Below are 111536 nucleotides of genomic sequence, written 5' to 3' on the forward strand. Positions count from 1 at the left end.
TGGGTAAGGGGCATAGCGGTGTTGCTGGTGTGGGTTGGGCACGGGTCAACTCGGATTGTTCTGCCCCCAATAAGGGGTAATTATATCTTAGTTGGGATCAAGTACAGGTACTGTTTTATTATTACAGAGAAAAGGGAATCATTTAACCATTAAATAAACCCAATAGGGCTGTTCTGCCCCAATAAGGGGTAATTATATCTTAGTTGGGATCAAGTACAGGTACTGTTTTATTATTACAGAGAAAAGGGAATCATTTAACCATTAAATAAACCCAATAGGGCTGTTCTGCCCCCAATAAGGGGTAATTATATCTTAGTTGGGATCAAGTACAGGTACTGTTTTATTATTACAGAGAAAAGGGAATCATTTAACCATTAAATAAACCCAATAGGGCTGTTCTGCCCCCAATAAGGGGTAATTATATCTTAGTTGGGATCAAGTACAGGTACTGTTTTATTATTACAGAGAAAAGGGAATCATTTAACCATTAAATAAACCCAATAGGGCTGTTCTAAAAATTAGAATTATTCGCTTATAATGGAGTCTATGGGAGATGGCCTTTCCGTAATTCGGGATCCCATATCTGTACTGGAAAGCTGCTGAACGAAAAGCTAAATAATTTAAAAGTAAACAATGAAGATCAGTTGCAAATTATATCTTAACCATGAGGCCCAATCAAGTTCTGACTTCTAAACTACCAGCGTTCACTAAACACAGATTTAATATGGGAGAGGTAGGCGGGCGCAGCTCTCTGTATGAACAGTACAGCCCTAGGTATTTCTTTTTTTGTGTTAGACTGTTTTCTCTGAGATTTTCTCTGCTGATAAATACGCTGAAGTGATGTGGGCGCCCAGATAAGCCCCGGCGCTGTGCGGAACATTAGCTGCGCCTTTGGTACCCCGGCACTTTGCGTATGTTTTATCAGATCGAGAGGAGGTGCTCACTCACTCGCTGAGACTCTCAGCAGGCCTCGAGCTTGGGAAACTGTGCAGAGTTTCAGTGATATTTGTGGTTGTGGCATTTAAAAGCCACCAGGACAGAACTTATGAGTTTTCTTTTTCATATTTGTTCTTCATGTTTTACAGAAGCACAGAGCAGAAAAGCTTACCCAGTGTGGCATGAAACCTGTGTGTCAAGGAGAACTAAACCCTAAAAATGGGTGAAAATTGCATATTTTATATACTGTACTTACTGCACTCAGCATCTCAATAGCAGCAATAATCCAGGGCTTCTAACTTGTCACGGGAGCTCCCCATCATGGAAAGAGTCTGTGACACGCACATGCTCCGTGGCTCTGAGCGGCTGTCGAGAAGCTGAGCTTAGAGGTCCCTGCACTAGCAGAGTCGAACTTACAATATCCTTATATCTTACAATAGGGGGTGCATTATTCAATACATATAAGATATATAAGTATATATTAATATTATATATTCGCTGCGCGCACCCTGCTGCACTACAATGAACGATTGGCTCATACGACCAATGAATGCAGTTCGGTCAGATTTTTGGGGTTAAGCATCTCTGAACCCATTTCTTTTAGATAATGCCTATATATTAGAAAAATGCTTTCTATGTAGTCAGAAATTATTGTACACTCTTTAGTTCAGATTTTAGTACAGGGCAACTCAGAAAGCAGTGTAGTCTGCATCACAATTTAATAATCAGCCCTGTAGCATCAGCTTCCATGACAGGCCAGCCTTATTTTCTGCTTGATTAGTGATGGCCCCTAAGTTTAGCTTTTTAACAGCTGCCCAGAGCCCACTGAGCATGTGCAGTTCCACTAACACTCCTAACAGAATCCAAAATGGGGAGCTGCACAATTTTGAAGGTCTGGTTTAGAAAGTACAGATTTTCTACCCATAAAGCAAAGTAAAAAGAAAGTGAGATCTTTATTACTCCTGTTCTTGTTTTTTTTTTGGGGTGGGGGGGGGCTTTTTTCACTTTTAAATTTTTTTTTAGCAATTGGGTTTTCTTTTTAATTTCAGAAATAAATGTAACATATCGCCCTTCACTGGTAAAAGTTGTGTGTTTGCTTCATAGTATATATATATAAATATATTGTCTGATATGCAGGTAAAAACAAAGGAATTCTTTACCCCTATCTGGCCATTCAGCATTAACGTTACGATGTTCGGGCACCTTTAAAGGCTCCTGATCAAAATTTTCAGTCCTGTCTGATGGATGAGGCCTCATCTCCCACAATATATGCTTTGTTTCAAACACCGCATGGTGGTGACGTCTCAGGGGGCAAGTTGGGGCGGGTAATGGTGTCATAGGGTGGGAAGGGGGCGAGTGTTGACATCACAAGGGCCTGGCTATGATGTGGTGATTGGCGATTGGCCCAATCACTATGTCAATCTCAGAGAGTCCTGCCCCGTTTTCCTAATTTGGAAAACCGGGCAGGCAGTTTTGCTCTTCTGAAACCCAGGTTGTTTGGGTGAAACCAGCAACCCGTACAACCCTAAGGGAAGCCATGCAGTCTGAAAGGTGATCAGGTTACATATCAGCTAGCAGAGTACAGCTCTGTAAAATATAATGGTGTTCTACAGAGCTTACCTGTTATCTTCTATTAAACCTAATTCAACTTGAATGGCTGCCCCCATGGTCACACAGCAGCTTATTTATACAAACTATAGGAGGGTTTCTGAAACACACACTACAGTTTTTACTAGTGCAGGGCAACATTACATTTTAATTACTTTAAAACACTTTTTATTTTTTGGTGTTACTGTCCCTTTAAAGGTATGCTATACGTGCACCTAGTGTAAATGATCTTGCTCGCCCTGTTTTTTAATGACCGGCATGGCCATTGTCATCCCCACCCCCTGACTCCCACACTGCCATAGTTAGCATGCATTCATTCCTCCTTTAACCCATACCTGCCCGCTACACGTGTATGTATGTATGTATAACTTTATTTATAAAGCACCACAAGGGTACGCAGCGCTGTACAGTCTTACAGAATACAAAATTACACACAGGGAGGACAAGTGATATAATAAATAAATACATATATGTGTATATAAGTGCCATGTGGTATGAGACACAGTAGGAAGGAGGTCCCTGCCCCATAGAGCTTACAATCTATGTGCCCCCTGCTCTATGCGGCCACACTTTTTAAAGGGGAACCTCACGTATAAAAGCACTTAGGGCTATTTAAACTTGTCACTGGCCCGGGAACATATATAGATGTACGTAGATATATATATTAATTATTATTAACATTTATTTATAAAGCGCCAACATATTCTGCAGCGCTGTGCATATATATATATATATATATATATATATATATATATATATATATATATATATATAATATACAGGGTCGGACTGGGCAGCTGGGATACCAGGAAAAATCCCGGTGGGCCCTGGCTCTAGTGGGCCCAGACCTGACCCTTCCGGCACTCCCCCTGCCCGACCGCTCCTGGCCGCTCCTGGCCTGACGCGCTCGGGGAAGGACGTTGGGTGGGGGGGCCCTGCGAGGGGGTTAGGGGGCCCCTTGGGGGGGAGGCTAGGGGCCCTTCACCCCCCCAGTGGGCCCTTCACCCCCCGGTCCGACCCTGTACACATATATATATATATAATAGAAAGAGTGCCGCACACACAGGGACTTGATACAAAAGAAAAAGTGTTTTTATTGAAAAAATTCCAGCATTTCGAGCACAGCCAGTGCTCTTCCTCAGGAAGAGCGCTGGTTGTGCTCGAAACATTGGAATTTTTTCAATAAAAACACTTTTTCTTTTGTATCACGTCTCTGTGTGTGCGGCACTCTTTCTACTATATTTTTGTTTTTGAGGTGTGCTCCTCCCTGCGCACTATATATATATATATATATATATACTATGCTGAGTAAGAACTGAGGGATTTTCCATAAATACCAACAGAACAGCAGCATAAGCCGGCCATAAATATATATATATATATAAAATGCAATTGCCCTCTTTATGGTGCTGTGCTACTGGTATTTATTATGATCATAAGGTTTTCTGAAATACGCCATCATTTCAAGCAGATATGAAAAAAGTAGCAGCAAAATTCACGGGAAATGCTTCAAACTCTTTTAATCTAAGCTATCTACATTTCAAGGACAGTTATGCCAACTGCATAAGCGTGAAATGCAAACAAGGAACGCTTGACCTTTACAACAAGTAACGCTTGACCTTTATATGGAAAAAGAAAGGAGAATATCACCTAAACCCAGATGAAGCCAAACAGGTAGAGGATTCAGTAAGCAGTCATGCAGCGCGGCTATATCACATATACAGTATATACAGTATATAGATCTCTATGAGGAAGTGCTGCGCTCACTAATTAGCCGTTCGTTAGAGCTGCAGAGATAGTTGGCAAGTCCATACTGGTCACATAAATCTAGACATACATGCTAAGCTCTGCTCTTTTGGAGAGACTACCAAACAAAAAGTTCTTTGCCCAATTTAGCCACCTACATTGCTGTGCCCAATTGGGCTGATTTGATTGGATCGTGATTGCATAATGCAGGCCCATTAGGAAAGGACTGTACCAATGGGCCTATGTCATGCTGCTGGTAGTCGGAAGGGACCAAGGCTGCCCTACAGGGGTGCTTCACCTTTCAGTTAACCTTTACTATGTCATAGAATGGTCAATTCTAAGCAACTTTTCAATTGGTCTTTGTTATTTTTTTTATCATGTATATGTATATCTTTATTTATAAAGCGCTACTTATGTACGCAGCGCTGTACCGTAGAATACATTAATACAAACAGGGTTATTAGTATAATAATAGATAAATACAAAGTATAACAATAAATACAAGATACAGTTGCAATAAGATAAAGACACAAGAGGATGGAGGTCCCTGCCCCGTAGAGCTTACAATCTATATGGTAGGGTAACTTACAGACACAAGTAGGCAAACGATCATAAAATGCAGGAAAACCTTTCTGACTTTGATCCTTCAGTGCATGAAGCCTCCCATAGGGCTCAATGGCACTCTGCAGCTCCAACCCGGCCCAAGGAAAGTCTCCCATAGGGCTCAATGGCACTCTGCAGCTCCAACCCGGCCCAAGGAAAGTCTCCCATAGGGCTCAATGGCACTCTGCAGCTCCAACCCGGCCCAAGGAAAGTCTCCCATAGGGCTCAATGGCACTCTGCAGCTCCAACCCGGCCCAAGGAAAGCCTCCCATAGGGCTCAATGGCACTCTGCAGCTCCAACCCGGCCCAAGGAAAGTCTCCCATAGGGCTCAATGGCACTCTGCAGCTCCAACCCGGCCCAAGGAAAGTCTCCCATAGGGCTCAATGGCACTCTGCAGCTCCAACCCGGCCCAAGGAAAGTCTCCCATAGGGCTCAATGGCACTCTGCAGCTCCAACCCGGCCCAAGGAAAGTCTCCCATAGGGCTCAATGGCACTCTGCAGCTCCAACCCGGCCCAAGGAAAGTCTCCCATAGGGCTCAATGGCACTCTGCAGCTCCAACCCGGCCCAAGGAAAGTCTCCCATAGGGCTCAATGGCACTCTGCAGCTCCAAGCCGGCCCAAGGAAAGTCTCCCATAGGGCTCAATGGCACTCTGCAGCTCCAACCCGGCCCAAAGAAAGTCTCCCATAGGGCTCAATGGCACTCTGCAGCTCCAACCTGGCCCAAGGAAAGTCTCCCATAGGGCTCAATGGCACTGTGCAGCTCCAACCCGGCCCAAAGAAAGTCACCATACCGAAGCTTGAATGAATCCGAAACTTTCGTACTCGGCACAACAATGCGATTTTGTCGCACAAATTTTGTCGCAAAGTACAAAAAAGTCACGAAAAACACGAAAAAGTCACGCAGGTACAAAAAAGTTGCAGAAAATACGCAGAGCGAACGCTCGGAGCATTCGTGGATTAGTAACTCTCCCCCATAGTGTGAGTAGGTACCTATACCCAAGAACCAGCCAACACCCCAGTGCTGGTCCCACGCAATGCTGACCCCCAAATTGGCTGAAATACACATGGTACCCCATAATAAGTGCGCTTAAAGATTTCAACAGTGAGTTGCCCTTTAAGGGCTGGGACTTTGGAACTGAGCATTTAATTACACACACATATATATATATATATATTATACTAGGCGAGGAGACTCCCTGGCAATTCTCAGAGTATATTTAGGGCTCCATTATAAAGGCCTGTAACGTGAGTGATTGCTGCTCCAGCTACAAGGAAGTTTGGTGAAATGTTCCAGAGAGATTGGGCGAGCGCACCCAGGGCCCGTGTTTGTACAGATGCACTAAAAATAGTGCATAAAGTCTGTAAAACATTCATCGGTCTCCCATGTCCTTATACACCCACATCGGAAATAGTTTATTTTTCTGTCTCTCCGTTACAGCACAGGCTTATATACGTATTTATGTATCTCTGGCTACTTCTGTATGCAGCATTGTAAGCAGAACTATAGATTAATAGAACAAACACATAATAAATAATAATAAATAATAGCCTATTTGTGTCTGTAAGTTACCCTCCCATATAGACTGTAAGCTCTACGGGGCAGGGACCTCCAACCTCTTGTGTCTTTGGCTCTTATCTTATTACAATTGTATCTTTTCTTTATTTGACCTTATTGTAATACAATTGTATTTATCTATTATCTTAATAACCCCCTGTTTGTATTAATCTATTCTACTGTACAGCGCTGCGTACATAAGTAGCACTTTATAAATAAAGATATACATACATACATATACATACATAAATACAAATGAATATAAAGTACAGTTACATTAAAGATTAAGGGAAGGATGGGGGTCCCTGCCCCGTAGAGCTTACAGTCTAAGTGGGAGGGGAACAGACACAAATGGGAGGATATTAAGTGCTGCAGTTTATAGTGATTATTGTCTTTAATAAAAAATACCTGGTAAGTGAAAATACATAATTAGCTATTGCTTGCTGCTCAAGCCATAGGCAGTAATGGGGGGCTGGTTTTGACAGTTATTATTAGAAGCCACCACGGACTTCCATTACAGGTATGGGACCTGTTATCCAGAATGCTCAGGAAATATTGAATAAACCCAATAGGATTGTTTTGGCTTCAATAAGGGGTAATTATATCTTAGTTGGGATCAAGTACAGGTACTGTTTTATTATTACAGAGAAAAGGGAATCATTTAACCATGAAATAAACCCAATAGGGCTGTTCTGCCCCCAATAAGGGGTAATTATATCTTAGTTGGGATCAAGTACAGGTACTGTTTTATTATTACAGAGAAAAGGGAATCATTTAACCATTAAATAAACCCAATAGGGCTGTTCTGCCCCCAATAAGGGGTAATTATATCTTAGTTGGAATCAAGTACAGGTACTGTTTTATTATTACAGAGAAAAGGGAATCATTTAACCATTAAATAAACCCAATAGGGCTGTTCTGCCCCCAATAAGGGGTAATTATATCTTAGTTGGGATCAAGTACAGGTACTGTTTTATTATTACAGAGAAAAGGGAATCATTTAACCATTAAATAAACCGGGTAATTATATCTTAGTTGGGATCAAGTACAGGTACTGTTTTATTATTACAGAGAAAAGGGAATCATTTAACCATGAAATTAACCCAATAGGGCTGTTCTGCCCCCAATAAGGGGTAATTATATCTTAGTTGGGATCAAGTACAGGTACTGTTTTATTATTACATAGAAAAGGGAATCATTTAACCATGAAATAAACCCAATAGGGCTGTTCTGTCCCCAATAAGGGTTAATTATATCTTAGTTGGGATCAAGTACAGGTACTGTTTTATTATTACATAGAAAAGGGAATCATTTAACCATGAAATAAACCCAATAGGGCTGTTCTGTCCCCAATAAGGGGTAATTATATCTTAGTTGGGATCAAGTACAGGTACTGTTTTATTATTACAGAGAAAAGGGAATCATTTAACCATTAAATAAACCCAATAGGGCTGTTCTGCCCCCAATAAGGGGTAATTATATCTTAGTTGGGATCAAGTACAGGTACTGTTTTATTATTACAGAGAAAAGGGAATCATTTAACCATTAAATAAACCCAATAGGGCTGTTCTGTCCCCAATAAGGGTTAATTATATCTTAGTTGGGATCAAGTACAGGTACTGTTTTATTATTACAGAGAAAAAGGAAATCAGTTTTAAAAGTTAGAATTATTTGCTTATAACAGAGTCGATAGGAGATGGCCTTGATAAGGGATCCCATACCTGTACCTGTATAAAAGCACTCAGTCTGCAGCCTTGTGCCTTCATAGGGTCATGTAACTCCTTGGTGACGTATAACATCCTTATATTTTACAACAGGGGGTACAATATTCACTGTATAAAGCTGGCCATACACAGTGGGATATTTAGTGAGGTTGATAAACAATCAGATTTTGTCCCAACTTCCCCACCTTCTACACGTTGGGCCAAAGTGGACTGATCCAATTTCTTGCCTGGGGGCCAACACATGAATCATATAGCGGGGTCTATGGAGACTCACTACAGATAATCAAAATCTGCTCTTAGCCACAAAACTGGTCCAGGTTGCCTTGACTGGAACCTTCACTCAGATCATGCAGGCCAGTCGGGGGCCAGTCTGGAGGGACCAAGTTGGCAGCTGTTGGCTGTTATTGGGCCAGAGTTTAGGGAACGAGTTGGCAGGAAAAGTTGGCACTCGAGCTCTCCAGTGATGGCGTTTGTTATCATTAATATACATGAGAAGAACGTTAGGGTGGAAATCTTTGATGCCCTTTGCGTGCCACAGAGTTGCGTGTTACTCTGGCTCCTGAGGAAGAGTCCGTGCCAAAAACAGCTCAGTAAATACATTTAGGAGGAGTTCACATCTTCATCGGCCCGTTTAACCCTCACACTGCTGGAAAATGCGGCGGCAGCTCATTGGTGCACATAGACTTCTGCACAGAGAAAGTGGGGCAGGGTGGAAATAGATGTTTTCCCCTTAATAAGAGACGACCTACTTAGGAACATTCTTTCTCTCACACTTTCAAAGCTGAAAGGCAGATCTTAAAGGGGAACTAATGAGCCCACTATTTCTTGTGCTATTTTTAGCCATTTCTGTCATTATTTAATTATTAGTTGTACTTGGTTTTGTCAGTGTTTCACTGTTTTTATTAAGTGGGTTACGGCTGAAAGGTTAAAACCTTCTTTCATCTGTGACGCAGACAAGCAAACAGCTGGCAGCTCTTCTAAAGCCAAGCGTTAATCTTCCCAATAAATATACTTTATTTGTTTAGACAGGCATGTTTGAGACAATCTGTGTGACCAGTATACTTTTCTATTGGTTGGGCCACTTTTTCTGATTTTCTCAGACTCCTGTTTATTTAATGTGGTACCTATGGACTGAAGGAAAGGGTATGAAATTCTGATATAAGAAGGGACTACATTCTCAGCCAGACAACTATAGGCCGGCAAGTCTGACATCTATGATGAGCAAGTTATTTGAAGTTAAAGATTATGTTGTGGACAATGGCCTTATAAACAGTAATCAGGTTGGCTCTATGAAGGGCAGATTCTTCCTGAAGTGGTTGTACTGGCAGATACATTAGATAGCATTAGGTAGTATTTTTACTACCCTTTGGAGGCAAATTGGAGAGACTGTAGATGTTTTTTTTACACCTTTCTCCGGATAAACTCTGGGTAAACAGCCAGGCTGGTGTCATTTTACCAAAAGGTTGAACATGGACAAATCATCAACATGGGGCCCTTTATTACTTTGTTATTAGTCCACCGCCCCCATGGAGCTCCTGGGCAAAAAGGGCCATGCCAACTTATTACAATGTGGCCCCAATAAAAAAAAGTTGAACTTAATTCTAGTTATGGACCCAAATTGCCCACCCAAGCTAAGCTCTGCCATCTCCACATCCCATGAATCTGACCTTTGTGTATGTTGGGCCCCTGTGATTCTGGCCTCCCCCCCCCCACTGTAGCCCCTAAAGGCAGCCAAAAGCTGTTACCAGTTAACCAATCAGCTACCGGTATATCTAAAAATAGAAACGGCTTAGAATCTGCAAAGCAACCCCCAAGGGGCTTTATCTTATATGGCACAGGGTTGGCCATGGGAAGTGACAAACAGCCCTCTGCTATACAAGGAGTTAATATTTCCCTTCATTTCATGGTTTGGTGGCAACCAAGACTAACTGGTGGTAAAGAAACAAATAAGTGATTATACAAGGATCCACATACCTCCATATCTGAACACTGAACATCTCATATTTTCTTTTTTTTCCAGTTGCGGCGCAACACAACTTAATAACAAAACCACACACACACAGACATATGTATTTTATAACTGATATTTTTTCTTTATAAACAACCTTTGTCAGCATTTATTACTCAGTCAAATGTAGACAGGAAACCATTCAAAGCTAAACCATGGCCTAATTCTCTGCTCTTCTGCTAAACCTCATGGCTTCTCTGGGTTGAAGTCACCAAAGCTTTGGATAGGGCGCCTCCCAGACACGCAAACTATCACTCCGCCTTTTGATCAACTCGCGTTCGTGTGGACTAATAAATGAGAGATCACTTAGGGAAACAGGAACATCACGGGAGAAAAGATTGAAAAGAAACATTCTGCTTTAAGAAGGAGCCTTGTGCCTTTATATGGGCACAGAACCCCTCAGTGACTGCTAATATCCTTATCATTTACAGTAGGGGGTACATTATCCCTTATAATACATGAGTGATACTCAGAGTTCCCTGTATAACTCAGCCTGCAGCCTTGTGCCTTTATATGGGCACAGAACCCCTCAGTGACTGCTAATATCCTTATCATTTACAGTAGGGGGTACATTATCCCTTATAATACATGAGTGATACTCAGAGTTCCCTGTATAACTCAGCCTGCAGCCTTGTGCCTTTATATGGGCACAGAACCCCTCAGTGACTGCTAATATCCTTATCATTTACAGTAGGGGGTACATTATCCCTTATAATACATGAGTGATACTCAGAGTTCCCTGTATAACTCAGCCTGCAGCCTTGTGCCTTTATATGGGCACAGAACCCCTCAGTGACTGCTAATATCCTTATCATTTACAGTAGGGGGTACATTATCCCTTATAATACATGAGTGATACTCAGAGTTCCCTGTATAACTCAGCCTGCAGCCTTGTGCCTTTATATGGGGGGCACAGAACCTCTCAGTGACTGCTAATATCCTTATCATTTACAGTAGGGGGTACATTATCCCTTATAATACATGAGTGATACTCAGAGTTCCCTGTATAACTCAGCCTGCAGCCTTGTGCCTTTATATGGCCACAGAACCCCTCAGTGACTTCTAACATCCTTATAAATTACAGTAGGGGGTGTAGCTTTTTGCTGCGACACGTAAAATGACCCTGGAGCAGAGTCACAGAGTAGAAGTGCTTGTGCGTAATTGGGAATTCTAGCAGCCCCGGGGCCCACAGAGTGATGCGCATCTTTGACACAGGTTGAGTATTTTCTCAGAAGTAGGCAGTCATAGCAATACCTTTTCCTTAACTGTCAGTGGTTAAACCACCATAGAATGTATGGTCTGTGGTCTCCTAAATAGCATTTTTCATTTCTTGGAAAGAATGCAGTATGAGTAGTGGGGCACAGAATAGGAGGAGCTTATATAAAACAAAGATATACACACACATATTGAATTCATTTTCATTGTATTAAAGCATAATTAACACCTGTAATCTTTACAAGAATGATTGCACTTCAATGTCATGTATCATGTATAGAATGGCTCACTTTATTACCCTGGAATACACAAGCGCATTGACCAACCTGTTTATATATGTATAGTGTTGATGTCATTACTTATAAATGATGCATAGTGATATTACGTGTGTCCCTGTCCCACTGAGTGTTGTGTGTACACCCTACTCTATATTATAATAATATCCTCCCTTTATAAAAACCCCTCAGGGACTGCTAATATCCTTATCATTTACTGTAGGGGGTACATTATCCCTTATAATACATGAGTGATACTCAGAGTTCCCTGTATAACTCAGCCTGCAGCCTTGTGCCTTTATATGGGCACAGAACCCCTCAGTGACTGCTAATATCCTTATCATTTACAGTAGGGGGTACATTATCCCTTATAATACATGAGTGATACTCAGAGTTCCCTGTATAACTCAGCCTGCAGCCTTGTGCCTTTATATGGGCGCAGAACCCCTCAGTGACTGCTAATATCCTTATCATTTACAGTTGGGGGTACATTATCCCTTATAATACAGGAGTGATACTCAGAGTTCCCTGTATAACTCAGCCTGCAGCCTTGTGCCTTTATATGGTCACAGAACCCCTCAGTGACTGCTAATATCCTTATAATTTACAGTAGGGGGTACATTATCCCTTATAATACATGAGTGATACTCAGAGTTCCCTGTATAACTCAGCCTGCAGCCTTGTGCCTTTATATGGGCACAGAACCCCTCAGTGACTGCTAATATCCTTATCATTTACAGTAGGGGGTACATTATCCCTTATAATACATGAGTGATACTCAGAGTTCCCTGTATAACTCAGCCTGCAGCCTTGTGCCTTTATATGGGCACAGAACCCCTCAGTGACTGCTAATATCCTTATCATTTACAGTAGGGGGTACATTATCCCTTATAATACATGAGTGATACTCAGAGTTCCCTGTATAACTCAGCCTGCAGCCTTGTGCCTTTATATGGGCACAGAACCCCTCAGTGACTGCTAATATCCTTATCATTTACAGTAGGGGGTACATTATCCCTTATAATACATGAGTGATACTCAGAGTTCCCTGTATAACTCAGCCTGCAGCCTTGTGCCTTTATATGGGCACAGAACCCCTCAGTGACTGCTAATATCCTTATCATTTACAGTAGGGGGTACATTATCCCTTATAATACATGAGTGATATTTAGAGTTCCCTGTATAACTCAGCCTGCAGCCTTGTGCCTTTATATGGGCACAGAACCCCTCAGTGACTGCTAATATCCTTATCATTTACAGTAGGGGGTACATTATCCCTTATAATACATGAGTGATACTCAGAGTTCCCTGTATAACTCAGCCTGCAGCCTTGTGCCTTTATATGGTCACAGAACCCCTCAGTGACTGCTAATATCCTTATCATTTACAGTAGGGGGTACATTATCCCTTATAATACATGAGTGATATTTAGAGTTCCCTGTATAACTCAGCCTGCAGCCTTGTGCCTTTATATGGGCACAGAACCCCTCAGTGACTGCTAATATCCTTATCATTTACAGTAGGGGGTACATTATCCCTGATAATACATGAGTGATACTCAAATTGCATTACATTTTTGCATTTGTGTTATTGGAACATTAGATTATTCCCTTTCATCTACTTATTACTTAGAACAGTCTCATTACTGAGAACATTCTCATGTTCTCACCTATCATGTGATAGGTAAGGAAGGTGCAAGTGCTAGAATGTAAATGGAGAGAATTGAAAGGAGGAGAGGAAAGGAAAAGGAGGGAAGATGAAAGTGCAGAATGAGAGAAGAGAAAAAGAACCGGGGGGGGGGGGGGGAGTAGTGGCTCCACATTTCCTTATGTTGGGGGAAAACACTGGCTTTGACAAATGGAGCCATGCTGTATATTTCCTGTATGGAACCATACTCACGCGTCAGATTGGTGGATGATGTTATACTGAATGCACACAGGGGCGGCACAGTGGGCACTAGGGGAAATGGTTAATAATGCCACTGCCCCCCCCCCCCCCCCCCCCCCGTCAGCTCTACAGTGGAACAGACGTACATGGGATTTGATGTAGAAATATTCACTGACTTGAGCAGAAAGAATGTAGAAAAACTCGGCTTGGAGGAGGCTCGGAGTTATTTGAATATCCACTGCAATGGCAATAATTTGCATGCCGAAAATATCTCTTACTACCGGGAGGGGCAATGGCCATGCGGGGGGGTATCCTAAATATCTGAAAAGCCTTTATTCCATCATGGCTACATCCTGAGTAGTGCAAGTGATGTTTCAGGCCGGAACCAGCCATTTTATAAGCCAGATGGGGCCTGAAACATCGCCTTTACTAACCAGGATGTAGCCATGATGGAATAAAGCCTTTATCCGCTATATATATATGGTAGGTATTGTGGCACGTTTGCTCCAGTTGTATAAAATGTCAGTGAAGTCTTGTGCTGTTGAGTTTTTTTCTGCTAGAATATCAGCTATATATTTAGGGCCCCATCACGCTGGGCAGATACCTGTTCTGTTGTGTGTACTGAAGGAAGACATTAGTGAGGGCCCCACTGGGTCCCCTACATTCATGGACCCAAAAGCACTCAAGCAACTGCTTCTGCTGTGGTTACTCTCTTGTGCGACTCCCGGCAGCTCAGGGAATGGGCAATCTCCAGTTAACCCTTATGTGTCCCAGCAGCAGCGCCTGCCGTGGGCTGAGCAATTCACATTCATCCCAATGGGTAGGCACTGCCAGGGGGCACAGGATTTTTGATTGCCCCACTTCTCCCAGCAGCAGTCTGAAGCTACAATGGGCCTATGTTTAGGTTGTCTCTCTAGTGCAGTCTGCCTCCTCCGCTGACACAATGCAGTGAGCAGGGGAGTTAATCCAAAAGCACACCCTGTGTTCTTTACAAGTACAGTGGGTTCTTGGCAAGTACAGTGGGTCCTAGGTTAGTACAGTGGGTCCTAGGTTAGTACAGTGGGTCCTAGGTTAGTACAGTGGGTTCTAGGTTAGTACAGTGGGTCCTTGGTTAGTACAGTGGGTTCTTGGCAAGTACAGTGGGTCCTAGGTTAGTACAGTGGGTCCTTGGTTAGTACAGTAGGTTCTTGGTTAGTACAGTAGGTTCTTGGTTAGTACAGTGGGTTCTTGGCTATACAGTGGGTTCTTGGTTAGTACAGTGGGGTCTTGGCTAGTACAGTGGGGTCTTGGCTAGTACAGTGGGGTCTTGGCTAGTACAGTGGGGTCTTGGCTAGTATACTGAAAGGTTTGCATATATATATATATATATAGAGAGAGACATAAGGTGCACACTATAAACAGTTGTTTTACCTGGGTGCCTGAGCTGACAAACAATACAGAAAAATGACACTGACAGGATTTGCCGAATCAACGCCAAAGGTTTATTTCAGTCCCAGTGCAACATTGTACTGTTTGACTCCTGACGAAGGTCCCTGGGGGGGGTCGAAACGTTGAGCAAAATAAACCTTTGGAAGATTGATTCAGCAAATCCTGCGAGTATTGTTCTTCTCTATTGTTTATGTTGTTTCTCAGCTCAGGCACCCAGGTAAAACAATTGTTTATGGTGAGCACCTTATGTCTCTCTCTATGTACTGTATATATATATATATGACGAAAATAGAATCAACTCTGTTCCTATAACAGTTCTTTTAAATCACTATACTTCCTTAACAGTGAGTGTACATTCCCAGGGACCGTGGGTTCCAGTTACAAACATATTACGTGCGAATACAGATGGAAGTCACTCACATTTATGCTGGTGCACAAACTGCCTCGGCAGTGGTTTATTAGGAGCAATCAGTAAGGATAATGCAGACGATTTGGGGACCTCACGGCCACTTTTTCAATGTAGCATTCCCCTTCACTAACAGCGAGTGAGCTAAATTTAAAACCCGAAGTGCGCATCCCACACCGCACAAAATCTTGCGTTATCAGTGGCGTCAAAGTCAATGGGCATCAACATCACAATGGTAGGGATCGAGCTGGAACTTAGACACCAAGGCAACACATAAACATTCTATCTTATGGTTACATTCTATACAATTGTTACTGTGCTCACACAAAACAGAAAGCACATATGAAACTAGCGATCAGATTATCACACCAGTCTGCAGATCAATATAACTCTATTCTTTTATTCAGACCTGAGGGAGTAACTGTATCTAAAAGATATGTCCAACGTGCCTCCAGTTGTAACAAAATACAGTCTTCTAGGTCTATTTACCTGTTCCAATAACTGAAATCTTAATTGTGCGGCATTGTGTCCCATCTCAGTGTCTAGCTACAGGGGTATTTCGTTTGTTGCCCTATTCGATGTTTCACTGCTTGAACTGTTTTGTCCATGTATCCAAGACCACATGGGCATTTTAAAAAATAAAAAAACAAATTTAAGCAAACAAGTATGATATCCTCTGATCCTAAGTGGGACGCCAGGCCGGGGGGGGGGGGGGGGCATACATTGCTTACCCTGATAATGCTATGACATTGGGCACACTTTAAACATGGAAACATGCCAGCCACTGCAGGGAGAAATATTTGTTTTGCTGCCAGTTCCTTGGCATGTACCAATTTATCACATAAGTTATTCTGTCTCTTATATAAAAACAGCCTTTCTTGGAAAATAATGTCCCAATTTGAGGGTCAGCCTGCAGGATATGCCCATTTTTCAGAATGATATTCCTAATATCACTAGATTCAGAACTAGGGCCGGATTTGTGGCGAGGAGAAGGGGGCCGGCCTAGGGGTGCCCTATAGCAAAATCCGTCACTGTTCAGAACAGCACATAATGCCTTTCTTTTTAGTATCATCAGTTTGTTTACCCGCAAGTAGCGTCTCCCTGTCCAATGTTAGCACTGTTTCTTCCGCTTTATCCAATGATCTGGGATCATACCCTTGCGCTGAAAATGTATTTTCCATTTCAGCACCCCTGGCTATGCACACACTATCATCATTCCCAATACATCTGGCCCTTACCATTTGACTAGACGGTATTGATCTTTTCTGTGAGGGGGGATGAAAACTCTTTGCATTTATATATGCAAACCTTTCAGTGTGCTAGCCAAGAACCCACTGTGCTAGCCAAGAACCCACTGTGCTAGCCAAGAACCCACTGTGCTAGCCAAGAACCCACTGTGCTAGCCAAGAACCCACTGAACTAGGCAAGAACCCACTGTACTAGTCAAGAACCCCCTGAACTAACCAAGAACCCGCTGTACTAGCCAAGAACCCCGCTGTACTAGCCAAGAACCCCGCTGTACTAGCCAAGAACCCCCTGAACTAACCAAGAACCCCGCTGTATTAGCCAAGAACCCACTGAACTAGGCAAGAACCCGCTGTACTAGCCAAGAACCCACTGTACTAGCCAAGAACCCACTGTACTAGCCAAGAACCCCCTGAACTAACCAAGAACCCGCTGTACTAGCCAAGAACTCGCTGTACTAGCCAAGAACCCCGCTGTACTAGCCAAGAACTCGCTGTACTAGCCAAGAACCCCGCTGTACTAGCCAAGAACCCCGCTGTACTAGCCAAGAACCCCGCTGTACTAGCCAAGAACCCACTGAACTAGCCAAGAACCCACTGTACTAGTCCAGAACACAGGGTGTGCTTTTGCATTAACTACCCTGTTCCCTGGCTGGGGCACTTTGCATTGTTTATTTTATATATATATATGGTGAACAGAGAGGAGCACGCCCTGTACAAGTCCAAATGCCCTGGGTGCAGGTTAAATTTGTTAATATATAGAAAGGGTACGGCACACACAGGAGCTTGATTCAATAGAAAAAAAAGTGGAAAAAATACCAACGTTTTGAGCACAACCCGTCCCCGAGGAAGAGCACCGGAAAGTTGGAATTTTTCAATAAATTTTTTTCTTTTGCATCAAGCCCCTGTGTGTGCGGTACCATTTCTATATATATATATATATATTTTATTTTTATTTTATTTTTTTTTTAAATAATCCTTTTTGGATAAATATGTTAAATACTTATTTAACTGTAGTTGTTATGAATTCATAACGGTAGAAGCCATTCATTATATACAGACACACCTGCGCTACTAACACTGGTTTCAGGAGGAGTATAAAGAACTAGATTCTGCTGTTCTGGGTTATTATTCATGCTGAGACATCCCATTACTTTATATATAATGAAAAAAGCAAGTAAGCTGTGAGTAAGAGAATGGGGTGCTGGCACCCAGCCAGGGAGGCGTTAGCCCCGCCCCTATTCAGAGAATGTGTATCATGTGCACTTATCAGACTCACTTACCTTTTAAATATTTGCTTTCTGAATGCTTGTTTCTTTGACAGGTAACCTTTTCAGAAATCAAAGTAGAACTTTATGCTGAATATTGAAACATTAATGGGCTGTTATACAACCATTGTTTAAGCTTTGTGTTTTTTAATGGAGGAGACTAAATATTAGTCTAAATATTTGCTGTATTTTATACTTTACTTTGTTTATACTATATTTTGTACTTACTGTACCAGCCCAGAGGTTCAGCATCCCTATAACAGTAATGATCCTTTTCTTTAAATGTGTCCCTAGCAGTTCCCCATCTTGGATCTTCTTAGGGCATCTATTGAGTGTCAGTGGCACTACACATGCTCAGTGCGCTCTGGGCTGCTGAGAAGCTGCTGAGCATGCTGTTTGAGTGTTGGGGTGTATAGCTAAGCTAAGACAAAGCAGGATTAGGGGCTGTCGATCATATTACGATTGTGGCTCCGTGGTGCATTAACACTAAACAATCAGATCCTGGCCCATTACCTAGTTCACCACCACTGGCCATCCTAATACTCCTGGAATGAAACTGTTATAGGACATCATATTGCATGCTGAGCCAGACCATTTATTAGTTATTGTTTCTTATATGGGCACCTCAGCCTGAACCCAGGAAGGCCACATTACAGCTTTGGGCATGGAGAACATTACAGTCACAGAACAGTACAGAATACAGGGAGAACACTGGGAGTGAGGGGGGGGGGAGAATCTTTGAAAGGGGGCTTCTTCCAGCAGCCATGTGATGGCCCCTATGCAGAGTAGCCTCATATAAATAATAATAATAGGCTCATCCACCACAAACCAAGGGTGCGGCAAAAATACCAGCTAAACAGGCTACGTGCCCCCCCTGTGCCAAACCCAATCAACTTTTCCTATGTGTGACGTGTGACAGGTGACAGCTATGTAGGATGGAATGCCACTCAGGCTTGCTCACTAGAGCCCCCGGCCAAGCAAGCGGATTGGTGCTATTGGGCTTTCTATGTGCTTAGCCCAAGCTCACAATGTTTGTTTGGCCCATGGATGATTGTGCTGGATAACATTACAGTTCCCAGTCTATGGCTTTCCCAGATTAAAGGTTAATTAAAGGAACATTATCCTATGTAGAACTTGTATTTGTCTAAGTTGCTGGCTGAGTCCAATCTAAACCCATAATGTGATATGACTGGAAACAAATGCACTCGAAAACAAAAAGTGACACATTTTTGGGGTGGATTTTTTCAGGCAAATCGATTGTAGACGATTTGGCATTCAGACCCAATACAATAATATTGAGTTAATAAAATTGAATTAATAGAAATTGCACAGGGGAGCCCTTTATGCCAATGTCTGGAGGTTGTTCATCCTCTTAAATGATGTTTCAGTAATGTATAAATGTCACTGTATGATGTACCATCTTGCTTACCCTGGGGCCATAGCCCAAACATTATTCCTCCTCCTCCTCCAAACTTTAGTGCCAGCCTAAGGGGAGCCATACACTGAAAGATCTGCCAAGGAAGTTGATCTTTCCCCAATATGCCCACCTTGAGGTGAACGACAGGGCCGTTACTAGGGGTAGGCACGTGCTAGGGCATAATGGTGGGGTGGGGGTGCTAGGTGCTTACCTCTTTCACCTACCCCTAGTCCGAGCCCTTGTTCCCCCACTGCCTGCATGCTCATATTACCTCCCTGTTTATGTTGCCTAGGGCACCCAGCCGGCTTGGACCAGTGCTGGTGAAGGAAATTGGGTCATTCTGCTTGTTTGGCCCTTGGGCAAGGAGCTCATGCAGTCTGATTGACATTTGGGATATGGCCAATTTTCTGCTAGAAATCAGTTGTGTCGGCCTATTATAGGGCCCCGTACACAAGCCAATAGGCTGCCAACTCAACAGCTTTTATCATCCCATGTGTGGCCGCCATCACACACTCAGGCAGCGTTCCCATGGGATCAGCCAAATACTGACACAGGATTCAGAGAATTGCAGAGAATGCCTTGGTGCGGTCTAACTACCCTAGCATTGCAACTGAATTTCTCTAATTAATACATAATGTAATGTTGGACTAGATAGATCCTCTGCGCCCAGCCTTCCAGACCTCATGCATCAAACCCCCAGCAATAGAGCCGCACTCTCAGCTAATGTCTAATCGAAACATATATATAGGGGGAACCACGAGACAAAATGCAAAATTTCTGCAAAAAAAGTGCTTTTATTTAATGCCATACATGACATGTTTCGGGCCCCTTCGTGCCCTTTATCAAGTGTACATAACAAAGCAGTTAAATAATGTTGCTTAGAATTAGATGTTTCTTCTACAAATAAACAGATTTTGGGTGAAGATTCCCTTATGAAAATTTGAACATTCCCCTTGTACGGGCGTATAATGCGTCCCAAGCAGTTTATTATAGGTGAATCACTTCTCTCTTCTATAGCAATCCATTCTCTCCCCAGTAACACAATGTAGCAGCTCTACAGCCTCCCCATGCCAGCCCCTAAGGCTGTATTGGATACAATGTAGCTGCTCTATTTTCTCTCCTCACCTGACCCTGAGGTTGCATTTCACACAATGTAGCAAACTCTATACAATCTCCTTGCCAGCTCCTGAGGTTGCAGTTGATACAGTGCAGCAGCTCTATACCATATCCATGCCAGTCCATGAGGTTGTAGCTGATTTAATGAAGCAGCTCTATACCTTTTCCATGCCAGTCCATGAGGTTGTAGCTGATTTAATGAAGCAGCTCTATACCTTTTCCATGCCAGCCCATGAGGTTGCAGTTGACACAGTGCAGCAGCTCTATACCATATCCATGCCAGCCCATGAGGTTGCAGTTGACACAGTGCAGCAGCTCTATACCATATCCATGCCAGCCCATGAGGTTGCAGCTGATACAATGCAGCAGCTCTATCCCCTCTCCATGCCAGCCCATGAGGTTGTAGTTGACACAGTGCAGCAGCTCTATCCCCTCTCCATGCCAGCCCATGAGGTTGTAGTTGACACAGTGCAGCAGCTCTATCCCCTCTCCATGCCAGCCCATGAGGTGGGGCGTTGGCAAGCAGGTAATTGTGACAGGCAGGTAGGAGTCACAGCTGGGAGAGGCTGCCAGGAAGCTGACAGTAGAGCAAGTGGGAGGGGAGGAGGAGCTGGAACACAGCAAACAAGCCGAGAGGCACAGCAGCCGCACATGAGGGAGCGCAGGTTACCAGGGAGAAGGCTAAAGTTTTTGTTTAGGGAACCTGCCAACAGAAGGCTTTTCACTGGAGAACTTATAATTGTATAGGAATATATAGGACTTAGTCACTTAGTGGGGAGGCCACATCTCCCTAAAGCGCCATTATCCTATGCAGGTTACAAACAGACCTGTGCAGCGCATGGAACTGACAGCCAGCGAGTGTGGAACAGCCATGGATAAGTGGGGATAAGCAAGCGGAGCTACCATGAAGCAGCCTTAACTCTGAACCCATGGGGAGTACAGGACTTGCCACCCTTTGCCTGCCGTTCCTCCTTGCCCTGTCTCTACTACCTCTGCTCAGCCTCAGCTACAGCAGGAATGGAGAGAAAATCACCAGGCGCCAGATGAAGGCTAACTTTGTAAGAACTCTCTTTGTTTTCTGCATGGGTTGGCTGCGTAGTAATAATATGTTGGGGAAACTGGGGGTTGTAGTTCGGGGATTTGGTTGGGACAGAGGGAAGAAATTATTCTTGTATATAATGCCCTGGCACCGAGTGTATTGGCACAAAGGTCTGTAAGGGAAGTAGTACAGGTATGGGATCCCTTATCCAGAAGCCCATTATCCAGAAAGCTCCGAATTACGGAAAGTCTGTCTCCCATAGACTCCATTTTAATCAAATAATTCAGAATTTTAAAACTGATTTCCTTTTTATAAGTAATAATAATACAGTACCTTGTAATTGATCGCAACTTGGATATAAATAATCCTTTTTGGATGCTAAACAATCCTATTGGGTTTAATAAATGTTTTATTGATTTTTTAGTAGACTTAAGGTATAGAGATCCAAATTACGGAAAGACCCCTTATCCGGAATACCCTTGGTCCTGAGCATTCTGGATAATAGGTCCTATACCTGTACTAAAATTCAGAGCTCAATCATTTTTGTAATTTATCTATCAATCTATCTATCAATCTATCATCTATCTATCTATCTATATCTATCTATCTATCATCTATCTATCATCTACTTCTCTATCTATCTATCTATCTATCTATCATCTATCTATCTATCTATCTATCTATCTATCTATCTATCTATCATCTATCTACCTACCTCTGTATCTATCTATCATCTATCTACCTACCTCTCTATCTATCATCTATCTACCTACCTCTCTATCTATCATCTATCTACCTACCTCTCTATCTATCTATCTATCTATCTATCTATCTATCTATCTACCTCTCTATCTATCTACCTATCTATCTATCTATCTATCTATCTATCTACCTATCTATCAATTATCAATCTATCTATCTATCTATCTATCTATCTATCTACCTATCTACCTATCTATCATCTATCTATCTGTGTCTGTCTGTCTATCTATCTAGTGACATAACTATGGAGGTGCAGGCCCCCCCAGGCAAATTATCCCCCGTGAAATTGTGTGTGACGTGGGGGTCTCCCACAAATACCTGGCCAATAGCAGGCACGCGTGTAACATGTATGCACGGTGTTATCCTGTCGGCTGCTGCATAAAACATAGACTCGAATGCTGATTTCTCATTTTCCCCTAATTATTTGGGTCATGAAACCTCTGTGACTGCTGCTGGGGTGACTCATAGACCATTCTGAGCTTCCTGGCAACTAAAATATTAATAACTTGCTACTGATACAGCTTAAAGGGCAACTAGATTCCCAAAACAACGATGTCCTATTTTTATAGTGTGAGAAAATGGAATTCTAAGCTGCTTTCCAATACACATTCATTTGATATAAATATATAGATTTATAGTTATGTGTAAATGTCGTTGCTATTCAAAGCCGTTTCTGTCTCTCACTTTTTAATTCTCTGGTTCCGACTTTTGAAACAATGTAGCAGAAGCCACATAAGACACATGCAAGGCTTCTGCTACATTGTTAAATATAAGAAAGTGTTATATTGTTAGCTGGTATTAATTGGCCTAGGGTGCTTCTTGTTATAGTTCAGGTTGTAGAAGGGCTTTAGCTATGAGTCAGGCCGGCCCCTTGCGCCCCGGGAGTTGTTTGTTTGCCCCGGGTCAGCTTGTGCAATGTTTTGGAACCTGATGAACTTGCACCTTTCACTGCCTCTGAAAAGGTTTTGGCAACAGATTTACCCGTGTGACATAAGCCCTGGCACTGGCTATTGTGATGTGACCCCGCCAGTCAGCTTGCTGCTCCGTGCCATTTACTATGTACTAAATAGCAATTATTTGTTCTCCTTTTTGGGAAATGTTTATCTTGTACTCTTGTGTTCTACTTTTATCATTATAACAGAGCATTCTGTCACAGTGGCACAGATCTGATACCCATTGTAAGCAGCAGTCCTGCCCTGCTTTATGGCTGAGATTCTAGCTATCTGTATAACAGAGCATTCTGTCACAGTGGCACAGATCTGATACCCATTGTAAGCAGCAGTCCTGCCCTGCTTTATGGCTGAGATTCTAGCTATCTGTATAACAGAGCATTCTGTCACAGTGGCACAGATCTGATACCCATTGTAAGCAGCAGTCCTGCCCTGCTTTATGGCTGAGATTCTAGCTATCTGTATAACAGAGCATTCTGTCACAGTGGCACAGATCTGATACCCATTGTAAGCAGCAGTCCTGCCCTGCTTTATGGCTGAGATTCTAGCTATCTGTATAACAGAGCATTCTGTCACAGTGGCACAGATCTGATACCCATTGTAAGCAGCAGTCCTGCCCTGCTTTATGGCTGAGATTCTAGCTATCTGTATAACAGAGCATTCTGTCACAGTGGCACAGATCCTATCTGATCCCCTCCATTGTAAGCAGCAGTCCTGCCCTGCTTTATGGCTGAGATTCTAGCTATCTGTATAACAGAGCATTCTGTCACAGTGGCACAGATCCTATCTGATCCCCCCATTGTAAGCAGCAGTCCTGCCCTGCTTTATGGCTGAGATTCTAGCTATCTGTATAACAGAGCATTCTGTCACAGTGGCACAGATCCTATCTGATCCCCCATTGTAAGCAGCAGTCCTGCCCTGCTTTATGGCTGAGATTCTAGCTATCTGTATAACAGAGCATTCTGTCACAGTGGCACAGATCCTATCTGATCCCCCCATTGTAAGCAGCAGTCCTGCCCTGCTTTATGGCTGAGATTCTAGCTATCTGTATAACAGAGCATTCTGTCACAGTGGCACAGATCTGATACCCATTGTAAGCAGCAGTCCTGCCCTGCTTTATGGCTGAGATTCTAGCTATCTGTATAACAGAGCATTCTGTCACAGTGGCACAGATCTGATACCCATTGTAAGCAGCAGTCCTGCCCTGCTTTATGGCTGAGATTCTAGCTATCTGTATAACAGAGCATTCTGTCACAGTGGCACAGATCTGATACCCATTGTAAGCAGCAGTCCTGCCCTGCTTTATGGCTGAGATTCTAGCTATCTGTATAACAGAGCATTCTGTCACAGTGGCACAGATCTGATACCCATTGTAAGCAGCAGTCCTGCCCTGCTTTATGGCTGAGATTCTAGCTATCTGTATAACAGAGCATTCTGTCACAGTGGCACAGATCTGATACCCATTGTAAGCAGCAGTCCTGCCCTGCTTTATGGCTGAGATTCTAGCTATCTGTATAACAGAGCATTCTGTCACAGTGGCACAGATCCTATCTGATCCCCTCCATTGTAAGCAGCAGTCCTGCCCTGCTTTATGGCTGAGATTCTAGCTATCTGTATAACAGAGCATTCTGTCACAGTGGCACAGATCCTATCTGATCCCCCCATTGTAAGCAGCAGTCCTGCCCTGCTTTATGGCTGAGATTCTAGCTATCTGTATAACAGAGCATTCTGTCACAGTGGCACAGATCCTATCTGATCCCCCATTGTAAGCAGCAGTCCTGCCCTGCTTTATGGCTGAGATTCTAGCTATCTGTATAACAGAGCATTCTGTCACAGTGGCACAGATCCTATCTGATCCCCCCATTGTAAGCAGCAGTCCTGCCCTGCTTTATGGCTGAGATTCTAGCTATCTGTATAACAGAGCATTCTGTCACAGTGGCACAGATCCTATCTGATCCCCCCATTGTAAGCAGCAGTCCTGCCCTGCTTTATGGCTGAGATTCTAGCTATCTGTATAACAGAGCATTCTGTCACAGTGGCACAGACCCTATCTGACCCCCCCCCCCCCCCCCCATTGTAAGCAGCAGTCCTGCCCTGCTTTATGGCTGAGATTCTAGCTTTCTGTATAACAGAGCATTCTGTCACAGTGGCACAGATCTGATATCCACTCTAAGCAGCAGTCCTGCCCTGCTTTATGGCTGAGATTCTAGCTATCTGTATAACAGAGCATTCTGTCACAGTGGCACGGATCTGATATCCACTCTAAGCAGCAGTCCTGCCCTGCTTTATGGTTGAGATTCTAGCTATCTTTATAACGGAGCATCTATCACATCTTCAGCTTAAAGAAGAAAAATTTGCTCAAAGTCAAGTAACCCTTAGCAACCAACCTGAAGGGTGCTTTTAAACAGGAGACTAGTAAATGCTACCCGCTGATTGGTTGCTATAGGGTTCTAGATCTGGGGCAAACTTGTTGACTTTTACTTTGCCTTTAGCCCATAAACCACAGTTGTAAGGCCTACGAGTGCAGCACTTTGTGTAGGACAAGAGTAATATATGTAATACGCTCTGTTATCATACAGTATCTGCTTTCCCCCAGGGGGTGAAACTGCTGACCTTTCATGGTGACCTGAAATTCTTGTTATTCCACTGAGAGACGGAAAACTGATATTTTGATATAATAGTAAAGAATGTGAATATGTATATATCTGTGTGTGTGTATCTGTGTGTGTGTGTGTATCTGTGTGTGCATGTTGTGCGTGTGTCAAGAGTTTGTAAATAGACAGTGTTTGCCCAGCTCTATAGGGTTATGAGCCTGACAAGTGCTGGTTCTGGTTCCCTGGGCTCACCCTGCGTGTAAGTGAAGCTTCCCGTAACTATTCCCTGCACAGAGCGGAGCTAAGAAAGTATATCACTTACACTCCATGGGGCAGTTTCAGCTGTAGCCCCTCTGTTTCTGGGTTTTCTGCTATTTAAATGCCTTTTAGCCCCGAAATGGTCACTGGGGTATAAAGATAATGTGTAATGGAGGCAAACCTTGGCACGGTTACAGCGCTGGTATCACACCAAGCGAAGCAGCCAGGAGTAGTAACGTGAAGGGTTACAGATTAAACATGAAATCCTATCCCAGGTAAACAGTGTTCTCCAGCAAGTACAAACCATTCTATCCAATGGGCCAAACATTTGTGAGCCTGTTTGGCAGCCATGTTTTCTATACAGGTATACAAGAGACTGTGCCAAGGGTGGCAGCTTTGGGGACTGTACTCTGGTACCGATATAGAAAATATGGACCTGCTGAGCACACTTGCAAGTGTCCCCACTACCTGCCATAGGGGCTGACTTGCTCCCCCTGGTCCAGTGAGCCCACAGCCAGACCAGAGGAAGAAGAGCCATGCATTTGTAACCCTAACTGCACTTGCACCTCTAAACCTGGTTGATGTAGATAAGCCCTATTGTGTTCACTTTCTCTACCCCAAGGTACCAGAACTTGGCAGAGACGGTGCAGGAATGGCTGCCAGAATATTAGCACTTTGTCATTAATACATGGAAAGCGTGGGCCTTTCGGTAAACATGGTAGGGATTCCAGGAATAAGAAGGTACATCAATCTTCCTAATGCCAAGTTCCTTTCCCTAGCTAAGCAATGGGGATTGCAAACATTCCAGTTTCTTTGGATAAAATGGATGAGATTCCCAGCGCTTTGGTTGATTATTGTGACTAGTCCTACTTCCATTTGACTGCTCCGATGGGGAAAGAAGGGTATTGGGAGATGAAGGGGTTGTGTGGGGGGGGTATTATAGCAGGGATCCCCAACCTTTTACACCTGTGAGCCACAATCAAATGGAAAAAGTGTTGGGGAGCAACACAAGCATGTAAAAAGTTCCTGGGGGTGCAAATAAGAGCTATAATTGGCTATTTGGTAGCCCATATGTAGACTGGCAGCCTATAGAAGCCTCTGTTCGGCTTTATACTGGCTTTTTATGCAACCAAAACTTGCCTCCTAACCAGAAATTAAAAAATGGGCACCTACTTTGAGGCTTTGGGGAGCAACATGGTGAGCAACATGTTGCCCCCGAGCCACTGGTTGGGGAACACTGTATTATAGTATTGCCTAGGTGCATCCACCATGCCTCTCTTGAATTCCGCCCCTGGGAGCCATAACAGCCCATAGTCAATACTGTTGCCCCTAAATGAGCCCTCACAGCTTCCATTGGCTGAATCCGTTGCACATAGGGATAACAGCCTGCTGGGTTGGCAAAGGGCACTTTTCAAGTTGGCAGCTCTAAGAGACTTTATTACCATGAGAATGTAAATTATTCTTATTTGTAACTTCTGACTGGTTCTGAGTTCTACCAACCCTTGTATGTGGTTTCTGTTTGGCTCCTGATATAAATATTAACCTGGAACCATAGTGAAAAACCCTTTCCACATGTATCTGTGTTCATAAGGTGTTTGCTCAAAACAAGTCTTCCAGTTATGTCTCGTGAATTCCCGTGTTCATTTGCATGCAGTCTGTGTTTTATGGCTAAGTTAGCCATTTTATAAAGAACAAAGAAGTCAGCTGTTCTCAAGAAAAAGTTTATTCCTTTGTTCAACATGAATTAAATGAACAAGGGGTGTGCTCAACACCTTTCTGCCTATTGTTTTAAGTAGGAAATTTGTATATTTTTTGTTATTTATTGCACTAGTTACATCGTACTTCCTGATGTCTATGAATGTATAAACAAACCCCTCCCTGACTCTAAAACGATAGGCACAATCCCACTGTACTATACCTGCTATCCCACAGCCACAATCCCTTCCCAGAGGCTATTATCCCCCCACTGCTACTATAGGCACCATCTCTCCCTACTATACCTGCTATCCCACAGCCCCAGTCCCTTCCCAGAGGCTATTATCCCCCCACTGCTACTATAGGCACCATCTCTCCCTACTATACCTGCTATCCCACAGCTCCAGTCCCTTCCCAGAGGCTATTATCCCCCACTGCTACTATAGGCACCATCTCTCCCTACTATACCTGCTATCCCACAGCCCCAATCCCTTCCCAGAGGCTATTATCCCTCCACTGCTACTATAGGCACCATCTCTCCCTACTATACCTGCTATCCCACAGCCCCAGTCCCTTCCCAGAGGCTATTATCCCCCCACTGCTACTATAGGCACCATCTCTCCCTACTATACCTGCTATCCCACAGCCACAGTCCCTTCCCAGAGGCTATTATCCCCCCCACTGCTACTATAGGCACCATCTCTCCCTACTATACCTGCTATCCCACAGCCCCAGTCCCTTCCCAGAGGCTATTATCCCCCCCACTGCTACTAAAGGCACCATCTCTCCCTACTATACCTGCTATCCCATAGCCCCAGTCCCTTCCCAGAGGCTATTATCCCCCCCACTGCTACTATAGGCACCATCTCTCCCTACTATACCTGCTATCCCACAGCCACAGTCCCTTCCCAGAGGCTATTATCCCCCCACTGCTACTATAGGCACCATCTCTCCCTACTATACCTGCTATCCCACAGCCCCAGTCCCTTCCCAGAGGCTATTATCCCCCCACTGCTACTATAGGTACCATCTCTCCCTACTGTATCTGCTATCCCCCAGTCCCTTCCCAGAGGCTATTATCCCCCACTGCTACTATAGGCACCATCTCTCCCTACTATACCTGCTATCCCACAGCCCCAGTCCCTTCCCAGAGGCTATTATCCCCCCACTGCTACTATAGGCACCATCTCTCCCTACTATACCTGCTATCCCACAGCCCCAGTCCCTTCCCAGAGGCTATTATCCCCACTGCTACTATAGGCACCATCTCTCCCTACTATACTTGCTATCCCACAGCCCCAGTCCCTTCCCAGAGGCTATTATCCCCCACTGCTACTATAGGCACCATCTCTCCCTACTATACCTGCTATTCCACAGCCACAGTCCCTTCCCAGAGGCTATTATCCCCCCACTGCTACTATAGGCACCATCTCTCCCTACTATACCTGCTATCCCACAGCCCCAGTCCCTTCCCAGAGGCTATTATCCCCCCACTGCTACTATAGGCACCATCTCTCCCTACTATACCTGCTATCCCACAGCCCCAGTCCCTTCCCAGAGGCTATTATCCCCCCACTGCTACTATAGGCACCATCTCTCCCTACTATACCTGCTATCCCACAGCCCCAGTCCCTTCCCAGAGGCTATTATCCCCCCACTGCTACTATAGGCACCATCTCTCCCTACTATACCTGCTATCCCACAGCCCCAGTCCCTTCCCAGAGGCTATTATCCCCCCACTGCTACTATAGGCACCATCTCTCCCTACTATACCTGCTATCCCACAGCCCCAGTCCCTTCCCAGAGGCTATTATCCCCCCACTGCTACTATAGGCACCATCTCTCCCTACTAATGTGGTGCATTAAAAACCTTACCTTAATCAGATGTTTGGGGGCAACTTGCCCCAGCAATGGATCTAGGTATTATTACCACAGTGAACTGACTTGGATAAGATAAGAGAGAGAGATGCCTTTTCTAGGTTATTGAGTTAAATCACTGGGTAATTGGCACCACATGCAGGTTCTCAGTCATGTAATTATACTATTCATCATGACACATTTCATCCCACACCCTATGCTGCATGTTGGCAGTTTTGTATTGGGCTTGCCACTAAGGCCTTGCCCTGGAATCCTCTAAAGCAGAAAGGAGTGATATAATCACCAGCACCCGGATTCCTTTCCTTTCCAAGCTCATTTCTTCCTAGTCCTGCAGCTTGTTGTTCCCCTAGGTGTCCTTAAATTCCATTTTCTTTTTCACTTTGCAAGACCTGTGACTGTGAGTGCAGTTTTATATGATGCTATATAGTTTTTTTTATTATGGCAACCAGGCAAACAGCTTATACAAATTGAGTACAAACTATGTGTTGGTATACAGGTATGGGACCTGTTATCCAGAATGCTCGAGACCTGGGGTTTTCCGGATAAAGGATCTTTCCATAATTTGGAATTCCATAACTTAAGTCTGCTAAAAATAATTTAAATATTGAATAAACCGAATAGGCTTGTTTTATCCCCAATAAGGATTAATTATATCATAGTTGGGATCAAGTACAGGTACTGTTTTATTATTACAGAGAAAAGGGAATCATTTAACCATGAAATAAACCCAATAGGGCTGTTCTGCCCCAATAAGGGGTAATTATATCTTAGTTGGGATCAAGTATAGGTACTGTTTTATTATTACAGAGAAAATGGAATCATTTAACCATGAAATAAACCCAATAGGGCTGTTCTGCCCCCAATAAGGGGTAATTATATCTTAGTTGGGATCAAGTACAGGTACTGTTTTATTATTACAGAGAAAAGGGAATCATTTAACCATGAAATAAACCCAATAGGGCTGTTCTGCCCCAATAAGGGGTAATTATATCTTAGTTGGGATCAAGTACAGGTACTGTTTTATTATTACAGAGAAAAGGGAATCATTTAACCATTAAATAAACCTAATAGGGCTGTTCTGCCCCCAATAAGGGGTAATTATATCTTAGTTGGGATCAAGTACAGGTACTGTTTTATTATTACAGAGAAAAGGGAATCATTTAACCATTAAATAAACCCAATAGGGCTGTTCTGCCCCCAATAAGGGGTAATTATATCTTAGTTGGGATCAAGTACAGGTACTGTTTTATTATTACAGAGAAAAGGGAATCATTTAACCATTAAATAAACCCAATAGGACTGTTCTGCCCCCAATAAGGCGTAATTATATCTTAGTTGGGATCAAGTACAGGTACTGTTTTATTATTACAGAGAAAAGGGAATCATTTAACCATTAAATAAACCCAATAGGACTGTTCTGCCCCCAATAAGGGGTAATTATATCTTAGTTGGGATCAAGTACAGGTACTGTTTTATTATTACAGAGAAAAGGGAATCATTTAACCATTAAATAAACCCAATAGGGCTGTTCTGCCCCCAATAAGGGGTAATTATATCTTAGTTGGGATCAAGTACAGGTACTGTTTTATTATTACAGAGAAAAGGGAATCATTTAACCATTAAATAAACCCAATAGGACTGTTCTGCCCCCAATAAGGGGTAATTATATCTTAGTTGGGATCAAGTACAGGTACTGTTTTATTATTACAGAGAAAAGGGAATCATTTAACCATTAAATAAACCCAATAGGACTGTTCTGCCCCCAATAAGGGGTAATTATATCTTAGTTGGGATCAAGTACAGGTACTGTTTTATTATTACAGAGAAAAGGGAATCATTTAACCATTAAATAAACCCAATAGGGCTGTTCTGCCCCCAATAAGGGGTAATTATATCTTAGTTGGGATCAAGTACAGGTACTGTTTTATTATTACAGAGAAAAGGGAATCATTTAACCATTAAATAAACCCAATAGGACTGTTCTGCCCCCAATAAGGGGTAATTATACCTTAGTTGGGATCAAGTACAGGTACTGTTTTATTATTCAAAATAGAAAGAAAAGGAAAGCTTGCACCTTCCACACCAGTTATACAAATCAGGTAGGAGTCATCAATGTTTGCCTCCTAATGTTAGATTAATTAGAGTTAGGACGAAGGGAAAATGTGCAAATGAAGTATAGACAAATATAAATAAAAGACGGAAGAGGAAACACCACACAGGTGGTCCTGATCAAGACTTCAAATTACTGCACCATTAACCCAATTATTATCAGGTAGATCAAGTAGTCCATTAAACTGAAATGATAAAACTTAACCTTTATTGCTAATCATTAAAAAAGGAAAAAAAAAAAAAAAACAAAACAAAATAGAAAGATGTGTGTCATTACTCAAATCCCCATTAAAATTCGCAAAGGTGATTATCAGATATAAAATCTGCTATGAGATATGGTAGGGCCGCTGTTATCTAGCCTTTAAAAGGTGATATAATGAATATCAAGGCTCTCAGCACTTAAGTGTTCCTGTGGAGACAGTCAGAGAAAAAAGCTCCTTTGAGTTTGCAACATATGTTGCCAATTCAAACTCGTAGAGTGAAAGGTGTAAAAATGATACAATAAGTACCAAAGGCTCTCAGCACTTAAGCGTTCCTGTAAAGACAGCCAGAAATAAACCCCTTTAAGTTTGCAACAAATGTTGCCAGTTCAAGCTCGTAGAAAGAAAGGTATAGCGTTTCTGCCCCTTATCTCATTTCAACACAGAGAAAAACGGAGCCTGTTAGCACATGTATTTGGAGGTGCAAAAATGCTCAAATTTTAAGCTATAAATTAGCAAATTCATCAGCCCACCACCTCCCCAACATCAGTAGCCACCCGGCCTCTTGTTAGTCTAAATAACACCTCTGCAGTTAAAATCGCACATCAATCGTGCGCCCTCACCCTCCCTCCCTCTCAGAAAAACCGTCCCACATCAACACCCGTTCCTCCCCCCAAAGCCCAACGCGCGTTTCGCTCCCAGATTGTGGAGCTTTCTCAAGGACATAGCAGATTTTATATCTGATAATCACCTTTGTGAATTTTAATGGGGATTTGAGTAATGACACACATCTTTCTATTTTGGTTTTTTTTTTTTTTTTTCCTTTTTTAATGATTAGCAATAAAGGTTAAGTTTTATCATTTCAGTTTAATGGACTACTTGATCTACCTGATAATAATTGGGTTAATGGTGCAGTAATTTGAAGTCTTGATCAGGACCACCTGTGTGGTGTTTCCTCTTCCGTCTTTTATTTATAACTGTTTTATTATTACAGAGAAAAAAAATCCCTTTTAAAAATGAGAATTATTTGCTTATAATGGAGTCTATGGGAGAAGGCCTTTCCATAATTCGGAACATTCGGATAATGGGTTTCCAGATAAGGGATCCCATACCTGTATATATATATTATATATATCCCTTCAGTATTACTAGCTGTTAATGAAGGTTCCCAAAGGGGAACAGTATCCAAGTAAACAACTCTATGTGGAATTCAGACACCTGTTATAATAAATACATATACAAAACAAAATACAAAAAACAATAATTGCTTAGACATTGCTACGTGTGCCTGATGAAGCTCTATCAGCGACTGCTTAGAGCAGTGATCCCCAACCAGTGGCTCAGGGGCAACATGTTGCTCCCCAACCCCTTGGGTGTTGCTCTCAGTGCCCCCAAACCAGGGAGTTATTTTTGAATTCCTGACTTGGGGGCAAGTTTTGGTTGAATAAAAACAAGATTTCCTACCAAATAAAGCCCCTGTAAGCTGATAGGGTACATAGAGGCTGCCTAATAGCCAATCACAGCCCTTATTTGGCTCCTCCATGAACTTTTATGGTGCTTGTGTTGCTCCCCAAGTCTTTTTACATTTAACTGTGGCTCACGAGTAAGAAAGGTTGGGGATCCCCTGACTTAGACTATTATAATTATCTTATATATAAGTTGCAAGTGCAGAGTTCTCACTGGAACGCAGGTGTTAGTTTGGAAAGCAGCGCCATTTTGGAAAGTGCCAGAGGAGTGTCAGTGGCAGCAGGAAGGAGCGAGAGGAGGAAAACACTGAATCAAGCGCTATGGGTGAGATCTTTCTAGTACTGCATATATGATACAAAAGGCTGGGGGATGCCCCAAAATAGTCTAACTGATAAACTGGCAATATTTAACAATAATTAGTTTATCTGTGATTGGAAAGGTAAGCAATGGGGGGCGAGGAGGGCGGCACCTCAAAGGCTGCCTCAGGGCGGCATAGACCCCAGAAATGCCCCTAACTCCCCCCCTGCCCCTTATGAACCCAACACAATTGAACATATTCAGCGCTGAATTCATGGGGGGAGCACAGGTCTCTGGTATCTGTTTTGGAGCACCTTTTGCCTTGCAAGTGACAGGCAAGCAAAGCAATATCTGGGTCTTACTAGCACTTGCAATGGGTCAGTGTCGGACTGGCTCACAAGGATACCAGGAAAACTCCCGGTGGGACCTGGTGTCAGTGGGCACTTTTGCTGCTAGCCATTTGGCATAATTCATGGTCATTCCCTATCCTCTATGGGAACAAATTGACTAAATATAAAGAAGAATAGATTATAGTATGCAAAGAAAAAAAACAAGGAAAATACAGAGGTTGAGTGAGAAGTGGATAAAAAATAGTTTAGAGAGTGGGCCCATGGTCTAAGGTTTTCTGTTGGGCCCCTGGGGACCCAGTCCGACACTGGAATGGGTCCATTTGCACTGGTGACAGGGAGTCCAGCCATAAAGTTGGATAGCAGCTCAAAACTTTACTGGTGCAATTTAGTAGCTATCTTTGTAAAGCCACATAGTCTTAGTTATTTGCTGCGCAGATGGATAAATTAAAAGCACCTTTGGTTTGCACCCTACTCTTTGGTTCTTCTGAGCAATCACTCTTTTTTATCTGTAATTAGAAAACCCAGGCAGCATTGAAGGGAAGGGAGGGGTTGTTTATCCAGAGCTCATCTGTTTTCAGGAGGAGGTGGGTTAAGTTAGGGTACAAATAAAACAGTAATCCATTACTGCTTCTTTTTATAACAGAACGACAACACAGATATTAGGCAGAACACATATTCATGACAAACCCTATTGATGTGGCTCAGTTGAACATCCTGTATGTGTGTAACCAACCTGCGATGTGTGCGACAGTTTGTAATTTGGCTTGTTATCTGTACAATATAATGCTGTTTTGTATTAATAGAACCTTATTTGTTGGTGGTTTGACATCTGACAGCTGGAGCCTTCCCACTCCTTCCCTATGTACTTCCTGCACTTGTGTTCCTCTATTATTTGATTAGTTATTGCCGTGTGTTTATAGAGTCCCTGATGAACTGCCAGTTACAGGGAACAAGTGATTGCTTTGGCTTTCAGGATTATTTGAGCAGATAATTACACCTGATCCCGGCAATCCCAACCCATATTCATGATGTGCTTTCTCTGTTGACAGATTAAATTAATGCAGGTGTTTCAGTTTGTACTTTAATAAAACAGAATAATACAGAAGATTTAGGCTTGGGGGTTCAGTTCTTGCCAAGGCAGGTTTGGGTCTCCTCCCACAGCCCAAAAACATACAGGAAGATGAATTAGTGATTTTATAAAGGAAAAATAGGGGAATATAATATTCAACTTCTCCCTGATTAACAATATAAAAAATTACCTTTTGCGGCTTTGATTGCAGCTATAATTAGGTTTATATAATTCATTAACCAGTCTAGGAAAGTGCCCTGTGCCTGATAATTATGAAAGTGCACGTGATTAAATAAATGCACAATTTCTACAACCCGCAGTTTTAAGCTGGCCATACACGGGCAGATCCGCTCGCTTGGCGATGTCGCCAAGCGAGCGGATCTTCACCTGATATCCCCACCTACGGGTGGCGATATCGGGGAGGCATGTAGGTGAATTCGATCATTTGGCCCTGGGGCCAAACGATTGAATTCTGCACGCGGCAATGGGGCAGTTGGTTCGGGGACCGCATCAACGAGCCAATGCGGTCCCCGATCCGACTGGATTTTCTAACCTGGTCGATCGATATCTGGCCAATTTCAGGCCAGATATCGGTCGGCCAGGCCCCTCGGTTCTGCCCCTAGACGGCCCGATAAGCTGCCGAAACGGTCCAAGAGACCAATATCGGCAGCTATAATCGGCCCCTGTATGGGGACCGTAACTGGATAAAAAATTGCAAACGTGCTGATATAAAGTGCTGGTGCTTCAGTGCAATTAAAAAATACTGTTTACAAATAAATCACACTCTATACACTAATTCATTTATCTCCAAAGTGCAGCGCTTGATTAACCAATTAGATAATTCAGTGAATAAATAAATTAAGTAAATTATTTCCTAGATTATTTTAATGAAAAAACCTTGATTACGTTTGCAGAAAGAAAAGGATTTAAGATGGGGAGGGATCCCAAATGTTAACTATCTGAATTTTTGGGTAACTAGGCCCCGGGATACCACAAAGCAAAGAAAGGCAGGAACCAAGTGGCTGCGGTCTCTAATTTCCCTTGCCTATCACTTGTAAGAGCTAGGTTATCCTATAAAAACGCAAACCTCAAGGACCATGGAGTGAAAACAGCAATAAAATACTGTAAAGGATCAAGTATCAATTGTGCATTTATTTAAGCACATGCACTTTTATACTCATCAGGCACAGGGCACTTTCCTAGACTGGTTAATGAATTATATAAACCTGATTATAGCTGCAATCAAAGCCATAAAGGGTAACTTTAAATATTGTACGTCTGAAAGAAAGGGGGTTGTATTTCTTTTTTATTTTATTAATTGGTGCCTGATGAATTGTGATATGATAGGTAGAGTGTAAGTTGTGCTGGATAAAGGATGATGCGGAATATGTTCATGCTATATAGAATAAATATAACAGTATTATGGAATGTATGATGTAGAGAGAGTTATTCAGGGACAATCTGCAATTGATCTTGTTATTTGCAGGTTTGAATTAGTTTGCTTTTTGTTCAGCAGTTTCAGCAGCTTTCTGGTTTCTAGGGTCCAATATAAACTAGCAACCAGGCAGTGGTTCAAAAGAGAGACTAAAATATGAATAGAGGAGGGCCTCAATAGAAAGAAAAGGAATGGAAAGTAACAATAACAATAAAATTGTAGCCTCACAAGGAGACAGTTTTGTGGCTGCTGAAAAAGAGTCACAATGGGAGGGAAAATAACTCAAAAACTATAAACAAAATAAAAAATGAAGGTGAATCACCCCTTTAGGTTTAATCAAATAGCTTGTAGCAGGATTTAAATTCAGCCAAAACTGAACCCTTTATGTCAGTGCCGGGGTCCTAGGTTCAAGCCCAACCAGGGCACTGCCTGCAAGGACAATACTGATAAAAATTGTCAGTGCCAAAGGAAAAAGAAAAAAACAAAAACAAAGACAAAAAAAACCCTTAATGCAATAAGTCAGACTTTTGTTGATGGTGCACACAAACCGATAGCTCAGGAGTCACCAAACTAATAGTTAACAGTGTTGTGCCATTCAAGTCCGCCAAAGTCAATCACCAAAGTCCCCAAATAGCCAACATGCAAAGAAATCCAAAGTGAGCTCCTATTATCCAGGTGTAGAAATGCCCACTTACAGACCCCCGACCTAGGGGAAGCACATCAAATCCAATCCAATGTGGCAGAATTCCTTTTCCATAAAGGCAATTTGACTATTATATCATCCATATATAGTGCATAGACTGTCATTATCATTAAATGTATAATAAAATGTATGACTTATGTACAAAAATGTCTGAGCGCATTTAAAAAGTCGCTTCCAGTGACGCAGTTGAGTCCAAGACTCAGGGGAAACCCTTGGCTGCAGAGTAACGGAGTTGCCGGTGTTCCCTGTTTCTGTGTGTTCCATTGACTGCAAGGAGTTTGTATGTTTCTCCCATGTCTGCGTGGGTTTCCTCCTGAGACCCAGGTTCCTTTCCACACCCCAAAAACATGCAGATTGGATCCTGATAAAAGTCACCCTAATGTGTGTAAATGGAATAGGGACCTTAGATTGTAAGCTTAGTAGCTTAGTATGGGCCCCTATGAGTGTTATGTTGCTGGGCTGATATTATGACATAATACATGCTGACAGGCTGCTTTATATTAAAATAATAGTTTCATACAAACATCCATGGAGCCCCTGAGCAGCCTGGGAGCCATCAAATCCCTTTAAAGAGCCCCAGCCCTGCCAGTTGGACAGCTCTAAGTTATCCAATCAACACAGAGAGTATATAAAGCGACAGTGTCAGAGCAGTAACCCTTATTACGCTGAACTACAAAACTCATTAAACCAGTTTGTATTAAACCATTATGTTTTAACCAATGAAAACAAGTCTGTCATCATAAGGAAAAGCTATAACACAGGTCTGGAAGTCAGTGAAGCATAGGGAAAGTGGTGTGACGTCTAGTTTGAAAGGTTATAATGGCTCTTGTGTGACGGGGGGGTATTTCCTGGTTCTTACACTCACCTCTGTCAGAGTTACCTGCCATTCATGGATCCCAAGGAATCTGCTGTGAAAGTCTATATAGGCACAAAATGAATGAATGATGCTGAACTACAACTCTTTCTCATGGCCCAATCAATACCTTAGGGGTAGAGGGGTTGTTCACCATTTAGTTTGTAGTATGGTGCAGACAATTTGCAGTTGGTCTTTGTTTTTATTTTTGGCAGATTTTGATTTTTTCAGCTTCTCTCTCCAGTTTGTAATTTCAGCAGCTTGAGCAGTTTCAGTCCAACGTACCCTAGCAACTAGGCAGTAGTTTGAATGACAGACTGGAAGATGAAAAGGAGAAGGGACTGAATAGAAAGATAAATAATAAAAAGTAACAATGATAATAAAACTGGAGCCTCACAGAGCAATGGTTTTTGAGCTGCCGGGGGGCAGTAACTCCAATTTGAAATCTGGGGAAAGAGGCAGAAGTGGAAGGCAAATGGTTTTAAAATGATAAAAAGAACTTAAACTGAAACATTGCTAAGAAGTGGCTATTCTACAATATACTAAATCTACCGTGAAGGTGAACTTGCCCTTCAAGCAAAGAGCTCGCTAGTGTTTACATCACTAGTTTTAGCTGGAGATTGTGCTCGGGGCACAAGGAAATGCCTGTAAGTTACTGTCAATGGCATTTGCATAAATGTGTCACTATTATATATATATAACAATTCCTCACTACACACCAATGCCTCACTACACACCAATGCCTCTCTCACTGGTATCTCTTTATCTAAACACGGGGTAGTTACTAGGGATGAGTCTCGGCTGGGGGCATTCCTTAGCACAGGTGTGTGAGCCAATACGTTGCACCTACAGAGGGAGGGGATGAGCAGGAAAGGCACCCATATTAAAGAGATAGTCTACCTTAACAACTTTTCAATTTGTCTTCATTTATTATAGTTTCTGAATTATTTGCCTTCTGCCTCTTTCCGGATTCCAAATGGGGGTCACTGACCCCGGCAGCCAAAAAATGATTGCTTTATGAGGCTACTGTTTTATTGCCACTTTTATTACTTGTTACTTTTTATTACTTTTATTTCTATTCAGTCGCACAATATGAATTCCAGTCTGTCTGGTTGGTTGCTAGGCAGTTAAAGGAGAACTACTTGTAGTAGTAGATTTGGTTAAACTAAGGATGCACCGAATCCCGGATTCGGGCCGAATCCAGCCTTTTTTTTGATGGATTCTATTTCAGCCGAATCCACAGTCCTGGCCAAACCAAATCCGAATCCCAATTAGCATTCAGAAAGGGTTAAATTTTAGGAGGGAAATCTTTTAACCCTTCCCGATCCTAATCAGCATGTGCTTATTAGGATTTAGATTCGGTGTGGGATTCGGCAGAATCCATCAGGGCGGGTTCAGGGGTTTGGCCGAACCTAAAAAAGTGGGTTTGGTGCATCTATAGGTTAAACTATAACTCTCAGCATCCCTCTGACTGTATGTGGGGGCTAAGTGACGCATCTGTGACGCATCAGAAATCTGCACTTTCTAATTGGGACCACAAGGGGGTGCTGTTGTTATCTATAGATCTTTCAGAGGGGTGTCCTCTAGATTAAGGTGTAAACTTAGAAGATACGGAAGGCTTGAAGTCTTACCAGAATTATTTTTTTTTTATTTGTACACTTAATTTGAAATCTTTCTTTATTGAACTTTTTCTATATAAGGGAGGAGGAATGAAGTGGAAATACAGAGATGGAAACAGTGTGTTGGCAATGCAAAGCATAGGAACTATACGCATTTTTGTTTAATCATTGCAGAACACCAATTTGGGGGGGATTGTTAGTAAGGCCTGAAGTAAATGGTAGAATTAGAGACCTGGCACCCCATTCATTGGGTTTTTTACATATGAGTTCTCATAGTATTTGCACAATTAAACATTTACATTCCTAATTCCAATTCTCTCTCTCTCTCTTTTCCTTTCTACAGACAACTCTTCTCATTTCCTCGTCCCCTTTCCCTCTCTCAAACCTACAACAACTTTATTAATACATAACATTAGCAGTAATCCATCACAGCCCCCCTTACACCGGCAATATGGCAGCTCTCGTTAATATCTATATAGCTAATTAATGTTGTGTCCCCATAACAAAACACTGTGGAGTCCTGGCAATTTTGGGCATTCGTTTCTAGAATGTTCCATAAGATTCCCTTGGTTGTTTCATGCACGTAGATGTAGTACCCCATCTGCCATCGAACTACAACTCCCAAACTCAATCAACCACTTGGCTACGAAACTTCGGCGGCCCTATTGCTTGCCTGTAAATATAAGAGATAACAGGTAAAGATAATGCTTATATAGAACAAGTGTGAAATCTCCCCATGTAAGCCATTGCTTTTATCTGATACAAGACAAAACTGTTTCCCCAATACTGAGCTAACTAATGTTTTTTTGTTTTCACAGGATTACACAATTCGCCGTAAGTATCACTTTTTATTTATTTATTCTTTTGTTGCAATCAAAGTCCGTCCATTTTTTATAGTAAGACATAGAGCTGCCGTACTTCCTTCTACACACAGCAGTCTTAATATTTATCTCTGTTTTATCTGCAGGGTGCAAAGCGCAATTTTCTAACACAACCACCATTTTTTTTAACCCACAATGCAGCATTTCCCCAAAATCCCAGCGTTGTTGTGGGAGCCAGTGTAGTTACACCTGACTTAAAGGGATAGTAACAACAAAGAGTGTTTTAAAGTAATTAAAATATAATGTACTGTTGCCCTTCAGAAACCCTAATATAGTTTATATAAATACCCCACTGTGTAGCCCCGGGGGCAGCCATTCCTGCACTGGTACAGCTGGGGTGTTTGCTACAGAAACCCTACTATAGTTTATATAAATACCCCGCTGTGTAGCCCCGGGGGCAGCCATTCCTGCACTGGTACAGCTGGGGTGTTTGCTACAGAAACCCTACTATAGTTTATATAAATACCCCGCTGTGTAGCCCCGGGGGCAGCCATTCCTGCACCGGTACAGCTGGGGTGTTTGCTACAGAAACCCTACTATAGTTTATATAAATACCCCGCCGTGTAGCCCCGGGGGCAGCCATTCCTGCACTGGTACAGCTGGGGTGTTTGCTACAGAAACCCTACTATAGTTTATATAAATACCCCGCTGTGTAGCCCCGGGGGCAGCCATTCCTGCACCGGTACAGCTGGGGTGTTTGCTACAGAAACCCAACTATAGTTTATATAAATACCCCGCTGTGTAGCCCCGGGGGCAGCCATTCCTGCACTGGTACAGCTGGGGTGTTTGCTACAGAAACCCTACTATAGTTTATATAAATACCCCGCTGTGTAGCCCCGGGGGCAGCCGTTCCTGCACCGGTACAGCTGGGGTGTTTGCTACAGAAACCCTACTATAGTTTATATAAATACCCCGCTGTGTAGCCCCGGGGGCAGCCATTCCTGCACTGGTACAGCTGGGGTGTTTGCTACAGAAACCCTACTATAGTTTATATAAATACCCCGCTGTGTAGCCCCGGGGGCAGCCATTCCTGCACTGGTACAGCTGGGGTGTTTGCTACAGAAACCCTACTATAGTTTATATAAATACCCCGCTGTGTAGCCCCGGGGGCAGCCATTCCTGCACCGGTACAGCTGGGGTGTTTGCTACAGAAACCCTACTATAGTTTATATAAATACCCCGCTGTGTAGCCCCGGGGGCAGCCATTCCTGCACCGGTACAGCTGGGGTGTTTGCTACAGAAACCCTACTATAGTTTATATAAATACCCCGCTGTGTAGCCCCGGGGGCAGCCATTCCTGCACTGTTACAGCTGGGGTGTTTGCTACAGAAACCCTACTATAGTTTATATAAATACCCCGCTGTGTAGCCCCGGGGGCAGCCATTCCTGCACTGGTACAGCTGGGGTGTTTGCTACAGAAACCCTACTATAGTTTATATAAATACCCCGCTGTGTAGCCCCGGGGGCAGCCATTCCTGCACTGGTACAGCTGGGGTGTTTGCTACAGAAACCCTACTATAGTTTATATAAATACCCCGCTGTGTAGCCCCGGGGGCAGCCATTCCTGCACTGGTACAGACCTCCTCCTGGGTGTCAAGTAATCTTTATTGCTTGTCTGACTCCCTCTAGAGTTCTAGTGGCTCTGATAGGGGCCACCATAAGAGCAGGCCACGATTAGGCATAAAAAGCCAAAGGAAAAGGCAATGGGGAAAGGGAAAGATCATGATAATTTTTTTTACAAAAAGGAAAATGTATGTATAAAACTCGTCTCAATATATAATGCCCTTTGTACTTCTTGTACTCTTGCAGGCAAAATTGCCTTCCGACAGACCTCAAACCCAAATCAGACCTGCCCAATAAATCTACCCCCAGATGCCCTCTCCCTTTCCACTGTGGAACTGTGCAACCCCTTCCTGATAAATCGAGAATGCAAGATGTGCATCCGTGTCATCATCTCACTGAACTCTACAGGTAACCAGTTCTTCCTCCCTATTGGCACAGACACCTGGCACACACCTTCCCATTGGTACATATATAGTAATCCTGGCAATGTTCTGTTTTTGGGAATGTCTTAAATGATCAAATGGTGAGGAAAACCTCAATATTAAACCAAATATTGTTTATATGGAGGATATATTAGCAGTCACTGAGGGGTTCTGTGCCCATATAAAGGCACAAGGCTGCAGGCTGAGTTATACAGGGAACTCTGAGTATCACTCATGTATTATAAGGGATAATGTACCCCCTACTGTAAATGATAAGGATATTAGCAGTCACTGAGGGGTTCTGTGCCCATATAAAGGCACAAGGCTGCAGGCTGAGTTATACAGGGAACTCTGAGTATCACTCATGTATTATAAGGGATAATGTACCCCCTACTGTAAATGATAAGGATATTAGCAGTCACTGAGGGGTTCTGTGCCCATATAAAGGCACAAGGCTGCAGGCTGAGTTATACAGGGAACTCTGAGTATAACTAGTGTATAGTAAGGGATAATGTACCCCCAATTGAGCAGTGGGCTTTAGCACAACTAAAATATATATTTTCCCTGACTGTTTTCAATGTATGTCAGTGTTATGCACCCTCCCTCCACAAGTGCTTACAAACACATATCTTCTAATAGTTACAAGTTTATAGTGAGTGACAGTGAAATGAGTTGTTCTAGATTTCTCAGATATTCCTGGCAGCAGTAGGAGGGGGGGTACATTGTGCACATTAATGTCTGGGTGACAGGAGCAGTGCAAGGAGCCTCCTCCCTGCATTCCTCATATACTCACGCTAACTGCCCCACATAAACAAACCCTGCATTCCTCATATACTCACGCTAACTGCCCCACATAAACAAACCCTGCCGGCGGGGAGATGATTCCCCTCCACACCCTAACGTTCCATTGCCCCATTGGTTTGTTAGGTGATCTGAGCTTTACTTCTATGATCAAGACCCTCTTGGGCAAACCTGATTGGGAGATACCACATCCCTACCAGGGGGCAACACTAAGGGATTTAAAGAGCTGGCGTAGGACAGAAGAGCAGTACTTTCACTAAAGATTCATAAAGCTCATTAAGACTCAACCTGTTTGTAGCCCCAACTCCATTTTCTGGAAACTTGCCTATAATATTTCTACATTATAGGTGGAGCCACAAAGGTGACTAAGTAAACAAGCTCATTCTTTCCAGTCGTCAGCCGGAACTGGTAGTGTCCCGTGACCCAGATCATGGGCTAAATGTGCTCCATTGCTATTCTGGAACGTTAGGGGGACTGGACCTGAAATGAAATATACGGTATATTTAGCTTTTTGTGGACTGCAGGACGGGACTCGGAACTGAATGTAGGGGCAGGCAATATCTGCTGGAGTATGGCCAGCGTTACCCCTTGGTGCTTAAAGTAGGCTGAGATATGGAACACACTTATTGGCACTGGGGCCTGCAGCCAACTGCAGATATTTTTGGAATGTTGTTAGACAAGATCTGCTGCTCTTAGCAGCTCCCATACTAACATACTAACTTCATTTTTCCAGAAAAACAGGCCGACACTTTCTGCCGACTGCTGTCAAGTCTGACTTTAAAGGAGACATATCCTATAAAAATTAAGACTGTACCAGTGAATTATACTCCTAGATATAGAAGGATTGTGCTCAAAAAAGTTGTGTTTCTGACTGATTTGTTGAGAAATTCCACAAAAACCCCACTAGCCCCGCCCATCTGTGCCACTTCCTGCTGGCTGAATTCTCTGGATGAGCTGGGGAGCCGGCGGCCCTCCGTACCCTGCACTGTAGGATAGGAACCAATCAGCAGCTAGGCTGACCTGATAGGGAACTGAAGCCTGTCTGTGCTTGTGTGAGTGCAGGGCTGTGAATGTCTCTCCCCCTCCTACTGTGCTTCTGGCAGGGACCATTAGGACACGCCCACTCTTCATTTCACACTGGATGGAGAAGTGATAGGATCTATAGGGAGCTCCAATAAAGGGGCCATTGTTACAGATAGGGTTAATTTTTAGCACAAAGGGAAACCAGCACCGGATATTATTCATAACTGCCTACAAAATTAGGGTTTTTTTTTTATCCAATATATGCCAAGATGGCCAAGCAAGTAGTTCTTTGCCGCATTTGGCTACTAACATTCTGGCTAACAATCTGGCTAACAATCTGCCAGTTCTGATGGCTTGCCTCCAGGGCCATTGATAGGATCATATTAAAAGCTATGCAGACCCATTGGGAGAGGACGGCACAACCACCAACGGTTTTCCAAGGATTTTCTGAAAACAATAGATTTTGGCTAATTTGTGGCCAGATGTGTGTCAGGCAGGTCGGCCAGGGAGCCCCACGGGGGCAGCCATTATTGTTCCCTCTATAGGCAGCTATGAAATCATAGGTCCATCATCTGTAAGGGCTCTGCAATAATTCTGTTTGGGGGAGGGAAGGAAAACTATACCCCGAACAATTAGAGACTCTATAAAAATATATTGCATAACCAATCTGTTGGTTATGTATTCATTCTGGGGGTATAGTTTTCCTTTAAAGGGACACTGCCATTTCCCTATTAGTAATGGGAGTTGTGTCTGTACCAATAACAATGAAGCTGTGAGGGGTTGCAAATACTGTGAGTAAATTAATTCCCATCTCCCGTGCAGGGTTCCGCCAAATGCATGGCTTTCATATAGAAACTCTGGAGATCAGCACCAACAAGTACAAGGCTTTCCAGATACTCAAAAGAAGTAGAAAGGCCCCTAAAGGAAACCTGGTAAGTGCCAAAGGCTAAATGTAAGGCTAATGTCCTACGCCCAGGGGGGCATTTGCTTGTGCTTACATATTGCCACTTTGTGTGCCTCTATTGGGGGAGTGTATTTTCTGGTACACCTGATTTTATCTACTTCCTCTCCATAGAGCCAAGGCATGCTGGGAGTCAGCCCTGCAAGAATAATATTGTGTTTACACCCCCTTTAGGCCATTTACTGATAGAAGCAACGTGACATATTTATGTTCATGGTGACTTCTGACTTATCTGCTGTTTCTTCTCCTCAGTGGTGGATCGAGTACGACTGTCTAATGGTAACTCCCGGGCAGACCGTGTCTGTGTGGCTGTCGACAGTTCCAGGTTGTGGCGAGGAGATCAGCAAGACACACTACCTGCATGACAGGAATGCTAGTAAGCGTCTTCGATTTTTGCGTTTTAAACTCAAAAACAAAATGTTGCCTAATCAAAGGAAATGTGATTTTAAACAACCTTCCAATACACAATCATTGCACGTTTTTACTGGTTTTAAGGTTATTTAAGAAATGTAATTGCTGTTGAAAGCAGTATCTGTCTGAACCTCCCTGCACTGCTGGTTATGACTCTTGAAACAATGTAGCAGAAGCCAGCTTTCCTCCAGTTCTCACAATGGCCAGCATATATGAAGGCTACACAGATGATCTGATTCTTCTCTCTTTCCACACAGAACCCGAGTTCAACTATACACACTTGCCAGAACAACGGCAAATTGCAGTCTCCTTATCCAAGGGCCCCACGGCAGTGGCGCGTTTGTGCTACGATAGAATTATCTGCAAGTCTCTGCCAGAAAATGCCACCCCCAAGGTAAGCATCTCGGCTCCACTCTCTCCCTATTGTATAGGGCCATTGTATAATACTACTCCTCCTGCAGAGTTTTGTTCAGTACAGGGGGAAAAGGGATGAGCTCCACGCTAATCCTCCCACTAAATATTCTGTTACCCACTACATGCAACAAGCACATCCCCAACAACGTTCAGATCACACAGATCACATCAGAGCCATATTCAGGCCTAAAACTAGTAGCTAAGCCAGCAACATTTTATCTATAAGTAAGGGAAAGCAAAGCCTTGCATTCAGCTGTTATTATTTCCAGTGCTGGGATAGAAATGGAAAATATATAATTAAGTTGTGGTGAACCTGTAAGGGTAATGGTCGGCTCACTGTGCTCATCTCTGTCTTCCAGTTTACTGTTACCGAGAAAGCCATCCTGAAGTATGATTACTTGCTGCCCTGCCTGTGCATTGAGGTATGATACATAGTGCAACTGGAATGTGGGACATTAATATAAAGGATGTATGATGCCATCTTGTGGACACTGTCATGTACTGCAAGTGGTGACTGATGTGCCATTTCCTTGAGAGTTTTCAAGCCTACAGTATACAGGCCCAGACTGGCAATCTGTGGGTTCAGGCAAATGCCAGAGGGGCTGTTGTAAGATGCCATAGGCAGTCACTATTTATTGGCCCTGTGTGGGCTGTTTGGACCTCTGTGTACTTGAAATGCCAGGGCCTATTTTGAACCGCAGTCTGGGCCTGAACCTATATCTGCTGTGTGTAGCACATTACTTGCCTTCTGGCACACAGGCTGGTCCTTTGACAAATGATGGCACACTGTTAATTTTAAGATGCACCGAATCCAGGTTTCGGTTCGGGATTCAGCCAAGGTTCTGCCTTTTTCAGTAGGATTTAGACAAATCCACTTGAACCAAATCCGAACCCTTAAAATCTCATGACTTTTTGTCACACAAACAAGGAAGTTGGAAATTTTTCACCAGGGGGGCAGTCCACTTTAACCCTTGCGTGTCCTAATTGACATATGGTATTGGGCTGAATCTTTCAAGAAGGATTCGGGGTTCGGCTGAATCCCAAAATAGTGGATTTGGTGCAACCCTAATATAAACACAAGTTTCCCACTTTTGTACCAGTACTGTGCCTGCTGTATATAAGGCCTGCTGTTTGTCCTATGTCTTTCCCACAAATCCCATCTCCTAATAACCAAACTCCACAGGCATTTGTGTTGCAATTACTCATTACATTTTTCCCCTCTTTCAGGCTTATTATGATTTCCAGGACAGCCCAAGGAATAAGACTTGCCCTTTTGAAAGCCATGGCGATGCCTGTAAGTGATGCACTTTCTCTCATCCAACATGGCCACCAGTGTAAATGGACTAGGTCTTTACTGCACTGCTGTATTGAAGGACTTTCTCGTGAAGCTTTCTCTCCTGTTTGTATTGAATGCTTAATGTAAACATCTAATTAATAAATATTAACGGTTATGAATAAAGGGTTTAGTTAAGTATATAAAAGAATAAAGGAACTCTGACTAGAATAACAAAAAGCATTGCAAGCAGTAGTGAATAGCAATAAACCTCAGCCATAAAGCAAGACAGAACTGCTGTTATGTAAGAGACATGAAGGAAACTTTTGCAAGAACAAATACAGACTTTTTTTGGATGATAGTTTCCCTTTGTACAAAAGATCTTTCCTGCCTTCCTTTCAGATGGGCCGGATTTCTGGAAGACAACGTGGTCACACTCCAACGATCGTATGCTTATGAAGTTCAGATCCCTGTGCATGCTGGAACCCAGCGTCTCCCTGTGTCAGAAACAAAATGGCTCCTGCGACGTTATCCCCGGCGCTAACATCACTACAAATGAACTACTTGAGGAAAATCAATTTTACGCTTGGGTGAGAAAAACATATGTGTTTGTGTAAAACAGTACGTGCCCAAGTTTGATTGTAAGCTCTGCAAGACAGAAGCTTTCTACCCCATAACTGGTTCAACAGTCAATACGACTTTCTATTTCACTTTATATGCTTCTACTTAGTACCAGCCAGCTTTATACTACTAATGGCATCCAGGTTGTATTAAATGACACAGTGTAAAACAGCTGGGGAGTTGGTTCCTTTGCCTTTGCTAATCTTTCTTATTGCAGTCACTCTGCTTATCCATCCCCATAATGGCTCTACGTCCTGCACTGGTGCCAACAGTGGATCTTAGCTAGGATCCCACAACAACATGGTCAGAAACCTCTGGTATTAAGAGAGTTAGAATTGCAACTATAAAGTCAGTAGTGCACTAGGTGCCCCCTCTTCTATCTGATTGGCACACTATAGCAGAGACCCCTCTATAATCTATAATTACCCCTTATTGGGGCAGAACAGTCCTATTGGGTTTATTTAATGGTTAAATGATTCCCTTTTCTCTGTAATAATAAAACAGTACCTGTACTTGATCCCAACTAAGGTATAATTACCCCTTATTGGGGGCAGAACAGCCCTATTGGGTTTATTTCATGGTTAAATGATTCCCTTTTCTCTGTAATAATAAAACAGTACCTGTACTTGATCCCAACTAAGATATAATTACCCCTTATTGGGGGCAGAACAGCCCTATTGGGTTTATTTAATGGTTAAATGATTCCCTTTTCTCTGTAATAATAAAACAGTAGCTGTACTTGATCCCAACTAAGATATAATTACCCCTTATTGGGCCCGAACAGCCCTATTGGGTTTATTTAATGGTTAAATGATTCCCTTTTCTCTGTAATAATAAAACAGTAGCTGTACTTGATCCCAACTAAGATATAATTACCCCTTATTGGGGCCGAACAGCCCTATTGGGTTTATTTAATGGTTAAATGATTCCCTTTTCTCTGTAATAATAAAACAGTACCTGTACTTGATCCCAACTAAGATATAATTACCCCTTATTGGGGCAGAATAGCCCTATTGGGTTTATTTAATGGTTAAATGATTCCCTTTTCTCTGTAATAATAAAACAGTACCTGTACTTGATCCCAACTAAGATATAATTACCCCTTATTGGGGGCAGAACAGCCCTATTGGGTTTATTTAATGTTTAAATTATTTTTTTGAAGACTTAAGGTACAGAGTAGTACGTAGGTACAATGCAGAATAACATTAGAAAATGTTGCTCTATTCAAGCCCAAGCTGCTGGTGTGGCCCTATGTTAGTTCGTTTCCAAGGCCCATTCCCTAGGGGGGGGAGGGGTTACGGTATATAACATTATGATATTATGGCACCATCACACAATAATTAGCTTTTCCTTGTCCCTTAAAATGAGGGTAATATTGGATGAAATTCTGAATTACTATTGCTGCAATGCCGTATCAATGGGCAGTTTACCCCAAATTTCTGTTTACTTTCTGTGAGCTGAAAAATTAATTAAAACTGTTGCATATGTCTTTCCAGGAATATGAAGTTGAGAGCGTGGACAAAGACCCCAACCTGTGCCTTAAGGTATGGCTTCCTTTTGCAATATATGCCCCAATAGCCGTGGGACAGAGCTCACCTTAGTTCATTTCTTAGATTTATAGGGCATCTGAGGTTTCTGATCTCTCCCCTGAGCAAATGTGTACTGCTATTTTGTACTAATTTTGTTACAACAGCGCCACCTGCTGGTCAGTTTCCGATCGTGACTATAAATTGCATTCTTTTACATTCACTAATTTTAAAGGTTTACTTTTCCTTTACTAGCTTTGAAACAGAGAAATAATGAAAATGACAAAATTGCTTAGAAAGCAAAGAGAAACTTTACATTCAGATTTTACCATTGATGATTTCCATTGTTTTATTGTTGTTTTCCATAGTTTACCGTGAAGAGCTGGAGCCATGTAAGATGCCCTGAAGCTGGAGGTAAGATATTCGGATATTCCCAGTATATCTACTAATGAACTGAACCCTAACGGCTGCTCAGTGGATGTGTAATGTTAGCAATTACATGGCAGCTTTTGTTCCCCAAAATCAATAATTAGCCCATTAAACATTAATTTGTAGCCCGTCCCTTAATGGAAACGTAAAATCTACAACTGAATGTTTAATGCTAACTATTGATTTTAGAGAACAAAAGCTGCCATGTAATTCTCTGCTATCTTTCACTGGCATCACCTAAAGTAAGACCTTAATCAGGTGGGGGACCAGAATAATGGTCAGTTTGGGTGATATTTGGAGAAAATATCAGTTTGATACCCCTGGTAGTCCAGTCTGAAGGTTAGTTAGTACACTAGAGGGGGCCTTGACCAGCTGATGAACCTCAACATTTAAAAATTGAAGCCTATAATTGAGGCCTGTTAGTCTGACATCAGTAGTAGGAAAGCTTCTGGAAGGGGTAATAAGGGATAGGATAGTTGAATACATTGCAGTTCACAATACTATTAGTTTGTGCCAGCATGGTTTTATGCGTAACAGATCTTGCCAGACTAATTTAGTCGCCTTTTATGAGGAGGTGAGTAGGAACCTTGATGCTGGAATGGCAGTTGATGTCATCTACTTAGATTTTGCTAAAGCGTTTGATACAGTACCGCACAGAAGGTTAATGATCAAATTAAGGAATATTGGCCTAGAACATAATATTTGTAATTGGATAGAGAACTGGCTGAAGGATAGAGTACAAAGAGTGGTGGTAAATGGAACATTTTCTAATTGGACCAGTGTGGTTAGTGGAGTACCGCAGGGGTCAGTCCTTGGGCCTTTGCTTTTTAACTTGTTTATTAATGACCTGGAGGGGGGCATAGACAGTACTGTTTCTATTTTTGCTGATGACACTAAATTGTGCAAAACTATAAGTTCCATGCAGGATGCTGCCGCTTTGCAGAGCGATTTGACAAAATTGGAAAACTGGGCAGCAAACTGGAAAATGAGGTTCAATGTTGATAAGTGCAAAGTTATGCACTTTGGTAGGAATAATATAAACGCGAACTATCTACTGAATGGTAGTGTGTTGGGGGTTTCCTTAATGGAGAAGGATCTAGGGGTTTTTGTAGATCACAAGTTGTCTAATTCCAGGCAGTGTCATTCTGTGGCTACTAAAGCAAATAAAGTGCTGTCTTGTATAAAAAAGGGCATTGACTCAAGGGATGAGAACATATTTTTGCCCCTTTATAGGTCCCTGGTAAGGCCTCACCTTGAGTATGGGGGCAGTTTTGGGCTCCAGTCCTTAAGAGGGATATTAATGAGCTGGAGAGAGTGCAGAGACTGCAACTAAACTGGTAAAGGGGATGGAAGATTTAAACTATGAGGTGAGACTGTCAGGGTTGGGGTTGTTTTCTCTGGAAAAGAGGCGCTTGCGAGGGGACATGATTACTCTGTACAAGTACATTAGAGGGGATTATAGGCAGTTGGGGGATGTTCTTTTTTCCCATAAAAACAATCAGCGCACCAGAGGTCACCCCTTTAGATTAGAGGAACGGAGCTTCCATTTGAAGCAGCGTAGGGGGTTCCTCACGGTGAGGGCAGTGAGGTTATGGAATGCCCTTCCTAGTGATGGGGTAATGGCAGACTCTGTTAATGCCTTTAAGAGGGGCCTGGATGAGTTCTTGAACAAGCAGAATATCCAAGGCTATTGTGATACTAATATCTACAGTTAGTACTAGTGGTTGTATATATATAGTTTATGTATGTGAGTGTATAGATTGGTTAGTATAGGTTGTGTGCTGGGTTTACTCGGATGGGTTGAACTTGATGGACAATGGTCTTTTTTCAACCCTATGTAACTATGTAACTATGTAACTATAAAAATGGACTGGAAAATATGTTCTAGATCTAAGATCTAGACAGAGTTGCCCTAAGGGTTTGTGGCAGTCTCCATCCTTCAGCACCGGCTGCTAAATTTGAGAACTGCCTGCCCAGTTTATTTACTTGTTGCTTACTGTACAGGAGCCACAGTGCTCAGGAGTTCAAGGGCTCAATTTGCCTCCAAAAAGGCAAAAATTCCTTCCTATCTCCAAAGGGACAACTGGACCAGTGTTTTTAACCTTGCAAATAATCATTCCTGTGGCGCATTTCAAACTGATCCATGACTGTCAACCAGAAATCACAGAGACCAAGAGGCAGCTAGAAGTTGGGCAGGCATTCAGAGTGTTGAATGTGATGGACTTTATCTTCCAAAAGTAACTAAGTAACTATTTTGGCCAGCATATACTGTCATCTTTCCAAAATACAGAGTAGAGTTTCCTAATGTTATCTACTAGCTAACCCACTAACAGCATTCCATACATTTGGTGAACTTTGAGGTCTGGGCTAAAAATTAATTATTAATATAATAACCAAAACATGAAAATATCCCAAATGCCTGAAGGCTAATATTACACTCCTGGGAATTAAACAACCTTGTCTTCTGCAGGTAGTGGGCCCGGGGCTTAGATCCCATTGCAGTGCCCCCCACAGCCCTACCACTCCCACAAATGTGCTTGTACAAACCTCAGGGTCAATACTGGCACTTTTATTTATATTAAAACTCTCTCCTAGCAGACAGGTGGGTAGGTTATTTTTCTACACACATTCTTTCATACTATCCCATTACTAATTCCATGTACAATACCCCAGAACACATGGCAGGATAATTATTGTGGCAATTATTTTTGTATTGTTTTCCAAGTGTCAGCATCCTCATGAATCCTCATTTCCAACTCAAAAAGCCCTGACCTGTAGGTGGTAATGTCCCTTTTTATTTAAAAAAAAAAACAAAAAAAACTCTACAAATAATTAAGGGTTCTGATATATAAGAACAAATGGATTTCAGACCGGTGACTTTTTTTTGGGTAAGGCCAAGCTAGAATCACATGACTGGAAGAAAGCAGACAGGCCCACGTATGCCTGGAAATATGTAGGTAAAAAGTGGCTATAATGCTATAACTAGGTACATGTATTCCTACCCTCAGAGACAAACAGCTATAACTATACGCTTATTTCTTCCATATGTGTTTCTCTGAATTCCATAGAATTAATGTTCTGAATCATTAATTGTCCGTCTACTTACAGAGCGTGACTGGAATGTGAAGGTGGATATGGGCCTTTTTCAGGTCCATCTGACTATTTTCTCACACGTTCCGGCAACGATCAGCGTCTCAGTGTGCATGGGTAACATTAGAACAGTCAATTGTGAGCCTCACACCACCATCCAGGTGAGTGGGAGCTTAATTGTCCATACTTTGTTGCCTATACTTATAACTGATGTGTCAGTTATGAGTCGCTTTCCCTCCACACAAACCTTCTTGCTAGAACACTTTAGAATTACTGTATAATTGTTCACATGGGGATTCAAAGTGGCAAACTTATTGCCAGGACCCATATTTATGGATGATTTTCTGGTCATTTATTGCACATCCCCACCATGGGGAACCTACATCCAGTAATGTAAAGAGGTCGCTCCATTTAGCTGGCTCTGGGTCACTGCTTAGTAGAAACTCTGTGGGACCTGCTGTTTGTAGGTAGTAAAAGAGAACCTACTTGCTAAATATCAGCATGGGGCTACAGGGGATGAGCCAGGGTTGAAGTCAACTGAGTGTCAGCTCCTCATGAATTACAACCCCAAAACCCCTGACCTGGTGGGTACTGTTGTTTAACATTTGTTTTATGGGTCCTGTGTTCCTGGGCTCATACCCAGTGCATACTGTCCAGCCTGGAGATATAACCATAGTGCATTCTTTTTTTACAGTTAAATGAAACCAATGAAGTGCAAGTTTTCTCTTTCCTACTAGCCAGGGGAATCTGCTATAAGGTAATAACATAGAATTAGCCGGTCATTGTCTTACCTTCTTTGCTTGTTTTTATTTTACACTAGTGATAGACAACCTTTGTCTCTTACAATATGGCAGAACCTTAGGGGCTGGAGGAGGCACATTATTCTGGGAATTGTAGTTCTGCAATTGTCTGAGTAAGGATGTTGCCTGTTCTTGTTTGTACACTTACAGGAGGGACATCAGAAAGGCAATCACTTCAACCCCTATCAGGATGTGCCAGTATCATAGCGTATGGCATATATGTGCATCCCAACACCCCCAGTTTCATATAGACCAGATCCCATTATATCAGCCATTCTATGATCTAGTCATGTATCTTGCCCCCACTGAATGCAAGTACAGGGCTTACTCTTTAATTAGGTAGCAGTAACATGTGGGAGCACAACCACATTTACCCAGGGGAACCAAGAGCACAGGGACTTAGCAAAAAATATATAAATAAAGATAATTTGCAAACAATTGCAGAATGCTAATTCTCTCTTTTTTCCGACCAGGTGTGGCGCTCTGACGTTCTTCATGCACATAAATACCTCATCTGCCCAGATTGTGAGTAGTCTGCCTTTTCTCTGTTGACCATTTTTCCTTATCAGTTTTTAAATAATATTTTTTCCTGCTGCAAACAACCCACCCATGCTGTGAGACAGCTTTGTGCTGATGGCTGAGTGCTGGTGGTTTATTTGAGTATCTCAAGCACCAAAAAGAGAGCTTGTCCCTCTTTTGAATTGATTGTGACGAAACCAATGGCAGATCACAGTATATATTCTATATGAGTATTATATTATATATAAGTATTTCCTTCCATTTTCTGCAGATTCCCATAAGCACCTGGGACTGATTTTCTTGACATCATTCCTGATGGTTTTGGCACTGGTTATTCTCCTGTACCTGATCTACCGACAGATTAAGAACATATTCACAGGTATGGATATTTGGGTGGAGCACAACCTTGTCAAAGACCCCAGCCACTTACCTACCAGTCACATTTAATGTGTCACATGGTATAACTGAACTTACTCAGTCTGTAAAGCCACTATATAGCCACTCTTTTACTATGCAGTTTACTATATATAGAGCTGCCATTGAGGGGGGCAAGCAAGAGTTCTGTTAGGGGGCTTCCCAATAAAGAGGCAGAGTTTGGCAAGATTGGTGGTGGGATCAGGAGTATGACCAGGAGGGCTATGGGACCCCAGATTTTCTGACAGGAACCCTGACTGTATATGATTGCTATGTGCCGTAGATATTTTATTAATCCTGAATGTTTTTCCATTACAGCTCCCCTTTGGAGTCAGACAGTGCTTCTTGTATACTCCCCTGATTCTGCAGAGTACAAGACCCTCATTTGTGCCTTCGCTGACTTCTTGCAAAGCATTCTGGGCTGCGAGGTCATTCTAGACATGTGGGATATGAACACAGTCAGCCAGCTTGGAATATTACCTTGGTTCTATCAAAAGAGAGAACTGGTGGCGCAGAGAAAAGGCAGCGTCATCATCATGTGGACGAAGAAGAGCAGGAGCATGTACGACCAGTGGACAAGCAGCAAGTTGAGCAGTTATGATTGGAAAGACCCAGTCAACCTGTTTGGAACAGCCATGTCCTGCTTGATGAAGGACTTTAACGTTGAGGAGGATGAGAAGGACAACCTGAGGGATTATAATTTTGTCTACTTTGAAGGTCTTTGTGATAAACATGATATCCCCCCCAGCATGAGAAAGATCAGTAGGTTCTGCCTTTTTAAGGACCTCTACAGGCTGGTCAATATACTGCAGGGTAGAACTTGCCTATCCCCTCCCTGCCTTATAAAGGCAGCTGCCAAGTATCTCATGAGAAGACTGGTCAGATCAGAAAAGAGCAGAGGCCTCCAGCGGCACGTGGAACTCTATAAGCAGAGACTTCCTAAACAGGGCTAGCAGGAAGAGTAGCCAATTTACAAGCCCCTGGAGCACTACTGCTTTTCGGAGATTGCCAAACACTGGTTTCCACTGTTATTTGGCCAGTTGTTAACCTCACTCTGGTGTTCCACCCACACCCGCGGTTGGCTTCACAGTGTTTATTATTATTGGCTCGTTGGGTCGTTTACAGCCCAGATGGCATGACATGGGTCCATCAAGCAATAATATTCCAAATGTAAAGAGTTCAAGAGGAAAAGATTGTGATTGGATATGGTGGGAAATATATCTGAAAGATGACCACTTCCGCAGGTAGATTTGGTTATTGTCTGAACAGCCAAATATATTTAGGGATTATACGAAATGCAAAAAGATTTAACTGGTACAGTTAACGTAATATCAACAGCACTAGGGAAAATTGCCTGTTTTGCACCCTATGTGTGCACCTTGGCAAATGGCGAGCAGCGTCCGCACCAATGTGCAAATTACTTTTGATTAGGAGACCAGATCCTCCTCCAAATGGGGTTCTCCAGATTTCAACTATTTCTATAGGAATACAAAGTATATTTGGCTGCTGGTGCGATTAGGGGGGTTGTAAGTGTGTAGGCAACTTGAAGTTTGAATGATTGATCCTAATGTAGGAAAATGTGTTATTGTGTACATAAATATGAAGGAAACTGGATAAATGCAATATATATATATATATATAATATATATTGTGGTAGAATGGCCCAACAAATGAGAGAAAATGAGTTTTCCCTTCAAGTTCTCCATAGTGGGAGATGTAATCTTTAAGAGAGAGGTTGATAAAACGAGAAGGTTTGCTCTGTTTAAAAGGTTGTGCTGTCTGGCCCTGAAAGCTATAGGGTTCTGGAAAGAACAAACGGATCAGGCGATCCATTCCAGTGGTCCAGCTCACCTATTGGAGCTTACTTTCCACAGGAAGGCTGTCCTGTGGAAAAGGTATTTAATGGTATAGAAAGGTGTGAGACGGGCTCTCAGAGCAGGGCACAGAACAGGAAGGATACCTCTCTGTGTTAGGACTCCCAGAGGGGCTGGGGGTGCTGCCTGCCACTGCCAGAAGCAGAGGGAGCCCAGAATTGAGAAAGTTGCCAAGAGACTCAGGGCCGGATTTAACTTCTCGGCGCCCCAAGGCCGCCCCCCCCCCCACGAGTGTGCATGCGCGAACGCACGGCGCCCTCTCCCCCCGAGTGCGCAATCACGATCAATGTGCATGCGCAATCGCACATTTAAACTCCCATACGGAGCAGTGGGGAGAGGTCCCGACTGCTCCGTATGGGAGCCAAATTTAAAAATTCTGTTGCGGCGGGGCGGCATGCTGCCCCTAAACTTGTGCCGCCTTAGGCCCCGGGACTTTGTGGCCTTTCCACAAATCCGGGCCTGAAGAGACTGAGGATCTAAGGAGCTGAAAGGAAAGCCAGGAGGCTGAGCTAATTCCCCAGAAGTGTTGTGAGTACAGGGGTGACCCCAACATTTATGTTTTCTTACTGGTAGTCCACAAGGGACCCAGGTTAGTGAGGGAACTAATCTAATGTGTGAAGGTAGCGCCCAGAGGGCAGGATTTATTTTTATGATTTGTTTTGTATGCTGAAATGGGCCCCCCTGTATAAATAAACTGCCTTAAAGCCAGAAAGTGTCTGTCCTGGATCCCACTAGTTTACTATATAGATATATATATATATATATATATATATATATATATATATATATATATATATATATATATATATATATAAAACCTCTTGGTAAGAAAAGGGAGATGGCTAAAAGAAGTCTATGTGTATGTATTAACATAACAAGGTTTGCTGCATTGTAAAAGGAAAAGACGTGTTAGTTTGGCTGCATAATAATAATAAGTGGGATCTGCCATACTGTTTGTGCCCTGTTCAGTTGGTCAGCAGAGCATGGCTTTCCCAAGGCAGCTCCTATTTATCGATGGAAAGAGCAGGGATGTAACACACGCACAACAACTTACCAACCCAAACCTGTATTTCTTATTAAGGTAACATAATGGAATTATAACATGCGGGTATTTTCACCTTTTAACACATTCTAAGGATGTGTGGCTGTATATAGGTATATATATAGATATATATATATAAATCCATGTACTATGTGACTGTTTATCTTTTCTGTGCTGGTACTACGGATTGTTTTGGGGCTAAGCAAGTGCCAAAAAGACTCTAGTGTAAGAGAATCTAATGTTAATATGTAACTGTATGACTGTTCCTAAGAGAATAAAAGAAGGTTCTTGTAATGTTTTGTATTTTTCTCCAATATGTCTTCTTTACAGCTATAATCTGTGTTTCAAATAACTAAACAAACAATGAAATGGATGAAATTATACGCTGTAATGATTGGAGCGCAGAATGCTAGGAACCAGGGGGTTGTGTGATGACAGCAGCTAATTGAGCTACAATGGAAGGGCCACCCTGACCAAATACACTGGCCCTACAAACTGATCCTGACCCTCTCAGCCTAGAGCAATGGTTACCAAACTGTGGTGCTAAGCCCCCACCCCCATAGAATTTGTAGCACTGGCAGTGGGACTGAATACCCCTTAGGATAAGAGGTAGAAAAGAGAATTGGGGAGAATTTGCTCTTCTAGATAAGGGTGACCAGATCACTTCAGGGGCATGTCTAGAAAATCCAGCTAGCAGGGCTGAACTGATTGCAGTTTAATTTAAATGCAATACGTGCAGCCCTGCGACATGTATTTACTAGACATATCCCTGAATTTTTGAAGGGAGTGTAGCCATCCTCAAAGTATATTTTTGGCTTATATATATATATATATATATATATATATATACTGGAACAAGGACAGCACTCCTAGGATTTAAAGAATTGTGAGCAAAATATAAATGCAAAAATAGAAAAGTTTATTACTTATAAAAAATAGAAAGGTTTATTATATATATATATACAGTATATATAATGAACAGAGAGAAGCACATCCTTCACAAAACCAATTGCCCAGGGTGCAGGTAAAACATAAAATATAAAAGGGTACTGCACAAACAGGGACTTAATGCAAAGAAAAAGTGTTTAATGAAAAAAATCCAACGTTTCGAGCACCAGTTTGTCTGGTTTTCCCTAAGGAAGAGCACAGACCATGCTCAAAACATTGGATTTTTTTCAATAAACACCTTTTCCTTTGCATTAAGTCCCTGTGTGTGCAGTACCCATTCTTTATATATAAATAAACCAAAAATATACTGAGAATGGCTACACTCCCTTCTGCCAATGGAAAGCAGGAACATCTGGGGTGTGCAAGGTGAACATCAATTTGGGACATGCCAAGGGGCTGATACTCCGCCGCCATGCTACCTGCTAGCTTAGCATTACATTCAAACACAGAAGTCATTTGATTTATTTAGCTTTTATTTTTAAAAAACAATGAACTGTAATTAAAAATACATCCACTTTTCTATTACACACGGCCTTTATAAGAAAGAGGAATTAAAATGGATATCATGGCCCTAAATTTCCTCCGGACTGTTAGGGCTGTGGCACTTCTTCCCAATCACAGCAGCAACTGATAGCTGGGATACATGAAACAGACACAACATCTCCCACTCTCTGCTCCCAGTGGGTTTGACTTTCCTGTTATTAATATGGAGAACTGTTTTAGTAGTGATCAGCTTTATTCAAATGTTCATATTCCAGTAATGTCACAGACATGATTTCAAATCCCTGGAAATGGAAATGAGTCCAGTGCTATCAGTAGTAACATGATTATTAAACACACATAGTTGGGTTCATCTCTCATTAATTTCATTAACCACATGAGTGGGACCAGCCAAATAGTTTCCTAAATACATACTGTAGGTATGGTTGTAAAGATCATATTATACCTATAACATTATTTCTCTGTATTTACAGCAAAGGTACACACTGGGGAATGCACTGGCTATGCAGCCTTTATAAGCTACTTTAGCTGACAATTTGGGCCACTCCAGATCGAATCAGTCATTTACCGAATTGTCTATGGGGCCACACCATTGGCCTTTCCTACCAATATCTATATATCAGTCAGGAAAGGCTGCGGTGGCCCTGTGATGCAGTTATTTCCTGTACAGGTCCATATTGTGATCCGATTGGCCCTGATGGGTGGCCCAGTCAGGTCAGATACATGAGCAGATAAATCTGTACAGGACATCACCTAATGGCCATAAACAATAGTACTATTCTGTTGCCTGCCTGAACCAAGGAACCCAGTACAACAATTGCTCTGTGCATATAATAAATACTATATACAGTTTAACAGGGAAGTTAAATCCTACTTTTAAACTGGGTCAGTTTCCTCTTTAAAGATACAAGCCTTCATAGTACTTGTATACATGTATTCCAAGGCACCCCAAGGTGTCATTTTGAGCCCCAAAATCCTCAGGCTCACACCATGCCTTGTTTCCTGTACAACAGTCCAGGGATTAGTACAAACACTGTCACAGTCCGCACCCTGGAAGCAGCTCAAATGAGTGGATGCATTTCCACTGACAAACTTCTATTGGGAGTAGAAGGCATTAACATGTGACTGTCAGAATGTTCTGATATGGAAGGTGACTGGCTATTACGTTGCCACTCATTTATGGATCTCTGCAAGTTCCTACTGACATTAGTAGAGAGTCTGTGAAGCTGATTTTTGCCAAGTTTATTTTTGTTCTTCCCTGCCAGCTCCTTCAGTAAATGTGTGAGCTGTGAAGGCAAACTTAAAACAGGGACGGAATGGAAAATCTGCGGGATGTCTGTAGGTAGGAGATCGAAGCTTGCCACCACATAGTGTCCAGGGGCCTCCCCTTCTTGGAAATCCGGACACACACAGTTTAGTATGGAGCCAAATGTGCTGTAGGGGTCCTGTCTGAATCTATGCTGGGAGTTCTGGTGCGCCCCGTCATTAAATATCTGTTTGCCTCCTTCAGAGAAAAGCAGAATAATGATACCATTTTCCTTATAGATACGGGATCTTTCCTGGTGGAACCATGAAATGGCACCCAGTTCACACATCTGGATACGGTGCCATTGATCCAGCATAACTGTCAGACTCAGTTCTTGTAAGGAAGTTGCCAGGGCATTTACCAGACTTCCATAGGAAGGGTAATCCGGTGAGTAAAGTATGAGTACCCTCCTCTTCTGGAACACGTCATCTGAATGAGAGAGATAAAATGGATCCTAATCAGTACAGTAAAACTATAAATTCCATTGTCTCCTCAGTGATAACATTTTGGGGATAGGATCCACAATATTTCATGCCCTTCTGGCAGCTAAAAACCACTGATGGTGTTTGTTACTAGTCCTTGCAAATAGCAGTGGGTACTATTAAGGATACAAATGACAGCACCAGAGAAAGCTGGTACCAAAGGAAGCTTTGAGAGCTTTCTATTCTCTAATGTTTATGTAAATATTTGCAAATAGCTGATATTGGTGCAACACTGCTGCTGATTTGGTCAGTACTTGATATAATAGTTTGTTTCTATGCATTATGTTTTACATTTTGGCATAGTCTGCACAATAATAATGAATTCATGAATGTTATCTGTAGAGGCAAACTTCAATCATTTTGGTGTAATCTGGCTGATAACAAGTTGTACCTTGGATATTTTCCTACTCTGCCTGATAATATGTTTCTGGGCGCTCTATAGTCAGTGACACGGCAGCCATTTTCCTACTCTGCCTGATAATATGTTCCTGGGCGCTCTATAGTCAGTGACACGGCAGCCATTTTCCTACTCTGCCTGATAATATGTTCCTGGGCGCTCTATAGTCAGTGACACGGCAGCCATTTTCCTACTCTGCCTGATAATATGTTTCTGGGCGCTCTATAGTCAGTGACACGGCAGCCATTTTCCTACTATGCCTGATAATATGTTCCTAGGCGCTCTATAGTCAGTGACACGGCAGCCATTTTCCTACTCTGTCTGATAATATGTTCCTGGGCGCTCTATAGTCAGTGACACGGCAGCCATTTTCCTACTATGCCTGATAATATGTTCCTGGGTGCTCTATAGTCAGTGGCACGGCAGCCATTTTCCTACTCTGCCTGATAATATGTTCCTGGGTGTTCTATAGTCAGTGACACGGCAGCCATTTTCCTACTCTGCCTGATAATATGTTCCTGGGCGCTCTATAGTCAGTGACACGGCAGCCATTTTCCTACTCTGCCTGATAATATGTTCCTGGGCGCTCTATAGTCAGTGACACGGCAGCCATTTTCCTACTATGCCTGATAATATGTTCCTGGGCGCTCTATAGTCAGTGACACGGCAGCCATTTTCCTACTATGCCTGATAATATGTTCCTGGGTGCTCTATAGTCAGTGGCACGGCAGCCATTTTCCTACTCTGCCTGATAATATGTTCCTGGGTGCTCTATAGTCAGTGGAACGGCAGCCATTTTCCTACTCTGCCTGCTAATATGTTCCTGGGTGCTCTATAGTCAGTGACACGGCAGCCATTTTCCTACTATGCCTGATAATATGTTCCTGGGTGCTCTATAGTCAGTGACACGGCAGCCATTTTCCTACTCTGCCTGATAATATGTTCCTGGGCGCTCTATAGTCAGTGACACTGCAGCCATTTTCCTACTCTGCCTGATAATATGTTCCTGGGTGCTCTATAGTCAGTGGCACGGCAGCCATTTTCCTACTCTGCCTGATAATATGTTTCTGGGCGCTCTATAGTCAGTGGCACGGCAGCCATTTTCCTACTCTGCCTGATAATATGTTTCTGGGCGCTCTATAGTCAGTGACACGGCAGCCATTTTCCTACTATGCCTGATAATATGTTCCTGGGTGCTCTATAGTCAGTGACACGGCAGCCATTTTCCTACTCTGCCTGATAATATGTTCCTGGGCGCTCTATAGTCAGTGACACGGCAGCCATTTTCCTACTCTGCCTGATAATATGTTTCTGGGCGCTCTATAGTCAGTGACACGGCAGCCATTTTCCTACTCTGCCTGATAATATGTTCCTGGGCGCTCTATAGTCAGTGACACGGCAGCCATTTTCCTACTCTGCCTGATAATATGTTCCTGGGTGCTATATGGTCAGTTGCCATATTGGCATAATCTGGATGCTTTTGCTTAAGGTGACTATGTTGGATCCCTCCTTCATGATAATTTTAGAGCTCCCCTCCGCACCATATTACCCACAATGCCACCACACTCATGAGTTGGACAGCATATGTTCGGGCAGGAAGGAGGTTGTGGATCCTTATCTGCCCCTCACTTCCACAGTCAGGAGACACACTGTAGTGTAATTACGCCACTGTCTTCATGATAACAAATTCTACCTAGTTACCATCTGCACATTTACACTGCCACCATATTTACCCTGACAAGCTAAACAGTTGAACCATATGAGCATTTTCCCTTTAGCATTTGAAATCTCTCACTAACTCACCATGAGGCTTGTCAGTTGCCATTTTCTTCAACCACTCTGTTTAGGAAAAATACAAAAAAATAGGTTTCAGTAAACAAAGTGGGCTTGGTTAAAAGGGCTGCACCACCATTATTTTTTATTTATCCAATAGAAATATTGAAAAATGACTGTGTATTTATTTTAATTTTGCTTTCTTCCCCCAAGGAACATGATATCTAGGGTCCATTCTTGCAACAGTAAGATAAAGACGAATAATATTGGTATGATATACCTATACATGGAAATAAGAAGGGGCTGATGGGAACTGGCCTAGGCTGAACCACCCAGGAACCCAGGAATGCTCTGGTACTCTAGCCAGTCCAGCCCTGAGCAGAATTCAATCTTCCATATATTTACTACATGGGATCCTTTGAGTTTTAATCCTATAACAAGAAGAAGAAAGTAGTTGTGGCCTATCAGTTCGGGGGGGGGGGGGTTGTATAATCCCAGTGGGAACATGTCCCATTAACATGTTTTTTTAAGCAGTATTAAAACACACTATAAAGCTATGCCATAGGTATTTTTTGTAGTTTGCACAGTTCAGGAAAAACTGAGGGTAATGTGGCCTTTAAACAGCATAAATATGAACACTGGAATGAAGTTTAGCTTTTTAGCTAGTATAAGGATCCACATCTCACCATAACCAAATCTGCAACCCAACATGGGGTTGGACAGTTATGTCTGGAAAGGACCCCTTAAGGGACAGGGAGACTGTACATATATTTGCTTCCCAGGGCATATAGTGAGGACATCTCCCTTACAGAGAAGCTGAACATATGTGGAAGCTAAAGTCATGGTTATAGACACAGAAATTGGAACCCCACAGTCTGAATGCACCTCAGATTAGTCAGTCGCTTGTGTCCTGGCTGCAATTCCTCACAGCCCCCAAATTGTTCTGATATTTGTTGTAGGTTAATTTCACCCACAAATGCAGGTGGTTGCTATTGGGTACTGAGTGCTATTGGCATTGGGTTGATCACAATTTTATTTGAGGCTTGATCCTCTTACTGCATTTTGCTGCGTGTCAGCCTTTTCTTAGATGATGCTATATCATCAGTAATATGAAGACTTGGGTGATTACTTGTGTATATAATTGCAGCTGGCAAGTGCAAATCGCAACAATTTCACTGTGCAAGTCAACCAGTTATCTTTTTTTTGTGAAATGCACAACGTTTAAAATCCAATAATCCTTCATCAGGTGGACTAAGCACCTGATGAAGGATCATTGGATACTATAGGGTTGATTCACTAAGGTGCGATAACGCTTATCGCATGCTTTTTTGCGTTAAAATTGATGCAAAAAAACACGTGATTCGCTAAAGTATTATCGCATGGATTAAGTCGCATATCGCGTGTGTTAAATAGCGCGCAACTGAATGCGTTAATTTTGCTGCGTTGCGTTAATTATCGCGCAGAAATAATACTAACGCATGATTCACAAACACTTAGACGCGCTAAATATCGCATTAGTCTGTGCAAAAATTAACAGCTACTTGGGGCAGGTGGTAATTATAGAAAAGTACAGTTCATGAGCTTTTGGCAACACAACATGAACTTTGCAGTGGGATTTATTCAAGTCTGTGTTGGCCCCAGAGTGATGCAGCCGCCAGTTTGCAGGGAAATGGGCATTTTCAAAAACAGTAGTTTTACAAACATAATGGTGTGTATGGCTAATATGGCGTTCGCCCAATAAGTAGCGTACATGTGTTAATAAGCGAGCTGCGTTAAGTAGCGCGCATTGCGTCAAATACCGCACGAAAATAGTCTTCGCGACTTAAATAACGTAAACAGCATTGCGTCTAAATTAACGCAAATATCCTTTTAGTGAATTGTGGGTTAACACGTGAAAAATAAGACGCATTACATTTTTAACGCATGCTATAAATAGCACACGTTTTATTGCACTTTAGTGAATCAACCCTTATATATGTTGTTCATTTCACAATACAGGACTAACTAGGAAATAATCGCTAATTATTAACATCTATCTGCAAACTGGCTGCAGTGCGTTAATAGGTGCCACTGATCCTTATGGATGCCAGCAAATATCAAATGCATAAAAACTGCTGGTGTCCTTCCCCTGTGGGCACGCAGCCATAAGGATAAGTGGTGCCTAGTTTATCATACAGTGACGTCTATTTGATCGCACAGACGTAAAAGGGGAACTTGCAAGTGTACAAAGTCATAGATTACTTTGAAGCTGAACTGTATGCTGCACAAACACTTCTGCTGGCAGGTCAGTATTGGTGTGGGTGGAAGCACATGCTTTGTGTGTAACTGCCATAGGCAAAGGGACACAATCTAAATAGTATTGACACCAGGCACAGCCATCCCTTGTTCATACCAAGGCAGGGGCACACTACTGTGCAGCTATGGCATTATTGTGTGACATCTTATACATTCACCAGTCTATGGAGCAGCTCCTACATGAGCTCACTTTTATTTACTATACCCACTGGGCCAGTGATCCCCAACCAGTGGTTCATGAGCAACATGTTGCTCCCCAAACCCTTGGATGTTGCTCCCAGTGTCATCAACGTAGGTGCTCATTTTTGAATTTCTGGAGGCAAGTGTTGGTTTAATAAAACCTAGTGTAAAGCCAAACAGAGCCTTCTATAGGCTGCCAGTCCACATAGGGGCTACCAAATAGCCAATTTTAGCTCTTATTTGCTTCCCCAGGAACTTTTTCCATGCTTGTGTTGCTTCCCAACACTTTTTCCATTTGAATGTGGCTCACGGGTATAAAAGGTTGGGGATCCCTGCACTAGGCTTTCACAAGAAGATCTGCTGCAAGTTGATATATTCCTGGCACTTCTATAAAGGCAACGGTGCAGGAGGGTTGGTGACTTACGTTTCACTCTCTTTCTTTTCAGTAACAGGACAAAGAGGGCACAGCACAGGAGTGTGAGGCACAGAATCCAGGCCAAGTTCCATCTCTTTCGCATATCTGTGGAGAAAGAGAACCGTCAAATTCTTTTATACCAAGATATTAAAACAGAATTTCATTATTCTGTAGGGAACAGAGTGTTCTATATTATCTGGTATTTGGATAGCACAAAATGCCACATTCCCTGGGATCTGCAGCAACATGAAAAAGCTACCCTTTCTTGGCACAATACTTGAATTTGTTTTCAAAAAGAAACACATTTCTCTGCACAGAAGGGGCAGGCAGTTCCCATACTAAATGGTTTTGGGAAGGAGGGAGAGAAAATAAAAGTGAAAGTAATAAGGGAAGCAGAGGCCAATGTCACTGTGACATGTAATGAAAGGCAGGAGGCATCTGCAGTTATTCAACTAGCTGGAATATTAGTTTCGATAATATAGTATACTGTGCCCCACATTCCTAAAATAAACCTATTGACTCGGGTTGTTATAAGTTATTGCCTTTCCTCAATACGACTAATCCCCATGGAAACAGAGGTTTGCTAGAGCATGCTGGAAACTGTAGGTTATTAGTAGAACCCACAGTTCCGCCATTACTAGAATCACCACCTCGCCAATGGCAGCTCATTTTGAATATTAAGGACAGGCCAATTTCACAAAATGATCTGCTCTCATATGGAATCCAGAAGTTTAATGGGTAATGCCTGAAATTCACTTCACTTGGTGAAAAACTAAGGGCCGCCCCCTGGGCTCATGCGATTCCGGTGCACACAAACAAGCCAAGGCACACATACATGCTAGGCCCCATCAGCCAATGAATGGACAGAGTGCTGTCTTATACTCTCACACTACTTCCTGTTAGAGCTGTATTATTTCCTGTCAGCTGATCTCTGAGGGAGCACACAGCCCATCACAAAATGGCGGCTCAAGGGATGTTAAGGGCAATATTTACTGATATATATATTCCAGTTTGGTAAGATTCTTTAATAGGCCTTTTGATGAGATCTGTTGTCAGGCATTCATTCTAAAGGTGTAGTTCTCCTTTAAAAAGATATATTTTGACTTCAGAATGTGCCTTCTCGGCTGTGGGAGGAATATTTTATTAGCTGGTGTGTAATGCCCTCCCACCACTGGCACTGCTGCACATGATAAGATAAAGTGAGCAATAACTGCATCCCAGATCCCTGCTCCTATTATTGATTCTGCTTCTAAACAAAGTACAAAGTAATAACACAGTGTGCTTACCCTCGCTGGCTTCTTATCTGCTCTAATAATGATTCTGGCATTAATTCCATTTAACATTATGTGCTTTGGCTATCACTGTCTCAGAGTTTAATATCTGATTATAAAAGGGGGCACACCTGTTATATATATATAACTGAGAACAATTAATAAAAACACAAATCTTCCATCCCTTAAAGGGGCAGTTCACCTTTAAGTTAGCTTTTAGTATGTTAACATTTCAATTGGCCCTCATTCTTTATAGTTTTCAAATGATTTGTCTTTTTGTTCTGCCTCTTTTCAGCTTTCCTATTCGCTTGCATTCAGTACATGTAGTAACAATCATCTTACATTTATCCAATGAGCAGACATAGGCCACCTCTTTGTTGTTTCCTCTCCAGACCTAGAAACAAGAAGAGCATCTCTGTGAGTAATCTGGATAATATTAGGCACCATTCAAAATCCATTGAGTCCATCAGGGTACAGCAACCTGTAGCTCAATAGGTTCATTCCTCACAGTTAGCCTAGATGTGTTTCAAAGTAAGGTTATAATGTGTATTCAAGTATAAAACTTTAAAGGGAACCTGTCACCCAGACATAAAAAGCTGTATAAAAAAAGTCCTTTGCAAATGAAACATGAAATCCAAATTCCTTTTTTTCTTCCATACCCATTATAAAGGCATTTTAAAATCCCACCTGTCAATGACATATTGCTTTCCCCGCGCCTATGCCTTAGGCACAGAAGCGGAGCACTTTCACTTTTCATTGAGCACCCACTTTCCCTCTTCCTCCTCACCATCTAATTGTGTAGCCACATACAAAGTTTGCCTTAATAGCATTGCCCACAAAATGGCGCCTGCCAGCTTGCTGTAATTGTTTAATTCCAAGACTGAAATGAGAAATGAGATTTATATTATATTATAAACACAATAGAAAAGAATTTGGAATTATTTCTTAGGGCGACAGGTCCCCTTTAAACTCTAAGTCCTTCAATATAACTATTAAAATTGTGGGTTTATCCTACTTCCTATTCCGACCAGAGGACCTCGCAGGTGGCCGTAGTGGAAACATTTTTATTGTCCATTTCTTATTTCCACCATATGCCTATATTATGGCCACTTCTGCAGTTCTCACAGTTCTACATCTATTTGATGCAGGGGAACCCTGGAGTTGCTGTCATCTCCGAACCAACTGGTAGTTCCTGGGTTGTATAGGGTGCACACATCACTCTTGCGCCGGTTGAGTGCTTCTCAACAAAATTGCAACTAAATATTGTTTGTTTATGAGAACTATGAGTTTTGAGACCAAATATTATTAATATTCCCCATAAGGGTCTGCTGCTTACCAGCTCGCACTGCCCAGAGTTGAACTCCTGCAGTATTTTCATCTCCAGAGACGTAACCCCATGCAGCTCCTGGAAAGAGTTAAACACAGTCTTGGCTACGGCAGGGACAGTAATAAATAACTAATAAGAGATACTTGTTACTGCGGTCAGTTTTAATACAGTAGACTCATCTTCAACAGTGCCTTCTACAAAACCCATGTCACGAGGAAGAAAATGATCAAGTCCTGCTCTAAACTTTCACCCACTGATAAAGACGCTTCTAAAAACCCCATAGGTTCTGCTTCTACTTTGGCAAATATGATAAGGGGGCCGTACACGGGCTGATTCTAGCTTCTGATATCGGCCCCTTAAGGTCCCCATACACTGGCAGATCCACAGATGTCGCCAATCGAGTGGATCTTCTCCTGATATCCCCACCTACAGGTCGGCAATATCGGGAGAATCCAAGGTAATTTGATCGTTTGGCCCTGGGGCCAAACGTGCAAAGGTAAAGTCGGTCCGGGGACCGCATCAACGAGCCAATGCGGTCCCCGATCCGACTAGATTTTCTAACCTGCCCGATCGAGATCTGTCCGATTTGAGGCCAGATATCGGTCGGGCAGGCCCGTCGGATGTGCCCATACACAGGCCGATTAGCTGCCGAATCGGTCCAAGCTTATATGCCTGTGTATGGGCACAAATGATGGGCCAGATCTCGATCGGGCAGGTTCGATTTTTCCTTATGATCAGGGACTGCATTGGCTCATTGATGCGGTCCCCGAACCGATGCCACCTATACCCATTGTAATCCGAATTAGCCTGGATATCAGGAGAAGATCCGCTCGCTCGCTTGCTGTTTTTATGTGGCCAGCTTTACTTGCTTTTACTGTGTTTGTTCAGCCTTACTTGTACTTTTATGATTTTTATCTGGTTAGTAACACATTTCCACATATGCTCTTCTCCTTTAATTAATTTCACCTTATATTAGGGCAAAATTGCTTTTGTACTTTTTCTCTGATATGAGAAGGCATGACCTCTGCTTATCTCCTTTGCTCTGTAAATATACTTTATTTAACTGTTTCTTAATATAGTTTTCCTGCAAAGTACATTAAAGCATGAAGTCTATGTTATTTCCATTAACTCACACTTTCTTGATTCTGAGTCACTATAGTAAATCAGGAAAATGGTTTGGCCTCTTTTCCCCTCCCAGTTCAGAGAGCAATAATGACACAATGTGTATTGCTCAGTTTCTTAAGGTGGCCATACTCAGCCAGATCCACTCGCATTTGGGCCTGATTTGGCCACCCATACAGGGCTGATTTTAAACCAGATATCAGTAAGCAGGACTGTCGTGGGCCCCATACATGACAATACCCATGGAGAACTTTGCCTTTAATTTAAATTTTAGTATGCCTTCCCATTTTGCCAGTTAACCAGCTGCAACTGGAAATGCTATCCGGTTGTCAAGGGCCATAGTGTTATAAGCCATAGTGTGTGGGTGTTTATTTTCTTTACATATTACTGTAATTTATGAACTACATATTGCATTTAGCATTACAGGTTGCTAGGGAAATGACACCCTAGTGATTAGATACCTGGTGAATTATAAAGCCCGATTGATGGTTTTATGTAACTCATAGCCTGCCGCAGTTAGGCAATATAATGACAAACCTGGAGTGTTGTGCTGTTCAAAGCCAGACATGTGTTCCTCCAAACAATGCAGAAAGATGCATCTGCATGTGAGCTGTTTGAGACAGCTATAAGGAAAGTGTTCTTGCCCACGGAGCTCTGAAAATCTGAAGTATAAGAAAAAAAATAACATTTAATTTCTGTAGCAATTTTTAGCATTTTTTTTAGATTCTTGATTTTCATTTTTCCAATTATAAACATAGATATAGGGTTAACATACAAGAAATAAGTGTAAAGGTGACCATACACATAGCAATTCCAATCCAATTCCGAAAGATCGGTCCCACCCTCCACTGACATTCAGGGCTGAATCGTCAGATGTGAAGGTAAAAACAATAGAAATTCTACCTCCACCTGCCGGTTCAGCCCTGAATGTAGATTTTGCTTGAGCGCCTTCAAGGGCGCCCGATCAAAATCTTTTAACCTGGCCGATCGACCGATATCCGCAGCCTTCTGCAAGATTGGCCCCCTCTCTGAGCCGCCATACATGCACCGAATATCATATGAACAAGGTTTCGTACAATAATGTTGGTGCGTGTATGGCCGGCTTAAACGAAAACAAAAGCAGCTTTTTCATTATTTTAGCTCTTCAGGTCAGGTTTATCAGATACAGAAAACTGAGGAAGAAATGCTTTAGCTGAAGTAGGTGTAGGAATAGGTGCACAGCAATTTTAACCTATTGGTTACTTCTTTTTTTGCCCTGTAACATGGCAAGAACAAAGCAAACAGCGGCAGAGTGTCAGGTGTTCTGCATGTTTTAAAGAAAGCCTAGGATAGTCTTTAACAAACCAAATCTGGGGTGTCGTATGCAGTTGTCCACTGACCTACATGGGCCAGTGCATCCCTTGCCTAATTTGACCTAGCCAAGCAGAGCAGCCCATTCAGATACTAACTCAGAAAAGTGATCATTTTGGTCCAACACATGGTCAACAGGCTGCTAAACTGAGCAACAAAGGCCGAATGGCAGACAAAATCTACTCTAGTATGCAGCCCTTAGCTCATCTGGCAGAAGGGGCATACTTATAGATGTCCACTTAGTCACTGTGAGCCCACATTTCAGCTATCTATTGAGAAACCCCCTTTATTATGGGGCAGCAGCATAAGTAGATGTTACTGGGCCTTGTGGCAAATTCAATTTAGAGACCCAAAACATTAGTAAACTGGCCTATTCTACCAAGATATATTGAAATAAATTATTAATTAGGGCCTTACTGCCCCCCTGCATCTGCAGGGTCTGCTTCCTCTGTAGTTATGCCCCTGTTATGGGAATAAAATGGCCTAGAATAGGCCCTGATCTAGAGGGTTATATCCTCTCAGAGCCACAGGATTTGCTACACTTTCTTTACAGAGAGCTGTGAAGCAGAAATGAATCCATACTCACTCTTATCTTTTACAGAATAATCAGGATTCGCATACACGGTGATATAATCTCCCTCTAAAGGCACTTCTGTATATTTGTGTATTAGTGTATATTTGACAGGTAAGAGTCCAATAAACATTCTAGTCTTCCTAACAGAGATGACTGTGGACCTTTGGAACATTCCTGGGGCATTTTGTCATAAAGACTTTAAATAGCATTCACTTATTAATCAATATGTGACCAAAGTTGAATTTAGCACGGTGACTGAATTCAACATCGTTGCACTTTCATGTTTTAACCAAAATGTGTAATATATATACTGTGGCGCAGTGCCTGGGGAAACTCTGGAGGGAAGGTACATCTGGCAGTGGGTAGGTGTAGCTCAACAACACCATTCATACATATACTCTTCCACATAGCAAAGGCAAATCCTTTGAAAGTGAGTCCAATTCACCCCATGCCCTATTACTACCTGGACTTTGCCTAAATTCAGCCAAATAGGGGTTACACATATACAGTAAATATATATATATATGATAACATCCATTGTGAATAAAACAGGCAGATTTCTGATTAAAGTTACCCTGGGTGTTTATTACTTAGAGAAGTTATTTCCAAAGCTGCTATGTGAGTGAAACCCCACAATACATTTATATAGAACATGTAGATACACACAGTACGTATCAGCCAAGGGCAACATGTAGACTATCTGCATGTCTATCTGCAAATTGCAAGGTAAAATGGAATCAAGTTGCTAGCATTACTGATACAGGGGCTCTGTTTTTATAGTTGATACTCTTCAAAACAATAAAAATGCCACTATTCTTCCTCCATTATGACTTAGAATTGAATGCCTGGTTGCTAGGGTCAGTGACTATGGGTTCCATGCAGGAACCCCACACAAACACAGGGTGAGCAGACAGATACCCCACAGCTTCAACAAAGTTGAACATAGCCCAAATGCTATGGTCTGAGACTTTTTTATCCTTCTCATGAACTCATAATAAGTTCAGATTAGTGTTTTAGCACAGCCGTTTCATTACATTTTTCCAACATTCTGCATTTTTTTATGCACTTGACACGTGTAACAAGTAACATGGTGAAATGAAAGTGGAATCCGCAGTTACAAAGTTGCATATAAATGAAATACTGATTCAATTCTGATGTATTCAAGCAACAATGTATAAATGTCACAAGTCATTTGGTTAATAACTGATTTCAGCCAAATGGCTATTACTATGGAGGATGTTAACCTTTTCCCTCTGGATTAAATTAACTCACCTCTGATATTATCGGTGCAATTTGTGTGCCAGGTTTTATTCTTATATTTGACCTGTGGTGGAAAAAAGTTTCAGATTAGCACTTCCTTGCAGCATCTCAATTTAAACAGTATGGCATGTAATGTTCTGTACTTGTTGCCAGGGGTAACTGATCAAAGGAACTGGGGAGCAGTTTACATTTTATGATAAAGTAACAGAGCAGACAAATTGATAAATTGACAAAAATTCAAGCAAAGCAATTAAAACTATGTATCATTTAATAAAAGCTGGTAGCACCAAAATTACTAGCCCTTTAATTTAAATAAGGAAAAACTATCACTGGGGGTGCCAAAAGTGCCAAGTGATTATAATCACTTACCTGAGACTCCTGGTGCTGTTCTCTGAAAATTGCACTGACCCAGGGTACTATTGTAGGAGGGATGCCTAAAACTTGGAACCCCCAGTTACGCCTGCCTTCTACTTTAAACAAGGGTAGTTATAATAGTGCAGAAGCACAAAAGGTAAATAAATGTGCTGAATTGTAAGCAGCTCTAAATATTGCATTTATATCAATTTCACTTTCCCAGAATGGCTTATTGGCAAATGAAAGCAGTGTGCAAATTTGACAATATGAATAGTCATACCTGGACACAAATAGAATGCTGAAAAGAATGAAGGCCTTTGGCTTCTTCAGTGATGCGCTGAAATTATATAAGGAAAGTGTATCAGTTGCTTAAGGACACAATAGTCTGATAAGCTGATGTGCCATGGAGCGGTGTAGTCACCTGCGATAGATCTCTGCTACCGCTGGCAATTAACTGATCCGAAATGCCTTTCGACTGGGAACAACAGGATTCTCCAGTGGAAAGGCTTACGCATCTCTTCCACTGATGACTCCTATTGTTGCCGGTTGAAAGGCTTTTTGGAGCGGTTAGTTGCCCACGGTAGCAGAGATCTGCTGCCCCAGTGGAGCTTACAATCTGACATTTCTGTATTATTTAATATACCTGTATATTTAAAATCCAAGCTCATCTTCCTTGGGTTGTCTCTCAGACACCTATGACTTACAGCAGAGGGGCTTCTTTAAGATGCCATAAACAATTACTATTTATTAGACTGGTATAGGCCGTTTTTGACACTGCATATTTATAATACCAAGGCCTATTCTGAATGCCAGTCTGGACGTGGACTCTTTGGGGCACATTTACTAACCCACGAATCCGAATTGGAAAAATTCCGATTTGAAAACGAACATTTTGCGATTTTTTGGATTTTTCGTAGCCATTCCGAAAGTTGCACTTTTTTCGTAGCGTTAAAATTTAAAAGGCGCAACGTTTTGCGCAAGTTTTAACACTACGAAAAAATTGCGACTTTTTGCGCAAGTTTTAACGCTACGAAAAAATCGCAACTTTCGGAATGGCTACGAAAAAGTCGCGTTTTTTCGCAAAAATCGTATTGGTAACAAAAAAATCGCAAAATACCGATCATTACGAAAAAAACGCAATCGGGCGCATTCGGCCCGTTCGTGGGTTAGTAAATGCGCCCCTTTGTGTCCCTTTCAGATCATACCTGTCATCAGTGAGTGTTCCCAACAGCATATAGTTCAAAGCAGGATTGCTAACCACTGCGCCACCCTTATGTCCATACAATATACCAATGTAACCTTGGGTCTTTCTTAACTCTACGCATAAACTGGCCATTTACCTTTCTGATGAGCCTTCCTCCCTCAGCAATTCATAGCCTTCCCCCTGCACTGCTTGATACTTGAGAAAGGGCACATAAGGCCCAAAACAGGTTGTGTAAGGAAGTCTACAATAAAGTTTAATCACATCAGTTATACAGCCTAAAGAGTGCTCTCTTCAATTCATCTGGTACCTGTGCCTTAATGTTACTCTTGGAGCCTGGAATTTCATGGCAGTCAGCTTGGTGCCCATTTCTCCAGCACAGTGAAATCTCAACCACCACAGGGCACCACACCTCCAGTGTATACAACAATTTGGAATTCTTCAGGCTTAGGGTGAGGTTACTGTTCTTCCATATATTTTCTTCATATTGCAATGCTAGGGGAGAAAGAGGGGACAAAATGTAATTATTCAGAGGGTGGTGCAGAAAAGCATGGAATGAGGAATGAAAGGAATGGCTCACAATATATATAAATACACAGATAGATACATACAGTATAACATTTCTGATAAAAGGCCTGGATCATTACTTTTATAGAAATGCTGAACCTTTAGGCTGGTGTAGTTAGTCCAGGATATACAATGTGGTATTTCTAGTCATATTCATTTTTTTAGGGTGGTGCAATAAATGATGCATGGCACAGTGGCACAGGTGTTCACCTTTAAGTTAACTCTTAATATGTTATAGAATGGCCAATCCTAAAAAACTTTTCAATTGCCCCTCGTTATTTTTTTTTTGTTTGTTTGTTTATTTTTTATGAATTATTTACCTTTCTCTTCTGACTCTTTCCAACTTTCAGATGGGGGTCACTGACCCTAAAAGCCAGAAAACTATTGCTCTGTGAGACTACAGTTTTATTGTTACTTTTTATTACTTATTTTTCTATTTAGTCCCTCTTCTATTTATACACTAGTCTCTCATTTAAACAACTCCCTGGTTGCAAAGGTAATTTGGACCCTAGCAACCAGGTAGCTGCTGAAACTTCAAACCTGAGAGCTGCTGAACAAACATTAAAATAATTAAAAATCTACATATAATAAAAAATGAAGATCAAGTTAACTCAAAGCTGAACAATCCCTTTAAGTTGAAAAATCTATCATGTTCAATCTTTCCAAAACTCTGTAAAAGTTCAGTGGAAGGCCACAAACCCAGCTGAGATTATAGGGGGACTTCCACAATACTAATACAGTAAATCCCCTTTGCAAGGAAGATGGCTATATGAACTTCACTGATCTGCTAAAAACAAATACACATATAAACATATATATACCTTCTTCAAATGGACATGCTGGGTTCTTTAATGCATCCAAGACATTGCTCCATGACACCTAGGAGAAAGGAACTCAAATTGAATTTTAATTTCCTTGTGTTCATTTCAGCTCATCATCCTATGTACAAACAAGCAGTAATACTTATAATAAGCAGAATGCAACAGGAATGTTGCCCTTCAAGTCATGATCCAACCCTGGTTAAATCACTACCTGGGCCTTTCCCAGACAAGAGTAATTCTAGCCACATATACACAGACATCCGAAAACCAGACTGCACAATTATGGGATCTGTGGCAAATCTGGCCAATCTGTAATTTACAATTGCTGCATTAACGTTGTGCAAGAAAACTATTAATGTTTAAAGGCACACACAGAGACTAGGGTTGCCACCTTGTCTGGAAAAAAACATTTGCTTGCCTATGTTTTGATGTTTCTCACCTAATAATAACAGTGGCATCAAATATCATTCTTACCAGCCAGGCCAGTAAAATATCGTCCAGGTGGCAACCCTAACAGTGACCAGTAAGTTCATGGCAAGACAAAATATGGCCTGCATGAATGTACTGTATACATGCATAAATTTAGCTCACGTGGGGTATTATTAAGGTTACATACTTAAAAACATACTTTAAAACACATGCACGGCACAATATCTTCATGTAGAACAATGACACGCTCTTCTCCATTCTGAAATACAAAAAGGAAAATGTCAGTTGATTTCTCATTATTTCTGTTGTAATTAATGCTCATGGTTAGCACTATCGATATATAAGCTATACTTCTGATTTATAAAGACCAGCAATATCTGTATTGTACCCTAAAAAATAGCTATATTGCAGTATCTACTTCAATTAACTTGATAATCATTATAGGTCCTGTGCCTAAAGATGCCCATACATTGGATGATCTGTTCAGTTGGTGAGGTTGCAAAACCATCAGTTATTTGCCTCATTTTGCCATGTATTTGGTGAGTCAAATTGGGTTGACCAGTTCTTTCAACCCCAAGTTCTATTAGAAGAGCACCACAACCACGTCATTGTGTGATTCTCATCAAATGGGAATTTCCAGCTTTTCCAAGTTATATGGCAAAATAAGATGTCAGCGAGGAATGCTATTGTTTTGGACTAATACACAGGCAAATAAGATACTCTGACAAGAACAGTCATTTTCAGGGTGTGTATGGCCAGCTTTATTTACAGTATCTCAGTATACTTTTCTGGAAGCTTTAGAAATCTTCACTCTAGTCAGGTAATAAACAAAATGCATGGACCTTATAAAATGTTTTAGGTTCATTGGATGACAGGTGTCCCTATAGGTAGTATGTATTACCATGGAATTAAAACTGACCAAAATTTGCCGAACCGTCCAATGAACTTGTTCTCCATAAGTTGTTTCCAATGTAAAGGTATTGTTCCTAGAGCCATTTACTATCCCTATAGAGGTATTTGTCTTTCCATGGATGATATCCATAAGTGGCACTAATAACAAGAAGAAAATACCTGTGTTCAGTGCAGGCAAACATTAACTGGAAAAGAAAAGCTGCAGCTCTAATCAATGTTGATCAAAGAGTAAAAAGCAATATAAAATATGCCAACTACAGTACATTACTACAATATAATTAAATAACTTTGCTGAATGGTAACTGTGTGGTACTCTGAGTTTGCACAATAATGTCAGGCCACAATTCCCTAGGGTCTCTGGTAGACCATTCAATATATATATATATATATAGCCATGATTTATTAGGATAACATTTCTTGGAATGTGGAGAAAGTACCATCTAATCTTTTTCTCTCAATATTGGTCTGGGCATTACCTGCTGAAGGGTAATTATTTCTCGGTCTCTGTAGCTCAGGAACTTTGTCTTGTTGATATGATATGTATCTCCCCAATTGTAAGTGCTTGTTATTAGGGCACTTGGGGACACATGGGGCACTGTTACTGTGCTCATGCTCAGATGGAAAACAGTGGTGATCAAAGTGGCAATAAAAAATCTACTGAAAATATGCTGGTGACAGGTGGAACTAGCAAATGTGGCAATGACAGTTTCGACATTTGTATAACCACTATTAGTGTAATGGCAGACAGTGCTACTTTGGAGCCGAAGCACCTTGAATTGAATATAAATGACCTGACGAGTCCCTGTGCCCTGGTCATAAGGCAATAGTCAAAAAGCTCCATTAGAGCTGCCTGGCACCAAGGCACTTGATTTGCTGTACACAGTTACACATACTGGGGCTTTTTAATGCCTTCTAAACTCTATTTTAGGTAGCAGAAAGGGAATAAAGTTGCATTATTTGAAAACCCTCAATGGGGTTTATTTATTAAGTTGTTGGTATTTAGACCAAAAAACTATATTTAGAAAAGTATTTATATAACAACACTGTAGATTTTATGATAAATAAACGGCATGCATCATGACCACAGAAATTATTTTTTATTACAAAGGTTTTTTTTGTGATGCCACACTAACACTGTCATTTACACTAACGTTTTACTCTACCTCATACCTGGCATAACCCATTGACAAATTCAGGCTTGAAAAAACTCTGTTTGGAAAAAAATGTGTATATATATATATATATATATATATATATCTTAAAGGCCATGGAAAGGCAAAGTCACTTGGGGGTGCCAAAATGTTAGGCACCCCCTAGTGACTTAAATCGCTTACCTTGCACCCCGGGCTGGTGCCCCTGTTGGGAGAGAACAGCACCAGCCCGGGGTACCTGTAGCGCTTCCTCCTTCCTGTCTCGTCGCACGCGCATGCGCAGTAGAGTGAATAGTGGAACTTTAACAGAGAAGTCGGCTTTTCATTCTACTGCGCATGCGCCTATCGTATAGTCGCAGCTAAACGAAGCCGGAAGGAGGAAGCGCATCGCTACAGGTACCCCGGGCTGGTGCTGTTCTCTCCGTACAGGGGCACCAGCCCGGGATACAAGGTAAGCGATTAAAGTCACTTGGGGGTGCCTAACATTTTGGCACCCCCAAGTGACTTAGCCTTTCCTTGTCCTTTAAAGGAGAAGGAAAGGCTAATAAAGAGTTACTCTCAAGCTGCAGGCATACCTTCAGTTCTCTCAATAGTACCTTTAAGTTTCCCCATATTTCTCCTGTTCAGATGATCTTAAGCCTCATAGAAAAAACAAACGCTCTCCTTTAAAGAGATAGTGACATATTCCAATTTTAACAGGATCATGTCACTATTCCTCTATAAACCAAGACATCAGTAGCCTCTCCCAGTAGAGCCACCTGCCGCCCCCTTTCTTGCTAACAGGGAACAGCTTACTGAATGATGTTGTGCTTGGGGGCGGTGCAACCTTCTGATGCACTACTTACTTTTGTCCTCCAGCCTATTAGAACACTGTCTGCCCCAAGCACAATGACACTGACACAGCTGCTCTTGCACAGAGTGCTTTAAACTTTTTATTACTTCTGCTTGCAGATTGCCTTCTTTCTGTTCTTCAGAGAGACAAGGCAAGGGAATATCTTTGCTGCTCTGCTGTAACGGGTTTTGATGTAACAAACATGAGCCCCCAGATTGTTTTTCTTTTGTGTGACTGCACAACCTATGCCTATTATTGCATTAGTAAAGAGTCATCAGAATGACTTACACATACAGATACAGGCACATCACTATTGGAAGGAGCACAAACCTACCATAGCAGGGAGACACTTTATTTGGATCTTCCAGGTCTGAGCACCCTGAGGAGACAATACAACAATGAAACCAATGAAAAAATTCACATCTGCCCCATTATGTTCAGGGTAAAGTCACTCTAAAGGTCCCCATACACGCAGGCCCGGATTTGTGGCGAGGCCACAAAGGCCCGGGCCTAGGGCGGCAGAAACTTAGGGGCGGCATGCCGCCCCGCCGCACAAAAATTCTGACATTTTGCTCCCATACGGAGCGCTGGGGAATTCTCCCCAGCGCTCCTTATGGGAGTTTAAATGTCCGCGCATGCGCGCTTGCATCGACACGGCTGGGGGGAGGTGGTTTTGTTTGCGCATGCGCAAGGGGGAATAGGGGGCGGCCTAGGGGCGCCCGGATTTGGAATCCGGCGCTGCATACACAGGCCGATTCTAGCTGCCGATATCGGTCCCTTAGACTGATTCGGCAGCTAATCGCCCAGTGTATGGGCACTACCGACGGGCCTGCCTGACCGATATCTGGCCTGAAATCGGCCAGATCTCGATAGGGCAGGTTAAAAAATCTAGTCGGATCGGGGACCACATCGGCTTGTTGATGCAGTCCCCGGACTGACTTTGCCTATACCCGTCATTATAATTTGATCGTTTGGCCCCAGGGCCTGGATTCTCCTGATATCGCCCACCCGTAGGTGCCAAGCGAGCGGATCTGAAAGTGTATGGGCACCTTAATTGGTAAACCACTATTAGAATCACTTAGATAAATAGTTACACATTATTATTATTATTGTTATTATTAACAGTCCATACCTGGCATAGAATGGTTGATTTGCAGTATATTGTGGAACCTTGGCACAGTGTATGCCAATATAATCAAGTCCTCACTTAGGTGTCCTCTAAAGCAGTCATATTCTAGTTCACCCTAAACAGAGATGGAAAAGAACTTAGCTTCTAGATTAAGGGGCTAATTAATTAAATTATTATTAAAGCATATTTATACAACACAAACATATTCCACAGTGCTGTACAGTAGAAGGGTCTATACACTGAATATACAGATTATATACAAAAATACAACTGCTAATAGAGGTAAAGAAGTCTCTGCTTAATAGAGCTTACAATTTAAAAAGTTACAAACTCACCTTTGTGGAAAAGTTACCACTTCGGATTGGGCTCAGCATGGTAACCTATCAGAATGCTGCAAGTAGCCGTGCCATAACTATAGGGTCCTGGTTGCTTTCTGCAGCAGATCCAAGCTTTGCTTAGAGTTTGCTATAGAGCTGACTCATTGCAGCAGGCTAAAATAAAATATCACTTTCATCTATGGGCCAAGACACATGAGCTATTTACTGCAGCAGGATACTTCCAATAGGAAAATCAGACACAAGTCCCCTGTGTAGCACAACCTTTAAACATAAATAGCAAGGGCAGAGGAGTAAGTGTTGCCTTTCCCCTACTTTTGTGTGGCAAGGTAAGGTTATTGGGTAGAATATAGGGGGCATTTGCCTGTGGCACCAAGGTTTACATAGGCCCCTCATGTTGATAAAATTACAAAAGATTTATTATATAAAAATGGTTATACAGTACTCTCTATACATTAGGAGTGCTCAAACTGTGGAACCCCATCTTTTCTTAACCCAACGCAATTCCTTCTTGGCTATGTGCGCAAAAAAAATCTTCCGTGCACACATTTCAAACTTGTGTGCGCATTATGCTCCAACACTTTTGTGCGCACCACAATTTGCTGTGTCCTCTGGCCTCAAACTTTGTGCGTACGTACACGAGCGCACAGCTTAGAGGGAACACTGAGCTGGCGTCCAGCCAACAACTGGAGGATGGCATTTTAAACATTAAATTGAAAATGTTTTATTTTGTTACTTTGTGGTGTTTTTGAATGCATGGGTTTTACTATCTTGATCTGACTGTGACACAGAGGCAGAAAATCTGGTCAGCAAACATTCTACATTTTGGTGAACACTGGCAAGGAACCTGGATCCCAGATGTAAGGCAGCCAATCAGTGGTGTAACGTCATACCAGCAGACCTAAGGGAACAGGGAACCCAAATAGCCCTGTACATTCCCCTCCTGCCTGCACCCATGCTGTATAATCCAAGCAGGTGTGGGCGGGCGAGCCGTGGTAATACAACATGAAAGAGGGTCCTGAAAACAGCAAATGGGGGCCCTGGTTCCAATCCCATTGCACTGCTCTACATTTACTCTACAAGTATAGGAGAAGGGGAACATTTTACTGTTTAAAAACATTTTGGGTGGTGGAAATATGCCAGAAAATGGTTACCAGTATTAGCCAAAAGGAACATATTTAGAAAATACTGATATTTTGGTATTATATGCCGAATAGGCTCCATCCATATGCTGTTTCCAGATCATTCCCCCCTGGGAAACTGTGGAAAGCCAGGTTCTCTAATACATATAACTTTAAGGTTAACAACCTTATAGATCAGATGCTGGCTTGTCATATCCCTATGGATATCCCTACTTTGCTGTTAGGTAAACCAATACAGGCTGCACATAAGAGGAATCAGGAGGAATAGCCAGATTCTAACAGCAACATGCCTGGCCATAGCAGCCAAATGGAAAACCCCAAATGCCTCCACCATACAGGAGGTAGTCAAAAGAGTCAAAGCCAACAGAAAATTTGAGTTTACTTTAGTAAACAAGGTTTCAACCAACCTAGACTTATGGGCAATATGGGAACTTAGAGGGTATGATTCTTCAACCCCTGATGTACACTTCTTACCTGTACCTAAAAACTGATAGTTAATGGAACTACAATGAATATAGAGACTTGACCTATTGCTTTCCACATCCAATAATGTGTTAGCTTAAAGTTTATGTTCTTGATTATCATATTCTATGATTCTCACCACAAAGTACAGTATGAAGCTCATATTTAACTTTTGTAACATTAGGTGGCCATACTCCGTAAGATTTATTCATTGTGCAAGGTCGCCAAATGAGTAAATCTTTCCCCTGATATGCCCTTCTTTGGTGAGCTGTATTGGGCTAATGTGATTGTTTTACCCTAGGGCCCTAAGGATGAAGGGGATACGAGAAATAGGAGCAAGTACCGCACAAATGAGGCAATGTGGTTCTCCATCCAACAGGAAAATCAACATCTGGCTGATGTTTGGGCAGATATCATGAAGGACCCTAATCAGCATCTTAAATCTGCTGTTGTGCCAGCCTTTATTTATCTTGCTTCTTATTTCTCCTTTCATTATCTTTATTTTTTCTTTTATTATATACAGTAGTATGTTCTCATGTACAACAGGTAGAACTCAATGATATAAAACTCAAAATATAAAGTGACATGAACTAGCAAGGTTTTAGTTCCATTAATGCAGATGTGGAAGTTGCTAAGTCAGGGTTTGCCAATCTCTAAGTATCCCTGGCATGTAAAAATAATAAAGCCCTCTGTCTCACATCGCAAACAAAACATCACTGTGTTGCCAACCAGGCTGGTTCCCATAATCCCATAATTCTGTCTCATTGTCCCACCCTTCCCGTTTTCCCTTGAAATATGGTTCCCTTTTCTGCTGCTGGTTAACTAAAGAGAACAAGAAGAGATTTCTGTTTCTATTTTAACACCTGCAGTTGGCAAATGTTATTTTCCATTTTTGTCAAATTAAAGTTAGCTAAAAGTTAAACTTTATTAAAAGCATTTACAGTTCAGGCAAAACAACCCCTCACCCTACACATAAACATGAGAGTAAAATCTCCCCTGATGCAGTAAATTAAGGCAACCAGTCAGCAGTTGCTTTGACTGTTCTAGTATATACCCGGTTGACTACTTAAATGATGCAAACTTTTCCTTTGTTGCTACATTAAGAGCCATAATATCCTTCTAGTTTAGTGGCAGAAGCTGGATACCTACCACTTGCACAGGGCCTGTATGCTGACTGGGAGGTATAGAAGATATGGGCATGCGTACTTCCACCATGACACAGGAACTGCTGTGGGGACCGTTAAGGGATATGAAGAAGTTGGCACAGATGAATGAATCTGTTTAAAAAAAAAACCAATGTATTAATGGTGATTTTAAAGAGGTTTTCATTAGCAAGCATGTTTTTTATAAAAAATGTAGTTCCAACAATAGAATCTTTCCTTCTCACTGTCTGTGCATATAAAAATAAGTTAATTTATCCAGGCTGCAAAACAAGCTAATCTTTGCCCAATATGGCCAAACATTTGCCCCTCAGGGCAATGATCACTACCCTTAAGAGGCAAGTGTCTCCTGAACTGTCTGAGATTCAGGCCTTGGTTCCCTGTCCAATCAATATCAGAAGGCCATATAGTGTATCAATTGGAAAGGAGATTGCTGGGTTTACTTGGAAGGGTTGAACTTGATGGACTCTGGTCTTCAAGCCCTATGTAACTATGTTTTGGCCACTCTCAGGCAAATCTGGGTCTGGGTCCCTGTCCTGCCCAAACATCAGTGCATCCATGGACAGAATAGTAAAAGGATCCACAGCTCCCTCCAACTTCTGTTCTGCTCGGCTCATTCAGGGCATCAGCCAAAGCAATGAACTACTAGAGTTTGGCTATTCATTAGGATGGTTGAATTGGGCAACAATAAACTTGGCCCAAGTATGGCTGCCTTTACAATTTAGCTCAGTGGAACAATTACTGGGAATTCATGGGAACAAACCTGACTATAAAAACAGAAGTCAGGAGAAATTTGGACGAGGGGTGGATAATTGTTATGGGCAACATCCTCTCTACCCTCTCTAAACATTTGCAGTACAGCACATACAACAGCAAGACCAAGGTTCTGGTAAGTTAACTATAAGCACTTCCACCAGCACATACCGTTACTGTGTAATCCAGTGTCTAAATATCGACTGTCACTTGAAGCTTCTTCTTCTTCATCATCTTCCTCCTCCTCTTCATCTTCATCATCTTCATCATCATCATCTTTATCATAGCCATCACAGCCTTCCCCTTCTAGTTTTTCCATTCCCTCTACAGTGGATGAAGATGAAGTGAACTTAAATGGATGCAACTTTATAATATCAGCTTTACAAACATAACTTTTGTGCACACTTCAGTAAGAGCACTGTGTAATATAAGATTGTGTAATATATGGAATTGTAAATTTTGTTCTTCTGTGGGGTGAGAAAAAATGATGTTAGTTATATGTACTATAGGGGTGCACTTCTTTCAGATGTTGTTGAGCTACAAACAATGGCTGACAGGTGCCCCCTGTACCTGTGCCATCTATAGCGCCGGGCTGAACTGCTCTTGCAATCACTATGCTTGACTCAATGTCCAATAATAATAATAAAACACGTAAATTACCTGTTAGATAGGTAAGTGACACCTCCAGCTTCACCACCACACAGGGAATACAGTTGTTTTCAGATGTGCAGTGGAACACTGTCTTGGAACTCATGTGTGTTGGAATCAAGACAGGCGAATGGGGTTCATACTGATCACCAGGTAGGCACCACATATCTGTGTCAAGAAAAAATAATAGAAGAGGGGAAAACAGGATCTGTTTTAGTTAACAGCAGTGTACAGGAAATACTTATATTGAATGTAAGGCTGATGCCACACGTGGCGTTTTTCTGCTGCGTATTTTCTAATTCTCTTGGCGGCTGAAAAACGCCCAATATCATCATCCATACAAATAACTTGAAAAGACTCGAAGCAAACCACACAATGCGGAAATACGCTAGAAAACGCCTTAGCGCGGATTTTTCAAGCGTTGGCCGAAATACGCCAGTATTTGCACAGCAAGCTATTCCTATGTATACGCAAAGGCAGCTGCCAGACCTAGCGGAAATACGCGGTGTTTTTTGCTATTTCGCACTATTAGCACCATGGAAACTGGATTTGCTTACGTCACCAGTACTAGGCTGAAAAACGCTTAGAAAGGCTTAGAAAAAACGCAACGGAAAAACACCACGTGTGGCATCAGCCTAAAATCCTGTCTCCATTTTACTTGAACTGAAGCAGAAATGAATTTGCTGTTTCGATCCTGGTTTTCTCCATTAGGAGCCCCAGCCATCCCAGATCTTTTGCTCCTCTCCCCATATTACTAGTAGTGATACACCGAATCAAGGATTTGGCCACGATTCTGCCTTGTTCAGCAGGATTTAGCTGAATCCATGCCTCTGGCAGAACCAAATCTAATTCCTTAAAATAATTGAACTTTTTATCACATAAGCAGAGAAGTTGAAAATTTTTCGATACGGAATTTGGCCAAACCTTTCACAAAGGATTTGGGTTTTGGCAGGATCCTAAAATAGTGTATTCGGTCCATCCCTAAATTCAAGTCAGTGTTTAGTATGTGTTTCTCACACCACCCCCTCTGCCCCTACATCCAAGGACAAACTGCTAAAATGTCTCTGAATATACAAAACACTCCCTACTGCTGCATATCAGAAATGTACTCAAATATGCTGTGATATCTGCTTTTCTACATATTTCTCCTCTCTAAGGAATGCAGATAAACCAGAATCAAATACAATACTTACCAGACGATCTGCAACTCAGGTTCTGAAATAAAAAGAAGAAAGAAGAAGAAAAATGAATAATATGGAACACATACAATACAACAATACACAACAATTCAGCTCTCTGCTTGTTGCTACAACTTCCATGGAAACTGGGAATTCTAGATTAATATCTAAAATAAAGATTAGGCACAATATCAAGAATCTTGATAGCCATAGGTTGTATGTACTATATATCACTAAGGATTTTGAGACAATGTTGCAGGCTGGAGTTATACAGGGAACTCTGAGTATCACTCTTGTATTATAAGGGATAATGTACCCCCTACTGTAAATGATAAGGATATTAGAAGTCACTGGGGGGTTCTGTGACCATATAAAGGCACAAGGCTGCAGGCTGAGTTATACAGGGAACTCTGAGTATCACTCATGTATTATAAGGGATAATGTACCCCCTACTGTAAATGATAAGGATATTAGAAGTCACTGGGGGGTTCTGTGCCCATATAAAGGCACAAGGCTGCAGGCTGAGTTATACAGGGAACTCTGAGTATCACTCATGTATTATAAGGGATAATGTACCCCCTACTGTAAATGATAAGGATATTAGCAGTCACTGAGGGGTTCTGTGCCCATATAAAGGCACAAGGCTGCAGGCTGAGTTATACAGGGAACTCTGAGTATCACTCATGTATTATAAGGGATAATGTACCCCCTACTGTAAATGATAAGGATATTAGAAGTCACTGGGGGGTTCTGTGCCCATATAAAGACACAAGGCTGCAGGCTGAGTTATACAGGGAACTCTGAGTATCACTCATGTATTATAAGGGATAATGTACCCCCTACTGTAAATGATAAGGATATTAGCAGTCAGTGAGGGGTTCTGTGCCCATATAAAGGCACAAGGCTGCAGGCTGAGTTATACAGGGAACTCTGAGTATCACTCATGTATTATAAGGGATAATGTACCCCCTACTGTAAACGATAAGGATATTAGCAGTCACTGAAGGGTTCTGTGCCCATATAAAGACACAAGGCTGCAGGCTGAGTTATACAGGGAACTCTGAGTATCTCATGTATTATAAGGGATAATGTACCCCCTACTGGTAAATTATAAGGATATTAGAAGTCACTGAGGGGTTCTGTGCCCATATAAAGGCACAAGGCTGCAGGCTGAGTTACACAGGGAATTCTGTACCTCCTGCAATTATTTATAAGGGCATTAGAAATCACTGTGGGGTTTTATGATCATATAAAGTCACAAGTCAAGGAACTCTTTGGATCATTCACCTATTATTATCATTACCACATTTGGTTAGGCCCGGACTGGCAATCTGTGGGTTCAGGCAAATGCCAGAGGGGCTGCTGTAAGGTGCCATAGACAGTCACTATTTATTGGGCTGGGGGGGGCTGTTTGGGCCTCCGTGTACATGAAATGCCAGGGGCTATTTTGAATCCCAGCCCATGCCTGTGTGTGGTTGTTGGTTTGTCAGCACAATATGATTAGACTATTTTCCCAACAACTCCATGACCTGCTGATATTTCTAAAGGACAAGCCCTTAATTCCAAACAAACCAGGCATCTAGCCCTGCAGCAGCTCATACATATTCCCTGCCAAATCACCACATGGGTATGTGACTTAGTGATATCAGGTGACGACTCCAGCATTAGCACCAAGGCCATAGTTATTTTGGCTGAACATTCAGCCCGTCATACTGGGAATTCCTATTTGTATTTTGGTTGAAGCCAACAGAAAACAGTTTGTCTCTGGTTGCTAAAAACATTCATTCCTCACTTCTAAATGGCAGGGTTACACAATCACAAAGCTTGCTTGTGGTAAAGGCAAAATATAGCTTATTATTATTGGATATCTTTTAATTTTAAGCAACACAGACACCTGTAGTTTTATTTGTTTGTCACAGAACTGCAGTCAGACTTCCCTTAGATGCTGGGGGCATGGCTTCCCCTTGTGCAGTGGGCTGGCTAGACAGGAATGCAGCTATAGTAACAAAGGAATATTTCCTGCCTATGAGGTCAGGGCTGGGGTTGCCACCTTTACCTGAAAAAATTACCAGCCTTTCTATATTTTTCTCTTTTTTCCCTATTTTTTGGTGGGCTGCTGTAAGATGCCATAGACAATCACAGTTTATTGGGCTGTTTGGGCCTCTCTGTACATGAAATGCCAGGGCCCATTTTGAATCCCAATCCTGACCTGCGTGTGGTTATTGGTTTGTCAGCACAATATGATTAGACTTTTTTCCCAACAACTCAATGATGTGCTGTTATCTCTAAATATATTTCAAATACAGGTATGGGATCCGTTATCTGGAAACCCATTATCCAGAAAGCTCCGAATTACGGAAAGCCTGTCTCCCATAGACTCCATTTTAGTCAAATGATTCATAATTTTAAAACTGATTTCCTTTTTCTCTGTAATAATAAAACACAACCTTGTAACTGATCCCAACTAAAATATAATTGCCTCTTACTGGGGGCAGAAAAGTCCTATTGGGTTTATTTAATGGTTAAATGATTCCCTTTTCTCTGTAATAATAAAACAGTACCTGTACTTGATCCCAACTAAGATATAATTACCCCTTATTGGGGGCAGAACAGCCCTATTGGGTTTATTTCATGGTTAAATGATTCCCTTTTCTCTGTAATAATAAAACAGTACCTGTACTTGATCCCAACTAAGATATAATTACCCCTTATTGGGGGCAGAACAGCCCTATTGGGTTTATTTCATGGTTAAATGATTCCCTTTTCTCTGTAATAATAAAACAGTACCTGTACTTGATCCCAACTAAGATATAATTACCCCTTATTGGGGGCAGAACAGCCCTATTTGGTTTATTTAATGGTTAAATGATTCCCTTTTCTCTGTAATAATAAAACAGTACCTGTAATTGATCCCAACTAAGATATAATTAATCCTTACTGGGGGCATAACAATTCTATTGGGTTTAATTCATGTTTTATTGATTTTTTGGTAGATCCAAATTACGAAAAACCCCTATCCGGAATACCCTTGGTCCCGAGCATTCTGGATAATGGTCCTATACCTGTATATGATTGGCTGCTATGAGTTCCAAATTTCTGTGCCCCTTTTCCAACCGTTCAACTGAATTTCACCCAAATGGCCTACTTTCCCATAAATACAGAATCCTGTCTGGCACGCTGTCCAGTTCTGCATATTTATCAGCTCAGCCGTAGGACGTGTCAATCAGTACAATTTCAGGCACGTAAAATTAGCTACAGATGCCAGGCAATAACAGTGCCATAAACCCTTTGTGTCATAATATTATATATACGACAAAGGTTAATGCGTCACTGTGACTGTTCCCTCCTAAATTCACTTCTTCAGAGACATCCACAGATTGACAGTAAGGCAATTCTTCAGCGATAAAAAATATTCAAATGCGTCAAGCTAGCAAAGATATCATAAATACCACTACGTACAGGGTGTCCTTCTTGCACCCATCCAGTATTTACTGAGCATGTCTATTGACCAGTGAAACAAGTCAGTCTAATAAGGGGTATCGAAAAAATCAAAACCACTAAATGATTGAAATAAAGGGAGTAATGCCAAAAACATACCCCATATGTAATTTCAGGTACAAAATTTGCCCGGGGCAGTAATCCTTAGCAACCATAAGATGTTTATTTTCAATTCATTTTTTTTTATAAACAGGTCACTGCTGAATCCTACCTGCTGATTTTTGCTATAGGTGATTTGACATGTAGCAAACCTTGGACCAGTGATCCCCAATCAGTGGCTCAGGGGCAAAATGTTGCTGCCCAACCCCTTGGATGTTGCTCTCAGTTCCCCCAAAGCAGGTAGTTATTTTTGAATTCCTGATTTGGCGGCAAGTTTTGGTTGAATGAAAAAAAAGATTTCCTACCAAATAAAGCCCCCTATAAGCTGATAGGGTGCATAGAGGCCCATAATAGCCAATCACAGCCCTTATTTGGCTCCTCCATGAACTTTTATGGTCCTTGTGCTGCTCCCCAAGTCTTTTTGAGTGTGGCTCATGTAAGAGTAAGAAAGTTTGGGGACCCCTGCCTTAGACCCTACATAACCCCATAAAAGACACAAGAGCTCAATTAAGTTACACTGGAGTGCTAAGGGGCACTTGCACTCCAGGGTAACCCTAGAGCAAGTGGCAAGGGCAGGGTCCCATTGCAGCTGAGCCTCCTATAATATATTAAAATATTAGCCATAAAGCAGGCAAGACAGAAATTAAGATTTAAAAATCGTGCACCCTTTTAATTCTGGCCACATATTGAATCCACATCCTGTATGGCTACTTAGCAATTCAGATGCATGCTGTGTGGCTTCACATAAACCAGCACAGGCTGCAGAATGCATCTAAATCAGCCATGCAGAATGTGGATTTAATATGTGGCCAGTGTTACAGGGGTGAAGTGGTAACCCCAAGCATAGGGAGCTGGCAACTGGCTGGGTAGAGACACACAAGCCTGGGACCCAATGAGATCTCCTCTATAACCTGCTATCTTTCATATGTGTCCAGCGAGTAAGGATTAAGAACCCTTTGATTAGCAACATTTTTGAAATTGCACAGGCACTCTGTGTACTGAAAACTGCCAATAAAAGTAAAAATGAATTGAAAAACATACCAACCAACAGGGAATGTGGGTTGACTGCTTTCGGAGGGGGCGTATTATCTATAAATGTAATGTCTATTGAAAGCATTATCAGTCCGCTTCTCTTCTCTGGTTCTGACTTTTAAAACAATGTACAATGACCCAAAAAACAATCATAAAATCCAGGAAAACATAAATGGGGGAGGTAAAATAAGGATATTACTGTAAAACAAGTGTAAAAGGAGAAAAAGTGACTTAAAATGCTTCAGTAACATTCGCAGGGGATAAGCAGTTGTTTGTCGGGGTAATGCTCCCATTAAAATACATTAGAACAGGAAGGGACTGCAAACAAAGTACATAAATAAATAAAAGGTAAAATCCAGAAAAATGTAAAATGGAAGCTTGACTTAACAGGAACCATTTCTCTTCCAGATCTGTTAATCAACTGGTTGTGCTACATTCCACTCCAGCAGGGAACGAGATAGAAGCAGCCAGACAGAAACTGCTTTCACACAAATCTACAAATAACTTTATAACTCCTGAACTTTGAACTTCTCCTTTAGCTGCAAGGCAGTTCACCTGCAAGTTAATTTGTAATGATATAGAGACAGTAATAATCTTAGATAAGTGATCCACAACCAGTGGCTCTCGAACAACATGTTGTTTACCAACCCCTTGGATGTTGCTCCCAGGGGCCTCAAATTAGGTGCTTATTTTTGAATTTCTGGTTGGGAGGCAAGTGTTGCTTACCTAAAACCTAGCATAAAGCCAAACAGAGCCTTCTATAGGCTGCCAGTCCACATAGGGGCAACCAAACAGCAAATCACAGCTCTTATTTGCACCCCCAGGAATATTTTCCATGCTTGTGTTGCTCCCCAACAATTTTTCCATTTGAATGTGGCTCACGGGTTTAAAAGGTTGGGGATCCCTGTCTTAGATAATCTGCAATCAGTCCTCTTGTGTTGTTTCTGCTGTGTTCCAACCAGGCCCGGACTGGCAATCTGTGGGATTGGCAAATGCCAGAGGGGCTGCTGTAAGGTGCCATAGACAGTCACTATTTATTGGGGGTGCTGTTTGGGGCTCTGTGTACTTGGAATGTGGATTCCCAGTCCGGACCTGGTTCCAACTATTTTTCTGCCTCTTTCCAGCCTAAAATTTAAAATGTTACCAAATATTGAGGGGCCTCTATCCCTAGTGACCACAAAGCAAATAAAATACAGATTGTTAGAACACAAATTACTTATTATTTTGGTTATACAGGACTCTCTTCCAATCATATCTTTACCCTTGAAGCCACTGCCTGGCTGCTAGGGTAAATGGGAGCCTAGCAACAGTTTAAATTCCAAACTAGAGAGTTGCAAAAAATAGAGTTGAATAATTCACAAATCATAAAGAATAAAAAAAAATAAAGGCCAACTGCAAACTGTTTATAACAGCACAACTTCATACTTAGAAAGCCGTGCTAATGGCGCAAACAGATGCAAAACTGATGTTCTTTTTCCCATAAAAACGAACAGCGCACCAGAGCCCCCCCTTTAGATTAGAGGAACAGAACTTTCAGTGAGGTGAGGGCAGTGAGGTTGGGGAATGCCCTTCCTAGTGATGTTTTAATGGCAGATTCTGTTAATGCCTTCAAGAGGAGCCAGGGTGACTTCTTGAACAAGCATAGTATCCAAGGCTATTGTGCTACTAATATCTACAGTTAGTATTGATGTTTGCATATATAGTTTATGTATGTGAGTGGATAGATAGGTCAGTGTGGGTCTGTATGTGAGTGGATAGATAGGTCAGTATGGGTCTGTATGTGAGTGGATAGATAGGTCAGTATGGGTCTGTATGTGAGTGGATAGATAGGTCAGTATGGGTCTGTATGTGAGTGGATAGATAGGTCAGTGTGGGTCTGTATGTGAGTGGATAGATAGGTCAGTGTGGGTCTGTATGTGAGTGGATAGATAGGTCAGTATGGGTCTGTATGTGAGTGGATAGGTCAGTATGGGTCTGTATGTGAGTGGATAGATAGGTCAGTATGGGTCTGTATGTGAGTGGATAGATAGGTCAGTATGGGTCTGTATGTGAGTGGATAGATAGGTCAGTATGGGTCTGTATGTGAGTGTATAGATAGGTCAGTATGGGTCTGTATGTGAGTGTATAGATAGGTCAGTATGGGTCTGTATGTGAGTGTATAGATAGGTCAGTATGGGTCTGTATGTGAGTGTATAGATAGGTCAGTATGGGTCTGTATGTGAGTGTATAGATAGGTCAGTAGGGGTCTGTATGTGAGTGGATAGATAGGTCAGTATGGGCCTGTATGTGAGTGTATAGATAGGTCAGTAGGGGTCTGTATGTGAGTGTATAGATAGGTCAGTAGGGGTCTGTATGTGAGTGGATAGATAGGTCAGTATGGGTCTGTATGTGAGTGGATAGATAGGTCAGTGTGGGTCTGTATGTGAGTGGATAGATGGGTCAGTATGGGTCTGTATGTGAGTGTATAGATAGGTCAGTAGGGGTCTGTATGTGAGTGGATAGATAGGTCAGTATGGGCCTGTATGTGAGTGTATAGATAGGTCAGTAGGGGTCTGTATGTGAGTGGATAGATAGGTCAGTATGGGCCTGTATGTGAGTGTATAGATAGGTCAGTATGGGTCTGTATGTGAGTGTATAGATAGGTCAGTAGGGGTCTGTATGTGAGTGGATAGATAGGTCAGTATGGGTCTGTATGTGAGTGTATAGATAGGTCAGTGTGGGTCTGTATGTGAGTGGATAGATAGGTCAGTATGGGTCTGTATGTGAGTGGATAGATAGGTCAGTGTGGGTCTGTATGTGAGTGTATAGATAGGTCAGTATGGGTCTGTATGTGAGTGGATATATAGGTCAGTGTGGGTCTGTATGTGAGTGGATAGATAGGTCAGTATGGGTCTGTATGTGAGTGTATAGATAGGTCAGTATGGGTCTGTATGTGAGTGGATAGATAGGTCAGTATGGGTCTGTATGTGAGTGGATAGATAGGTCAGTATGGGTCTGTATGTGAGTGTATAGATAGGTCAGTATGGGTCTGTATGTGAGTGGATAGATAGGTCAGTATGGGTCTGTATGTGAGGGGATAGATAGGTCAGTATGGGTCTGTATGTGAGTGGATAGATAGGTCAGTATGGGTCTGTATGTGAGTGTATAGATAGGTCAACATGTATCTGTATGTGAGTGTATAGATAGGTCAGTATGGGTCTGTATGTGAGTGGATAGATAGGTCAGTGTGGGTCTGTATGTGAGTGGATAGATAGGTCAGTATAGGTCTGTATGTGAGTGGATAGATAGGTCAGTATGGGTCTGTATGTGAGTGTATAGATAGGTCAGTATGGGTCTGTATGTAAGTGGATAGATAGGTCAGTATGGGTCTGTATGTGAGTGGATAGATAGATAGGTCAGTATGGGTCTGTATGTGAGTGCATAGATAGGTCAGTGTGGGTCTGTATGTGAGTGGATAGATAGGTGAGTATGGGTCTGTATGTGAGTGGATAGATAGGTCAGTGTGGGTCTGTATGTGAGTGTATAGATAGGTCAGTATGGGTCTGTATGTGAGTGCATAGATAGGTCAGTGTGGGTCTGTATGTGAGTGGATAGATAGGTCAGTATGGGTCTGTATGTGAGTGGATAGATAGGTCAGTTTGGGTCTGTATGTGAGTGGATAGATAGGTCAGTCTGGGTCTGTATGTGAGTGGATAGATAGGTCAGTATGGGTCTGTATGTGAGGGGATAGATAGGTCAGTATGGGTCTGTATGTGAGCGGATAGATAGGTCAGTCTGGGTCTGTATGTGAGTGGATAGATAGGTCAGTCTGGGTCTGTATGTGAGTGGATAGATAGGTCAGTATGGGTCTGTATGTGAGGGGATAGATAGGTCAGTATGGGTCTGTATGTGAGTGGATAGAAAGGTCAGTATGGGTCTGTATGAGAGGGGATAGATAGGTCAGTATGGGTCTGTATGTGAGTGGATAGAAAGGTCAGTATGGGTCTGTATGTGAGTGGATTGATAGGTCAGTATGGGTCTGTATGTGAGTGGATAGATAGGTCAGTATGGGTCTGTATGTGAGTGTATAGATAGGTCAGTATGGGTCTGTATGTGAGTGGATAGATAGGTCAGTATGGGTCTGTATGTGAGGGGATAGATAGGTCAGTATGGGTCTGTATGTGAGTGGATAGATAGGTCAGTATGGGTCTGTATGTGAGTGTATAGATAGGTCAGTATGGGTCTGTATGTGAGTGGATAGATAGGTCAGTGTGGGTCTGTATGTGAGTGGATAGATAGGTCAGTATGGGTCTGTATGTGAGTGGATAGATAGGTCAGTATGGGTCTGTATGTGAGTGGATAGATAGGTCAGTATGGGTCTGTATGTGAGTGTATAGATAGGTCAGTATGGGTCTGTATGTGAGTGGATAGATAGGTCAGTATGGGTCTGTATGTGAGGGGATAGATAGGTCAGTATGGGTCTGTATGTGAGTGGATAGATAGGTCAGTATGGGTCTGTATGTGAGTGTATAGATAGGTCAGTATGGGTCTGTATGTGAGTGGATAGATAGGTCAGTGTGGGTCTGTATGTGAGTGGATAGATAGGTCAGTATGGGTCTGTATGTGAGTGGATAGATAGGTCAGTATGGGTCTGTATGTGAGTGTATAGATAGGTCAGTATGGGTCTGTATGTAAGTGGATAGATAGGTCAGTATGGGTCTGTATGTGAGTGGATAGATAGATAGGTCAGTATGGGTCTGTATGTGAGTGCATAGATAGGTCAGTGTGGGTCTGTATGTGAGTGGATAGATAGGTGAGTATGGGTCTGTATGTGAGTGGATAGATAGGTCAGTGTGGGTCTGTATGTGAGTGTATAGATAGGTCAGTATGGGTCTGTATGTGAGTGCATAGATAGGTCAGTGTGGGTCTGTATGTGAGTGGATAGATAGGTCAGTATGGGTCTGTATGTGAGTGGATAGATAGGTCAGTTTGGGTCTGTATGTGAGTGGATAGATAGGTCAGTCTGGGTCTGTATGTGAGTGGATAGATAGGTCAGTATGGGTCTGTATGTGAGGGGATAGATAGGTCAGTATGGGTCTGTATGTGAGCGGATAGATAGGTCAGTCTGGGTCTGTATGTGAGTGGATAGATAGGTCAGTCTGGGTCTGTATGTGAGTGGATAGATAGGTCAGTATGGGTCTGTATGTGAGGGGATAGATAGGTCAGTATGGGTCTGTATGTGAGTGGATAGAAAGGTCAGTATGGGTCTGTATGAGAGGGGATAGATAGGTCAGTATGGGTCTGTATGTGAGTGGATAGAAAGGTCAGTATGGGTCTGTATGTGAGTGGATAGATAGGTCAGTCTGGGTCTGTATGTGAGTGGATAGATAGGTCAGTATGGGTCTGTATGTGAGGGGATAGATATGTCAGTATGGGTCTGTATGTGAGTGGATAGAAAGGTCAGTATGGGTCTGTATGTGAGTGGATAGATAGGTCAGTATGGGTCTGTATGTGAGGGGATAGATAGGTCAGTATGGGTCTGTATGTGAGTGTATAGATAGGTCAGTATGGGTCTGTATGTGAGTGTATAGATAGGTCAACATGGATCTGTATGTGAGTGTATAGATAGGTCAGTATGGGTCTGTATGTGAGTGTATAGATAGGTCAGTATGGGTCTGTATGTGAGTGTATAGATAGGTCAGTATGGGTCTGTATGTGAGTGTATAGATAGGTCAACATGGATCTGTATGTGAGTGTATAGATAGGTCAGTATGGGTCTGTATATGAGTGGATAGATAGGTCAGTATGGGTCTGTATGTGAGTGGATAGATAGGTCAGTGTGGGTCTGTATGTGAGTGGATAGATAGGTCAGTATGGGTCTGTATGTGAGTGGATAGATAGGTCAGTATGGGTCTGTATGTGAGTGTATAGATAGGTCAGTATGGGTCTGTATGTGAGTGGATAGATAGGTCAGTATGGGTCTGTATGTGAGTGGATAGATAGATAGGTCAGTATGGGTCTGTATGTGAGTGTATAGATAGGTCAGTATGGGTCTGTATGTGAGTGGATAGATAGGTCAGTATGGGTCTGTATGTGAGTGGATAGATAGGTCAGTATGGGTCTGTATGTGAGGGTATAGATAGGTCAACATGGATCTGTATGTGAGTGTATAGATAGGTCAGTATGGGTCTGTATGTGAGTGGATAGATAGGTCAGTGTGGGTCTGTATGTGAGGGTATAGATAGGTCAGTGTGGGTCTGTATGTGAGTGGATAGATAGGTCAGTGTGGGTCTGTATGTGAGTGGATAGATAGGTCAGTGTGGGTCTGTATGTGAGTGGATAGATAGGTCAGTATGGGTCTGTATGTGAGTGGATAGATAGATCAGTATGGGTCTGTATGTGAGGGGATAGATAGGTCAGTATGGGTCTGTATGTGAGTGGATAGATAGGTCAGTATGGGTCTGTATGTGAGTGGATAGATAGGTCAGTATGGGTCTGTATGTGAGTGGATAGATAGGTCAGTGTGGGTTTGTATGTGAGTGGATAGATAGGTCAGTATGGGTCTGTATGTGAGTGGATAGATAGGTCAGTATGGGTCTGTATGTGAGTGTATAGATAGGTCAGTGTGGGTCTGTATGTGAGTGGATAGGTCAGTGTGGGTCTGTATGTGAGTGGATAGATAGGTCAGTATGGGTCTGTATGTGAGTGGATAGATCGGTCAGTGTGGGTCTGTATGTGAGTGGATAGATAGGTCAGTGTGGGTCTGTATGTGAGGGGATAGATAGGTCAGTATGGGTCTGTATGTGAGTGGATAGATCGGTCAGTGTGGGTCTGTATGTGAGTGGATAGATCGGTCAGTGTGGGTCTGTATGTGAGTGGATAGATAGGTCAGTATGGGTCTGTATGTGAGTGGATAGATAGGTCAGTATGGGTCTGTATGTGAGGGGATAGATAGGTCAGTATGGGTCTGTATGTGAGGGGATAGATAGGTCAGTATGGGTCTGTATGTGAGTGGATAGGTCAGTATGGGTCTGTATGTGAGTGTATAGATAGGTCAGTATGGGTCTGTATGTGAGTGTATAGGTAGGTCAGTGTGGGTCTGTATGTGAGTGGATAGATAGGTCAGTGTGGGTCAGTATGTGAGTGTATAGATAGGTCAGTGTGGGTCTGTATGTGAGTGGATAGATAGGTCAGTGTGGGTCTGTATGTGAGTGGATAGATAGGTCAGTATGGGTCTGTATGTGAGGGGATAGATATGTAACTAGGACAACAATCTATACGGAACCATTTTTATAGTGAGCTGACCCAGCCCTTTAAAGGAGAACTAAACCATAAAAATGAATATGGCCAGAAATGCTATATTTTATACACAGAACTTATTGCACCAGCCTAAAGGTTCAGCATCTCTACAACAATAATGATCCAGGCCTTCAAATCTGTCGCAGGACATTTTTAAATGTGTTAGTGACTGCAAATGCTCAGTGGGCTCTGAGCAGCTGCTGAGAAGCTGAGCTTAGGGCTTGTTGCAAATTATCAATGAGGTTTGCCTATCATATAGGCTGATGCTACAGGGCACATTACTAGATTATGATGCTAATTTCACTGGTTTAAGAGCTTCCATGTACCAGTAATCTATATTATCTAACCAACCTTATATTGTGCCATTTATATTCTATATATACAGTATAGTGTGACATTTATATTCTATATATACAGTATAGTGTGCCATTTATATTCTATATATACAGTATATTGTGCCATTTATATTCTATATATACAGTATAGTGTGCCATTTATATTCTATATATACAGTATAGTGTGCCATTTATATTCTATATATACAGTATAGTGTGCCATTTATATTCTATATATACAGTATATAGTGACATTTATATTCTATATACACAGTATATTGTGCCATTTCTATTCTATATATACAGTATAGTGTGCCATTTATATTCTATATATACAGTATAGTGTGCCATTTATATTCTATATATACAGTATAGTGTGCCATTTATATTCTATATATACAGTATATTGTGCTATTTCTATTCTATATATACAGTATATTGTGACATTTATATTCTATATATACAGTATAGTGTGACATTTATATTCTATATATACAGTATAATGTGCCATTTATATTCTATATATACAGTATATTGTGCCATTTATATTCTATATATACAGTATATTGTGACATTTATATTCTATATATACAGTATAGTGTGACATTTATATTCTATATATACAGTATAGTGTGCCATTTATATTCTATATATACAGTATAGTGTGCCATTTATATTCTATATATACAGTATATTGTGACATTTATATTCTATATATACAGTATATTGTGACATTTATATTCTATATATACAGTATAGTGTGCCATTTATATTCTATATATACAGTATAGTGTGCCATTTATATTCTATATATACAGTATAGTGTGCCATTTATATTCTATATATACAGTATAGTGTGCCATTTATATTCTATATATACAGTATAGTGTGCCATTTATATTCTATATATACAGTATAGTGTGCCATTTATATTCTATATATACAGTATAGTGTGACATTTATATTCTATATATACAGTATAGTGTGCCATTTATATTCTATATATACAGTATAGTGTGCCATTTATATTCTATATATACAGTATAGTGTGAGTGGGCCCCTAAGTTCAGGTAAGTGACAGCAGCACAGAGTATGTGCAGGGAATCAGCAGAAAAGAAGATGGGGGGCTACTGGGGGAATCTTTGGGGGTACAGATCTTCCCTGCTAAAGGGCTGGTACAGAAGTCCAAAACATAATGTACAACAGTTATACCCTACTTCTTTAGTTAAGCTTTAGTTCTCCTTTTAGTAGAGTGACTATACAACCTAGCCCAATATATAATATACAAACACAAAACAAGTGACTGTTATATTACCCACACAAGAGTTACCCCTAGCAACACCGATTACTAAGAAGGGTTATATGTACCAACCAGGTCCCTTTGTGCCTGAGCACCCAGCACATTTGTTTGCTTATTAAACAACATAGGGCTAGTTGTTTGTGCTGCCAAAAAATGTGTAGGGTTCACTTCTGAGCAATGATACGGAATGAGGAAGGTTTAAAACACGCAATGGGCAAGGGCTGATAAAAGCAATTAATGTTCTTTTAATACACACACACGGCATGAATACAAATCTCTCCTTAATAGTATCTCTCACCCAGGAACAATGCATCACAAGCACTATAGGATTACTATGTGCCTTAGGTTCCCAGCTATGGTAATGGCTGACATGGTTTAGGATGAAGCACTCCATCATCAGGAGGAGAGGGGGCATTGCAGTTTCAAGGCATTAAAAACCGTCCCTGTTTTTCCCAGGTTGTAAGTAACAGAAAAATATATTTTTTTTTATGGCTTGCTTAGGATAAGTGCTATTCTAAGCACTTTTGCAATTTCTATTCATTACTTTGTTATTCATTCATATAAACAGTACATACAGTAAACCCCTAATGGAATTGTAAATAAAATAATGAATGTAAATTGCAAAAGTGCTTAGAATATATTAAAGGTTTACTTATCCTTAACTTGAGCCCCATTGTGTCTGCAAAAGCAGAGAGCTGGCATCCCTCTAAAATGTACCTTAGTGTGTGCTAACTAGTTATCTAATTGGTTTGGTAGGTTGATTTGCAAACCCTGCTGATAAGGTTAATTAAAATCATGTTGATTTAGGGTTCAGTGTAGAACAGGTGGCCAGGCCTGCGAGCACAAAACGCACTGTTACAGGTAATCAAATGTAATTGCTTCTGTATTCCAATCAATATGCTGTATTCCAGTCAATATGCTCTACATCTTTAACAATATGACTTTTGGGAAGAAATGTAAAGGAGAACTAAACCCTTAAAGAATATGGAAAGAATGTGCTGTGAATCAAAAGCGATGATGGGAAATACTGGGGCATCTTCAGAGGCAAAAATCTTACAGCTGTGGTGGCCTTGGTCAGGTACAAAAGCCCAAAACATAAAGTGCTGTATTTCTGCCCATAACGTGGCCATACTGTACACGGGCCGATTGTAGCTGCCGATATCAGTCCCTTAGACCGATTTGGTAGCTTATTGGCCCATGTAGGGGCACAAACGAGGGGCCTGAAATCGAACAGATACCGATTTGGCAGGTTAAAAAATGTAGTCAGAATCGGGGACTGCATCGGCTCGTGGATGCGGTCCCCGAACCGACTGTGTCTATTACCGGCGTTCTAATTTGACCAAATTAGCCTAAATTCACCTGATATCGCCCACACGTAGGTGGGGATATAGGTAAAAGATCCACTCGCTTGGCGACCTCGCCAAGCGAGTGGATATTAACGTCTATGCCACTACTCTTTAGGTTTAGTTCAGAATTACAGAAAGTTCAGAATTACGGAAAGGCAATCTCCCATAGTACAGGTGTGGGATCCCTTATCTGGAAACCCATTATCCAGAAAGTTCCGAACAACAGAAAGGCCATCTCCCATAGACACCATTATAAGCAAATAATTCAAATTTTTAAAAATGATTTCCCTTTTCTCAACTAAGATATAATTACCCCTTATTGGGGGCAGAACAGTCCTATTGGGTTTATTTAATGGTTAAATGATTCCTTTTTCTCTGTAATAATAAAACAGTACCTGTACTTGATCCCAACTAAGATATAATTACCCCTTATTGGGGGCAGAACAGCCCTATTGGGTTTATTTAATGGTTAAATGATTCCCTTTTCTCTGTAATAATAAAACAGTACCTGTACTTGATCCCAACTAAGATATAATTACCCCTTATTGGGGGCAGAACAGCCCTATTGGGTTTATTTAATGGTTAAATGATTCCTTTTTCTCTGTAATAATAAAACAGTACCTGTACTTGATCCCAACTAAGATATAATTACCCCTTATTGGGGGCAGAACAGCCCTATTGGGTTTATTTAATGGTTAAATGATTCCCTTTTCTCTGTAATAATAAAACAGTACCTGTACTTGATCCCAACTAAGATATAATTACCCCTTATTGGGGGCAGAACAGCCCTATTGGGTTTATTTAATGGTTAAATGATTCCCTTTTCTCTGTAATAATAAAACAGTACCTGTACTTGACCCCAACTAAGATATAATTACCCCTTATTGGGGGCAGAACAGTCCTATTGGGTTTATTTCATGGTTAAATGATTCCCTTTTCTCTGTAATAATAAAACAGTACCTGTACTTGATCCCAACTAAGATATAATTACCCCTTATTGGGGGCAGAACAGCCCTATTGGGTTTATTTAATGGTTAAATAATTCCCTTTTCTCTGTAATAATAAAACAGTACCTGTACTTGATCCCAACTAAGATATAATTACCCCTTATTGGGGGGCAGAACAGCCCTATTGGGTTTATTTAATGGTTAAATGATTCCCTTTTCTCTGTAATAATAAAACAGTTCCTTGTACTTGATCCCAACTAAGATATAATTACCCCTTATCGGGGGCAGAACAGCCCTATTGGGTTTATTTAATGGTTAAATGATTCCCTTTTCTCTGTAATAATAAAACAGTACCTGTACTTGATCCCAACTAAGATATAATTACCCCTTATCGGGGGCAGAACAAGCCTATTTATTCAATATTTAATGATTTTAAGCAGACTTAAGTTATGGAGATCGAAATTATGGAAAGATCCCTTATCCGGAAAACCCCAGCTCCCGAGCATTCTGGATAACAGGTCCCATACCTGTACAGACATAACATTATCTAGATATGTTTCTGGGTTAATTCTGAATGAATCATAAGGAAATAGGCAATGAATCATAGTAAAAAGTGGCATGCAAATTGCATACAAAGACTGGCACAACAGGACTGATGTTTAATAGTAGCAAACCATATAACGATTTGGGGACACGCCCCTTCGTCAGACATCATGTCTGAAATGACTGCAATGGCAGCAGATTAACCCTCGCAGTGCTAAGGGGCGTGTCACTACATTTATATTCATGCCTCCGTGTTGCACAGCATAATAGTAACTAGTTGGAGCACTTATAGGCAGTGAGCCAAGCCCAAGTATTGCTGCTCAGTTGCATCTATTACAACATACCTAGCGTCTACGTGGGTTGTTTTATGTTACAGAAATGCCTCTCACATTGTTCCAGGGGAATGTGAAACCAAAAGTGCATGGTGTTTTACAGGGCTTAGTGTTATCTGCTATAAAACCTCTGCCATTTAACCCTATTTCACTTTGAATAGGTATCCCCATGGCTACAGAGCTGCGTATACATATAAACCTGGGTTCCCCAACCTTTTTTTACCAATGAGCCCCAATCAAACATAAAAAGAGTTGGGGAGCAACACAAGCATAAAAAAAGTTCCTTAGGTGTGACTGGCTATTTGGTAGCCCCTATGTGGACTGGCAGCCTACAGGAGGTTCTGTTTGGCAGTACATCTGGTTTTCATATAACCAAAACTTGCCCCCAAGCAAAGAATTAAAAAATAAGCACATCCCGTGAGACCACCGGGTGCAAAATCCAAGGGGTTGGTGAACAACATGTTGCCCCCGAGCTACTGGTTGGGGATCACCGATATAAACTATAGTAGGGTTTCTGTAGCAAACACACATTTTACCAATGCAGAACAACAGTACATAATATTTGAACTACTGTAATACACTTTCAATTTTTGTTGTTACTGTTCCTTTAATCACAAAATAAGCTAGGCATTGTGGGAACTGGAGTCTTGGCTGGAGGGGAGCTGACTTCTGCAACACTGTTTCAAACCTTTGTTTTAATGGTATAGATATGGGATCCCTTATCCGGAAACCCATTATCAAGAAAGCTCCGAATTATGGAAAGCCTGTCTCCCATAGACTCCATTTTAATCAAATAATTAAGAATTTTAAAACTGATTTCCTTTTTCTCTCTAATAATAAAACAGTACCTTGTAATTGATCCCAACTAAGATATAATTACCCCTTATTGGGGGCAGAACAGCCCTATTGGGTTTATTTCATGGTTAAATGTTTCCCCTTTCCCTGTAATAATAAAACAGTACCTGTACTTGATCCCAACTAAGATATAATTACCCCTTATTGGGGGCAGAACAGTCCTATTGGGTTTATTTCATGGTTAAATGATTCCCTTTTCTCTGTAATAATAAAACAGTACCTGTACTTGATCCCAACTAAGATATAATTACCCCTTATTGGGGACAGAACAGTCCTATTGGGTTTATTTAATGGTTAAATGATTCCCTTTTCTCTGTAATAATAAAACAGTACCTGTACTTGATCCCAACTAAGATATAATTACTCCTTATTGGGGGCAGAACAGCCCTATTGGGTTTATTTAATGGTTAAATGATTCCCTTTTCTCTGTAATAATAAAACAGTACCTGTATTTGATCCCAACTAAGATATAATTACTCCTTATTGGGGCAGAACAGCCCTATTGGGTTTATTTCATGTTTAAATGATTCCCTTTTCTCTGTAATAATAAAACAGTACCTGTACTTGCTTCCAAATAAGATATAATTACCCCTTATTGGGGGCAGAACAAGCCTATTTATTCAATATTTAAATGATTTTAAGCAGACTTAAGTTTTGGAGATCCAAAGTATGGAAAGATCCCTTATCCGGAAAACCCTGTATCCTGAGCATTCTGGATAACAGGTCCCATACCTCTACTAACATTTTTTACCAGGATAATTGCCCACCTCCCTTCCCCCGTAGCACCCACTAAACAAAACCTACCCCAGTGCAAGTGACTGTGCAGAATCCATAGTGCAGGGTAAGTGCCAGTAGGAATAAGATGACAGTCGGCTGATTCATGGCTGGGGGACACCTTCCCAGTACGGTACAAAGTATCACTTACGAAACAAATTCGGGTGTTGGTAGGTATCTGTCAAAGGGCTTTGAACATTGTTGCCCTCAGGGGAGTGGTACCCATGCCATGGGGAGAAAGGGGAAAATAAAGTGTATATTGGGCAAAGGCAGGATGGTATGTCCCCTGGCAGAGTGGAGGCACATGAGATAACAGGTCAGTGACCATTTAGGTTGGTGGGTGGTATGGCAGCTCCTGTATCCCACTCTATCCTTTGTACCTCTGGCTCATAACTTGGTCTCCTGGTGAGCAGCCCCTTCATCCAGCTTCATACAATCCTTATCCTTGGGCACCTGCTCTCCCCAGCTGCCTCCACTGCGCTCCCTTTCCCGGTACTGAAACTGCGTGTCTCTAGAGTGCCAGGACTTTGCTTCCTTGGTCCCGCCCTTGGCTTTTCGCCCCGCCCTCTACTCACCTGTCAGGGAAACCGGTCAACATAAACACTAGTCACTCAGTGTGTGGCACCTCCAGCGTCCAAGGGCATCCTGGGAAAGTGCCCTCAGGCACTCTGGGATAAATAATAGAAAGCAAGTTGAGGGAGAAGAGTCTGTATCTGTGGGGTAGTGTCAGGAACAACATTGTATTAGACACAACCCAGTACAGTATTTGACTCAGGGAAGAGTGAATAGCAATATGAAGGGTTATGGTGACAGCGCAGGATTAGATTAGCAGAGAGGAGATTTTATGAAGGACGAGTGAGGGAAAACACACAGGGCTAATGAAAGTTGAAGACTAATGAAGGTTTATATGCCTATAAGGGCAGGGGTACACAGGGAGATTAGTCACGCCACAACAAATCTCCCTTGTTGCGGGCGACTAATCTTCCATCGCGGCGCTGCGCGTGCTATCCTACTGGCGATTTACATTCTAGCCGGTGGTATGGCATTGCTGGGAGATTGGTCGACCGCGACAATGAAACTTTGTCTCCCACGGAGACTAATCTCCCCGTGTGTCACTGCCCTAAAAAAGAAAAAAGGCTGTTTTTGCTTGTTGGAGCAGAGGGAGACAGCCTGAGTGGCACGGTTCAGGGGAAGGAGGAGGGACCTGTCAGAGTAAAAACAAGGGGACTTCACAAAACTAACAGTCTAACGGGAAATTTAAAGTGATCGACTGGTAAATCGTGATCGACGACTACTGGGCTCTGGAGTGAGGCAGATGGTGTCCGTGAAAGGGGCAGTAACTAAGCAACAGAGTGGAGAGATGGCACCACAGTGTTATGGGAGGGGACACGGATAGGGACAAAATCTCCAGCCCACCCCACAATGTAACCCTCTGTAACAGGGTGGTGGTAGGGTTATATTGTGTAGGGGGGTCAGTTAGTGCAGGACAGTGTGTACAGTAAGGTAAGGCTATTATATTAGGGATGATTAAGCTGTTGCTCAAGGACAGGTTACGGCACACACCATCAACTAAAAGCTCTCAGCAGTGTGAGAGGGGTATCATGGTAATGAGACGCCACCATCATTATTAATCCCTGAGCCCAGGCAATGTCACATAATTGTGCCTGCAGTTAGGTTTTTCTGTGTTCTTCAGCGCAACAAGGGTGTAAGGAGGGGCAGTTTACATTTTGGGGGAATATTGGCACAACTGTGCAGTGACAGGCAGATGTCAATGATGTTCTCAGGCGAGAGTTCTATTGGGCAGCATTTTTTGCAGGCAGAGATAACATCATGTGTGACATGGGGTGTGGACCTTGCACTGCCACCTTGCCCCTAGATCCGGACAGATGGCCTAACAGTGACCAGTGCAGTGGCCTCCAGCTTGGTTTTAAACATGGATGGATAAAGTTACTGCATTCAGACATAGTTGTGCCCCTGGACCACTGTCCTTTGGGGTGCATATAGGGACAGCTTTCTTTTCTTCTGCACATAGAGGGGTGCAAAGTTTTCAGCTGGTCACCTCCACACCGCCTGCTATTCTCCTCACTTTACAGAACACTGTGGCATCCCAAGAGTCTATGAAGGGCCAGCCCTGACACAGTCCCAGTCCCTTGCTGCCCTGGGGGAACCCACATTGCAAAAGGGAAAGTGAAGAATAGCAGGTCTAGTAGCCAAGATGGCATCAGTCTCTTTATATCAGAGCTGGCCAGCCCTTGGTCCTTCACTTGTTTCCATTCAGCCCCCAGCACCCACTTACAGGTTGGGCAGTCCTATTATTATATAAGTTATATTTCTAATAATACAAACTATATACAGTTTATAATATATAATAATGATATCAGTTGTACAGCCCTGATCTATAAAAAATGCCAGTGAGGCAAAAGCTTAGGTTGAAGTTACATAATGTAAATAAGCATAGAAGGTGGCCCAGTTAGATGGAAATGAGGCGTGAGTTTCACACCCAACTGGATTATTCGCCGATTGTTTTGCTTGCTGTTACGCTGGAAGCACAGCCATGTACACAAACAGTGTAGCAGCTCCAAACCCCTTTAAACCTGACATAAGCACAATAAGCAGTATTTTGTATTGATATAAATGTAAGGCTGCATTATTAAACTAATCCTCAACAAAAAATTGTGTTTAGGCTTCTGCACCAACCCAAGGCAGGACTAGCAGCAAAGGGTCTGATGGGTGCAATTTTTAGACTCAAATCACCATTTTTTTCCCCACAATGCAGTATTTTTCCCAAAAATACCAGCGTCATTGCAACTGCATGCTGCATGTGTGTGATTTGGGGGTAATCTGTGGCTGACATTTGCAGAGTAGGGATTGCAAGTGTTCCAATGCATATACTGGCGAAACGTTGTCATTCTTTTGGGCCACGATTGCTGCCCATCCCCGCAAAATAATCTTTGTAAAGGCCCAGCACTTACTGCCCCTGCTCCCTGCCTGCCCCTTCTGTACCCTGCCTGCCCCTTCTGTACCCCATCTGCCCGCAATGTCTCAAACACCCACTTCCTCTATGTGTGATGTCACTCCACTGCCTATGGTGGCCCTGTACCCCCTCACCCCCCTAGCTCTGCCAATGGATTTTAATAGGTTTGATACGGCATTGCTGTGGAGGGTTTTATTTTAATTTTTTTATATAATCATAATTACTGTACAGCGCTGCGTACATAAGTAGCGCTTTATAAATAAAGATATACATACATACATTATATATGCACCCGAGGGACACCCTCTTAAAGCTGCTGCCCTAAGCATAGGGTCTGCTTCCTCTAGCAATGATCCCCAACCAGTGGCTCACAAGCACCATGCTGCTCACCAACCCCTTGGATGTTGCTCCCAGTGGCCTCAAAACAGGAGCTTATTTTTAAATTCCTGGCTTAAATGCAATCTTTATTTGCATCAAAACCATGAGTAGTATCAAACAAAGCCTTATGTATAGTATTAGTTCAAATAGGGGCTACTATAGCCAATCACAGCCCATATTTTGCACCCCAAGAACCTTTTGCATGTTTGTGTTGTTCTCCAACTCTTTTTACATTTGAATGTGGCTCACGAATAAAAAAGATTGGGGATCCCTGCTCTATAGTTATGGCACTGACACCCACCCTGCCTCTGCTGAATCATGTACAAGTGTGATAAATGTAATTGGAGAGCACCGTTACTCAAATACTGTAATGGATGTCCAGGGGTGTGCATGGTCAAAACAACAAGGTAAAGAAAAAGAAAAAAGTGATCAACAGAATACCAATCTGCACCCCCTCTGGTATACTAGTTCTTAGACTGTTTGTCAAAATGTAACCTTTATTGAGTTAAGATTAAAAGAGTATGTCTAGTAAACTAAAATAAAGGCACAACTGTCAGGAGTTGCCCAACTGGCTCCCCAATCCACCATATATGGCCCGCACGCATTAATACCCCGTTCTGTTCCCCCTCCCCAGGCAATCATCACAATGCGCCAGACAGGTTGTGGAAGGAAATATATAAACAAGGAACCGCCCCCACAGTTTGAAATGGCCAATCAAGTGGCATGTACAAGTGTGCCTATTAAAGCTGGGGACTTGTGATGGGCGAAATGTTTCGCCAGGCATGGATTTGCGGCGAATTTCCGCATTTCACCATTGGCGGGTTGTTTAGTGAAACGGATGAAAAAATTTGCAGCGGAAAAATTCGCTGTGCGTCCAAAAATTGTTGCGTCACGGGCGACGAAAGAATAGCCACGTGACAAAAGAATAGCCGAGGGTGATTATTTTTATTTGACAAGCAACATTTTCGCCATTGCGCAAATTTTTCGCCGTTACGCGAATCCTTTGAAAGATTTTTTCGGCTAAGCGAAATGGGACAGATTCACTCATCACTACTGGGGACCCCTGGAGCTGCTGCTCTCCAGGCAGATTGTGTCAGTAGCCTCAACAGCTGCACCAGAAGTTTGTGGCACAGAACTTTGCATCCTGAGGATGCCCCCAGTAGCTCCACATTTTCTTTTCTGCTGACTTACAGCATTATATATATATTATTATAATGTAATAAAATAATCTAACAAGGTTTAAAGAAATCGCATGCTTAGGAAATAGCTTTATAGAGCCTGCACTGGCATGTAACTACTAACCATAATATTCCAGATTAATGGCGCCAAAGTCCAACTCAAGCGCAGCAGCTGCCGTTCCCTAAGCAGCTTTTAATGAGTTCATAACCCTGTTTATTGCCCAGGGACTTACCCATATTCATAACTGAAATGTATAGATTGTGGGAAAGATTTAGCAGTGGCCGACCAGTCAGAACTGCAAGTGACAAGTCTAGACCACAAAACAAACTCCAATGGGAACATTTGTTAGCTTCAGAAATCTTGAGATCTCATGTGATAGCCTTGAATTTTGTTTTGGTAAAACATCTTAAAGGGGAATTAAACTTCCCATAGTAATGTATATTTGCTCATAGTGTCAGTATGATGGCAGCAGCTGCTTAGTTCATCCAGAATGCCAGCCAGTGATCCGAAGACGTTTCTGAGTAGATAAGCATCTCTGGCACTACTCTGCTCATTATTTTCATGTTCTGATAACTGGCTGGCCAAAAAAATTAATTCTATGGAAAACACTGACATATTCCCAGCTTGCTGCTATCATTATCATATCAGGCTTTCAGCCCAGAAATGTTATCATTAATCTTTATGGGTTGTCCCAAAATCGATGTGAATTAGGGCTTGGCCACTGAATAATGTGCCTGTTACACCCTAATAACCTGGTCTGGAATCTGCTTGTTGAGGGAACTGCCCAAGCAAGGGGTGTTAGTGATATTGTTACAGTAACAATACAACACAATGCCATATATCTGTGTCAATTGAATTCTTATTGTGAGATAAATGGCAGCTGGTGGAGAACTGACAACACTGTTGCAGTAGTGCAGCTAGTCAGAACTAGCAGTGGAGAGAATATCATGGGGACATATTTAGGTTTACAACCTCTTTAAAGGGATTGCTCACCATTGAGTTAAAAGACAACTTGCAATTGATCTTCATTTTTTGTGTTTTTTTAATTATTTGACTTTTTGTTCAGCAGCTGTCCACTTTGGAATTCCAGCAATTTATCCGGTTGCTGGGGTTCAAATTACCTTAGCAACCAGGGAGTGGTCTGAATGAGCAACTGGTATATGAATAGGAGAGGACCTGAATAGAAAATAAGAAATAAAAAGTAACAATAACAGTAAAATTGTAGCTTCACAGAGAAATATTTTTTTGGCTGCTGGGGTCAGTGATCCCCATTTGAAAGTTGGAAAGAGACAGAAGAAGGCAAATAATTATAAAACTATAAAAAATAAATAATGACGACCAATAGAAAAGTTATTTTAAAAGTGAACCACCCATTTAAGCTTCACAGTTGCTGGTGTGTGTTGATGTTTATATATTTAAACCTGCTATTCAAGATCATCTCTCAAGTTTATCCAGTTCCTTTGTGTCGTGGGTTCCTCCAGCACATAACAACAGACACATGTTCTTTTGTGACATGCCTATATAGGAGGGAGATTCTATATTAAATGTAATCTGCATTGAATCTAGGGTTACTGAAACTCTCCCACGGGCATTATGTCCCCATGGGACACCATTCTCACTCAGGGTGGGGCAGCTTTCTAATTCTGATATGGAAAAGACTTAGGGTGCCAGGGTGAAATATCACACTACTGTATATATATCGGAATGCACCCTGAGTATCAGTGGGTGGATAAATATACCATTATTCTAGTTCATATTCCCATATAATGCATGGTATTGTCTCTATAGGATGCTCCCAATTATCATCAGAAACATCTAAGAGAAGATGGTTCCTTGGCAGGACGCACCATGGAAGGCAAAGGGATCACAGCATTTGAAAAGGAGCCATCTCATGGGGTTAGTAATTACAATATAATGTACTGTGGCCCTGAACTGGTACAACTGGTGTTTGCCTCAGAAACTTTACTATAGTCTATATAAACAAAGCTGCTGTGTAGCCATGAGGGCAGCCATTCGAAGGAGAAAAGGCAAAGGTTACATATCAGATAACACCTCATTATATTCAATAGAGCTTATCTGTTAGCTGCTATATAACCTGTGCCTTTTCTCCTTTATTCCAGCTTGAATGGCTGCCCCCATGGCTACACAGTAGCTTATATATATAAACTATAAAAGTGTTTCTGAAGCAAAGTGCAGGGTAACAGTATATTATATTTTTATTACTTCATCATCATATATCATATTTTTATTACACGTTCATTTCTTGCTGTTATTGTTCCTATAAGACTGCTGGCATCAACTTTTTTAGGTTTTTATTCGTTTGACAGTAATCCTAGCATATCTAATGGCAAACATAATAAGTGTGAAGAATTCCCTAGTGATGTTTTTGTATGTAAAGATTTGTTTGTTTATGTCAACGTAAAACCATGGGTACAAATACAGTTCTGCTTTGGCTAGGATGTGGTCCTTGCCAAGCGGTCAGGCAGGCTGGCAGTGGGCCCATACTTGAGACAGTAAACAGCCAGCCTGGAAGGGCTGAGTCAGTGGGGCACATTTATAACCCATAGAAACCAATCAGTGATACGCTTTTTCCAGCCAGCTGCAGGAGGAA

At 42.0% G+C, this 111536-nt stretch overlaps 2 protein-coding genes across 2 annotated transcripts; one reads left to right on the top strand and one right to left on the bottom strand.

The window, feature by feature from the left end:
* Positions 1-21038: 21038 nt before the first annotated feature.
* Positions 21039-57029, top strand: il17re (interleukin 17 receptor E). Its single transcript, XM_004914115.4, has 16 exons — positions 21039-21496; positions 40535-40550; positions 42407-42568; positions 45229-45338; positions 45620-45743; positions 46036-46172; positions 46552-46614; positions 47420-47486; positions 47868-48055; positions 49583-49630; positions 49981-50026; positions 53150-53292; positions 53826-53888; positions 54405-54456; positions 54722-54829; positions 55183-57029. Exons 1-16 carry the CDS (start codon positions 21368-21370, stop codon positions 55815-55817), a joined length of 2091 nt encoding a protein of 696 aa, XP_004914172.1. The 5' UTR covers positions 21039-21367; the 3' UTR covers positions 55818-57029.
* A 2154-nt stretch (positions 57030-59183) lies between these two features.
* Positions 59184-104896, bottom strand: il17rc (interleukin 17 receptor C). The gene is made up of 19 exons (XM_002941672.4): positions 104425-104896; positions 86071-86092; positions 84890-85045; positions 84401-84553; positions 83466-83593; positions 80381-80492; positions 79583-79627; positions 77273-77403; positions 76553-76612; positions 75925-75982; positions 74847-75031; positions 73616-73672; positions 72994-73045; positions 70335-70459; positions 68685-68753; positions 67691-67742; positions 66087-66182; positions 63218-63253; positions 59184-60964 (listed from the first exon to the last, which is right to left on the bottom strand). The coding sequence occupies exons 1-19, from the start codon at positions 104500-104502 to the stop codon at positions 60291-60293; spliced, it is 2289 nt and encodes a 762-aa protein (XP_002941718.2). The 5' UTR covers positions 104503-104896; the 3' UTR covers positions 59184-60290.
* Between the last annotated feature and the right edge of the window lie 6640 nt (positions 104897-111536).

Source organism: Xenopus tropicalis, chromosome 4 (genome assembly GCF_000004195.4).
Source record: "Xenopus tropicalis strain Nigerian chromosome 4, UCB_Xtro_10.0, whole genome shotgun sequence".
Taxonomy (NCBI): domain Eukaryota; kingdom Metazoa; phylum Chordata; class Amphibia; order Anura; family Pipidae; genus Xenopus; species Xenopus tropicalis.

Bases quoted from the DNA above. Each gene is read 5' to 3' on its own strand.
- il17re (XM_004914115.4), top strand. From the start codon at position 21,368: ATGGGGAGTACAGGACTTGCCACCCTTTGCCTGCCGTTCCTCCTTGCC. The intron at 45,744-46,035 runs GTAAGCGTCTTC...CTTTCCACACAG, and splicing joins CCTGCATGACAGGAATGCTA to AACCCGAGTTCAACTATACA. The intron at 46,615-47,419 runs GTATGATACATA...CCCCTCTTTCAG, and splicing joins TGCCCTGCCTGTGCATTGAG to GCTTATTATGATTTCCAGGA.
- il17rc (XM_002941672.4), bottom strand. From the start codon at position 104,502: ATGAATCAGCCGACTGTCATCTTATTCCTACTGGCACTTACCCTGCAC. The intron at 79,628-80,380 runs GTATGGACTGTT...TTGTCTCCTCAG, and splicing joins AATCAACCATTCTATGCCAG to GGTGCTCAGACCTGGAAGAT. The intron at 67,743-68,684 runs GTAAGCAGCAGA...TCTTGTTTCTAG, and splicing joins ACTCTGGGCAGTGCGAGCTG to GTCTGGAGAGGAAACAACAA.